Source organism: Pteronotus mesoamericanus, unplaced genomic scaffold (genome assembly GCF_021234165.1).
Source record: "Pteronotus mesoamericanus isolate MK-2021 breed Mesoamerican mustached bat unplaced genomic scaffold, CSHL_Meso_final contig_177, whole genome shotgun sequence".
In the NCBI taxonomy this organism is placed as follows: domain Eukaryota; kingdom Metazoa; phylum Chordata; class Mammalia; order Chiroptera; family Mormoopidae; genus Pteronotus; species Pteronotus mesoamericanus.
This window is the reverse complement of record NW_026555073.1, coordinates 4028292-4172470: the sequence shown is the minus strand read 5'-3', so window position 1 is coordinate 4172470 and position 144179 is coordinate 4028292. Positions and strand designations below refer to the sequence as shown.

General features: G+C 35.6%; 1 protein-coding gene across 1 annotated transcript; it reads right to left on the bottom strand.

Moving 5' to 3' along the window:
* Positions 1–33955: 33955 nt before the first annotated feature.
* Positions 33956–115783, bottom strand: HDX (highly divergent homeobox). The gene is made up of 9 exons (XM_054566594.1): positions 115637–115783; positions 108929–110038; positions 92988–93041; positions 64321–64467; positions 54063–54270; positions 46841–46920; positions 43766–43849; positions 38085–38207; positions 33956–34081 (listed from the first exon to the last, which is right to left on the bottom strand). Exons 1-9 carry the CDS (start codon positions 115781–115783, stop codon positions 33956–33958), a joined length of 2079 nt encoding a protein of 692 aa, XP_054422569.1.
* Positions 115784–144179: the final 28396 nt, after the last annotated feature.

Genomic DNA, 144179 nt, shown 5'->3' with positions numbered 1-144179 from the left:
TAATCATCCCACACATGCTTCCCTCAGGATCATGTGCTTTCCTTTTTGAAGAGATGACTTATGAATTCTAAAAATGAATTTTCTGAAATAATAATGTCTCTGTAAGGCACGAAGCCAGGACAGGGCTCCAGAGAGGGAGAGTGAGGGAATTAGGTCAGTGGCTGGGAATTAATACTTTCTACTCCTTACCCAAGCAACCGACTGTATCTGCTCTGAAGGCCCATTCTGACAATTTGCTCCTTGATGTGAAAACCTCCATATTATTCTCAATATATCATTCTCTTATTTGCATGAATTGAGGCAAGATTTATGCATATAGTGTGGACAATTGTGAGAGGGAGGCAATGGGGACTTTGACATTTTCTCACCTCACTGCTCACTAAGCCTGCAGGGTCAACAAGAGGTTTAGAGCCCTTCTGGAATTCTAATAAGCTTTCAGGTAAATCTTAAGATTCACATTTGAGTGGAAGTAGCCCCTGCAGTGCTCACAAGCAAGGTTAAATCCATTTAAATTTAAACCCAAGTAACCAGGCTGGCCATGAATAACAATCAGAAAAACACAAAGCACAAAGAGAAGATAGGGATAGAAGCAGACTTTGTGTGGCTGTGTTACTGTGGACAGTCAGAACACAGGCATCCGGTGGCAGGGCGCGCAAAGCCTGGCCGGCCAGTTCAGAGGCACAGAGGACACAGGCACGCTGGGGTCCAGGGGTACCCCACCAACTCCAGCTGGCTCCCCTGGATGTGTGGGCACCGTGTCCAGTGTGGGAGGCAGGCTGAGGGCTGTGGCGCCTCCAGGATCCCTGACTCTCAGTCCTGTAGCTCCCTCTTCTTACTGACCCTGATACAGCAGACAGTCAGGGAGCGCCAGGCGTCTCCCCCGTTGGTCAAGATGACACAGGAGGAGGTTCTTACACCGAAAGCGCAGAAGGTTACAAAGATGAATGGACAGGGCCTGAGCTCATCAAAGGCTAGCAAGATCATTAGATAGAAATAAAATCTGTCCCCTCCCATCCCTATAAGAACCACAAGCTTGAGCATAAGGGGGGATGGTCTTTGAGATGGGTCTCTACCATTTTCCAAGTTTGCGGCACTTGAATAAACATCTTTCCTTTTGCACCAGTTCCTGTCTCATGAGTTTGGCTTTTGTTTCGGTGGGCAGCCGAGCCTGTGTTTTCTGTTAAGGCTGCTGAGCAGAAGAAATACTGAAGTTTCCATTGTGAATGGATTAGTAAAGAAGAAAGACAGGCAACCCATTAGGAACAGTTGTTGTGATCAGGATCATAGCCAGAGAATCCTGAAGTCCTGACTTCTAAATTGTGCATGTATCTCTAAAATTAGTATGTCCAGGCATGGAAGTTGGGGGCTGATATGATGCAGGAGGTACATAAAATCTTATGTTACCTTTCTTGTTTTCGGGATTTCCTAATTTTTCATGCCCTCCCCCACTTCAGTTCTCCCACATTGGAAGAAATGCCCGAGAAAAATACTCTTGTTTTCAAGTTTCTTTTCCTACTTACCACTGCTGTCTGATCTTTCTCCTCCAACCATCAGAATTTGCCTATCTTCTCTCCGATTTACACACCCCCATATTTATTTCTAACTTACTGGGATGCCAAAACAACCTTGTGACTTGTTAGACTTTGAGAACTCTGCTCAAGGAAGAACCAATGGAGATGGTTGAAAAGCATGACTGCGTAATATGTTCCCCATTTCAGATAGCATTTATATTCTAACAAGGGTTTTTAATCCTTGAAGACAAGAGTGCCGAGCTAAAGAGGTGACACTTCGCTAACTGGATGCTTTTTATTGCTTTTCACATTATTGCATAGAGCCAGCCATGTATTTCATCCTATGGGTAGGACTGGCTTACTATAGTAGAGAGCCATCTGGTTAGCTAACAGCAAAGATACTACAGCCAGCTTCTTATTCTATATTCTTTGGGTATATTTCTAATGAGTTAATGATGTCCAGTATAAACATATCAAGCTGAATTTCTAATATGTGAGGATAAAAGTTACTAATTTGAGTTTTCTTGAATTCTCCCCTCCCTACCCAAACAGATATTCCCCTTCTTCCTCTCCCAGAACAGCTCAAATAACTTCTGACATAGCGTTTATTATTAGCTTGTTCAAATCCACCCCAGTCCGGATGCTGCTAATTAGCTGCATTTATGGATGGCCGTCATCTGAGAATTATATAATGCAAACAGTCACAAGGTGTGTGACTTTTAATCTTTATATCACGAAGCTTCTTTGTAAAGGGTTCTATCCATTCTGAGCCAGGGAAAGTCTTCATAATTCAGATACTAGTATAAGAATAGAATTTTCTGCTTTGTATGTTGGCTACAAAACAGTTTCCAACATGGTAAATAGGAAATTGGAAGCCACTTCAAACAAATTAAACAGCACCACAGTCAATATGCTATTCAGTGTGTTCCACTGTTCCTGTAATAGGTTCAAAAGCAAAGGGTTCCACGTCTCAGTCCCAGGGAAGCAAATTATCTCCAAGGGCAGTATGGCATTCTCCAAAAGGAAATTATCTTTAACTCTTTACTGAAAAAAATATATAACACAGAAAAGCATTTTTAAGAAACAAGTGAGGTCTTGAGGACAATAGAATCCAACAGATGACAAGGTTTTCCTGATTTACCCCAAATCAGAAATAAATGCAGGTGCGTATATCTAAAGGATGTAGGCAGTAAGAAAGCTGAAGGCGTAGTACTCTCACGTAAGCCTCTCCATACACCAGTTTCAGGCAAAAGCTGGACTAAAATTTATGTCTTACGCAGTCCCCTAAGGTCAAAGTCCCAGGCAAAAAAATCTTTTTTAGAGTAGGAAATTCCAACTAGTTGATAACATAACACATTGGAATTCATGGGTGTTCATAATACTTATCAGCAGTATTATTACTTCAAGTAACTTATGACAATCCTGAGAAATTTACAATCCAGTTTTTGTTTTCCCCTTCCAATTCTAACAGATCTCCTTTCTCTTTGTTCACCCAGAGCTTATTCTGTAGTGCATTGTCACGAATTCTTGCTAAAGGCTTTACGTCACCAAAACTTTAGCATTGCCACTCAGACAAGGATATTGACCAGCTACTTTAAATGAGGCTCCTGAACTGTGCAAATATTGGGGCCGAGGTAAGGATGGAAGGCTTGACTCACAAACTTACTTGGGTGAATGTCTATGTGTAATCGCAATGCTACATACAAGTAAGGAGGCTGAGATTTAAATATTACAATAAAGATCCACTTCCTTTTCTTTTTCACTAAAGCAGCTGTAGCATTTTATTTACATCTATTTTCTATGTATCATTGTTCAGTTACAGCTGCCCTCTCTTTCTCCCCATTGCTCACCCCTGCCCCGCCCCCCCCCACTCCCACAGTCCATCCTCACCCCAGCGTCCGTGCCGTGAGTCCTCTATGTGTGTTCCTTTGCTTGCCCCGTCCGCGTTGTCCCCCTTCCCCGTGAGCCGCCCCCTCCCCTCTGGCTCCTCTTCTGATTCCTGTGGTATCTTATCACGCAAATTATTTTCCCTAGAAAGTTAGCTAGTACTAACAGGCTAATCTTGCCTCCCAATTCCTCCCTACTTGAAACTTCCATTGAGCCAAAACTGACTTCTTAGTGCTGCACATGCTTTTCTACTTTGCTTTTATCGTGCCTTCTCTTTGGAAAGCACCATATGCCATCCCTTTCCATCTCTGTCCATTAGAACTGGATTCATTGTTGATGTCTATCTTAATCTCCATCTTTTTCATGCAGCCTCTCTTAATTCCTCTTAAATGAATGAGAGCTTCCTTCTTTGAGTCTCCATATACCTTTCTGTGTCATTTCTCCTTAGTTTTGGGATTGATGGTGTCTTTGTCTTTATCCCTCTATCAAACTAACAGTACCCTGAAGATGGAAACTATGTCTTCCCTATTTATTTGTTTGTTTATTTATTTATTCACTCCCCAGAGCATAAGGCTTCACTATATACAGGAAAAAAAATGCTTTTTGAATTGTTTGCTGAGCTGCATTCCAGGAAAAGATAGGCCAATTGTGGCAACTGTATATCTCATTAGAGCTAACGCAGTTTGGGGTCATGACTTCCTGGAACCACAAAAACAACAATGGCTTTACAGAAATCTGTATGTTCCCCAAAGACTTAGCTTGCTCCATATCATATGTAATGGGGAGAGAAAGAAATGCCTAGATACGTTTACCAAAATAGCCTGTCTGGTATGCTAGCTAACTGAGGTTTCTTAATGTGTTCCTGGAAAATAAACATTATGGCACAGGTCCAGGCCCAGACGATTTGTCATCCTACCTAGCAGTGATTACACCTTAATAAGGAATAGTATTGACTTCCTCAAGTGTTCTGCTGGCTGGCTGCGTTGAACAGGTGACTGATAATACAAGTCCCTGAGGAGATTTCTTTCATTTCTGACAATGCCTTTAGAGCAGGTGGTGCTTTGCAAGGTTTTTCACATCGTGGCACACACAGAAATACTCTGTACAGCATATTGGAGTAAATGGATGAGGCTGTGAGTGGTCAGAGGTAACCTTAGCTCAGGATATCCAGCTACCACCCCAAAGGCCGAGGGAAAAAAAACCAATATCATGGCACACCTGAAACCTACTCCCAGGCATCTGTTCCCTTGGACACCCGTTTAGAAGCTCTCACACACAATGTAGAATGGGTGGCATAGTGACAGTATCCAGCTCGAATTTGGTAAACCAGGTAATCTACCTGTCGGAGATGCTGGTTCTAGGAAATAGAATATGATAAAGGAGGGAGGGCGAAGATGCACGGAAAGGATCTGCTGATATATAGAATTTTAGTGAGTTTCCAAATCCCAACAAGTTATAGGAGTTTCCATGGCTACCTCTGTCACACGAATATAGGGTTAACACCAGTAAAACTAGTGAGACTCATACTTTCTGGCCAGGCCGTTGCAAACATTCCAGGGAGATGATAAAATAAGTAGTGAAATAAGCAAGTGGAGAAAGCCAGGAGATGCAAGAGGGAGGGAAGAAGCGAAATGAATCCCAGAGTTATCAGTTAACCTGCACCCAATGAAAATCCAAACCAAGTTCTTTAGTTTGCCACAATAACAGTAACTTTATAAGCCATACAATCATCATGAGGGGACAGAAATAAAAAGAGTACAAATTTCTTGTCATGAAGACAATAGTCAGCAGTGAGAAGGCTAAGACTGTGATTGATAGTTGTGTTTTTCACCTTTCCTTAGCAGTACATTATTAGTTCAAACACTAGCACGGGAAGTCTAGGCATGAAAAATTGCCTCTGCTTGGACCTTCTCCCACTCTCCGACCTTATTTTTAAAGAAAATCTAATTTTTCTAAGAGTTTCTCACAAAGTCACACTGTCGTCTTTGCATTAAAGGTCAGGCTGAAAGTCATCCCGAAAATGTGCCTGATCATTGCACACCTCACTCAAGTTCAAGTAGAAATTTTACACACCTACGAAGTGAAAGCCCAGAGGAAGTTTTAAGAAACATGACCTTGAATGTTTATGAGTTCCTGAGAAGCAACGTTAGTACATCTGTATTGCTGTGCTGCCCCCTTGTAGTGGATGCAAATAAGAAAACTGATTAAGAAGAAGAGCAGTACCATCTCTTTTATTTCACAAATCAAGCCTCATCCAATGCTTGAGATGAATGCGATGTAAGGCTCTAGGCTTCCAGAAATAGAACAATGATCAATCACCCACCATCATCTTGCTGGCCTTTTTAAAGGTTGCAGGTACGTAGGGCTATCATTGGCTGCTTTGCCTGAGCTGATTGATCAATTGAGTCTTACAGTCAACTACTTTGACAGTTTCTTTTCCTCTAGCTGACAGAATTGATTGGTTATTTTGATATCGAGTAGGCTAAGCCTCAATATATTCAGGGAATCTTTCTAGTGGGCACTTTGTACAGAAATTATTTCATTATAGGTAGAGAAAATAATCTTTTAGAGAATTAATAGCCGCTGTTTATGTCAGGGGATTAGGAGCTTCTGATTTTATTCCAAGCACAGCTTTCCATTTTTAAGATGGCTTTGAATAAGCCAGATAGCCTCAGAGAGGCTTTAATATTCTTCATTTGCAAAATAGAAAATCATATCGGCACCTTAATATTATGTCAAATTGTATTTTATGGTTGCATTTTTCAGTATCTGCTATGTATCCGTGTCAGTTCAAGCATCAAATCCTCAGTATGGTCACTTGCAACTCAGCCAATACTCTCCTGAGATTATACTATTGGAAAAACTGGTGATTGCTATATAAAAGGGATTCTACCATAATTCGCACGGACTGAGGTCTATCTTATTTATGGGATCAATCTCCTGACTCAAATTCACGTATATCACCTTATTATTGTCTTTATGAAGCCACAGGGAAGAATTGCTAATAATGTCCTATAGCTTAAAAACTGGAAAGAGAGAATGCTGGGGTAGTGTTGTCTGGTTCTCTCAAGAAATAGAAGGCAGTATTATTTATTGCTGCTTAAAATTTAGTCAAACCTACCTCATACCGTTCACATGAGGCATGTGTCAAATAAGGTTAATAACAAGTATAAGAGTATTTCATCTCACCAACTGTATACATTACTTACCTATTATTAAGTACTATGGAAACATCCTTTAAAAATAATATTCTACTTCATACTACCCAAAGCAATCCACAGATTCAATGCAATCCCTAGCAAAATTCAAATGACATTTTTTGCTAAAATAGGAAAAAATCCTACAGTTAACATGGAATGTCAAGGTATCCCAATTGCCAAAACAATCTTGAAAAAAAATATATCACAAAGCTACAGTTATCAAAACTTTGTGGTATTGGCATAAAGACAAACACATAGAACAATAGAACAGCATAGAGATTCCAGAAATAAACCCTTGTTTGTATCACAACCTATGGAATGGGTAAAAATAATTGAAAATCATTATATCTGATAGGTGGTTTATATTCAGAGTATCTAAAGAACACTTACAACTTAAACCCCCCCAAACAAGTTATCCAATTAAAAAATGGGCAAAGGCACTAAAAAGACACTTGTTCAAAGACAATATACATATAGCCAGCAAACATATGAAAAGAAGTTCAAAATGACCAATCATCAGAGAAATGCAAATCAAACTAATGAGATGTCAGTTCACAACTATTAGGATGACCATTGTTAAAAAAAGTTTTAATGAGGTTGGAGAAATTTGAACCAATGTGCAGTGCTGGTACAAATATAAAATGGTGCAGCCACTATGGAAAATGGTATGGAGGGCCCTCAGATAACTAAAAATAGAATTACTATATGATCCAGCAATTCTATTTCTGGGTATACGAAGTCTGTCCAGAATGTGTCCAGCCACGTAATATGAAAAATAGAGACATTTATTGAACAAGATACAAGAAACTTTGAACATGGGACAATGCCGCCTCCGTCCCCTTCCAAGTAGGCACCTTGGGACCTCACACAGCTCTCCCAGTCGCCATCAGCTGCCCTGTCGTATTTTGTTGAATCTCATGGACGCTCTGAAATCTCTTCCCTTTCAAAGGTGATTTTAGTTTGGGGAAAAGCCAAAAGTTTCAGGGCGCCCAATCTGGGCTGTAGGGGGCTGAGTCCCCTGGGTGATTTGATGTTTTACCAAAAAACTCTGCATGAGACGTGATTCATGAGTGGGCATGTCGTAGTGATGAAGCTGCCAATCACCAGGTGCCCATGGCTGTGGCCTTCTGAGTCATCCGGATATTTTCTGCAGTGGAATGTTCAAGCTTAGTGCAAAATTGGATGCAGATCCGTTGCTTTCCTCGCTCACTCATTTTGAATGTGACAGTCACACAGTACACATGCACACACGCTCACTCAATGGCATCTACCACCCCCACTGACTAGCAGAGTGAAGTCGTCATTGTTCACGCAATGTGCATTCCAGTCCACTCTCCTTGGCTGCTTGGCTACATCAGTGTCGTGTAAACCATTTTCATTATATCAGTAATGGCTGGAATTTTTCTGGACAGACCTCATATATACAAAAAATTGAAAGCAAGATCTCAAAGAGATATTAGCATACCTATGTTCATTGCAGCATTAATTTCAATAGTCAAGAGGTGGAAGCAGCTGAAATGGCCATTGACAGATGAATAGATAAAGAAAACGTGGCGCATATATATACATATACGTGTGTACACACACACACACACACACACACACACACACACACACACCATGGAATATTATTCAGCTGTTAAAAAGAAGGAAATCATGTCCCATTCAACAATATGTATGACCCTTGAGGATATTATGCTGACTGAAATAATCTAGTCCCAAAAAGGCAAATACTGAGTGATTCCACTTAAATGAGATAACTAGAGTAGCCAAAATCATCAAAACCAAAAGTAGAATGGTTTCTAGGGGCTTGGGGGAGGGAGAAATGGGGAGTTGTTCTTTTCTGGGTACAGAGTTTCAATCTTGCAAGATGAAAAGTTCTAGAGATCTGTTACACAACAATGTGAACATAGTTAATATTTTACTGAACTGTGGGCCCACAAATGATTAAGATGGTAAATTTTGTATTTTGTGTTTTTACCACAATTTTTAAATTGTTCTTGGAAAAAAATGATCAACTTATTTAAAAATATATTTTATCAATAATTATATGCAAAATCATTTTATGAAACGTCATGTTATGTGTGCCCGAAGTCATTGTAATTAGTACTTTAAAAGGTTCACATCTTTGCATACATTTCTAAGATATTGTATTTCAATCTTTAAAATATGGCTTAATTGTAATATTTGGTTGAGTGACACGAACTGTACAAAACTATTTTATTTCTCTAAACTACTGCAGTCTAAGAAGTGTAGCTCATTCAAAAGTCTTCATTTTTTATTCGCACATTTATAATTATGCAGTTTCACTCTAAATATATTCATCTCCTGTTTTTAAAAACACAAGCGCTTTATCTTATTCAGGAGGTTCTCAGAAATCTCAAGGGATCTATGTTATAGCAATTCATCCCCTAAGCCCCTCTGTCTTTTTCTTTAAGGTGATAGGATACAGAAGATTGTATTACAGGCCTAGGGTGCTATCATTGTGTGCCCTCTCAGCTTTGGGTATAAGATTCAGCTACATAGAGGACAACAGCCTTCTCAGGCAGAAGTAATCCTTATCTGAAAATAAGGAACTGACTTACTATAAAGTATTGTATTAAGATTATACAGTCAAATAAGTGGTGTTCCCTTCAAAATAATGACTTTGAGAAGCTACACATTTTGTTCTAATGATGCTTCCTTTGCTCTAAACAATACAAGAGCTTCCCTTTTGGAACTGCAAGCAGAGCCTGCTTATGAGCCACATGAGGAAATCAGTCCTACTGCTTTACAGTCACGTATTGTGTAATGTACGAAACAAAAAAGAAATGGCATTTCTCTCCTTGGGAACTCATCAGAGATTATCTCCACGCTGCCATTATAAATGAGAGAAAATTCAGAACTGGCTTTGATGCCCAAGTACTTGCTAAAACTTTACCTGATTTTCCTCAGCCGCAGTGTCACCTTGACATCTTTCTCAGGACATGGAAGTCTTATTACCTCATATAACAGCTCTCCTTCCCCCCCCCTTTTAATCGTACATTCCTTAGGAACATGTGTTATTTCACTTGATATCTCCCTCACAGAGTAGGCTACCAAAAACTATTTCTTAAATGAATGAATGACCAAGAGGGAACCACTTTTTAGCACTGAATAAATAAGCTTCTTTAGGCCTTACCTATCTCATTTATGAAATGGGAACACTGACAATCATAGATAGTCCACAAGGATGTTGTAAGATCAGAAAAGCTGAAAAGTCCTCTGAAATTACTAAATGAAATAAAAATTTACAATTTAAGATATGGTTATTAATTCTTTTAATTGGTTAACATGAAAAGTATGCAAAACCAACATATTTATTGTCACTGAAGTGAAAGAGATTAATCTCTCACCATTTCTGCTCTCAAGTCTTCAACCTTCTTCATAGCATTTTATCATTCCTTAAACTATATATTGCTTATTTTGTCTCTTCCACTAAAATAAAATCTTTAAAAAGATAGAAGTATTGTCTGTCATGTTCAGTGCTGGATTTCCAGTAAATGTTTGTTGAATGACTGGTTACACCTAGTAGACAACATAGACGTGTAGAAAATATTCACCAAATATTTACTGATCTGCTACTACAACAGAGGATGCAAAGGTGAACAGAAAATGAAGACATCTGACACAGAAGGCAGAATATAAACAGAAAGGTGACAGAGGGAGAATATGAGCAAGTAGAGATGAAGTGGAAAGATTCTAAGCAAAAGTCCCAGCATAAACAAAAGTGTAAAAGGAAGGAAGATATAGGTACACTTGGTAAATCCAGATGGTCCGTTATAACTGGAACACAGGATCCAGAAGAAGTGAAAATGGTTGAGTCCATATTATGGAGGGCTTTGAACACCAAGATAATTCAGGCAAACAACAGTTCTATCTGAAGAAAGTGGAATTTTGTACATATTGCCGGGAAGCAGGGGTCAGATTTGATGACTTAGAGAAGTTCACCCTAGACCCATTATTTCCTGACCCTTTAATGCTGTTGCCAGTGTTATTTTAGTTTAAAATCCAATTATAACAAAAAATAGGGTCCTAGAGATCAGTTTTATTCAAAGACATTTTCTGACCCTGTAGAAAACAGTTCTGGGATCTATGTTATTTGTCAGTAATGAAAACTCTGAAGCAAAACAGGCAACAGCTGGCTTTAATGCCTCTGACCAGAGAATGCTTCTATTTTATTTTAATTTCTGTAAGTCAGTAAAAATCAAATAATATTAAACTATGGCTAAGCAAATGTAAATGAGATTTTGATCAAGTGCTTTCCAAAAGACTAACCACCGGAAGAGATAAGAAAGTCACTCAATTCAATCTTTGCCGGGTTGCCCAATTTCAAGCAGAGTAGTGATACTTTCTTACAGGACTATATGTGAACATGAGAACTTTCCTCATTTTTGTCAGATCTATAAAAAATGAGAATTTCACTTCATTTTAGTTTCACTTCATTTACACACACACACACACACACACACACACACACATCTATGTGTAAAATATTTGGAATTGCAGATAAAGCCTTCGTTCCCACTGAAAACTGAAAAATAAAAACTGCCAACCAAATCAGTTGCTTGAAATAGCCTCCTCTTTGAACACTCACTCCTATGGAGAACTAAGTGCTTAATGTCTATCCTCTTTATCCTCCATCCATTCTTCCATCTATCCGAGCATCTATCTATCCATTAAACAAGCATTTACAAAGTATGGATTCATTTTCAGATACCGTGTCAGGTACTATGCTTTGTCTTTCTCTTAACAAGGTGACTTACATTTATTTTTTAAAATTTTTATTTATTGGTTTTTTGAGGGAGGTGGGGAAGGAGGGAGGGGGTAGAGAGAGAGAGAGAGAAACACTGATTTTGTTGGTCCACTTATGTTTCATTGGTTGATTCTTATATGTGCCCTGACTGGGGATTGAACCCACAACCCTGACGTATAGGGATGATGCTCTAACCACCAAGGTACCTGGCCAGGGCCTCGCTGGTTTTTCCTTTGTGCCCTGACCAGAGATTGAATGTGCCACCTAGGCATATCAGGATGAGCACATTTATTTTCAGTATATCCACATGCACATTTTAGAATGGACCTAGAATAAAATGTATTAACCTACAGATGGAGCCATTTAAAAACTTTAAAACATTCAACAATACACTTATTTATTTTTAATTCCTAGGAACTGAATGTATTACCTCAAGAAAAATGTTCTTTTTGAAGTCACTTGTCTTGAGTTGTAATTGCTTAGTGAATTGAATCTTTCTGACTTTTTAAAAGGAAGTCCAAGAATCTTAGAAGAAACCTTGCAATTTGATAATAAAAAGGCTATTTTATCTATCATTCTTCAATAAAAATCCATATTTGTTTTTAAATATGTAATAAAAATTTTGTTGTTTTTCAATTGATAGAGTGGTGGTTAATAAAAAGAACACTGAACTTTATGTGAGTATCCTGGGTTTAATTTTCACTTCTATCATTTATTAGTTCTATGCCTATAGGCAAATCATTTAATCTTTTATGGGCTTCAGTTTCCTCATCTGAAAATAGGAAAATAAGGCTGCCTTGTCCACCTTGGGGAATTCTTATGAAAATAAAAAAAAATGGATATTAACGACCTTGTTAAACAGCTGAATGTTCTTTATGTATAAAAAGGACTTTCTTTTTCTTCTTTAGACTGCATATCTAAAAGGGTCAATCTGTATTGGTTAAAGTGAAGCTGCTGAAAAGTGTTAAAAAATTGTAGAATCTTAAGGAGAAAAGAGGTATTTCAAATGAAAGAAAAAATATGAAAAACAATCCTCGCAACCTCCTTATTTATAGCAATATATTAGATAGGCTACAGTTGGCCATATTTGGCTCTGGATTGTTTTTATTATTCTTGTAATCTCCAATCCAATCTATCAGTTTTGCTTTGAGTTAAGGGTTGGGGATTATCACTCCAGGCTTCATGATGCGTGTGTCTGTGCCATGTGTGTATGTGTGTGTGTGGAGGGCGATCCTCAGTCTAGGAGCTGGGAAGTAACTAAAAGAGGCAGACTATAGGGGAGAAGTTGATGGCTCTTTTATATGGCACTTAAATTTTTTAAAAAAAGTCCTCACTTAAGTCCAGTCCATAAACTTTCTCACTAGAATGAATAGACTACAATATCTATAACTGTTAAGATGGTGCTTGCCTTGCTCATAACTGTGCCTAGTACATGCAGATGTTTTATAAATATTCATTGATATTCAGCCTAAAACAAAGGGAAGGACTTTTTACCCCAGACTTTTCCACAAACCCTCCTAAATTTATATAATATTTTGTACTTTCTTTTTTGTTTAAGGCCTAATTTCATCTAAATATGTATCTAACAAAAATTGAATTTAAAAAAACAAAATAAACAAACAGGAAGAGACTCATAGATACAGAGAACCTTTTTATGATTGCCAGATGGGTGGGGGAATACCAGTCTCGATGTGGTTTTTTCTTTCTTTAATTCCATAGTTGTAGGACTTCCATTCAGCCTGATTTCAGATGGTTCTGAATGATGGTTGTTCTGTAGTATAACTGTAATTTTGAGGTGGTTGCAGGAGTACCACATTTACCTGAAAACTTTCATCTTTTAAAAGACACTTTACAAACACTATTAAAAGGATTATTTATATTTATCTTTCTGCAACTACGTAGGAAGTTCAAGTAGAGTTGGAATCAATGACAGATAGCTTCTTAGCATAGACATACAGGAAGACATATTTAAAGCCTCCTAAAAACAGAAAATGTTACTATTTTTTAAAAGACTTGTTCTTAAACCAAAAATAGTAAAAAAAAAAAAAAAAATTGAAGAAGCGCCCTTGCTGGGTGGCTCTTTTAAATTTTTTTCAATTGTTAGTGATTTCTTTTTTATTGTGGGTGGCTCTTGTTAAGTTGGTCAAAACATACCATACACCAAAATGTTGCAGGTTTAATGCTGGGTCAAGGCACATGCCTAGCTTGTGGGTTTGCTCCCCAGTAGGGGTGCACACAGGAGGCCACCAATCTATGTTTCTCACATCGATGTCTCTCTCTCTCTGTCTCTCTCTCTCAAATCAATAAAAACATATCCTCGGGGGAGAATTAAAAAAGAAAAGAATTTAAGAAGCACAAGGTTTCTTTGCCTAGTAATTTAGAGATTTGTAATGGGAGTAAGCAACTATATGTGCTCATTCTTACACTTCTCCCAGGAGGGCATACAAAGGGCCCAGAGACATAGAAAAGGATGCTCAGCATCACTAGCCATCAGAGAGATGCAGATTAAAAGCATGGTGAGATACCACTTCATATTGGTCAGACTGACCATCATAAATACCTCAACGAACGAGTGTTGGCGAGATTGTGGACAAAAGGGAACCCTAGTGCACTGTTGGTGGGAATGCAGACTGGTGCAGCCGCTGTGGAAAGCACTGTGGAATTTCCTCAGAAAACTAATAATGGAACTACCCTTTGGCTTGGCAATTCCACTGCTGGGATTACACCCTAAGAATCCCGAAACACCAATTCAAAAGAACCTATGCACCCCAATGTTCACAGCAGCACAATTTACAATAGCCAAGTGCTAGAAGCAGCCTAAATGCCCATCAGTAAATGAGTGGATCAGAAAACTGTGGTTCATTTACACAATGGAATACTACGCAGCAGAAAGAAAAAAGGAGCTCCTACCCTTCACAACAGCATGGATGGAACTCGAGAGCATTATGCTAAGTGAAATAAGCCAGGGGGTGAAAGACAAATACCATATGATCTTGCCTCTAAGTGGACCCTAATCCACAAAACAAAAAAGCAAACAAAATATAACTAGACACATTTAAGTAAAGAACAAACTAACAGTAACCCAGGGGAGGGGGGAGGGAGTTAATCAGGGAAAGAAGGGGAAGGGTCAAGAAAGAACATGTATAAAGGACCCATGGACAAAGCTAAAGCGGGTAGGGGTGGTGGGGCAGGGGAGAATGGTGGGGGGAAAATGGGGACAATTGTACTTGAACAACAATAAAAAAACATGGTATTAGCTGCACAGATCTCCAAATTTCAATCGAAAGCCAATTTGAACAAAGAAGAAAGGTGTGAAAGCATGTATATTATGGTTTTAATGTTTTAGTTTTTCATGTACAGCTCAAGCTTCTTTACTTATATGAAAATCCAGATCAACACCATTAGCAGTTCTACATTACTGCTTATTGGCTTTACTGCATCAGGAATATGATTTTCTTCCAGGTGCAAAGTCTCAGATAGGTTTCTAGAGGAGGGTGACCAGGCTGGTTTAGGGTCTGGTTATGAAGTTAAATGTGGAATTGTTGGAAAGAACTTGGGCTGTTTGACATGGCAAAATGCTTGTTAAGGATGGAATCTTGATGTGTGGATGCAGAGAGAGGTCATGCTTATTCATTCAAGTATTTAGAGAATTTCACATACCAAAGGGAAAATTTCTCTGTATCACTTAAGAGAACAAAATTTAGGTCATTAATAGAAGTTACAAAAGTTACCAATGTACCTGCACCAGAGTCCCTCCCAAGGGTCAAAAGCAACACACCCAGTGGCCAGCTTCAAACCACATCAGAGCAGGATCCAATTAGCTTCAGAAACAGCATATCCAAAGGGCGATCTCAGCAGGCATCAAACCCTGCTGAGGCAGATTCTGCTTCCTGTGATCAGCACCTGCACAGAGCTCGCATGCCATGATTGAGGCTGGCACTTACACTCAGCCACCCTGAGGGTTGATCCCACGCATAAATGAGCCAATAGCGATCAAGACTCAATTATAACAGGAGGGTCCACATAATCCACACGACAAATATGCCTAGAGCACCCAGCTGGCTCTGACAGGATACCTACTACATAAAGCCACAGCACAAAGACTAGGAGGCCTAACAATCTACCTGAGACATAGAAACAACTACAAAGAAGCAGCCAAAATAGGGAGACGAGGAAACAGACCTTAAATGAAAGAACAGGAGAATTCTCCAGAAAAAGACCTAAATGAAATGGAGGCAAGCAATTTATCAGATATAGAGTTTAAGGTAATGGTTATAAGGATGCTCAACAGCATAAAAAAGGACATTAAAAACCTTAAAATAGGACCAATCAGAAATTAAAAAATACAATATGTGAAAGGAAGAATACACTGGAAGAAATAAACAGTAAGTTGGATGAAGCAAGGGATCAAATCAGTGATTTGGAAGATAAGGTAGGGAAAAACAGCCAATGAGAGCAGCAAAAAGAAAAAAAAATTTTTTTTACTTTAATTTTTTAAAATTTATTTTTACTGTTAAAATATTTAAAAATGATGGTACTTTAAGGAATCTTTGGGACAACATGAAGGGTAAAAAAAAATCTCCATCACAGGGTTAGCAGAAGGAGAAGAGAGAGACTGAGGGATCAAGAACCTATTTGAATGATAGAAAACTCCCCAAACCTGGTGAAAGAAAATGACTTAGAAGTCCAAGAACAAGTGCAGAGTCCCAAACAAGATGCAACCAAAAAGGCACACACACCAAAACACATCACAATGAAAATTGCAAAGGCTTGTAATTTGAAGACACAGAGAATCTTAAAAGCCGCAAGAGAGGGGCAATTAGTACTTACAAGGGAGCTCCTGATAAGTCTGTCCACTGATTTCTCAACAGAAACATTTCAGAGGTTTTTCGAGGAGAATCAAGATGGTGGAGAAGCGAGTGGAAGTCACACTGACCTTCTCCCAGGACCAATCTGGAATTACAACTGAATTTTGGAGAAATCACCTGGAACAAACAACTGAAAAATAGCGATAGAGGAGCCTTATAACCTCAGACAGACAGAAGAATGGCCTTTAGCACAAACTAACTGGTAAGGAGTGCGGTACAAACCTGAGAAGGTGAAACAGGCACCCATGGGCGGCAGCACCAGAAGGATACTGAAACAGCCAGTTGGATCCTCCTGAGATGAGCGGGGTCTAAACCATAAGCAGAGATCCCCAGCCTACAGCTCCAGAGCCCAAAAAGCACACAGATAACAGCCAGCTGCGAAAAGCGGCAGGTTGCCCTCTGCCAGAGATGGGCGGCTGGAGAAGCAAAGACCCATTTAAAGGGCCAACGCATAAATTTTTATTTGAAGCCACTTACCCTGGTCTCCGGCAAAGGCAGGGCAGAGTGGGCTGGAGACACCAGAGGAGAGACTCGGGAGGGAGGCTTTAGGGAGAGAACTGAGAGAGTAGCCGGCGGGCTCTCAATGCTGACTCACCCCCCACGCGGTAGCAGCCATCTTGCTCAGACAGAGACCACACCCCTGAGCGGCACCTGCGTCAAAGGACCCACTAGCCCTGCCCCCAGGAGGGACCCTGCCCCCCACTGTAATATCTAAGCTGGCCTGCTGAGTGTAGAGTGGCAACCGCAGATAGTACATCCCTGGCTAAAAGAGGTGCAGAATGGTCTACAGACACTTGAGGAGAGACTGGAGACAGGGGCTTTGGGGAGAGAATGGAGAGAGTAGCCGGGTGAGACCCTGCGCTGACTCCTCCCGCATACGGCAGCAGCTGTCCTGCTCAGGAAGACCACACCCCTGAGCGACAGAAGCGTGAGAAGACCCAATAACCTCGCCCCCATGAGGGACTCCGCCCACCCTGAGCTGTCTAAGTCAGCCTGCTGAGTGCAGAGTGACTAGTTTAACAGCTGAAGGAGACAGCCACAGACAGTAGATTCCTGGAAGTCTCAAACACATGGCCTAAGGGCAGACAGGGATAACATCTGACAACATCAGAGGCAGATCCAGAAAGAAAAAACAGCGGTCTCCAACCATAGAAGTTCACACCACAAAGTCAGGAAACCAAGACAAATCAACTTAAGAAGCAGAGCATAAAAGAAGAGTCTCACAAATAATGGGAGGACAAAGAAACACCCCCCAGTTGAAGGGAAAGGAGGAATCCCCAGAAAGAGAACTAAATGAAACAGAGGCAAGTGAACTATCAGATATTGCGTTCTAAACAACAGTTCTAAGGAAGCTCAATGAGCTCAGTGAGCTCAGAGACAATTACAGAAAACTATAGAGAAACTATGAGGAACTTACTGCAAACTATATCAACATGAAAAAGGACATAGAAACTATCAATAAGAGAGAAGAGGAAATGAAGAATACAATTTCTGAATTGAAGAACACAATAGAAGGAATCAAAAGCAGGCTAGATGAAGCAGAGGATCGAATCAGCAAGCTGGAGGATAAGGTAGAAGAAAGCTCCCAGAAAGAGCAAAAAAATGAAAAAAAGATTCAAAAAGAATGAAGAGGTGTTGAGGGAAATGCAGGACAACCTGAAATGTAATAATATCTGCATAATAGGGATACCAGAAGGAGAAGAAGAGGAGGAGGAAGGGATAGAAAACCTGCTTGAAAAAGTCATGATGGAAAACTTCCCAAATTGGAGGAGAGAAAAAGTCACACAAGCCCAGGAAGCACAGAGGGTCCCATTCAAGAGAAACCCAAGGAGGCCCACTCCAAGACACATCATCATTACAATGGCAAATATCAAAGACAAACAGAGAATCCTAAAGCAAGCAAGGGAGAAAGAGGAAGTAATACAAGGGAGCCCTGATACATCTAGCAGCTGACTTCTCAACAGAAACACTACAAGCCAGAAGGGAATGGCAAGAAATATTCCAAATCATGAAAAGTAAAGGCCTGCAACCAAGACTGCTGTACCCAGCAAGGCTCTCCATTAAAATGGAAGGTGAAATAAGGAGTTTTCCAGATGAAAGAAGGCTGAAAGACTACACCTCCACCAAACCAGCACTGCAAAATATGCTAAAGGGACAGCTTTAAGATGATGAAGAAAAAGAGTCTGAATACCCAGTTTCTTTCACAGTCACCAATACTTGATATCACCAATATTTTTAATACTTATTCATCTCATTGTGACAATGATGTGTTTTCAATTGTTACTTGATTATTTGCTGAAACTAAACCTGTTTCTGTATATTTCTTGCCTATTTCTATTATTTTTAAAAAGCTTTAAATGACTTTTTGGCATTCTTTATCCATTTTTTGATGAAAGATTTATAGAATTTTTTCCCTAAAAACAAAAACAAAAACTATTATCCCTTTTTTAGATGTGTTGCAAATATTTTCCTATTCTATTCCTTGTCCTTTAACATTTTCATATGTATATTACTATATAGTCTTAAATGTTTAATATAGTCATATTGTCAATGTTTTACTTTATAACTTCTGTGTTTGAATATTTTACTTCAGCATAAGAAAAATATTATTTTGTATTCTCTCCTAAAACTCCTCAGATTTTACATATTGATTTTTTACTCAGCTGAATATTTTTTGTATAATCTGTGAAATAGGGCTCTATATTTGTTTTATTTCAAGTAATAGTGGTCCATGCACCTTATGTGTTGAATAAGCCTTATTTTCCCCACTGACTTGAAATATCAATTTAATTATATGTTACATTGTTAGATATATACGTTTGTCTATAGAATGCTCATTATATTTCATTGATCTACTTGATTATTTCTGTTCTGGTGTCATGTTGTTTTAATTGCTGAGACTTTATAGTGGATTGAAATTCTTTAATATTTTATAATGGATTTTGACATTTAAAAAAATAAATAAATAAAATGAATCTGTATTTGAAAGAAAGAAAGGAAGGAAGGAAGAAAGAAAGAAAGAAAGAGAGAGAGAGAGAGAGAGAAGAAAGGAAGAAAGAACTGGTGCCTTTTGCGACAACATGGATGGACCTGGAGAATATTATGCTCAGTGAAATCAGCCAGTCAGTGAAAGACAAATACCATATCATCTCACCTCTAAGTGGATTCTATTCAACAAAATAAACTAATGAACAAAATAAACCACAGGCATGGAAACATGGAGCAGACTGGAAGTAACCGGAGAGGATGGGGAAGGAGGACAAGGGTGGAGAGAAGGGGAAGGGACTAGACAAAGAACATGTATGAATAACCCCTGAGTGTAGACAACAGAGTGGGAATTGACTGTGGGAGAGGGGGGTGGGGTGGGATGGGTGCAGGAGGGCAAAGGGGAAAAAAGTGAGACAACTGTAATAGAAAGACATGATTTAAAAATAAAAAAAATTTTAAACATTTCAGACCTTAAGAGATTGGCACAAAATATTGAGAGTGACAAAAAACAAAGACCTACAACCAAAGCTACTTTACCCAGCAATAGTATGATTTAAAATTGAAGGAGAAATAAAGAGCTTCTCAGAGAAGTAAAAGCTAAAGGAGTTTGTTGCCATCAAACAATTATTACAAGAAATGTTAAAGGACTTACTTTAAGAAGAAAAAGAAGAGCCCTGGCTGGTGTGGCTCAGTGGGTTGAGTGTTGGCCTGTGATCCAAAGTGTCACTGGTTCAAATCCCAGTCAGGGCATGTGCCTGGGTTGCAAGCCAGGTCCCCAGTGCGGGGGGCGGCGGTGTGAGAGGCAACCACACATGGATGCTTTTCTTCCTCTTTTTCTCCCTCCCTTCCTCTCTCTAAAAATAAATAAATAAAATCTTTAAAAAAGGAAGTAAAAAGAAGAAAAAACAGAGGAACACTGTAAAAAGAATAAAATGGCAATAAATATGTTCTTTTCAATAATCACTTTATATGTAAATGGCATAAAGCAGTGGTGTTGTGTGCCGCACATGTCCCAGGATGGCTATGAGTGCGGCCCAGCACAAAATCCTAAATTTACTTAAAACATGATGAATTTATTTGTGTGTGATTACGTGTTGCAAAGTATTTAATGTGTGTCCCAGAGACGCCAAAAGGTTGGATACCCCTGGTGTAAATGCTCCAATCCAAAGACATAGGGTAGCTGAAAGGATAAGAATACATGACCCATATATATGCTGTCTACAAAAGGCCAACCCCAGTATGAAGGATACACAGACTAAAAGTAAAGGAATGGAAAAAGATGTTACATGCATATAAAAATGAAAAATAAGCTGAAGTAGCAATCTTATATCTGAAAAATTATACTTTAAAACTAAGGCTCTAGTAAAAGACAAAGAAGGACACTCCATAATGATAAAGGGAGCAATCCAACAAGAGGGTAGAACCATTGTAAACATTTATGTACCCAACATAGGAGGCCTAAGTATGTAAAAGAGATCTTGATGGACATAAAGGTAGAGATGACCATAATTCAGTCATTGTAGGGGATTTTAACATCCCATTCACATCAATAGTTATATCCTCAGGGCAGGAAATCAACAAGAAAACAGTGGACTTAAAATGACACACTAAATCAGATGGATTTAATTGATGTCTTCAGAGCATTTCAACCCTAAGCAGCAGAATATATATTCTTTTCAAGTGCACATGGAAGATTTTCTAGGCTAGACCACATGTTAGGACACAAAACAAGTCCCCCAAAATTTAAAAAGTCTGAAATTATATCAAACATCTACTCTGACCATAATGGTATGAAACTAGAACTCAATCAAAGGGAAAAAAAACTGAAAAACACACAAAGATATGGAGGCTAAATAACATGTTATTAAACAATGAATGGGTTAACAATGAGATCAAGGAAGAAATCAAAAGATACCTTGAAACAAATGAAACTGCTAACACAATACAAAATCTATAGCGCACAGCAAGAGCAGTCCTAAGATGGAAATTCATAGCATTACAGGCCTACATCAAGAAACAAGAACATTTTCAAATAAATAACTTAACTTTACACTTTTAAGAGAACTCAGAACAAAACACAGAGTCCAAGGGGAGTAGAAGAAATGAAATGTTAAAGATCAGAGCAGAAATAATTTAAATAGAGTCTAAAAAATCCAGTACAAAACATCAATAAAAACAAGAGCTGGTTCTCTGAATGGATAAACAAGATTGACAAACATTTAACCACAGTCATCAAGAAAGAAAAATAGAACCCAAATAAATAAAATTAGAAATGAGAGAGAAGTAACAACTGACACCAAAGAAATATTGCAGAACAAAGGATTGTGAGAAAATAGTGCAAACAACTCTATGCCAACAAATTAGACAATCTGGCAGAAATGGATGAATTCCTAGAAATATAACACCTTCCAAAACTGAATCAGGAATAATCAGAGAATCTGAATATACAGATTATACCTAATGAAATTGAAGTAATAATTTAAAAAATCTGAACAACAACAAAGAAAGTCCTGGACTGATAGCTTCACAGTGAATTTTACCAAACATTCTGAGAACTACCAACTCTGTTTCTAAAACTATTTCAAAAAAATTCAAGAGGAAGGAAGGCTCCCAAGCTCATTCTATGAAGCCAACATTACCCTAATTCCAACACCACATAAAGACACTACACAAAAAGAAAATTATAGTCTAACATTCCTCATGAACATAGATGCTGCAATCTTCAACAAAATATTAGCAAACTGATCCAGGAACACATTAAAAAGTTCATACACAATGGAACCTAACCAACAATACAAGGATGCAAGGAAAATAAGACCAGCAACACTAAAAGGAAAAGAAATCCACAGAGACAAGAGGGGAGGAGGGAGGGGGGCGGGGACAAGGAAGGGAAGGGGCAAGTCAAGGAACATAGAGCAAGGACTCATGGACAAAACGAAAGGGGAAGAGCTGAGGGAGGGAAGGAGGGAGGGGGCAAGGGAAAGAGGTGGAGAGTAGGCAGAGACAAATGTATTTGAAAAATAAATTAAAATAAAATTTTAAAAAAAGTTCATACACAATGATAAAGTGGCATTTGTTCCAGGGATGCAAGGTTGTTATAATATCCACAAATCAATAAATGTGATACACCACATAAACAAAATATAAGTTAAAAAGCACATGTTCATATCAGTAGATGCAGAAAAAGTGTTTGATAAAATCCAGTTCCCATTAATGATAAAAACTCTCAGCAAAGTTGAAATAGAGGAAACATACCTCTATGTAATAAAGGCCATATATGGCAATCCCACAGCCAACATCATACTCAATGGGCAAAAACTACAAGTGTTTTCCTTATGATAGGGAAAAAGGGATATCTGCTTTCACCTCTCTTATTCAACATAGTACTGGAAATCTTAACCGCAGCAATCAGACAAAAAGAAGAAATATGGACATTTTGATGATGTCAAGGGGAGGATTGGGTGTGGGAGGTGGGGGTGAGCAGGGCAGGGGGCAGTAATGGGGGGGGAAATGGGGACAGCTGTAATTGAACAACAATTAAAAATAAAAAAAGTTTTAAAAGAAAAAAGAAGAAATAAAAAGCATATAAATTGGAAAGAAAACTTAAAACTGTCACTATTTGCAGATGACATGATACTGTATATAGAGAACCCTAAACATTTTACCACAAAATTACTAGAACTGATAAATGAATTCAGTAATGTAGCAGGTTACAAAATAAATACCCAGAAATCAGGTACATTTTCATACACCTACAGTAAACTATCAGAAAGGGGAACTACGAAAACAATCCCTGTGAAAACTGTTTCAAAAAGAATAAAACACATAGGAATAAATTTAACCAAGCATGTAAAATACCCACACTTAGAAAACTATATGACATTGAGGAAAGAAACTGAGGAGGATACAGATAAGTGGAAGCATATACTGTGTCCATGAGTAGGAAGAATTTACATCATTAATATGTCCATGCTACCCAAAGTAATCTATACATTCAGCGCAATTCCTATTAAGATATCAATGGTGTATTTCACAGAACTAGAACAAATATTCCAAAATTTCACATGGAGCCACAAATGACCATGAATAGCAACAGTGATCTTGAGAAAGAAGAACAAAGTTGGAGGAATCATGCTACCTGATATCAAACTATACTACAAAGCTATAGTAATAAAAAAAACATGGTAATGGCATAAAAACAGACATATAATTCAGTGGAACAAAATAGAGAGCTCAGGAAAAAAAAACCCCACAGGTTTACAGTCAATTAATATTTGACAAAGGAACAAAAAACATACAATGGTCTAAATTCAATAGATGGTGTTGAGAAAACTGGACAGATATGTGCAAAAATAAGAAACATCATTTTTAAACCATATGCAATAATAAACTCAAAATGGATTAAAAACTTCAATGTTAGACTGAAAATCATAAGCATTTTAGAAGAAAACATAGGCAGTAAAATTTTGGACAATTCTCATAGCAATAGTCTTTTTAAAAAATTTATCAGCTCAAACAAGGGAAACGAAACAAAAAATAAGCAAATGGGACTATATCAAACTAAAAAGTTTTTGCTCAGCAAATGAAACCATGAACAAAGTGAGAATGCAGCCCATTGAATTGGAGAACATATTTGCCAATACATCTGATAAGGGATTAATATCCACAATTTATAAAGAACTTATAAAACTTAACACCTAAAAAGCAAACAATCCAATTTTTCAAAATGGGCAAATATCCTGAATAGAAACTTCTTGAAAGAGGACTTTCAGATGGCCAATAGGCATATGAAAGGATGCTTAACATCACTAATCATCAGAAAATGCAAATGAAAACTACATGCAATATTACCTTACACCTGTCAGAATGGCTATCATCAACAGATCAAGAAACAGTACACGCTAGTGAGGACGTGAAGAAAAGGGAACCCTCGTGCACTGTTGGTGGGAATGCGGACTAGTGCAGACACTGTGGAAAGCAGCATGGAGTTACTTCAAAAAATGAAAAATAGATCTGCTTTTTGACCCAGTGTTTTCACTTCTGGGTATATACCCCCAAATACCCAAAACAATAATTTGAAAGCATGTATATGCCCCTTTGTTCATTGCAGCATTATTTACAATAGCTAAAATTTGGCAGCATCCCAAGTGTCTTTCAGTAGATGAATGGATCAAAAAGCTGTGGTGCATTTACACAATGAAATACTACTCAGCTGTACAAAAGAAAGAAATCTTACCCTTTGCAACAGCATGGATGGACCTGGAGGGCATTACACTAAGTGAAACAAGCCAGGCAGAGAAACACAAATACCATACGGTCTCACTCATATGTGGACTCTAATGCACAAAATGAACTAACAAAATAGGGACAGATTCACAGATAGAGAGCAGGCTGACAGCTGTTGTGGAGGAGGCTGGGTGGGGAATGAAGAGATAGAGCAAAAGAGGAAAACTTCGTGGACATGGACAACAGTGTGGTGATTGTGTGTGGGGGGGGAGTGGGAGTTGGAGGAGGGTAAAGGGGGGATACATGACGATGGATGGGGAGTAGACTTGGGGTGGTGCGCACACAAGCACAGATGTGTTGTAGATGTGTCGTAGAATCGTGCACCTGAAACCTGTATAATTTTGTTAACCCATGTCAGCCCAATAAGTTACATTTAAAAGTAAGCAAATAAATAAATAGTTACAAATATATGTTTTCATATTTTTTGGTCCACATTATGTCTTGGTAGTCTTCAGGGATGAATACTGGGCTGGAACCAGCCAACTTAAACTTGTCTTTTCACAAAAGCTTCTCTTTGACAATTACCCTTTATTTCTGTTCCTCCAAGAAACTCTCCACCAGCCCCGTAGCAACAATGCCATGACATTTAACACTCAGCTGCACGCTCTCTTGTATGTTACATTTCATCTGTGCAAGCCTAATTTTTCGAAGTATACTAAGCTCCTGATGTCAGGGAAAATACTCTTTCCCATATGTCTTCCAGCGTCTATATAGTGTTGAATATATAGGTAATCAATAAACACTGTATAAATGGATGTTAACCATTTGCATTTCTGTAGTGCTTTGTAAGTTGTAAAGCGCTTTGAAAACTAGTCAGTTTGATTCTCACAACACTTCGGGAGGCAATCAGAGCAGGTATTTTTGTTTCCTAATAGAGAAATTGAGCTTAAAGCATTCAAAGCTCGAGCAAAATCACATAGCTAGTGTTCTTTCTTCACTACCACACTACATTGTACTTTACCGGAGAAAGGAAAGGCTGAAGGATACCGTTTAAGATCTGGGAACTTTTGACCTCAAGAATTTCAACCCTTCAAATAAAAATGTTTGTACTAGAGAAAGCCAAAAGAAAAAGGGAGGAAAAGGAATAGAAGCCTAGAATATTGTGAGTTTCTAACTAGGATGAGGAGAAACATTAATTATTGGATCACTAGCTTTATTATAATTTTTACCTTGATAGTGTCTTGGTTCTTAGGATTTCCAAATTCCTGCACTTAAGCACCTTTCTTTCTTCTTTGTGGTTTCCAGTAAGCATTTGTATCCGAACGGTTCAATGTTACTTACCAGAGAGAATGTGAGGTCTTTTGCTTTTAATGTCTTAAACTTTTGTGATCGTTGTTGCTGTTAATCCAGTTAATGTGTGCACTAATGCTTTGAAAATGGAAAATGAATACCAAAATATATGAGGTTATATAGGAAAATAAATCCACTTAAATCTTTATCTAATTTACCCGGCACTTATATTAGCAGATTAAGAAAAATAACCTTGCATGTAGTAAGCAGCCTTAGCTAAAGTAAACAGCCCTTTCCTCTGACACAGTGTGCGTGACCTAAGTATTTTGAAATGGCGTACGGTTAGAAAGAACGACCCCTTAGAAGGTAAAATGTGTGCCCATGAATAGACTGAAAGGAAAACCACATGTAAATATGAAACATGCAGTTAGAAAAGCTATGATGCAGTTTCAAATGCTAACACATACTTGAGCAAAATAGGTTAGTTTATGTACTCCAGAACCAGTGATAACTGGCTAGAATTCACTTGTTTCTATTGCTCTAAAAAGTTTTCTTGTGCCAGCTTACAGTCTATCTCCTGCCCGCTTCCAATGCCTAGCCATCACTGATGTGATTTCTGTTCTTAGAGCTTTGCCTTTTCCAAAACTTTATAGAGATAGAATGATACAGTATGAAGCCTTCTGTGTCTATTTCTTTTCTTTTTTCTTTTTTTTTTTTTACATAGCCTAATGTCTTTGAGGTTCATCCAAATTATTACATGTGTCAACAATTTGTTACTTGACTGGAAACTAAAGGCAAGCCAAAACAAAGCAAGCAATACAGAATTTCTGCAGATAATTTCCAAGATCTCTCATAAATTTACCTGTATGCACACACAAATTAAACTGGAGACTAGCATTTGATATATAAACAGTCAAATAAATGCTTAGTGAGATATTATTTTCCACAAGGAGTTTGGTTCATAAAAGATTGTAAAACTGTATACATACAGATAACGCCTCAATAAAAGTGATTGAAATATGTTCTACAACATCAATATATTTTTTTTTCAGTGCAAGATAATGAGTTTGATTGACCTCAGGTGGCATGGCAGCTCTCTGTTAGAGCGAAATGACTGTTAATTAGCTGTTTGAGGCATTAAGAAGATCACTGAGGATGCCACCAATACAATTGGGCTGCTCTTCGAATGTGACAACTCTGCTGGTATATAGAAAACGTACGTGAAATTGTTTTGAAGATGTTCGCATTGAGCCATTTCTGCACAGGACAACATTGGTAGGTGAGAATTGTCTTTGAATCTTTTCAGTCTCCTTTTATGTAAGTAATAACAATAGCATTGGCGAACATGTACTGAGCACTTACTGTGTGCTAAGCACTGTGCTAAGCCCTTGATGACAGATTACATTTCTCACAACAACTTGAGATAAGTACTGTCATTGTCACAGTTTTCAAAGAAACTTTCAGTTCAAATAACTTGTCCAAGATCATAAAGCCAGCGTTAAAACTTCGATTTGATACTGAAACTTAACTCCTACGATATTCCACTCTAACCCTTGCACTATACTGCCATACATACATATTGCCTTCTAGATTTGAGAGCGTAGAATCCGCCCTCTCCTGCCCACCAGTCACTTTAGTGCCCTCCATTGTTATGCTTCCTTAAAGACTTTTACAGGTTCTGTATTTATCTTTCTCCTGTTTTAATGGCCCATCTCTCAGTGTCCTGCTCTTCACCCAGCAATGCAGACGATGCAGCTGATTAAGCGAGCGCCACTACGGCCTGAATACTTTAGAGACCCTCTTATCTTTGTCAGGAATGCTTGCAATTCAAACCAAATTATCCCCATTAAATTACTACTAATAAACTTCTAACAGAGCTATGGGAGCTGGAGGAAATGGACAGGAGAACCTTCCCAGAGTCTATTATTTTATACCATTTAAGCAACAGTAAGGTTGACTATATCCACCCACATCTTTCCCCGGTCCTCCGTGACAGACTGCGAGGCAAGATAACAAATACAAGTACATGATGGTCCTGTGGTAAAGGTTTTTCCCCTTTTTTAAACTAACTGATCTGAATGGAGATCTAGCCTGTGACCTGGGTTTCAGAACTGTGCTCTATCCAATTTGAGCCAACACGCATTATTGATACTAGTTTCCAACATTATCGAAACAGTGCATCGAATAGTCTCCTAACAGCTTGAGAAAAATATTAATAAGCCTCCTTGAAGAAATAATTTTTAACTAGAGAGGGACCTAGGTATCGGGAAAGATTAGAGTTTCATGTGGCTTAGATTGCAAAGGAGTTACCTGTTGCAATAGTCTTCATATACATTATATTACAGCAGAAAATGTTATTATTTCACAGCAAAATCCAGATTCAGCAAAATCCCCCAAACTTCCAAACTGGCTGAAACAGAATGCTATAATTAAAAAAAAAGTCTTATTCTTTAGAGAAAAATAGAAACTGTGTTCTAACTAACCTATTTCAAAAAAATTGCTACTATAATTGCACATTGATGTACATAATACGAGCCCTTTCATACCCCGAAAGTGATTTTTGTTTCATTTTTAAAGTTTGTAACAGTTTACTGGTACAGGTAATAAAAACAGTACTTGGATAAAAGTATTAAGGAGAGCTATCTTGCAACTTGCAGATAAAGTATAGGAACTTTGTTATTGTGAAGGTAAATAGGTAGCATCACTTGTTTTAAATCTAGGGCAAGAAATATAGTTTTTATGTAAAGCAGTTACTTGTTAATCCTGTAGAACAAGGTTATTTTCATTGTTAGGAAGTTTTTTTCCTTGTAAATTAAAAAAAATCCCCCTTTATGTCCAAATGTAATTGATGATAAAATACTTTGGTGACAAATGCTTACATGAGGAAATGCTCTCAATACATCATTAAGAGAAAAAGCTGGACACATAACTGCATATTTAGTATAATGCTAGTTTTGCTGAATATATGTAATATGCCCAGGAAATGACTAGAATGTAATATACTAAGATGTTAACAATGATTATTATTGGGTGGAAGTTTGCAAAGGCTTTGTTTTCCTTTATATTATCTACATTTTCTAAAATGTCTACATGAACACAAAATATACAAAAATAGTCTCAAAAGATATGAAAAGTTCATTTAATCTTATGGACATACTTATCTATGAACTTGTCTTTTAAATAGATTAATGATTCCCACTTATTTTTTTTTAAAACAGACGATTGTACCACTTTGTCAATGTTTTTACAGATCTGAGAAACACTTGGGTCCTTTGGAGAGTGTTTATATGTGTGTTTCTCTTTGCAACATTCTTTAGCTACAGAAGCAAAAAAAGCGGGTGGGGCTCTTGGAGCTTAGGAGAGAGAAAGGTAAAGGTAACATACCTGGGGGGAAGAGCAGCTGGACTGGAAAGGCACAGGAGGGGGAGAGAGGGAGGGGGCGGAGAGAGAGAGAGGAGGGGGGGGAGAGAGGGAGAGAGAGAGAGAGAGAGAGAGAGAGAGAGAGAGAGAATGCTCCTTGCAACATTGTTGAAAAAAATGTATCAACTGGGAAGGAAAACATGTGCTATTTGACACTCACCCCTTGACCTCTCCCATTAGTTAGGTAATATGAAGAGTTTTAATTGGTATAAGGCTTTGAAAAAAGAGGCACGGATATACTTCACCCAAATTAAAAGCATGCTCTGTCGTGACTGGTGTAGCTCAGTGGGTTGGGCATCATCCCGCAGACCGAAAGGTCCCGGGGTTCCATTCCCAGTCAGGACACACGCCTGGGTTGCCGGCCAGGTCCCTGATTGGGGGTGTGTATGGAAGGCAACCGATCAATGTTTCTCTCCCTCTGTTTCTCCCTTTCTCTCTCTCTCTAAAAATAAATAAATAAAATCTTTAAAAAATAATCATGGTCAACTCATCTCAAAGAGAGCCAAAAGGGAGATGCCACACCACCACTTTAAAAAAATCTGTTGTAAAAATAATATTCTTTGCTTATACTGTGGTGATTTACTTGCTGATTTAATTGTTTAAATATACTATCGTGAACAAATCTATTCTCTATTACAGAATATTGACTCTATTCTATTGGTGTTGGAGTAATTCTTTGTTAAGTACCTGTCAGCTTGGAAATCAACCAAATTTTCACTCAAGTACCCCATTTTCTCTTTTTCTGGGCTCCCACCACCAATGCAGAGGATAAAAAAATACTATCCTCTGCATTTTTTTTTTGGTCTTTTTACAAGAACCTTATTTTTGTGAGGTAAAATTATCTCTAACATGGATACAGTGCTTATAACACATCAACTTGGGGGAAATAAACATGAAAATAAAGAAATAGATGTCTATTACTTGGAAATCATTTATTGCCTCTATAAAATTTAAATAAAAACCCTACAAAAGTTCATATTACAGTCTGATACAGTTTTAAGGTGATAGTATGTTTCAGAGGTAGTACCAGTAAAATGGGATGCAAGATTTCTAAAATTAATTACTTAACAAGTTAATGCAAAATAAAATTTCAACGTGGAACAATATATACTCAGTATACACTTTAATGGAACAATCATAATTATATTTTCATGAAAATATCACTTTATTCTCTTTTAGCCCTTAGCAAATCTGCTATTAATAAATGTTTGTTTTGGGTAATGGTATGTTGACTGTCCAGAACAGAGCTTGGTGAAGAGCATGATACAGTGCCGTCTGCCAAGGATAACACCAACTTCAAAGATGAGCCTATTAACGCATCATTTAGACACTATGGTTCTTATAACTCCCTCAAAAAGGTTAATCTATTAGAATTTGACATTTTTAGGATCTGAATGAAAATCTAATATATATATTATATATAATAGAGTTTTTTAAATAGTGGTATTCCTGGTATACAATCACTGCAATGTGGAGGGCTGCAGTCCAAGAGTTCAGAAAGCCTCTTAAAAAATGATCAGGCTAAGATGAGGAAACTATTCCCAGGAAATGGGCAAAATGCCCCTTCCCCTCGAAAAAGGCAACAAAGTCAGGTCTTAGAGTCTAAAATTCTTTTAAATACACATCTTATGTTTTATCCTACAAATGTACAGATTGCTGACTAGGAGAGGGCCTTCAAATAAGGTGTTGCTGTCTTTGGAAAAATGAGCTCTTGGACATTTTTTGAAGTCTTGGTGGTACACAGAGCACAAGATGCGACTGGACGGCAGACTATTCTTCTCCAACAATAACAGACATTTCTGTCACATGATTGTAATGGCAGTACAAAATGTTCTGCTGTTAAAACTGATCTTATAACAAAACATTCCCAGGTTCCATGAAAAGGCCCATTTTCTTTTAAGTTTTCCTTGTGTGTGTTAATTTTGCTATTCACCAGGGTAAGTGCAGTTCTCCTTTTCTTGTGGATAATTTTAGTCTGGCTGAAAGGAGGAAGGTATCTTAATTTTTTTTGTTTGTTTTGTATTTTAATACATATTTTGGAAGGTAAATGTTCTTAGATGCACATTTCCGGCTTAGAAACATGTTGGTTATCCTAAGCTGAAAGCAAACATCAAAGAAAAAAAAGAGTTTTCACATTGACATCTGTTTCTGTGAGAGAAGGTTCAGATAGTGTGGTCTGTTTTAACATTGCATCAAAGCCCTATAGAAAGAAACACTAGTGGTTGTTTTTTTCCCCTCCCCTTCAGGGATGAAGATGTTCACAAAAAGTCATGAAATCATATTTTTCCTCTTCTAAAATGTCCCAAAACCAATTCCTATCTACATGTGTGAAAATATATATTTTCTTCATAATAGATTTTTAAATCTTGACGTTGGCAAATTTTTTAATCTGCCAATTATCATTTTTTCTTTCTGGATAGAGCTATTTCCTTTAGCTTCTGCCACAGAACAACCATATTTCATTTCCGAAATGTTTTAATTCCAAGGATAATAAAATCAATAATCCTGGTGCTGAACTGCAAACGCCAAAACAAAAACATCCCTAAGTGTACTGTTCGGATTGATGCAGTTTCTATTTTAATGGAACTTTAAACAGGGACAAGGGAATCATCTCTCACAACTGCAGACTAGGAGTCCTTCTAGGAATTACACCTAGCAGAATCCTTTAATCTATTCAACTTCTAATTAAATAAATTGTATTAGTATCCCTGAAAAAGTAAAAACTAATTTGTTTTCCAGTTGATGGCTTGCTGAGGAATCAAAATCCAATGTCCTTATAGCAGGAGGTCAATGAATATTATTTGATTTAGTGACCAAATGCTGAGATGGGACAAATAAAATCCATAGAGTTGAAAGATGTAGAGAGAATCATCTATCCTTACTTTGTAACAAGAATCAAATAAGACAGGCTTAAATTGAAGCAGAAAAACTAGGGTTTAAAGATAAACTCAGTGACTAGGAAGGAGATTTTAGGAGAGACTCGAAGGCCAGAAATTTGTTCATGCTACATTGATAAATGATCTCTATATTTGCTGTATATAACACACACTCTATCATCTGGAGGAATTGGTAAAACACAAATTTAATCATAGTGTCTGAGGTTCTATTGTTACTTAGCACTTTTTTTCTGAATGAAATCTGACTTGTTAGCAAAGAGTACTAAACATTGTTTGCAATGAACCATCTAGCCATCAGTTAGGAGGAAGTATACCTAACCATTGATATATTTCTACTAACAAAAGAACCATAGTAAGATGGTAGCGATATTAAATTTAACAAATGGCTGCAAAATGAAGGATCATCAACCTTACCTATTTGTGTGTGTGTGGTGAGGGGACACTTCAAGATCAAAGACATTCAGAACTGTCTTTCAGCATCGGTAAATTGGTATCGGCATTCGGGATCAAAATTAAGATCCAAATTGGTTTTCCTTAAAAATTACAAAAATATCTGACATAGAAACTTCGTGGCCAAAAGAGCCATTGAAGCTACTTCATTAACTTTTTAAATGTGTAGATAGTAATTTAACCACACAATGTGATTCCACACTACCAACCCACAAATGTATGATACTGTGTTCTCAGGGAGAAACTGGCATTTTCCTTTTTATGGGCCCTGGTGATGTCATCCGGTACCAGGAAGGGAAAGTCTGCAAAGAATTGTCTACAGTGTGTTGCCACCTGGTACCTGCTAATAGAGTGACTGGGTAGTATGCCCATAGAATAGTAACCAGGAAATCCAGAGAGCTGTGATTTACAACCAAAGTAGTAGAACACTTTTCGGATGTTATCCTTGGCTGATGGCTCTGTACATGCCTCACATGGAAATGAGGTAAAAATTTGTGGCAAAGCTGAATGACTAGATTAAAGAAAAACATCTTAGTGGCTTACCTTGACGTCTTGTTTCATAAAACATAAAAAGTAAAAAAATATTATGAAGGTGGTGATAAACTTCTAATATTTGTGTAACATTTCATCTAACTCAGTTACACAATTTTACTAGTAGAATGTGAATCTTATCAATATTTGTCATTTGCAGCAATGAAGAATTTCCATTAAGACTAATCTTTTCAACATTTTGTTTCTGTACACATAATTTATTTACCTTCATGTTGGTGAATTATTTTTCCATAGTGCTTCCCCCCTCCCCCCAAATATTTGGGTTAGATAATGAAGAATACCAATAATTTACAATTATATACTAGTAATCACTTCAATTTTCAATCATTAGCTTAAGTCAAATTCTCATTGGGTTTGAAAAATAAATCCAAAGACTCATCCAAGTTAAATCACTTTCAAAGTTTTGTTTCAATTTTCAGTCCACTTTCCTGAGTAAAAGTGTATGTTAGGAAAAAGAGAGGGAAAGAAAGACGATATAATGGCCTCAAAAACAATAATCAAGCTTCATTAAGTAACTTGAGAAGCAATGTTGAAACACGTTTATTTTTTGTGTCTCTGCCCAAAGCTATTATTAAAACTAAGGCTCTTCTATAAAACTAAACAAAAAATTCAAAAATGAGACATTATGCATTTCATAGTTAAATTGCTCAAATTTAAACAGTTGTTTTTTTCAGATTTCTATCAGTTTGGCAAAAACAGTCAAACAATTTTTAAGTTTCACACACATTTTTTGAACTGTAGCCATTATACCTTGCCCATCCTTCGCAGAATATAATGGTTTCAACAATATATTTTTGCAACTGAAGAATTTCAGGGAAGCAGAATGCAGTTATCTTGGAAAGCACACCTGTTAGGCAGCCTGAAGGCCGTGTCATATACACCCTCCCCCAAATCACACGCTGTCTGAGGCATTTTTCTCTGATAAAGAAGACACACTGAATGAGGTATCATCAGGCTCCGGCGAGGCATGATTGAAATCCATCTCTTCCAGTTCAGGAGGTAAATCTGACAGCAGTGCCTGAGTCAGAAAAATCAATATTTTTGAATTAGTATGTGGCCAGGTTTCCCCCTCCCAGTTTTATGTTAATAGTTATAGTCCTTTCATGTTGATTTATTCTTACGGATTTTAAAAAGGATCATTTATCTTTCAGGACCTTATAAGATATCTCACCTACAAGAAAAAAATTAATACACTATTAAGGAAGTAACAACTTACTTGATCTTGAGAGTGTGGATTATATTGGAGCAGAACCTTGGACAAAAGGGAAATCAGGAATGAGATGAACCACTATTCTGTCCCAAGTGCTTTGAAGTGTATGACATAAGTGATTTCTATGCTGGTTTTGAGTGTTCACTGATCACTGCTAAAGGGCTTTAAAATTATATTCCTTATTAAAATATTCCTGCCTAGTTATGCTGTCTTTTAGAGAAAAACACATTTCACAAAAGACCATTTTGTACCTCAGTTACAGGAAGAACTAAGCCATTAAGAGAAAAGTTCAGCTAGTTTCTTTTGGAGTAAACTTTAACAACTTGAAAATTCTAAGTGATACTTTTTTTCTTTTCTTAGGCTATTCCCATATATCTACAGAGGGCTAAGCACCCACAAGGGTACAGCTGAACAAACGAATTTAGCTGTGTAACGATGTACCTAGAGGGCTGGTCATTTCTCTGCTGGAGTAATTAGGATAAGCCAAGAAGCCAAGAACCATGGTGTAATTGTTTTATCTAGAGTTGCAGAACATGCATCTACACTAGAGAAATAAATGATTAATCAAGTTTTATATGGCTGACAGTGTTGATGCCTACTCGACTATAAGAAATTGTGAAGTAAATTACTAATTTGCTGCTCCCAATACTAAAAATAACGGAGCATATCTGGGAAATTTTTAGACAGCATTACTTGTAATGTGGGTTTTGTATACAGAGGTAAAGAAAGACCAAGGGAACAGACACAAATGCAAGCTTCCTACTGCCTGATTAAGGAATAGAAGGATAGGGCACGTTGAAGAACATATGAAGTCTACTGTTGAAATAAGACAGTATTGTTATATTCTCTTATGAAAACAATTGAGAACTATAAATCCTATACTTTTTGTCTCATAGCAGAGAGGCAAGATTAGAAACTTTCTTTTCTCAAGTTGCATAAGGAAAGGCTAATTCATGTTGGAAAAAAATTAATTTATTTTATATTACTAAGTAGTTCTTGAATGTCCTGCTGAAATTGAGAGTATTTAGAAAGCAGTCAGCTAAAAGTACTACATGCTTTTCAAGGTGGCTAGGTTGCACCATAAAATTAAGACACAATGTCATTTTCCTCGATGACAGTTGTTTACCACTAACCCAGTCTAGTTAAAACAAAGCCTTTGCTGACATTGGCTGATCATAGTTTATAAGGATCATATCGCTGGATTTGCTTCACTTTGTGAAGAAGCTATATTAGGGCAGGTGAAGTGCTTAGAGTATTGAAAAGTCAAGTGGATGAGAGACTTACTGACAGTCTAAATTTTAGTGGGGAGGTCTTAAAATCAAAGAAGCACTATTATGTATTTCTTTGTCATTACATTTCACATAGTTGGCCCACAAAATGAGTGTAGTATGAAACAGAAAAAACTTTAATATCTGAGTCAATAGAGGGCACTACAAATGCATAAAGACAGCTTCAAACATTTTTTCAGTATCTTACTAGATTGCAACACCGGCACGCTGAACAGATCTTTGGAATACGTCAGCTGCTACAACTGCCTTTTTCTTAGGAACTAACATGATCAACTCTTCTTACTACAGGTTCTTCATCAATCTATCTTCACAGTTTGACCTAGGGCCACTCTTCCCAAAAGATTAGAGCACTTCCCAAATATATCATCAGTCTCTATAACACTTATTCTAGGGCCCAGGGAGTGAATGCCAAGTTCCATTATGTTAATTATTCTCATCTTACTTGCAAAGTGGAGAAACTGAAGTTTAAGAAGGGCAATTGACCCGGCTAGGTTCACATAGTGAATTATCAGGGGAAGAAGGACCATAACTAATGACAGAACAGGGCTGGCAACATTATTTTTACCTTAAAATGTCAATTGATTACAAAAAAACCTTTGAGCAATATAATATTTCAGTCAGACTGCATCATATATTTTTAAGCTGGGGCTGCTTCATTGGGGCAAAATATTCTGTGTACCACCATCTCAGTCAACTGGCCCAAATCAAGATTAATGGAAAAACACTTGAGATTTTTTTTTTAAATGGGAATCCAGTGAAACACATTCCTTCTAGAAATAAACCTCTAAGAATTTCATAGTGTTAAATCAGTAATTTAAGACATCATCTGAATAACTTTTATGGGATACTATTAGTGTCTTCTTGTATTTTGAGACCATATTTTGAGATCCATTATACCTGATATCAACTATGAAAATTAGTAGTTTCTATTTGGGTGCTGATTATATAAGCTATGACTTTTAGTACAATTTTTGTATAACATTCTCTGTTTCTCAACCAACATTTTGTCCATATCTTAGTTCATTAGTCTTTATCAGAAGAAACGTATAAGAGAAGGAGAAAAGTAAAATGTAAAGTAGTTACTTTTCTTATTTGTTAGTGGTTTTAGGGAAAGAAACAAGCTAGAGATGAGGTTAGAATTAGCAAAGAAAATGCAATTTGTATGTTATTCCTAGATATCAATAGACATAGACAACTGCCATTTAGCTGGCTGTCTAACTCTGAATTCAAAACCAGACTATGACTTTTGGAACCAGGACTACACTCCAAGTTATTCCTATGGTCAGACCTAATATTTTTTACAGTTATTTAAAAGTTATAGTACCCATGGGACCATGTTCAAGACTGTCAACTTATTTTGTAAAATCTTTAGTGCAGGTTCATAAGAAATAAACACATTTTCAGTGTGTCATGGGAGATGCATAACTCACACAGTAAAGCAATTTGCTTAAATAAAAAGGCAACTGAAGATGAATGTCTTGGGATGTCTGCATGTGCCGTGGGGAGAGCAAAATTCATGAAAGTGGAAACATAATGTGTGTGCTGGTTTGAACCTTGTGACTAAATTATTTTAGTTTAAATTTTGTTCTATACTTCAGTGAGACATGAAGACATTTTCTTTTTTAAAAAAGGGAGAATCGTGAGATGCTAAGGCTCTCATCTTTTCCTCTGGAGATGTCTGGGATGGTACATGCAGTCTTCTGTTTAGCATACAAGGGGTCATTTTTTTACTCTTGAGATTCTTTGCTGAACAAAAACTTCTCAGACTGCTTCTTAATTAGTGGTTACCTTTGTGACATATTACTCATATTGAACTTTACTGACAAGGAATCAACCTGATGGTATACAACTCAGAGGCAAATTTGGTATCATTTAAGTATTAAATAGAACATTATAGTTCTATAATTCTTTTTAGCAAGCATAATAATTTTTTTTTAAAATTCCATTCACAAAGGTCCCCAAATATGTGCCTCTCCAGTTAAGGTGGTGGTCTCTACACACATTTTGAGAATTTCTTTAAAATTATTATATTTTAATCCCTATTAAGCGCTAACTGTTGTGACTCAGTGGGTTGGGCATTGTCCCACAAACTAAAAGTTTCCCAGTTCAATTCCCACTCAAGGTGCATGCCTGGGTTGTGGGCCAGGTCCCAGGCTGGGGGCGTGTGAAAGGCATCATATCAATGTTTTTGTTGCACGTGGATGTTTCTCTCCCTCTCTTTCCCTCTCCCTTATTCTCTCTCTAAAAATTAATAAATATAATCTTTCAAAAAATCCCTATTTAAGGTTAACTTGGAATTAAAGTATGCTAATTAGTTATTTTGATTTTCCACTGAAGGACCACACAAACATCTGAATATGTGATCTGAAAAGATCTGTGCTGAAAAAGGTTCTAAGTAACAATCTTTCCTCGGTGGAAAGCAGGAACAGAGTATAAAAATACATATATATGAAAAACCTACGTGCAACATGCCATTATTCAACGTGATATACTACAGCTTACTATTCACTTCTGGCACCTACCTGTTGTTGTTCCTTATCCTCAGCTTTCATAGCTAGTATCAAGCTTCTAACAAATGTCTGAAGTTTAAAGTATTTTTGCTTTTGAATTTCTAGTTCATGTTCAACGAATCTGACTTCTTTATTCTGAAGGAGAAGACATTAAACAATATAATTAACCTATGCAAACATAGGAATATACATAGCTGTTGCACAATAAAATTCTAAAAAAAGCAATCTAATTAGAGAGATAATAAAGAAGATAAACTTTTAGCATAAAGGAATAGAAAGCACAGAAAGAAACTGTCCTTTTACTCTAAGGCTGTTTTTTTAAGCAAATCACTAACAGAGAACAATTTGCAAGGCTAAAGATCCAATGAAATTAATTTCAGTAAGAAAAAAATCAAGAAACAGGTGTCCCCTTGGAAAGACTTCCCCTGTATTACACCTATCTGGCATTTGGATTAAGATTAAGAATAGACAGCACTCAATTAACCCTAAGTAAAAAGCAATTGCAGATGCATTAATGCTGAATGTACGATACACAAAGCCAAATACTGAAAGCTAAAAAGGTTATAATTTTTTTACCCAGAAGAGACTAAAATTATTACTAAAACTGTCTTAAGTGGTTTGCTGAGCACCCCTGACCTTACGTAGGAGTCTGTTACTCAGAAAATATTTCCAAAATACCACTGTATACCACTAATTTGAGACCAATTCTTTCTCCACTCTTTGCTAGTTGTGTAGGAAAAAAGCAGTAGACTAGAAGTTTGGAGGATTTTAGTGCCGAGACTACTCATAATTGTGTAAATGTGGGCACCCAATTAACCTTTCTGTGACTCTGTTTACTCATCAGTGAAGTGGATATAATATTAATAATCTCTAGTTATTCTAGCATTGAGGGTTAGAAGGTTCTTATGAGACAATGACCATAAAAGTGCTTTGAAAAGATTTACTGTTAGAGCTACAGTAATCAAGAAATCAAACATACATAGTATTGGTGAAAGATTGGACATATAGGTCAGAGGAGCAGAACAGAAAGTCCAGAAATATATGTGCTAAAAAGGGACACATATATTTATCTGGTTGATTTTCAAAAAAGGTGCTGAAGTAATTCAATGGACAAAGAAAGAATAGTCTTTCAAAAAGAGTGGTTGAACAATAGTAAATGGATATCTAAAAAAAAGATATCAACTCTTACCTCACATCATATACAAAATTTAACAAGAAATGGATCATATACCTAGCAGTAAGTCCTAAAACTATAAAACTTCTAGAGAAAAACAGATGAAAAAAAATCTTTATGTCCTTGTGTTTCACAAAGATTCCTCAAGGAGACACAAAAAACATGAAACATAAAGAAAAACTTCATAAAAAAAAGTTTGGCCTTCAAAAAACACTGTTAAGAAAATAAAAATGCAAGCTACATATTGGGAAAAAATATTAGTAAATCAAAACCTGATAAGTAGTTGCATTTAGAACACATTAAGAACTCTTACAACACAATTATGAGATCAGAAACAAAGAAAAAGCAGGCAAAGTATTTGAACACACACTTTATCAAAGAAGATGCATGAATGAGCAATAAACACATTAAAAATGCTTAATATCATTTGTCATTAAAGAAATGCAAACTAAAACTACAAGGAGATAATGCTACTAACATACTACAATGGCTAAAGTTAAAGAGAAGGACAATAGCAAGTGTTGGTAGGAATATGGACCAGTTTGGAGTCTCATGCATTGCTGGTGGAAGTGCAAAAGGGTACATCCACTTTGAAAAAATGTTTTTGCAGTTTCTTATAAAATTAAATCTACTCTTTCCTACCATCTGACTCAGCAATTCTACTCTTAAGTATTTACTGAATATTTAAATGAAAACATATGTCATATGATCTCACCTATAAGTGGAACCTAACCAACAATACAAAGATGCAAGGAAAATAAGACCAGCAACACTGAAAGGAAAAGAAACCAACAGAGACAAGAGGGAAGGAGGGAGGGGTAAAGGAAGGGAAGGGGAAAGTCAAGGAACATATAGCAAGGACTTGTAGACAAAACCAAAGGGGAAGAGTTGAGGGAGGAAGGGAGGGAGGGAGGGAGGGGGCAAGGGAAAGTGGTGGGGGGTAGGCAGAGACAAATGTATTTGAAAAAATAAATAAAAAAAAGAAAAAGAAAACATATGTCCACAGAAAGACATGCATACATATTCATAGCAGCTTTATTCACAATAGTCAAACACTAGAAACAACACAAGTGATTGTCAATCAACAGATAAATAAACAGATTGTAGGCATGGCTACACAAGAGTGTCCCCTTGTAAAAAAAATCATCTAACTGTATAAGGAGGAGAATTTTATTGCATGGAAGTTATATGTAAAAAAAAATCTGATTGAAAATGGAAAATAAATTATGAGCTGGCCCTTCTGCCAAAAAACACAAAAATAATCTATAAGTAGTCTTCACAGCTGGAGACTTGGTCTTGAAGTGCAGAGCAAGACCTTTAACAGTATTTTTTCAAAAAGTTTCATAAAAGTCATTAAAATTAGTTTTATGGGCATTTTTGTTGTTTAAGATGAAAGGATGCAGTTGTATTAGTCACATTGAATCTATGAACATGTTTATCGCATCAACTATTTTATCAGCTCAGTTTAGAACTTATTTTACCTAATAAAACTGCTTCCTTTTCAGACCATTTAATATCAAGTGAATCATCTGCAAATGATGATTCAAGCTAAATTCCACATCCAAAGGCACTCTACAGCAATCTAATTTACAAGAAAGCATTATAATAAAATTCAACATGCTCCTGCCATAATACATTTGACTAATTCTAAATACATATATTTTCAGTGCTCATTGTCAGAACAATAGTGTTAGTAAAGTGCTGACCAGGAAGTCTTTTCAAATACAGGACACATCTCTCATCATTATCCTAGTTCTTTGAATGCACAGTCCTTTGGAGCTGCCCTCATAGTCCATTAAAAATTTTTAAAAACATTAATTCACATTTGCCAAAGTCACGAAGCATCATAGGTATACAGATCTCTAATTTCTCATGTGAATGTTCCTCTTCCTCCTCAGTATTTCTGCAATGTTTGAACAACATAAATGGCTTTGAGATAATTTAATATGGTGGATATTTTCTTCTCCAAGCAATAATTTACATGTACTTTAGAAATTTTCCTAAGTAAATAGAGTGTTAGTGAGAGGAACTAGTAAGGTAACATCAGCCACTGACTTTCAGAAAGCAAGATTTACCTCATTTTACTTGTTAAAGTCTTCCCTACATTCCCCAAAATTCTGTCAATTCTTCTCCAAGATGATAGTAGGGAATATTCAAGGTGTTATTTTCTGATATAGTGCTCATGCTACGGGGACTGAGATAACCATTTTGGGTTAGTTGGAACTCCTAGCCATATTTTTAGGAATATATCTGAACTAGAAACTCCACTGGTGGTTGCACAGTAACAATGATCAAATGCACATTAGAAATATTCTTTTATTTTGCTACAATGAATCTCAAGAATAACGGAAGACTTGTTTAATTTAGTGTAGGAAAAAAGTTATCATGATCAAGCTTCCTGTCTCAATTGATTCCAAGGGCTTTAATGAACTCACTCACTCAGGAATTAGTTGCTGGACATCTATGAACTAAGCACGAGACCAGATAACACATAGATAAATAATTCTCCACCTTCAAGAATCTTATAATGAATATACTTAAGAAACCAGAAAAATGATTTTGATCCCAAAACAACTAATACTAACATGTGTACAGATAAAGTACTAATGTTCTCTGAAGAAAGATTAAATTTCTAAACCGATACGGATGTTTTAAATCAACCTCCTGAAATCAGCAACTGTTATATGAGGTTTCACTTACCCTTACTTTAAGGCAACAAAATTCACAGATGAAGTGGCCTGACATATTTTTAATAATGATTATAAAAATATATTTCTATATAGGTCTGACTTTTTTTTTACAGTTAAAAAAGTTTATATAGGATGGCAATGTGTTATAAAAGACATCCTTAATAGGGTAGTGAAGGACCCCTTGTTCTCAAAGCTTTTACCACAATGGAAAACGCTGAATCACTGAATGTTCTTTAGAGTTCAAGGAAAATGTTAATTAAGATTTCTAGACTGGACACTCTGCCTTGCCCTGGCTTTCAGCTCCAAAACTTGTCAGGTTCGCTGGAACACCAGAGGGGAAAGGTCCTAGAAAGAATCCACAGAGTTCTGGGCCCAGCCCTAGCGGAACTGTTTGAGAGTGGTAAGCGGAGCACACTAAACAGCTGTGCAATCCAGTCCTCTTGTCTGTACTTTCCGTAGCCTGTGCCAAGCAGAGCCATTTTAATCCTGAACTGGGTATTTAGAAATATATGCTCATGTAGGACAGATTAGAATGATCTCTTGGACTTCAGAACCAACAACTTTATTTTGTTATACGGAAACAGAGTTTAAATACAGGATTGCATTGTGCTCTTTGACCACTTAGAAAATGAATTTTGAAAGACAGTTTTCTTTAGTGTGTACAATGTTCGATATTAGAAAGACTGACATGTTATGAACATTTGGAAAACAATCCGAACAATCTGTTGAATGACATATCTTTCAATTATAGTAAAACTGAAAAAAAATTGAGAAAATGACAGCTGTTGTCCTTTCTCATTAGATGTTATGTTATTTTCTGTTAATATCTAAATACTAGCCTCTGCTTTGACCTCTTATGAAATTCTAAAAAAAGGGTGTTTGTGTATGGAAAGAATGATTCTGTGGCCAAAATTTCAGAAGGCTCCAAAGTTACCTTGTAAGATATGATACTGATTAACAAAGAGAAAACAATTATACACATATGCAAAAATATATTAAATATGGACTGATAGCTTATGTCAAAATTTAATAAAAACAAAATAGTGTATGGCATATTGTCAAAGTAAGCCTTTCAGTTTAGTAACAAGTGACATTAAGAGAAGGTAATTTTTCCCTGGTTGGTGTGGCTCAGTGGATTGAGTGCCGGCCTGTGAACCAGAGGGTCGCTGGTTTAATTCCAAGTCAGGGCACAGGCCTGGGTTGCAGGCAAGGTCCCCAGTAGGGGGTATGTGAGAGGCAACCACTCATGGATGTTTCTCTCCCTCTCTTTCTCCCTTCCTTCCCCTCCGTCTAAAAATAAATAAATAAAATCTTTAAAAATTTTTTTTTAAAAAAGGAAAGGTAATTTTTATTTATATTCATTCAGTATTTTCTTTAGGGATTGTTTTTAAACTTCTCCTAGAATAGGTATACTATTATATTTTTAAAAAATGGCCTTCAGAAATTGCAATTAAAGGTAAAATTAGCAAAGGAAAAATCTGGAAAAAATTTCCCCTTTGCCATCATTTAAAAATGAACATTGGGTTTAAAAAGCATTACCATAATCTTAGATTAACCACCACTATGTACTGCATCACCTTGTCATACACCACCAATACTTACGCCTACTGAGCAAACTTTGTGTTTATAACTATAACCACTGAACAAGCCAGTATTAATTAAAATGCCCAGAATCTTGACTGATATCCAAGATGTCTGAGCGTCAATGTGGAGCCCCAGGATGTTAAACTTATCAAATGGGAGTGCAATTAACCAGTACATAAGTACTTTAATAGCCTGACTCATTTAATATCTTCTTTTAATGGGTTCACAATTTGCAATTACTTTACCTTATAATCCAAGAAAGAATTCACTTGTTCTACTTCAGAATTACTCATCATGTCACTTTCTTCATCATCAATAATTTCTATTTTCTGTAACACAGGTAGGGAAGTTTTAATAAATATAGATTTGCTCATCATCACTACACTTAATGTATAAAGCATATAGAAAGTTCAATTTTAGTTATGTGATTACCTAGTCAAGGATATCCAGAATAAACTCTGCTAACTGACTGATTATACTTTAAAATAGAAAAAAAAAACCTTTCACAATATGCCAGAAAAAAAGGCATTCAAATTATGCTTAAATAGTGCCCTACAGTGATAGGGAACTTGTTTCCTATAAGAATAGTGTAATGCTAACCATAACTAATTGGTTTAAAGACTTTCTCTTTCAAGTCCCTACACACTTCTTTGCAATTTCTAATGTAAAATGTCAACATATTCCTAAGTTAAATATATATCTTTTTAAAAATGCACTTATTTACTTCACTCCATTAGCTTCAATTGAAAGCAGACATGTATGATGTAATGATCAAGATAGCACGGTTATTTATTTCCTTCACTGGACGCTAAGAAGGAAGAGTGAGAGAGATTCTAAATTGCCCTTAGCTTTTGAGTCAAGGTACAGCATAGCTTGTACAGTATCTTGCACATAGAAGGTACAAATTAAATATCTATCAAAAGAATAAACAAAACAACTTAGTATTGGTGGAAAGAATGACCAATCAACTCCAAGCATGGGGGCAAGGCAAGTTCTCTAATCATGGAAGCTTTTATTGAAAACCAAAACCAAGCCCTGGCTGGGGTGGCTCAGTTGGTTGGAGTGTGGTCCTGTAAAGGTCATGGATTTGATTATTGGTCAGGGCACATGCCTAGGGTGCGGTTTGCAGCTGGGGTGTGTATGGGAGGCAACCGATCAATGTTTCTCTCTCACATCCAAGTTTCTTTCCCTCCCTCCTTCCCTTTCCCCCTCTCTCAAATTAATGAGCATGTCCTTGGGTAAGGATTAAAAAAAAACCCAAAAGATAAAATGCACTCTAATTTTTAATTTTTAAAAAAATAACTTTTATGTATGAAAAACACAGTTAGGGAAAAGCACTTTTAAATATTTAAACCCTGCCAACCCGAAAGGAATTTTTAAAAAGAGAAAAGCTAAGCTAGAGCTAGTCACTAGGCAGTCTTTTAGGAGCAAGCACATTAATAGCAACATGTCGTGGGCAGAATCTGAAATCAAGCTCCCTACCCAGCAATATATATGGTGATTAAAAGTTGCAAACAATCTTGGAATGATCATATTTGACATATTCGCTATGAGAGTACAACACCATAACAGGGTTTGTGACCTACAGGCTTCTGAGTCAGGAAGACAGCTGCAAAGAAATTGCTTTCTACCGCTGCCTAGAGATAAATCTAATGTTTTGTTTTCTATTATAATCACTATAAACTTAGGGCTTAATCATGTTGGCTCTCACCAGACCTCAGATTTGATACTTTTTTGATGTTGTTTTTAGATTCTCAATATATTTGGATTGGTTCTGGGAAAAAGTAGCTAAGTAATCTAAGGAGGAAGGCACCAAAGGCCACTGTATAGATTTGTGCATATAAATGGGTCTTATATGTCTTTGTGATTTGTTACCCATGAATAATTGGGGACATTGAAAAGTTACAGGCAGAGAAGATCAACCTTTGAAAGTTTGGACTTTTGTCTCTGGAAATCAATCGTTCCTGAGAAATTAAGCGCCTAAGTGACTGTGAGTCATCCCATGCCATGACTTCATTCATTATCTTCAAATGCCTGCTGCAAAGGAAATCCAGTGTAGAGAGATTCAGGCCACAATGAGCACGACTTTAGGAGGAAAGAGGCTCTAATTTCTAAGCAAACATCTATAACTTGTATAATGTATCTCACATCTACAGCAGGGAATATTATTACTTGGTGGGATTTAAGAATATTAGCACAATTAAGAACTATGGAAAACAATTATTACTAGCTATATAATGAAAACGAGATTTTGCCTCAGAATAAAGCCTTGTTTTCCTATGTGCTCACTGAATTTACTGTTAGAAGGGTCAAACATCAACTTAAATCAGGACTAAAATCAATAGAATGCAATCCTAAACTATATTCTGCATGTGGGAAACGCTGTTATATATTGTTGATGTTTAGCAAAAAAGAACAAAACTGTATTTTAGGTGCTTAATTTTCATCAAGAACACGCGGCAGGATTATAGTGTCAGATAAACAATGTCGGTAATGAAAGCCAGGGTAAATCTTGAAGTTATCGCCATTTCGTAACACAAAAATCCACCATAGGGACCATTTTTTAAAGGTTACAATGAAGCATAAAATACTTTAAAAAGCAAAAACAAAGCACAATAGTGTTCACCTTTATGCCTGACTTTAATAACATCTTAGTATCTGCATAATTTGATAGAGTCAGAATATAAACAGATACTGCTAAAACAGCTGCTTAGAGGACATCTAAAATAATGTTTATATTTTTACAAAACTTATTTTAATCCACGCATAGCCTGTCTCTGCCTGCCATTTAGTTGCTTAATATTGTCTTTCCTCCATTTCTATATTTTTACTGATAACTAATAGAGTCCAATTAACTAGAAAGAAGAAGTTTCCAAACATAGTATATAAGATAGGCATGGTCTAAACAGAGACCTTGGAGTAAGGAATACTTGGATACAAATCCCAAAACTAGCAAAAGTTTCTTTCATAATATCAGGCGAATCTCTTGTTTTAATTCTGCCTACTGTCAAATGAGAAAATATCTGCTCTTTGCTAAATGTGTTTTAGAAAAATAACTTATGTGTAAAATGTGTAGTAAGCATTAGGTTTTTATACTTGCAAATGTCCTAAATTAAAAAAAAAATCTGAGGTTCAATGGACAGTGCTTTAAATTTCATTTCTTAAACCCTCAAAGATATATAATTTCATTGCTAACAGTTATGTTTGCACTTGTGAGGTGGAGCAAGACTTTATTCTGACAACATTAATATTGTCATCAACCAAAAACATATCCTTGAAATTCATCATGTAACAAGGAAGTAACTTGCGACTGTACATACCACATTATCTTCAGATACTGCATGGTGGTCCTCTTCCTTATCAGCCCTTCTTTCACTGGGAACAACTTCATTGGTTTCTTCTATAGAAAAAAGGGCATGAGTTAATTTCCTCTTTCCTCAAAACTTCATTTAGAATTCTTTCTTCAAGAACAATGAAAGAATTTATTTTAAAAAGACAAATGGCAAATTCATTCCATATATGCTTTGATGAGCAGTTCTCCTTTTAAAATGTGTTTTAAGGGAATAAATGTGGGAACGTAAAAGTACTAGGACAGTCACTACTGCATTGTTTATAAGTTAAAAAAAAAAAAGGAAGCAGTCTATATGCTTAGCCATGGATGATTTAAGACCTGTGAAGCCAATGAAGACGAAGTAGAAGAATAGTGGATAATAAAATATTCATGGTCTGTTTTCTGTAATAAACATACATTCTTTTTATGATCAAAATCAATATTCTAAAAATGAGAAATAAAAGAAAAAAGTTAATTCAGAGAAATCAGTCTACTGAAAACTCTCTGTGCTGAACTAAGGGAAGTGGTGAGGTCACAGCATCAGGTACCTACTCTATAACCCCGTTTTAGATTACCGCTACCTCTCCTTCTTAGGAAAACAAGGCAGTGCCATTTCTCCCTGTTCTTTCTGCAGTGCCATAATGAGGCAGGATAAGTAAAAGCCATGAAAGTTCCTGGGCAAGTGGAATAGGGAAATTGAGACAGACAGTTGAACACAATCTGTACCTTCTGTACCAATTTACAGTCACAGAAGGTCAATTTACAGGTACAGAAGGTCACCTCCCTGGAGATGACACCTAGGATTCAGTTGTATTTCAGCTCCAGGCCCAGAAAAATAGCAGAATCAGGGGCGACTCAGAACCAGTTACAATGACTAAGGATCCCCTGCCCAGTCACTGTCAAATCAGTGGGGACCATGCCCCAAAAGAAAACTGATGAATATTCTGCTGAAACCCTCCCGTGAGACCTCCCCTCAGATTCCTGCCTGAGAGAGAGAGAAAAGCCTCAAGATTAAGGATCCAGAGCAGGCTTGCTCTCCCTGCGGGGAGCAGGGCACCATTCCCTTTCCGCTCTTCTTCCCTCGCTTCTTCCTCCACGGCACGTGTCTCCTAAAGTAAGGGACCCCAAGACTTGCAACCAGGGGAGCAATGGGCAGCGGCAGCAGCTGTCCCAGGCTAACTCTCTGATCCTGTCTCTAAGGCTCCCTTTTCTGTGACTTCCCAGTGAGCTAAAGCAGCCCAGCCTGGGCTCTCCAGTTTCTTCTTCTATGCTAAGCCCTGCCTTGTTTCACTGCCCCCAGCTTTACTAACTTTACCCTCATAGTCGCCTGGACTCGTGCTGAGAAACCTTTCCTACACGAAGTCAAGCGCCCGCACACTACAGTTGGCCCTCGGCAGACCTGCTCAGGGCCAGACCCCTGTCTGGTAACAATATCATAAAGATTATTTACATATATATTAGGGAAAATGTTCAGCCCCTTGGTAACAGACATTTTACTTCGCCATATAAAGCATAGCAAAAATGTCAGCCCTCCTAAGATTTTCTGAGTCCATTCCTTTCCATGGACATGAACGTGGGGATGATTAGGAGGAAAACATGGTTGATCCAGAAACTCACACATGAATAGAGAATTAGAGCTTAAGTATCCAGGGAAATTTTACTGGCGTTTTAGTGCAAAGTTCAAATTAATTTTTTAAATAAAAGAATGGTCTCTAGACAGGAAACTATTATCTGTTATTTAGACATTTCAAATCACAGGCATTTCAAGTCCTGTGTAATCAGAAACTAAATGAAATGAAGGGAGGGAAAATTGCCATCAAGTTTAGTTCAGAGCTGGAATTAGTACTGGTACCCTCAGAATAGGGGTTATATTGCTCATCAACAAGATCGCTACTGGAATCATTCTTTATTGGCTTGCCTTACATTTCTATTCTTACTTGCTCATAACTTTGTACACAGTTCAGCTTTACCAGCAACATATTTATGCATGGTTAATTATTTTATAAGATGTAAACAAGAAATTGTTTTGAGGATTTCTAAAATAAGAAGGTGTGAAGTCACACAGCTGAATTAGGCATTTTGTTGTTGTTGTTGCTTACAGATAGCTTCCACATTAGTGAAAGTTTGAAAGCTAAGCACTGCTAATGTGTCTGGTTATTCCTCAAGAAAAGCAGCCTTGTTAATTGGAAATTAAACAAGTAAGTGGAATTCTTAATCAGTCAGAACTCTCAGGGGCACTCAATGCGGTGGCCATAGTAACCGTCTGTAGACTTATCTTCCATGCACACACCCACATAACAGATACAGCTGAAATAAGACTTTGTTATGAAATTTAATGTTATAGATGTTAGTCGTTCCCATACGTTAAACAATTGGCTTCTCAGAGTAGTAGAAGGAATCTTTAAAATTGCTCAACCGTAAATATATTTTGGCAGACACAGAACTTGAAATTAAGTTGCTGAGTCACCTATTACTTCTGCTAGAGTTTGCAGTTACGTGAGGGGTAAAGCTGGGTAGCTTTTTCTCTTTTTTTTTAATCAAGACCAACCACACCCCCTTCCTCTTTTGCTCCATACATGGCAAGGAAAAGGAAATGGGAGAAGTGAACGTGGGAGGTAGAAGGTAGAAGTTAGAGTTAAGTCAGAAGCTCTGTATCAGGGAAGTACCTATTCTCTCAGAAGTAAAAGAATGGAATTGAAACTGCTGAAAGATCAATAGCACTTTTTGGTGACTTTGGCTAAACATGCCTTTGGCCATGTTTTAAAAATGATTCTTGTTTTTGCTTGTAGAATTTTTTTCTAGAAGCTTTTAATGTGATATCAATTGATTTTAACATGTAAAATGTAAGACCTGATCTAAAGATATTTTTTCCTTAAATATTTGGAAGACTAACCCTGTTGAATCAACAGCCATATTATAAAGGATCCTGAATGTCGAGTTGTTAGGTTTTTGAAGTAGTATGGTCAGCTACTCATTATTCTGTCTATCTCTAAGGTGTCATGTAATTAATAGAAATCTCAAAGTAAACATACATATAACTATAGTTTCAGAACAGGAAGAGAATATGGTTAGTGTATTTTAAAGGTATGATATTCATCTAGGCAGATGATATAATTCACTTAATCATCACAAAATGATCACACAGTTAAATCAGTCAGATTACTGTTCTCCACCAGCAAAATGAGGAAGTGAATAGGACAGAATTAGTATAAAACAGTACAAAAAAGGCCCTTTTCAGTACTTGAAAATTCTTTTATGTTCTTCTGGTGCAATTTTGGATGAGAATGAAAAGCTTACCATGCAGCTGTGAAAAATAAGCCACTGAGAGGAATTCTAGACACTCTCACTTCCCATCAAGTGTATTTTGATTCAGGCATTAAATTCTCTCTTCTTTTTCTCATTAGATCTTGATTACTATGCCAGCTGTCTAGAGAATACACTATTAAATGACAAAGGATGCTAGTGTAGAAGCAGTGGTCCATTAGCAACCTTAAAATTTATTCACTTTTCCCCATTAACTCCTTATTTTTTAAAACTCCCTCTTAGGTGGGGAAGTAGGAGTTGGGGAATGAAACTCTCCTTAGGGATTTATGTAATTTCCTTTTATCAGTTCATTTTCTCACAACTCTCCAATCCACCCATAGAAACATACAGTCATTCCTTAAAAGATCATTATGAATCATTGAAAATATTCAAATATTCCCAGGCACATACAATTTAGTAAAGGTTACTCTTAGACAAAAATGGTTTCATGGATCAACTGGATTAGAAATAAGGGGATTAAAAAGGATGCAATAGCTTCTCCTTTTTTTTCTGCTTCACAGTTTTTCTGTACACTAAATTCTCTGTTATTATCTTCATTGAAATCAATAACAAGTATTGATAAGAGAGAAAAATACATGGCCCTCTCCATACTAACAGCTTTCATTACTCAACCTACTGCAATCTGGATACCTCTCACCCATGCAACTGCTTTTTCAAACAACTTCTGAAACACCTATCTATGACTTCCCATCCTTTTTTAATTTTATTATTTCCACTTTATTAAAGTGTAATTGATATACAAGAAGTCCACATAATTAATGTATAAAATTTGGTGAGTTTAGACAAATGTATACACTCCTGGTACTATCACCACAATTCAGGTAATAAACACATCCAGCACCTCCCAAATATTCCTGTGTTCCCTTTTTGGTGTTAAAAACACAACATGATTTACTCTCTTAACAAGTTTTTAGGCATACACTCTTTTATTACTAACTATGGGCACTATGTTGCTTACCAGATCTCTGGAACTTATTCCTCTTGTATGACTGTAAATGTATGCTTCTTGAACAACTCCCCAAATCCTTTGCTCCCAGTTCCCTTGTACCACGATTCTTTTGTGCACTTATATACGTTTGAGAATTTTAGATGCCTCATGTGAGAGAATATCCACTTGAACTCTATAAGATCATTGAGATAATGACCCCTCTTCTTTCTGAAATCTCTCTTTCCTTGGTTACTGACTCTCCTGTATCTGAACGTTCTTTCAATGGCACCCTTTTCTCCTTCAGCTCCCAAATCTGGATATTTTTCAACTCAGTCCTTGTCTATCTTCCTCTATTGTTTTCCATTTTCTCAATTAAGTTTTCTGTTTCTATGGCTAGACCTTATTATGGGGAGGGGGATTACAGAAAGCAATTCTAAAGTTTATCAAGAAGAATCAGTGTGCTGTGAGAGCCAAGAATAACGAGAGCCCTACCTGATATTTACATATTTTGTAAAGCCACTGCTATAACCAATCAGATCAGTGTAACATAAGAAATCCAGAATTTGACCCACATGGTGTGTATGTATGTACATATGAATGTGCATAGGTATTTATATAAAATTTTATAACATATATATGTATTTGATAAAAAGCTACACTTAAACTCACTGGGAAAACACTGAATTATTTAATCAACAGTTATAAATATCAGGTTATAAAAATGAAACCATAAGGATACAAGAAAAAAAACATAGGGGTATATTTCTACAATTGTAGTACCAGGAAAGAATTTTGAATTATGACACCAAAGCCAGAAGCCATAAAGGAAAGTATTGGTATATTTGACAATATAAAAATTAAAGGAAAAAAGTTCTGACATCAAAAACTTCATAAGAAAATTTAAAAGGCACAAAATAAACTGGAAGATATAGTGTTAATATCCTGATCAATAAAATAAAAATAAAACTAGCCAGTGCAAGATTCTCCCTATCACAGACACAAAAGACAAATATTGTATGAGTCTCTTTATAGGAAATTCCCGGCAAAGACAAATTTATATAGTCAGAGAACAGGTCAACGGTGTTTCGGTTTGGAGATGGAAGTGGGGGCTTGACTCCAAATGGGCTCATGACAATTTTTTCAAGCCATGAAGATATTCTAAAACTAGATTTCAATGATGGCGATGGTTGCACAACTATAAAATTTACTAAAAATCACTGAATTCTATATTTACAATGGATGGATTTTACATTATGTAAATTAAACCTCAATATAAGTGTTGACTTTTAACACATATCAGAAGAGAACTGTGTCTATGTTTACAGTAAAATGAAAAATACTTCTCATGGACAAATGGTACAATTACATGTTATTATTTTAATTTTCATTTAGGGAAACACCGAGATATATTATAAAGATAATCCAGGCCAATTCCTATACTTTGCAGGTGAGGAAACTAAACCCCAATGAATTAAATACTTTGCCTGAAGTTACGTTATCATCTAGTGGAAGATCTAGGATGCACACCCAGGATGCCTGACGACTAGCCTGGTGATTGTCACATTATACCATGTTGCCTCTCGTTATTAGACATTTATAATGCTCTAACCTAAATTGACTAGAATTCCAATAAAACAAAAACCATCATGTACTTAATTTTAATGTATGGATTATCGTAATAACTAACATTTCTAAATGGGAGAGATCATTAGTGTAGTAGATGAATGCTCTTTGTTGTGATAAATTGATGAGGGAGACCGTTTAGGTGGAGTCATTAAAAATCAAAAGGATAAACGACAACAAGTGTTGGTGCTGATATGGAGAAAAGAGAACCCTTGTACACTGTTGGTGGGAACATTTTGTGCAATCATTTTGAAAAACAGGATGAAGATTCTTCAAAATGTTAAAAATAGAACTAAGAGATGATCTAGCAATCTCTCTTCTGGATACAAAAGCAAAGGAAACTAAATCAGTACCTCAGAACGATATGTGCACTTCCATGTTCATTGCAGCATTATTTACAATAGCCAAGACATGGAAATAACCCAGTGTCCACCGACAGATGAATAAATAAAGAAATTGTGACTGATATATATGATATTTGTGATATATATGTCATATATATATATCATAATGGAATATTATTCAGCTTTAAAAAAGAGATCCTGCTATTTGTGACAACATGGATGAAACTGGAGGACATTATGCTAATTGAAATAAGCCAGACACAGAGAAAGAAGTACAGCATGATCTCACTTATATGTGGAGTTTTAAAAATTCAAATGCATAGAAGCAGAGAGCAGAATAGTAGTTGCTAGGGTGTGGAGGTGGCAAAAATGGAGAGATAGTTGTTAAAGGGTATAAAGTTGCAATTACATAAGATGAATAAGTCTAGAGATTTAACATACAATGTAATGATTATAGCTAACAATACCATACTGTACGCTGAATATTTGCTAATAGAATACATTTCAGGTGCTCTTACCACACACAACATAAAAGGTAACTATATGAAGACAGGAAACATTCCTTGGCTTGACTGTAGTCATCATTTTACTGTGCATATGTATATCAAAACATCATGTTGCATACTTTAAATATACAGGATCTGCACAAATTATGCTCCCTTTTTATCACAAAATCATAAGCATGTAGTTCTATAATACAACAATATCACACTCAAGTACACCATATGATGTTTTAGGTAAAGCGTTCAAATTAAAACTATAAATTATTACACTCATATTATTACCCTACCAACTATGCTCAAGCAGGCCTTACTTCTGCCAGATCCTATATTTTCATCATTGAAAAACAGAATACAAATAAATCCATTTCTTTAAAAATGTTTTTCCAAATGTTTTGGGGGCTTTAGATTTGAAGTCCAATAAGCTGAAAAGAAAGTAAAAATGTATTGCTTTAAAAAAGGTATTATTAGGAGGTACAGCATATACTATACCTTGAGAGCTTCCTTCAGACAAGCAGATGGATACTTCATCATTTCTGTCATTATCCTCTTCTGCTTCAGGACCAGCTTCCTCTCCTGTTGGGAGTGCAGACAAAGAACCAGACTCTGGCTGTTCAGAAAAATCAGCAGGGCCTCCTCTTGGAGGTGGAACTTCAATCCCCATTAAACGGTATTTCCTTCTTCGATTCCCAATCCAAGTCTTTATAAGAGAAATACAAGAGGAAGCTTTGTAAACATAGAAAACTTAGCAGTTATGGCCATTCAAATAATGAATGGATGCTGCATAAAATATGATTAAAAAGAATAAATAGGTACCTAGAATAATGACATTTTATTATTACTCAATAAGTTAAAATAAAAACAATTGTTTTTGCTTTTACGTATCTTATTAGCAGAAAGATAGTATTTATTTAAATACTCAGACTTTCAAGAAACATGCAGTCCATTGTAGAATGCTTTTTTATTTTCTTTATTGTTTTTCTGGAGAAAATTACTCCCAAATCTTTCAAAAAGAACAGGAAAGGGAAGGGTTAAATCAAGGAACATGTATGAAGGACACATGGATGGAGCCAAGGTGGGGAAGGATTGCAGGGGGGAGGGGAAGGTGGGAGGGGCAGGGGAAGTCGTGGCGGGAAAATGAAGACAAGTGTATTTGAACAATTAAAAAAAAACAGACTCAGAGGAGGATGACAGCTAAGGTGTGGGCGGAGGTTAGCGGGTGGAGGGATGGAGCAAAAAGGAAAAAGGACTCATGGACATGGACAACAGTGTGGTGACTGAGGGAGTGGGGGGTGTAATAAAAAATACAATAAAAAACTTAAAAAATAAAAATTAAAAAAAAGACCAGGAATTGGTTCTCTTTCTAAAGGGACCAGGCGTACAGCTATAATTACAATTCATCTCCCATTTTGAATCTTGTTCTTCTTGGTGAAAATGTGCCTCCCATTAACCTTGGTTGGCTTAATAATGGTTACCTGGTTTATTTCAAGTATTCTAAAATTTCATTTTATTGATTTAGAACCATTTTTAAAACTTTTTATATTAAAATAATTTCAAAGCCACAGAAAGTTGCAAAGAGAGGTCTCCATTTGGTTGCTTCCAATTAACAGTTTACATAATTATAGCACAATACAAAAACAGGAAACATTATAAAATATGTGTATACACTTCCATGTTCCTTTATCACACCATTCTTCTTCCTCTCCTTCCCACCATTTCCAATACCTGGCAACCACTGATCTGTGTAATTTCAAGAACACTATTTAAATAGAGTCATATAGCATGTGACTTTTTGAAATTGGCTTTTTTTCACTCAGCATGATTTCCTGGATTTATTTAAGTTGTACGTATGAGTAGTCCATTCCTTCTTTACTGCTAACTACTTAGCAATAAAAAATTCCATGATACTTACGTACCATTTTTTCCTGTATTTTTTCCGCAAAGATTGTTTAACTGTTCATTCCATGAAGGAAACTTGAGTTGTTCACAAATTTTGTCTATTACATATTAAGCTCCTATGAATAGTCATATACAGGATTTTATGCAGATATGTTTTCATTTCTCCAGGATAAATGCCCAAGAATGCAATTGCTGAGTCATATGGTAATTATATGTTTAGCTTTATAACTAAATGAAACTGCCAAATTGTTTCCAGAGCAGTTGTACCATTTTACATTCTTACCAACAATGTATGAGAGATCCAGTTTCTTGGCATTCTTGCCAGTATTTGGATAGTCAGCATTTTTTTTTATTATTATTTTAGCTCTTCTCCTTGGAGCACATAGTGATCAATGATAGAGTTCTTAATTTGACTTCCCCAATCACTAGTGATAATGAAAATCTTTCCATGTGCTTTACCATCCATCTATCTCTTTTAATGAAATGTTTCTTTATGTGTTTTGCCTATTTTCTATTTGAGTTGGTTTTTTTTATTCATGTTAAGTTTTGGGAGTACTTTATATAGTCTATATATGATTTATTTGTCAAATATGTGGTTTGTAAATATTTCCTGCCCACTCTTTAGCTTGCATTTTCATTATGTATTTTGCAACACAAAAATTTTTAACTTGATGATGATCAAGTTATTGCTTTTTCCCCTATGCAGAATGTGCTTTTAGTGCCATTTCTAAGAATTCTTCACCAAGCCCTATGTCCGAAAGAATTTCCTGTTACCTTCTCAAAGTTTAATCGTTTTATTTTTATTTTTTATTATTTTTTGCTTTTAAATCTATGATCCATTTTGAGATTTTTTTTAAGGTGTGATTTTTAGGTCAAGTTTCATTTGTTTTCCTATAGATATTGAATTGTTCCTGCACCATTTCTTAAAAAGACTTCCTTCATTGAACTGCTTTTGCACCTTTGTCAAAAATCAAGAGTGTGGAGATTGACTGTAGGAGTAGGGGGTAGTGGGCTGGGTGGAGGAGGGCAAGGCGGGAAAAATTGGGATGACTATAATAGAATAACAATTAAAAATGCCCATCAGTAGATGACTGGATCAAAAAACTATGGTACATTTACACAATGGAACACTACGCAGCAGAAAGAAAAAAAAGAACTACTAAACTTCGCGACAGCATGGATGGAACTGGAGAGCATCATGCTAAGCGAAATAAGCCAGGGGGCGAAAGACAAATACCATATGATCTCACCTATAAGCGGAACCTAACCAACAATCCAAAGATGCAAGGAAAATAAGACCAGCAACACTGAAAGGAAAAGAAACCAACAGAGACAAGAGGGAAGGAGGGAGGGGGTGCAGGAGAAAGGGAAGGGAAGGGGAAAGTCAAGGAACATATAGCAAGGACTCATGGACAAAACCAAAGGGGAAGAGCTGAGGGAGGGAGGGAGGGAGGGGGCAAGGGAAAGTGGTGGGGGGTAGGCAGAGACAAATGTATTTAAAAAAAATAAATTAATTAATTGAAAAAAAAAAAACAACTTAAGCTGGCCATGGTTGTATAGGGCTATTTCTGGGTTCTCTAGTCTGTACCACTCACTGATCTATAGGTCTAGCCCCCTGTCAATAGCGCACAGTCTTGATTACTGTACCTGTATAATAAGTCTTGAAATTGGGTAGATGGATTTCTTCTACTTTGTTTTCCCCAAATTGTTTCAGTTATTCTAGCATATTATCTTTCGATATGAATTTTAGAATTATCTTATCTATATCAATAAGAAATCTTGCTGGGACTTTTATAGAAATCATATGAAATCTGTGTATCAATTTGGGGAGAATTTACATTTTTGCTATGTTGAGTCTTACAGTCCATGATCACAGAAATGTTTTTCCATTATGTAGAACTTCTGTGACTTCTTTCAACAGTATTTTGTAGTTTTCAGCATACAAGTCCTGTTACATGTATTGTTAAGATTTACACTGAAATATTTGATTTTTGAGTATTTTTGCAAACAGTATTATCTTTAATTTCAGTTTGTTTGTCCATCTGTACTGTATAGCATGCAATTGAATTTGTATATTGATCTTGTATACAGACACCTTGTTGAATTCACTTATTTGTTGTAGGAGTGTTTTTTGTAGATTCCTTGGGATTTTCTATGCAGCCAACCCTGTATATCTTTTATTTCTTTTTATTACATTATTGCATTGGCCAGAATTTCCAGTACTATATTGAATAAAGGTGATCAGAGTGGACATCCTGTTTTGTTTTTGATCTCAGGGGAAAAGCATTCTATCTTTCATCATGAAGTATAATATTAGCTATAGGTTTTGAATGTTTATACATTTCTTTCTGGAGGAGTTTTTTTTAAACTTCTTTTAATTGTATTTTTTCCATTACCATTTATCCCCCTTTTACTCCACTCCAGTCTGCAATCACTACCCTGTTGTCCATGTCTGTGAGTCCTTTTTCTTTTTCATTCGATCCATCCACTGCTTAACCCTGCCAGCTCTGGAGGAGATTTTTAATGATGAATCCACCTAATCTATTTTATATTGGATAAACTGTGGTAGGGTTCACTCTTCAAGTATTGATCCATTTTCTCTACATTGTCAAATTTGTGTGTCTAGAGTTGTTTGTTGTATTCTCTTATTATCTTTTTAATTTCTTCAATGTCTATAATGGTATCCTCTGTTTCCTTCCTGATATTAGTCATTTGTTTCTTCCCTCGTTTTTTAATTTGCAAGTCTTGCTAAGATGTTTGTTAATTTCACTGAGCTTTTCAATGAACCCACTTACTTTTTCATTGATTTTTTTTCTTTGTTTTTCACCTTTGAATCTGTAACTTGGCCTGTGAATTTCACAAGTACTTCTCAGCCCCCTGCACACTTAGGTGGGACTGAATGGCTAAATGGAGCTCAAGTTGGTTATTTCACTCATTTAGTTCAGCTAGGCTCTGACAAATCTCCAATAGGTTAGACTCCAGTAAAATAGTTGTCCTTTAGTGCAGGCTCTGTTGAGGGAACAGAATACTCTGGCATATTTTAATTTTTTAAATTAAATTTTTTTGTGACATTATTAATAAAATAGTATAGGTTTTAAATGTACAATTCTTTGATATATCATCCTATATTTCATTGTTTCCCCATCATCCAAAGTTAAATCCTTTTCTGTCTCCAAATATTTGACCACCTTTATCCTTTACTGCCTCCACTTCCCTCTTGGAACAACCATAACAGTTGCCTGTCTGTGTCTCTGAGTTTCAGTTTTGTATCCCACGCATGAGTGAAATTATATGGTTCTTCATTTTTTTCTGACTGACTTGTTTTGCTTAGCACAATATTCTCACGATTCATCAATTTTGTCGCAAACGACAGAATTTTATCTTTTCTTATGGCTGAGTAGTACTCCGTAGTATCGATGAACCACATCTTCTTTATCCAATCATCTATCAAAGGACACTTTGATTGTTTTTATGTCTTGGCCACCGTAAATAATGTTGCAAAGAATGTAATGGTACATATATCTTTGCGAATAAATACCCCCTTCTACATTCCATTGACTATGACCCAGAGACAAATTAATTTATCACTTAACACCTCAGATTCTTCATCTGATGAAACTGCAAAATGAGGCAACTGGTTTCCAAATCATTAATCTACTGGATAACTCTGTCCCTCCAGGAAGTTCATCAATCTATAGAATAATACTGTATGTTTTCAAAGAGAACTCCTATGCATTGACAGTACAAATATAATGGCTATTAAAGAATTGGACTCTCAGGTCCTATACGCTTCTAAGTATATTTCTATTAAGATGACAAGAAAAATATTTCAAACTGCTGTTATTTTATAGGCATTTTATTATATATTTGTAATCTCTATATGCTATACATAGCAGGCACACCTTTCTGTTAATACAGTAGTGAAAAAGCAGGCATGCTACGTCTTTGTGGAACTTAAACTTACAGTTTAGTAGATGTAGAGACAATAAGCAAATAGACAAGAAAATGTAGATTACAAAATTTAACCAAGTATTATAAAGGGAAAAAACAGATATAATAGCCACAATGACATAGTATAAAGAAGCGAAGCTTTTTCCACATTTACCTGATCATAAGTATTAGAAAGAAAACATACAGATTCCCAGGTCTTTCTTTGCAAATTGTGATTTAGTACATCTGTGATGGAGTGATCTATATTTTAAGAATTGTGCAAGTTAATTCTGTAATAAAGCATACCCAGGTGAAGCTGAAATGGAAATAAAAAGAAAGAGATCTGGCCTGTAGTCATTGACTGGCAAGCCATTCTCATATCTATCCTCATTTTTGTTACATAAAATAAAAGCATGCAATTCAATTTCAAGGTGTCCACCGGCTTTGAGTCAATGTCTATGGTAGACAATAGAGTTTATTATTATTTTTTTACACATGTATTAGGGGCAAAAGGTTATGTATAATGCAAAAATAAAAGTAAAAACAGTATAAGTGAAAAACCTTCTATTTAAAGACATTTTAAATGTAACCATGTTCCTTGGAAAATAAACATAATCTAAAATGTAAAAACATACATCTGTTTTCCATGAAATTTATTTAAGTCTTTCAAATGTATTTTAAACATTCAAACATATGTTGTTTATACAGAAATTTGACCACATATGAGTACATTTTGACATATGTCCACTATAACCAAACACAGATGGAAAGAATCGGCATTAAACTGAATTGTAGAGAGATAGGGGAAGAAACTATTTTTGAGAACTTATGGTGCTTTACACTTATTATCCACATATACTACCTCAAAATAATCCTCTGTTGTATTATCTCCATTTGCTGTTAACTGAAGCACATTAAAAAAATTTACTATGCTAAATTTTAAGTTCTTAGGAGAGCTATGTTTTTTCCATGGCACCTAGAAGAGTTTGGGTACACAATAGGTGTTCGGTTTACCTTTGATATATGAGTACAGCAGTAAATAGTAAGTACTAACCTGGGAATAACATTTGAAATTAAATAAATATGTGTACGTAATAACACTCAATATGGTTAAAATAAAAATATGTCAAATATGCTTCCTAGCCTTTTAAAAATATAGGATATAACAAGAAAATATGCATCTGAAATTCCCAAAGTATATGACAAGTAACAGTTTACTAGACATCCTGAAGTAAAGTTCATCTTGGTGATTAATAACTACAAGGTCTATTAGACTTAAAAACACCTATATAATTTCTCCTAAATCTCAATCATATATTTATGTGGTTAACATATTCTTCTTTGGAATTAATCTACCACATGTTACAGAAGAGGTTCTCTTGCAACACTTCACCTTTTCAAATTTTCTCTTTGCTGTGGGTAGGCTGGCATTTTGTGGAAATAACTAGAAACAAGGGATAGCAATCAGTCCCCTGCTCTTTCACCTAGTAAAAGTTTTAGCTAGCCTTAAGTAAGAATATAATATAGTGGTAATGCTTTTTTAAAAAAAATGCATGTTAGGACTTTCTACAGGGATTGAGGGCACTGTACATAGCAATGACTAAGTGAATGCCCCAATATCATGCGCTTTGGCCACTTTTTTACAGCCAAAAACCTGTTGGTATTGATGAGGATCCTAGATAGGAACCCTGTGCATACCTTATCTTTCATTTTTTAAAAAGTACTTTTTTAGAAATATCCTATTGTCTATCTTCTTTCTCCTGCAGTATGGGGTCTCAAGGAGACCTCTTGGCAGTCAATGGAGCTTAAAAGCTTCCATCATAACACATGATATGTATTAGTATGAGTGGCAGATTGAGTGCAGACAAAAGTGAAAAAACAGTGGAAAAGTTGGAAGATAAAATTGAGGACATCTTACTGAAAGTATAGCAAATGGACAAAAAGATTGAAAATGGAAATCTCAGGGTAACTGTTGTGCTCCAGGTGCAGAGTAATGATTCCAGATTGGAGTAGATGATAAGATTCCAGAAGATTCTTCAAGATGATAAAATTGTTACGTTACCAAATGTGCATAAATGTATTGACAGGAGATATATATATAGCTGGGAAGGGTTTGAGGATAAATTAGTAGCAGGTATCTAGAAAATTAAGCAAGCAAATACACAAAAACCAAAAACTATTTAAATAATGGACTCTAAGGGAACAAAATAATGTCATGCAGAAAAGAAAAAATAATAATGTTACACAACATAATTAAATGTAAAAAGCATTTACACAAAATATCAAACTAACACAAAATATTAAAAAAACTACACTGGAAAATTAAGAAGAGAAGTACATGTGTAGGTGAAAGAATTAATGAAGAGGTCTTGAAAGAAATTTTTTAAAAGCCTCGCATTTCATGTTAGAGTATCAGTCAAGAATATCTAGCAGTGAAAAATCAAAAAGTAGCAATAAAAACAGACTTGAGAGAGACTGCTAATTGTTCTCCAATATTTCTTCTCTCTATTCCAGAATAATAGAAACTATTCCCACACTATGACTACATTTGCAGCTTCCCTTCAATTAGGTATGACCATGAGGCTAATCATCAGCCAGTGGTATATAAGTGAATGTGTCTTGTGGCAGTTTCTGGGAATCCCCTTTAAAAAGATAACTAGGACACAACCCTTGCTCCTCCTTTCTTCACATTTCTGTCATGCTGCCTGGACCAAAAATGCCATAAATTTGGACCTTGAGGACAAGGGACACATTGTAGGGATGGCAGAATGGAAGGTTTAAGGTACTGATGTCCTTGAGGACTTCCTAGTGCAGAATTGTCTTGCCAGTTCTAAATTGTATACCCTTGGATATATACATGAAATTAAAACATCTCATGTAAGTCACTATTATTTTGAGTCTTTCTGTTACTGACAACCAAAGCTACTTCTAGTTAATACAGCACGTCATTCATAGATGGAGGTAAATACCAAAGGAATCACCTAAAAGAGTGGGAAGTGGTTGACTCTCACTATTGGAAAACGGTAGGAGGGAAGGAGTGAGAAATGTTTGTTTTGTATCAAATTCTGTAGAACTTGATTCCTTAAGCTATGTGCACGCATAACTCTGATTTAAAAAATAAAAAATGACAATTACAACAAAAACACGCGTCTCCATTTTCCTATTCTTGTCTTTTGCTTAGTATCCTCATACCATAATTCCACTCCAATTTTTCTTCAGTGCTTTGTATTCTCATGTCATCCCTCTAGCTAGACTCTTGAGTGCCTTAAAAATAGGAAAAGTGTCTAATGCTTTTCTAATTTTTTGTCAGTATATGTAACACATAGTATGCTCAATAAATACAAGGTTTATTTTTATTTCCCATCTGGATCCTAACAAAATAAAAAGCAAGGCTCTGAATAGGACAGTATTTTGAAAATAGTATTTATTTTTATAAATCTGGCTCTATGACTTCTCCCTATGTTTCTCCATCTTTTTTCAGGTATGTATGAGAAAATACTTTACTTCTTCCTATAGAAGGGTTCTGTACTTTGTCACTTCATTAATAGTACTCCCCTCTTGTATTTTGGGATGAGTCTTCAGTGTGAGTTGGAGCTTACTCATACCTGCTCACAAAATCCAACTCTTGGCATCTCTTCTGAACTCTACATTGAATGAACCATGGAATCAACCATGGTAAGAATCTTCATACCATGGAAATCAACAAATATTTTCCTTAAAGGTTTGATTGTTAAATATTTACCAGTACACCATGCCACTGTCTAAATCTTATATTGACATCTTTCAAATGGAATGTAAACTGCTGTTCCTGAGATTGATCACTACAAATTTTAATCTATCATTCATTAAATAATATGTGACATATATTTCAGATCACCTCATGCAAATTTTTAAACAATGTAACTGAGAAATATTTAAAATACCATACAATTTACTTATTTAATATGTAGAATGAAAATGTTTTTATATAATCACTGAGTTGTGCAATGATCACCACTATCTAATTCCAGAATATTTCTATCACAAAAAAAAAAAAAACCTATACCCTTTAGCAGTCACTCCCCATTTGTCCTTATACCCAACTCCGGGTATCCACTAATCTGTCTCTGTAGATGTGTCAATTCTGGAAATTTCTTATAAATGGATTCATATAATATGTGGTCTTTGTGACTGGTTCTTTCAGTTAGCATAACATTTTCAAGATGCATCTATTTTGTAACATGTTTCAGGATTTAATTCCTTGATATAGCTCTACAACAGCTCATTATATGCATGTCGTATTTCGTTTACACATTTACTTGACAGGCATTTGAGTTTTTCCACTTTTTGGTATTATGAATAAGAACAGTTAAGAACATCTGTGTACAAGTTTTTGAGTGAACATATAATTCATTTCTTTTGGGTATATACCTGAGAGTGATATTTCTGGGCCATATAATAAATCTGCTAATTTAGAGAACAGCTTTCCAAAGAGGCTAAAATATTTTACATTTTCACCAGAAGTTTATAATGGTTCTAATTTCTCCACATTTTTAGTCTTTTTGATTCTAGCCATCATAATAGGTGCTGAGTGATATCAGATTGTGGTTTTAATTTCCGTAATTATAAATAATGTTGAACAACGTTTTTTGTGTTTATTGGCCATTTGTATATCTTCTTTGGATAAAAGTTTATTCAAACTTTTTGCCTATTTTTTTAAAAAGTGCATTATTTGCCTTTTATTATTGAGATGTAGGAGTCTTTAACATACCGTGGATACAAATTCCTTATCCGATATATGGTTTGAAAATATTTCTTCCTGTTATGTGGGTTAACTTTTTCACTACATTCATGGTAGTATTTACATCACTTCATAAGTTTTTAAAGCTTGCATTTATGACACTCATCAACCACACCATAAAAGTTATTGAAAATGTCTTACCCGAACTATTTCACAGTCAACATTTAATTCAGTTGCAACTGCTTCAATTTTCTCTCTACAGATTGAGCCAAGGCTGGTCATGCCGTTGTCCCAGTATTTCTTAAGGGTGGCTAAGTCTCTGTCACTGAACTGAGTGCGGTCTTGTAGCTGTAGAACAAATTTTAAAAATTAGAATAATCAAAAGAAAAAATATTATAAGGCCCTGGCCGGATAGCTCAGTTGGTTAGAGCATCATCCTGATACAACAAGGTTGTGGGTTTGATCCCCAGTCAGGGCACACACAAGAAGCAACCAATGAATGCACCAATAAGTGGAACAACAATCTCTTCCCTCCTTTCTCTCTTGTCCTCTCCCTCTCTCTATTGTCAATAAATAAAAATTAAAAAATATTATAGAGAAGATCATCATGGTGAGATGTAGCAGGTTATTTTCAACACATAACAGTAGCTACATTAATTTTACAATTCTTACTCTGTGTTCCCCCATTTTGAAATAGGAATTTTCACAAAATTTATTTTTATAACATGAAAGTGTACTAGAATAAAATAAATAAAAATTTTTAACTAGCAGTTAAGCAATGTTGCTTTTAAATGGTTATAATCTAATCACACAAATAATTCATGTAATTGTAAAAAAATACAGATAATTTTTAAAAAGAAGAGAATTTCAATTAGCCACATGCTGGAAATAACACTTGCTAATGTTGTAATGTATATTCTTTCCACCTTTTTTTTCTGTGATACACACATTCACATTCATACTACATACATTGAAATCATAACAGGGTCAAGATTACATCACCGTGCTGCCTTGTGATAACTTAATCTAGGCTTCCATACACATAGCCCTCTTACTAGTTTTACAATTACTTAAAAAGATAAATAAAAAGTGTGAAGATAATATAGCCCTAAGAAAACAATCATATGTATGGCTTAAAGAAGTTTCATAATAAACCTATCCATTTCGTTCTTTGGTTTTCTAAACCAATAAATTGCAGACTTTATGTATTATTTTAATTCAATGAATACTGGAGGCATCCCTAGGATGTAAATTAGAAGCATGAGAGAATAATAACCTCCCTTTTACAGATAAGAGTCAGGAAGAGAAAGGTCAAAGGACACATTCAGCAGGACACAGAGAATCCATAGCAGAGCTAGGAAGAGAAGCATATCTGATGTTTTTCTAGTAGCTTTATACCTCTGGTGTCTCCAGCTGTCTTAAGAGGTGGTGGAAAAACCTAAAAATGAACTTCAGTAAAAAAATCTATCCTTCCAAGCCCTATAGGTGCATGTATATGTTTGTGATGAGTTGAGGGCAAATGTTGTAAATCATGGCATGAAACATCAGGTTGCCTGTGAAGAGACGGTTTGGTCCCACATAAGGGCTAGACTTCAAATCCTTCCTAGGCATACACTGCTTCTAACACTTCCCTTCCTACAGAAATTCAAAATACAACTTTCCTACGTTGGATTTGGGTAACATTGAAAAATTATGTTTTATATATATGACATGACTTATAAGAATTATCATAGCTAAAACTGATGTTAATACTAAACAATAAGAGCAAATTTGTCTTAAAGTTACGTCCTTTCCAAAAGGGATTTTAGCTATCAGGAAGTAAATCAATAAATGAATTTTTAGTTTTCTACTACGATGGTGAAGTTAGATTGTATAATTATGTGTGTCTCTTCTTAAGAAATGCAGTATACTTTGTGTGTGTGATAATTCCCTGATTGCTAAATCCATACTCCTACTTCTTAAAAAACACTGATAAGAAACACTTATTTCTCTTACTAGCACAAATTACATGTTCCAAAAAAATAAATCAAAACATGCCATACAAGTTTTTTAATCAAGTAGAATAACCCTCAAGTTATTTACAACATAAACATCTCATTAGGTGCCCATCCTATATTGATTGTTCAATAGCTGTGGAGCAAAAATTTTCAATATAAAACTGAGAGCAAAATTAATGGTAAAAAGGTTCTAAGTCCATCATAACAGCCAGCATAAATATGCCCACATTTTTCCATTGCTGTTGTACCAAATACTTCAGTGCAAGCTAACCTAAATTACTGACAGAAAGGATAAAATAATGTACAGAAAACTGAAACACACTCAACCAATTAATTTGCAATTCATTTAGAGAACATCTAAAGCTGATTCATCTCTTAAAATGAACTAAATAAAACCTTATTTAATTTGTTAGAAATGTGCTGGGGTCTCAGATTTAGTGACGCTGAAGGTGACCTATTATGGCAATGCCTATTAAGTAGAAGCTTCTGAGGGAAGAGCAGTTACTTTTAAAGCTTCTAAGAGCATATTTTAAATAATAAAATAAATGAAGTAATAAAAATCAATTAGCATTAAAACTGAATATCCATTTAGACTAGTGAGAAAAAAAAAGGTAGACACATGAAAGAAAGGTGAGTTCTAACCTGAAGATATCTGAAGAGGAGATTAGTTTTGTCTTCCCATTGAACTTTAAAGCCACTTTCACTTTACAAGACATGCCACAGCCTAAACATTGGCTCAAGTGAGGGAGACAGATTTGGCAATTAGGTTTTGTGAAAAGAGTAACATTTCAGTAACCCTGAAACTCAAGGTGAAACCTGAGGCTTGGCCAAAGTGACCAAATAATTGTGTTAATTTCACTTGGCTTATGTTGCAGCACAAGAGGAATATTCTGGCCTCTTCACCGTCCTCAAGGATATTTCCAGGAATTGAGTTCTTTGCTTCCTTTTTAAAAATAAAACAAGGTGACCTCTGGCTGGGTAGCTAAGTTTGTTGGAGCATCGTCCTGTGAGCCAAAATGTTGCGGGTTCAATCCCCCAATCAAGGCACTTACTTATGTTGCAGGTTCAAACCCCGATCGGTGTGTGTACAGGAGGCAACCGATCAATGTTTCTCTTTCACATCAATGTTTCTCCCTCACATCGATGTTTCTCTCTCTCTCTCCTTCCCTCCCTCCCCCTTCCTCTTCTCTAAAAATCAATAAACATCCTCAGGTGAAGGTTAAAAGATTTTAAAACATAAACAAGGTAACAAAACTCTGATATCGGAGAGCAGAGTTTCCTGTTTTAATTATGTATTTTAGTTAAATGTAGATAGAACTGAACTACATATTTGGACTCAGAAGCAATCCCTTCAAAATGAGAACTATCAAAATTTTATTTTTAAATGTGATCTTCAATTACAGAAGACGTGCAATATTATATTAGTTTCAGGTGTATCACATAGTGATTAGACATTAATATTCCTTACAAAGTGATCACCCCAGTAAGTCCGGTACCTATAGTTATTACAATATTATTGGCTTTATTCCTTATGCTACACTTTATATCCCCATAACTATTTTCAAACTACCAATTTGTACTTCTTAATCCTTTCACCTTTGCACCCAGTGAAATCAAACACTCTCCCTTTATATCAAACGCCCTCCCTTCTGGCAACATCAATCTGCTTTTTGTATCTATGAGTCTGTTTCTATTGTTTGTTTATTTTGTTCTTTTAGGTTCCACATCTAAGTGAAATTATGTGGTACTTGTCTTTCTCTGACTGACTGATTTCAGTTAGCGTAATACCCTCTACACCCATCCATGCTATCGCAAATGGTAAGAGTTCATTCTGTTTAATGGCCAAGTAATATTCCATTGTATATATTCACCACCACTTTTTATCCACTCATCTATTGATGGGCACTTGGTTGCTTCCATATCTTTGCTATTATAAATAACACTGCAATGAACAAAGAGGTACATATATTCTTATGAGTTTTGGGGGGGTTTATTTGGATAAATATCCAAAAGTGGAATGGTGGGGGACATAAGGCATTTCCATTTTTAATTTTTTTGAGGAAGCTCCATTCTGCTTTCCATGGTGACTGCAGCAGTCTGCATTCCCACCAAAAGTGCATGAGGCTTCTTTTTCCTCCATATCCTTGCCAGAACTTGCTGTTTGTTGATTTATTGATGATAGTCATTCCGACTGGTATTAGTTGATATTTTATTCTGGTTTTAATTTGCATTTCTCTGATAATTAGTGACACTGAAATCTTTGCATGTCAATTGGCCTTCAGTATATCTTCTTTGGAGAAGTGCTAATTTAGGACCTCTGTACATTTTTCAATTAGATTATTAAAATATTTTTTTGTTTTTGAGTTCTTTAAATTTTTTGGATATTAACCCCTAAGGGTGTATCATGGGCAAATATCTTCTTCAATTCAGTTGGCTGAGGTTTTTTTTCGTTTTCTTCATGGTTTCCTTGCTTTCCAAAAATTTTTTAGTCTGATGTAGTCTCAATTTGTTTATTTTTTTTTTGTTTCCCTTGCCTGAGAAGACATATCAGAAAACATATTGCTAAGAGAAATGTTAGAGATATTACTGCTAATGCTTTCTTCCAGGATTTTTATGGTTTCAAGTTTACATTTAAGCCTTTAATCCACTTTGAGTTTATCTTGTATATAGTGTAAGAAGGTAGTCTAGTTTTATTTCTTTTACATGTATCTGTCCAATTTGCCCAACATCATTTATTGAATAGACTGTCTAGTCCCATTGAATGTTCTTGCTTACTTTCTTACAAATTCATTGATCATCTAGGTGTAAGGTTATTTCTGGGTTCTCTATTCTGTTCCATTCATCTATAAGTCTGTTTTTATGTCAGTCCTTTGTTGTTTTGATTATTATAGCTTTGTACTATAGTTTGATATTAGGTAACTTGATACCTCCAACTTGACTTTTTTTTCCCTCAAGATTACTGTGGTTCTCTGGGGTCTTTTGTAGTTCCATACAAATTTTTTAGTTATTTGTTCTAGTTCTGTGAAATTACCAAGGGTATTTTAATAGGGATTGCATTGAATCTATAGATCGCTTTGGGTAGTAGGGACATTTTAAGGATGTTACTTCTTCCTATCAATGAGTATGGTATATGCTTCCATTTATGTTATTCACTTTCTTTCTTCATAGCCTTATAATCTTCAGAGTACAGGTATTTTACCTCTTTGGTCACATTTGTTCCTAGGTATTTTATTTTTTTTAATGCAACTGTAAATGGGATTTTTTTAAAAGTTCCCTTTCGTAATAGTTTATTATTGGTGTATAAAATGAAACCAATTTCTGTATATTTACTTTGTGCCCTGCTAGTTCACTAAATTTATTTATCAATTCCAGTAGATTTTGGTGAAATCCTTAAGGTTCTCTACATAGAGTATTCTGTCATCTGCAAACAATGACTGTTTTACTTCTTCCTTTCCAATTTGAAAGCCTTTTACTTTTATTTCTACTCTGATAACTGTGGTTAGAACTTCCAGTATTGCTATTCTTTTTCCAGTTCCCTTAGGTTAGATTTTTAAATTTCAGATTGCTTATTTGAGATTTGTCTTGTTTTTGGAGGTAGGCCTGTATTGTTATAAATTTCCTGCTTAACACTGTGTTTGCTCTGTCCTATAGATTTCATAAGAGTCATATAAGTGAATATCCTTGTCTTGTTCTTGATCTTCAGGCAAACATTTTTAGCTTTTCTCTATTATGATGTTAGCTATGAATTTGTCATATGTGGCCCTTTTATGTTGAAGTATGTTCCCTCTATTCCCATTTTGCTGAGTTTCTGTAATAAATGGATGTTGGATTCTATCAAATGCTTTTTCATCACCTATTAATGTGATTATATGATTTTTACCTTTTGTTTTGTTTATGTGGTGCTTCACGTTAACTGACTTGAGGACACAGTATTTGCATCCTAGGAATAAATTCCACTCCATCATGGTGTATAATCATTTTAATATACTGCTGAATTTGGATTGCTAATATTTTGCCAAGGATTTTAGCATCTAAGTTCTCAGTGATGTTGGCCTGTATTTTTTTTTTTTTTTGTCTTAGTATTGTCTTTATCTGGTTTTGGAATCAAGATAATGCTGGCCTCATAAAATGAGCTTGGGATTCTTCCCTCCTCTTGAATTTTTTGAAATAGTTTGAGAAGGAAAGGTATTAGTTCTTCTTTGAATACTTGGTAACATTCACCTACGAAGTCACCCTGTCCAGGACTTTTTTGTGAGGACTTTTTTTTTTTATTACTGTTTCAATTTCATTGTTTGTAACTGGTCTGTTCAGATGTTCAGTTTCTTCTTGATTCAGCCTTAGAAGAGTGTGTTTTTAGGAATGTATATATTTCTTCTAGATTGTCAAACTTGTTGGCGTATAATTTTTCATATATTTTCTCATAATCCTTTATATCTTTGTGGTGTCAATTGTTACTTCTACTTTTTCATTTCTGATTTGATTTATTTGAAAGGTTTGTCAATCTTGTTTATCTTTTCAAAAAATGTGTTCTTGGTTTCTTAATGCTTTGTTTTGTTAAGATACTTTTTTGTTTATTTATGTTCAAATATTTAATATATCCTTCCTTCTCCCCCTATTTGGGCTATTTTGCTATTCTTTTTCCAGTTCCCTTAGGTTAGATTTTTAAATTTCAGATTGCTTATTTGAGATTTGTCTTGTTTTCGGAGGTAGGCCTGTATTGTTATAAATTTCCCGCTTAACACTGTGTTTGCTCTGTCCTATAGATTTCAGATTGTTTGTGTTTGCATTTGTTTTAAGATATCTTTTGATTTCTTCTTTGATTTCATTGTTAATTCATTCATTATTTAGCAATATGTTATTTAACCTCTGTGTGTTTGTGTGTTTTTCGGTTTTTGTATAGTAATTGATTTACTTTTTCATGCTGCTGTTGTCAGAGAAGTTTCTTAATAGGATTTCAGTCTTCTTATATTTAATGAGACTAGTTTTATAGCCTAACATGTGGTCTAATCTGGAAAATGTTACATGTGCACTTGAATAAAATGTATATTCTGTGGCTTTGATGTTAAATGTTTTGAAAATATCAATTGAATCCATACAGTCTAGTATGTCTTTTGAGACTGCTGGTTTCTTATTCATTTTCTGTCTGGAAGATCTATCCATTGATGTCAATATGGTGGTAAAATCCTCTACTGTGATTGTATTTCTGTCAATCTCTCCTTTTATGTCCATCAATATTTGCCTTATATATTTAGGTGCTCTTATGTTAGGTGTATAAATGTTTATAAGGGTATGTCCTCTTGTTGGATTAATAATTTATCATTATGTAATGACTTTATTTGTCTCTTATTATAGCCTTTGTTTAAAGCATATTTTATCAGATATAAGCATTGCTACCCTGTTTTATTTCATTTCCATTTGCATGAAATATCTTATTACATCTCTTTACTATTAGTCTGTGTGTGTCTTTTAATCTGAAATGTCTTTTAGACAGCATATAAATGGATATTGTTTTCATAGCCATTCAGCTACCCTGAGCCTTTTGATTGGAGCATTTAATTCATTTTACATTTACAGTAATTATTGATAGGTACATATTTATTGGTACTTTATTATATGCATTTTTGTTTTTTTCTTTCTCCTTTTGAAGGAAGTCCCTTTAACATTTATTGTCATATTGTTTTGGTGGTGATGAGCTTCTTAAATTTTTTGTTATGCGGGAAGCTATTTATTTCTCCTACAAATTTAAATGATAGACTTGTTGGGGAGAGCAGTCTTTGTTGTAGGCCCTTGCTTTTCATCACTTTGAATATTTTGTGCCAGTCCCTTCTGGCCTGAAACTTTTCCATGCAGGAATCAGCTGACAGTCTCATGGGTGCTCCCTAGTAAATACCTGTCTTTAACCTTTGCCATTTTAATTATTTGTTTTGGTGTGTGTCTGTTTGGGTCCATCTTGTTTGAGACTCTGCACTTCCTGGACTTGTGTTTTTCTTTCAACAGGTCATGGAACTTTTTAGTCATTATTTATCTCAATATATTCTCAATCTTTGGCTCTCTGTTTTCTCCTTCTTGTACCACTATGATGCCAATGTTGTTGTTATACTTGATGTTATCCTAAAGGTACCTTAAACTATCCTCATTTTTTTAAAAAAATTATCTTTTCTTTTTGATGCTCCAATTGGGCATTCACCTTGTTTCTAAACGATTAACTTGATCCTCTGCTTCATATATCTTGCTCTTGAGTCTTCTTGTGTGTCCTTCATTTCAGATATTAGATTCTTCATTTCTGACTGGCTCTTTTTTTATGTATTCTATGTCTCTTTTTATGCTTACTATCCTTTGTTTAAGTGCTGAGTTGATCCATTTCCACCTCCCCACCACTGCTCCAAGTTCCTTGAGCATTCTTATAACCATTGCTTTGAATTCTGTATTTGGTAGCTTGCTTTCAACCATTTCCATTAGATTTTTTTCTGGGGAATTTCTACTGTTCTTTCATTTTGGACGTTTCTTGGATCCTCGTTTTGGCTGCCACCATGTATTTCTTTCAGTGTATTAGATTGATCTATATCTCCCAGTCTCGGTGTGGTAGCCTTATGTAGTGGGTGTCCTGTGGGGCTCAGTAGTACAGTCTCCCTGACTGCCAGATCTAGGTGCTCCAGAAATGTCCCTTGTGTGGGTTATGCAAGCTCTCTTGTTGTACTTGAGTCTTCGTTATTATTGCCTCATCTGTGATTGAGTTGACCCTCAGGCTGGCTGGCCAAAGATTAACCCTGACTAAAATGTACAAGGTGCTGTGTGGGGACTGGTTCCACTAGGTGGAATTTGTGCCAACAGGTTCTGGTGCCTGCCAAGATACCCATTTTGGTGCGCCACTTATGGAGCTATTTGGGATGTACTCTATTGTAGTCCAAAGCCCACCATCGGGTGTGTTGGTTCTGGTCCTCTTGGGAGGGACTCTGGTGCAGGTCAATGTCAGGCTTGCCTGTGACCAGCCCTGAGTTACATGTTAGGAATTACAAGGTGATTCGCAGTTGGTGGCTGCCTCTGCTGGGTTTGGGTGCTCATGGGAGGGGCCAAACTGTGTAGTAAAGTTGACTCCTACCAGTGTCAAGTTTGGGACAGGTCAGCAAAATGCCCAAGACACTTTGAAATCTGCCTCCTCCTGTCAGCTGCTTGATAGACTGTCACTGAAAAAGCCTCCGGCAGTACACAATTTGTGTGAGGTCAGTTCTCAGTGAGCAACCAGGTAGGAGCAAGTGGTGGTTGCCAGGTTGATGCAGATTCAACTTTGTTGTTAGCGCCCTTTCTGACAAACTCAGCAAGAGTTTCAGGGTCCACTAAGGCCAGCCGCCACCTGCTTTGGGCCTGCAAACCTTTGTAGTTAAGGAGGTTCTCAGGGAGTCATAAGGATGAGGTCAGTAGAGTTACCCAGGCTAAAACAGACTAGGATTTGGCCATGTGGAGGGAGGACTTTGCATAGGAATAGTGGCACCAATCAGCTCATCCAGGGAAAAATATCCCACACCCGAGCGTCACACAATTCAGTCTCTCCCTGTGCATCTTGAGTCTTCCCAGACACCCTTGCAAGATTTTTAAGAAAGACTGTGCCATGGGACCATGCTGGCTGCAACTAGCTGATTTCTGAGCAGGGTTTGATCCCTGCAGGGTGGGCCCACAAGGAGTTGGGAGGGAGGGGCTAGTGTATCTACCCAGGCTGATGTCCTGTGGTGGGGAGCCCTTGACCCGGAGAAATGATGTCTGTGGGCAGTATAAGAAAGGGACTAAGCATAGCAACATCAGCACATGTCCCTCCAGCTCTTTCCCAAAAACCACACAACCCGGTCTATGCATGTAGGACTCCAGTCTGCTCTGGGCTGCTGTCCCTCCAACAGAGTCCAGGGTAAGTGGTCCTTGATGAGGGTGCATAGGTTTCTAGCACTCTCCTGGAATTCCCGCTGATTTTCACAGCCATATGTTATATGGGCTTCTCTTCCCAGCACTGGTGCTCTGGGCGGGAAAGCCTGACATAGAGTTGAGACCCTTTGTTCCTCAGGGGCACCTTTGCAACTGATATACCTCTCTAGATTGTCAACTGCTGCACATAGGTGTTGGACCTGCCCTTTTCGCATCTCTGATCCCTCCTTATAGTCTTGATGTGGGTTCTTCTGTAAGTCCTTGGTTATAAGTCTTCTGTTCAGGTAGTCTTCAGTTGGTTATTCAGGTTGTTGTTCTATGATTAGGTAATTCCCACTTGGTTTTGGGAGGAGGTGAGTGTAACTTCCGCCTATTTTGCCATCATCTTGCATCTCTTACTTCAATACTGCTACATTGCACCCCATCATATGGACAATCTCTGATTTACTTAAAGATCTACCTACTACTGGGCATTTAGGTGGTTTCAAGTTATTGCTATTAAAAATAAATGTGGAAGTGGATGTTTTTATAGATATATCTTGCTTTATATTTGCAATTACATGTAATGAAAAATTCTTAACTATGTGTTTAGATCACGTCTACTTCTTCCCATTGACGGAGAAGAGATTCCTACTCTAGAGTTATGAGGGTGGTGGAACAAATACTCAGCACCACACAGATGCAATCAACTCAGTGTATTATTTTCTTATACTCACAGCCAGGAAGAGAAAAACATTGGGTGATACGCAGGGTGACATAAGATTCCACTTGGAAACAGAATGAATAAACAGAGGCTGTGGTGTAACTCCTGAGGTTGGCAAAACACTTTTTTCTTAGAGGAGTATGTGATGGGCTTTTCTGAACCATTTTGGAGGCTGAAATATATGCTAGTCCCTATTTTCCTATATCTATATCAATGCTAGGTGAACCTTGTAATTTTTGCTACTTTAGTAAAAGGTGGCACAGTGGCTCCCCCTTATCTGTGGTTTTACTTTCCATAGTCTCAGTTATCCACAGTCAACCATGCTCTGAAAAAATTAAATAGAAAATTGCAGAAATAAACGATTCGTAAGCTTTAAATTGTGCACTGCTTTGAGTTGTCTGATGAAATCTTGTGCTTTTCTGCTCCATCATGGATGTAAATCACCTTTTTTTCTAGCTGTATTCTCATGTTGTATACACTACCCACCTGTTAGTCACTTACTGGCTGTCTTGGTTATCAGATTGCCTAGAGCAGTGCTTATGTTCAAGTAAGTCTTATTTTACTTAATAATGACCCCCAAACAGAAGAATAGTGATGCTGGCAATTCAGATATGCCAAAGAAAATCCTTAAAGTGATTCCATTAAGTGAAAAATTGAAATATTGGTACTATCGTCTAAGGTTCTTCAAACTTATCCCCCTCAGTTAAGAAGGGGTACTGCATCTATCTTAAAGCTTTGACTTGTATTTCTTTAAGTAAGACTAAGTATTTTGATATATTTATTTGCTTTATACACAACATATCTCAGAATTATTGTGGGTTTAGTTCCATACTACCACAATTAAACAAATGTTGCTGTAAAGAAAGTCACATAAAATTCCTGGCTTTCCAGTGCATATAAAAATTATGTTTACACTGTACTGTAACCTTTTAAGAGTGCAATAGCATCATGTCTAAAAATGTACATACCGTAATTAAAAATACTTTACTGCAGAAAAAAAATGCTCACCATCATCTGAGCCTTCACTGAGTTGTAATCATTTTGCAAGTGAAGGATCTTGCCTTGATGCTGATGGCTGTTGACTGATCAGTGTGGTTGTTGCTGAAGGTTGGGGTGGCTGTCACAATTTCTTAAAATAAGAAAACAATGAACTTTGCCACATTGATTGACTCTTCCTTTCATAAATGATTTCTCTGTATAATGTGATGTCGTTTGTTAATATTTTATCTATAATATAACATCTTTTAAAATTGGAGTCAATCTTCTCAAACTCTGCCATCATTTTACCAAGTTTATGTAATATTCTAAATCTTTTGTTTTCATTCAACAATCTTCAAACCATCTTCACCAAGAATAGATTTCTTCTCAAGAAACCACTTTCTGTGCCCTGGCTGGGTAGCTCAGTTGGTTAGAGCATCATCCCAAAATGCCAAAGTAGCAGGTTTGATCCCCTGTCAGGGCACATACAAGAATTAACCAATGAATTCATAAGTAAGTGGAACAACAGATTGATGTCTCTCTCTCTCGCGCGCGCGCTCTCTCTCTCTAAATCAATAAGTAAATTTAAAAAGAAACCACTTTCTTTGCTTATTCATAGGAAGAAACTCCTCATTCATTACAGATTTATCATTAGATTACAGCAATGCAGTCGCATCTTCAGGCTCCACTTCTAATTATAGTATTCATGCTATTTTTACCGCATCTGCAGTTACATCCTCTACTGATATCTTAATTTCCTTAAAGTCATCTTTGAAGGATGAAACAAACTTTTTCCACAATCTTGTTAGTTTTGACTTTTTAGCCTTTTCCCATGAATCACAAATGTTTTTACTAGCATCTAAAATGGTGAATCTTTATCAGAAGGTTTTCAATTTACCTGGCCCAGATCCATTAGAGGAATCACTATCTATAGTCACTATAGCCTTATGAAATAATTTTTTTTTAATTATAAGACTTGAAGATTTAAATTACTTCTTGATCCATGGGCTCAGGAATGGATATTGTTTTAGCTGGCATGAAAACAACATTAATATCATTATACAGCTCAACCAGAGCTCTTGGGTGAGCAGTGGCATTGTCAATGAGTGGAATATTTTGAAAGAAATATCTTTTCTTAGTAGCAGTTCTCAACAGTGGCTTAAACTATTCAGTAAACTACATTGTTAACAATTGTTGTCATCCATGCTTTTTTGTTTCATTTATATGGCATAGGAAGAATTGATTCTGCATAATTTCTAAGGGTCCTAAGATTTTCAGAAAGCATTTCCTTTAACTTAAAGTCAGCAGCTGCATTAGCCTCTAACAAGAGATTCAACTTGTCTGTTGAAGCTTTGAAGCTAGGCATTGACATCTTCTTTTTAGCTATGACAGTGGTAGATGGCATCTGCTTGCAATATAAGACTGTTTTTATCTATATCGAAAATCTATTGGTTAATGTACTTACCTTTATTAATTGCCTTAGCTAGACCTTCTAAATAACTTGCTGCAGCTTCCACATCAACACTTGCTGCTTCACCTTGCAATTTTGTGTTATGTAGATGGTTTTTTTTCCTTAAACCTCATGAAACAACCTTTGCTAGCTTCAAATATTTCTTCTGCAGCTCCTTACTTCTCTCAGCATTCATAGAATTGAAGAGATTTAGGGCACTGTGTAAGTTTAAGGCATACAGCATAATGATTTGACTTACATTTATTGGGAAATGATTACCAGAATAAGTATAGTTAATATATATAACCTGATATAAAAGAAACAAGAAATATTTTTCTTGTGATGAGCACTCTTAGGACCTATTTTTTAAAAACTTTTAAATATAATATATACCAATGTTAATTATAGTCATCATGTGTACATTGCATCTCTGGTACATACTTACCTTATTTTTGGAAAATTGTAACCTTTGACCACTTTTATTCAATTCCCTCCACCATTTTTAGTGATACATAAGCAAAGTACAAAGGCATTCTACTTAACCCTTATTTTGATGAATCAGTATTTCTCAGTTAGCTTATTTAGATAAGGATTGCTTGATGTGTTAAAGCCAACGTTACTGGAAAGTTTAACCAGTGTCTAGAATTTTCTGTATGCCAATAGCAAATACTATATTCTAAGGTGATTAACAAAATGTTAGTTGCTGTGATATTTTTGCAAATTTATATTGGAGAAAATAATTCCAGACTTTAAAATTTTTTCCTGGTGATGTTCTTCAGAATGGTGGCATGAGAGTACCTCCATGTCTGAATGTCTGAGGGGTCTGTACATTGAGATATCAGAAAATGGAAGTATCGGAGCAGTATGAGACACTGGGAAAAACAAAGATGGCCAAAGATGCAGTTTGGTGCATGTCGCAGCCCCAGCAGCCATGACAGTACTGAAGCATCAGGGTGCAGCCCTCACTGGATAGACAAAAGTAGATGGGTAGAAATGGCAATCAGTTTTACGTGGCTAGTACTCATTGAAGCTTAGCCCGGTGTTGGGGGTTGGAGAGCAATGCACAAGATGCCAACATTTCAAAAACCACCATCACCAGAAAAAACAAAGTTGCAGACATGGGAATCCCCATCTATCCTACTCTGGCCCACTCAGCAGAAAAAATTATCACTGAGCAGATTACAAAGGGGCAGAAACAACTTGACAGCCTAATTGGTCTGTACTTATTGCAGGTGAACCTACTGGAAAGCACTGAGCTGCAGTTGTGCTACCTCGCCTTCCCCTAACTCTCCCTCCTCCACCCATCAGAGTGCAGCCTGATAGAAACATCTAGGACACTTCAGAGAGCACAGCATGGCTGGAAGCTTCTGGTCCCACAGAAGCAATACCAGGTTCACACTAGCCAGTAGATCCACAGTCACCATATCCCACCACAAGAGTGGCGCCCTGAGTCCAAGGCAACTGTGCAATAAAGAGGATGCCTACCTTGAGTGTTTTTCATTGTGTAGGTGATACCACCCCACAGAGTTCCCTGAAGCCCTGGTAGTGAAGATAAAAGAAAATAAAAACTTTCATGTCAGCATTACCAACAGGAAACAAAAGAAAGACCTCTACTAGTCAACCTGCTGAACAGTTAAGACTGAAAAAGAAAAAAAAAATATTCCCACAAATGTCCAGACCAAGAAATGACCCATCAAGCACAATGAATAACCAAGGTAAAAAGGGAGTTCAGAAAGAAAATTAAAATTCCCCAGAAAATAAACTAAAAGACATAGAAGACTGTGATTTAAATGACAGAAATTTCAAGAATGAAGTTTTGAAAAAGCTCAATGGCAGTCAAAAAAACTCAAAATCAGCCCAAGAAGGTCATAAATAAACTCAATGGAAAAAAAGGAGTACTTTATCAAAGAGATCAACACTATTAAAAAAATCAAACAGAAATCCTGGAACTGAAGGATTCAATAAATGAGAAAAAAGAATGGACCGGTAAGATTAAGAATATAGTAAATTAGATGAAGCAAAAAATTAGTGATATCAAAGACAGGAATCTGAATGACTTATGTAAAAAAGAGACTTAAGAGTAAAAAAGTGCAAGGGCACTGTAAGAACTATGTGATTCCATTAGACAGACAGTATAAGAATAGTTGATATAACAAAAGGAAAAGAGAAGGAGAAAGGAAGAGAGCGCTTACTCAAACACATAATTGATGATAACCTTCCAAACCTAAGGAAAGAACTGAACCCTTGAATCCAAGAAATTAATAGAATACCTGATTCCCTCAATCCAAAAAGATTTTCTCTAAAGCACATTGTATTAAAACTGTCAAAAATTAACAACAAACAATTCTCAAAGCAACCAGGCAAAAGATGACAGTAAGGTATAAAGGAAACCCTAATTGATTATCATGAGATTTTTCAGCAGGAATCCTACAAGCTATGCAGGAGTGAAATAGAATATTTTTAAACATTTATTTTTAAAGAAAGAGCTACTACCCTTTTTGACAGCATGGATGGAACTGGAGAGCCTTATGCTAAGTGAAATAAGCCAGGGGGTGAAAGACAAATACCATATGATCTCACCTATAAGTGGAACCTAATCAACAAAACAAACAAACAAAGAAAATATAACCAGCAACATTAAAAGAAAAAAGAAACTGACAGTAAGGAGAGGGAAGGAAGGAGGTGGGTAATGGGGAAAAGAAAGGGATGGGTCAAATCAAGGAACATGTATAAAAAGCCCATTGGACAAAGCCAAAGTGGGGAAGGATTGAGAGTGGGAGGTGGAGGTGGGTGGGGCAGGGGAAAATGGTGGTGGGAAAATGGAGACAAATGTATTTGAACAACAACAAAAATTTTAAAAAATAAAATAAAATTTATTTTTAAACTGGGGTGGGTAGGGCAGGGGGAGACTAATGGGGGGGGAAGAAGGGACAACTGTAATTGAACAGCAATAAAAACATTTATTTTTATTTGTATTTTTGATTTTTAGAGAGAAGGGGAGGAAGAAGAGAGGAAGAGAAACATCAATGTGAGGGGAAAACATCAATTGGCTGCCTTCTGTATGCTCCCTGGCTGGAGGCTGAACTTGTGACTCAGGCATGTGCCCTCACTGGGAATCAAACTGACAGCCTTTCAGTTTTCTGGACAATGCCTGACCATCGAGGCACACTGGCCAAGGCTTAAACATTTTTTTAAAAAAGTAGACAATACCACTGCAATTTGGAAATGTATACAGAACATAAAAAGGGAGTATTTGTGAAAACAAAAACATAAAGGAGGAGAGGTAAAAGGACTGAATTTGCATGGGTGAATGAAGATAAGATAAAATCATCACTTGAATACTTCTTGACTATCCCTTCTAGCTTTCAAAGTTTCTTTTGAGAAATCAGCTGAGAGTTTGATGGGAGCTCCCTTGTAGATAACTACCTGCTTTTCTCTTGCTGCTTTCAAATTCTCTCCTTGTATTTAACCTTTGGCGTTTTAATAATGATATATCTTGTTGTAGGCAGCTTTGGGTTCCTCTTGTTGGGATTTGCTGCACTTTCTGGACTTTTATGTCCACTTCCTTCATAAAGTTATGGAAGTTTTCTTTCATTGTTTTTTCAAATGTGTTCCCAATTTCTTGCTCATTCTTTCCTCCTTCTGTCACCTCCATGATGTGAATGTTGGTATGCTTGAAGTTGTCTCAGAGGCTCCTTACACTATCCTTATTGTTTTGGATTCTTTTTTCTTCTTCCTGTTCTGATTGGTTGTTTTTTGCTTCCTTATGTTCCAAATCACTGATATGATTCTCAGCTTCATCCACTCTACTGTTGATATCCTGTAAACTGTTCTTTGTTTCAATTAGTGTCTTTCATTTCTGAATGGATCTTTTTCATGCTGTTGTGATCCTCACTAAGTTCCTTGAGCATTATAATCCGTGTATTGGACTCTGCATCTAGTAGCTTACTTGTCTCCATTTTTTTTTAGTTCTTTTTCTGGCATTTTGTTCTTTTCTTTTATTTGGGCCATTTTTCTTTGCCTCATCATTTTGGCAGCTTCCCTGTGTTTGTTTCTATCTACTAGGTAGAGCTGTTGTGTCTCCCAAGCTTGATAGAGTGGCCTAATAGAGTGGGTGTCTTGTAGGGTCCAGTGGCACAGCCTCCCCTATCACCCAAGCTGGGTACTCAAAGTGTGTCCACCATGTGGGCTGTGTGCACCCTTCTCTTTTAGTTGAGACTTGATTGCTGTTGGCATATCTAAGGTCAGACACCACCTGTGTTCTGCCTGGGGTCACACAGCATAAGCTACAAAGCAGTCTGCAGATGGCTACTACTTGTGCTAGGCTTGGAGGTGCCTAGGAGAAGCCAAGCTGTGAACCTAGGCTGGCTGCTGCTAGTGCCAGGCCTGGAGCAACTTAGCAAGAGGTACAAGGCTCACTGGAGCCAGAAGCTGCTTGTTTGAGAGAATTTAGAAAAACCTGAACTATGAGCCAAGACAAGCCATTCACATGGAAAAGCCACTGGAAATAGCTTGGGTGGACCCAAAAGTTGGGTGATTCAGGGCTTCAGGAAATCAACCAGGGTGGGGCAAACAGTCTAAGCTATGTTAAGGGAGTCTCAGATATGGTGCCTGCCTGCCAGTTCTGTGGCGGGGAGGGCGGGGAGATCTAGAAAGAGAACAATGGCTCTGCCAACACTTCTGTCTGGGAGAAAGCTACACCCTAGCTCTCACTCTGATGCTGGACAATTCAGTTCCTCCTCATATGTCTCTGATGCCTTTCAATCTGTTGTGCCTGTGCTGGAGTGTGTCCAGGTAAGTCTGTCCCCAGGCCCTTTAAGACAGTTTCTTAAAAAGTTAAGCATATACCCACCCTATGATCCAGCTATTTTACTGGTAATTATTTACCTAACATGAATGATAGCACATGTCCATACAAACACTTGTACATGAATGTTTATAGCAGCTTTACTTGTAATAACCAAAATCTGGAAACAAAATAAATGTTCATTAAGAGGTGAATGGATAAACAAATTGTTTTTATTCTTATAGGGATCTACTACACAACAACAACAAAAAATGAACTATTCATGTACATATCAACATGGATGAATCTCAAAATAATCAGACGAGTCCAAGAAAACAGATTAAAAAGACAGTACATACTGTATGCTTCCAACTACATAAAACTATTGAAAATACAAACTAGTGATAGGAAGCAAATCAGTGGTTGCATAATGTGGTTAGGAGGGCAAAAATAGGGAAATTGATTAAAAGGGGGCATTCAGACACTTTTGGGAAGATGGGCATGCTCACTCAAAAATGGGCTCTTGCATGTATACACATGTCAAAACATCAAATTGTGCAGTTTAAACATGGGCAATTCATATTATGTTGATTATTCCTCAATAAAGCTTTAAAAATTAACACTCAATTCAGTTATTAGAAAACCTATGTACTTCCCTATGTCTAGGAAACACAGTCTCAAACAAGATAAACCCAGAGACCTACACTAAGACACATCCTAATAAAATGTTAAAATTTAGAGAGAGAATCGTAAAAGCAGCATTGAGAGAGGGAAGTGGGTGTGGGTGGGGCAGGGGAGAGTGGTGGGGGGGAAATGAAGACAATTGTACTTGAACGACAATTAAAAAAAGGTAAGAAAATTAAATTAAAAAATAAAAAATAAATTTAAAAAAGCAGCAAGAGAAAAACAACTAGATACACACAAGGGAATGCCCATAAGATTATCAGCTAATTTTTCAATAGAAACTTTGCAAACCTGAAAGGAGTGGCACAATATATTCAACATGATGAAAGGGGAAAAACCTGTAACCAAGAATACTATACCTAGGAAAGTTAATATTCAGAATTGAAGGAGAGATCAATGTTTTCCCAGACAAGCAAAAGCTAAAGGAACTCATCACCACTAACCTAGCTTTACAAGAAACATTAAAGGGAATTTTTAGGTGGAAAAGAAAAGGCCAAAACTAGAAATAAGAAAGCATATGAAAGGAACAAATCTCACTAGTAAATGCAAACATATAGTAAAGGTAAGTTGACCGACCACTTCTAGAGCTAGTATGAAAACAATTAAAATGGCAATAAGTACATACCTATCAATAATTACGCCAAATATAAATGAATTAAGTGCTCCATTCAAAAGACATATGGTGGCTGAATAGATAAAAAGAAATAAAAACAGAATGCTTATATATGCTGCCTACAAAAGACTCACTTCAGATTGAAAGAGACAAAGATTCAAAGAGATAGAAAAAGTTATCTCATGAAAACGGAAACAAAATTAAACAAAAAAGCTAGGATACCAATACTTATATCAGAGAAAATAAACTTTATTTGTATTATTATTACATTTTTAATCCTTACCCGAGGACATGTTTCTGATTTTAGAGAGAGAAGAAGTTGGGGGGGGAGAGAGAGAAATATTGATTGGTTGCCTGTTGTATGCACTCTGAATGGGGATCAAACCCACAACATTTTGATGATATTGCAACCAACTGAGCTACTTGGCCCGGGCCCAGACAAAATAGATTTTAAACAAAGTCTATAACAGGAGACAAAAAGGACTCAGCAATTCCACTTTGGGGCAGTTATCTGAAGAATACAAAACACTAATTTGAAAAGATATATGCAGCACTATGTTTACTGCAGCATTATTTGCAATAGCCAGTATAGGGAAGCAAACTAGGTGTCTACCAATAGATGAATGGATAAAGAAGATGTGTGTGTGTGTGTGTGTGTGTGTGTGTGTGTGTGTATGAATGTATATCAGCAGATGAACAGATAAAGAAAATGTGGAGATATATACATAATTAAATATTACTCTGCCAAGAAAAAGAATAAAACCTTGCCATTTGTGACAACATGGATATACCGTGAGGGTATTATGCTAAGTGAAATATGTCAGAGAAAGATAAATTACATATGATTTCACTTATATGTGGACTCTAAAAAACTGAACAAATGAACAAATAAAACAGACCCTTAGATACAGTAAACAAATGATAATTGCCAAAGGGTTTAGCAGTGGGGGGGTATGGATAAAATGGTGGAGATTAAAAGGTACAAACTTATAAATCATGAAGATGTAGAGTACAGCAGTCAGTAATGTCACAATAACTGTGTATAGTGACAGCTGGTTAGACTTCTCATGGTGATCACTTCATAAGGTATACAGAGGTCAAATCACTATGTCGTACACCTGAAACTATTATAGTATTGTATGTCTACTATAATTTAATTAAAGAGATTTACATTCTAGGATGAAAAAATAAAAGCTGGGTATTTAAATCTACTTTTTCAACTGTAAATCTTATGAAGTTTACATGTAGATCAAGTTTGTATGATAAAAATTTAGCATTTAAATCAACATGTGTTGTATGAAATACATACTGATTTTAAAGGTTGTAATGGTAATAAAGGAACATGTAAGATATCTTAATAATTTTTGTACTAATTACACATTCAAATGATAGATTTTGGATATATTTAGTTAATGTAGATCATTAAAATTAATTTTACTTGCAGTTTCTCACTAATGTTGCTACTAGAAAATGTAAGCCTATATATGTGGCTTATATTTTCATTGTACTACACTGTTCCACACTGTGGTTGATTTTAAGAATGCAATGGTAAGAAAAAAACAGATATTTAGATATGTTCCTTGCTTTCATGGAACTAATACTTTAGATTTAATAGGAAGATAGTTATTAATGAAATAATCACATAATCAAATATAAAATGCCATTGTGATAAAAGACCATGTTGGTCACTAACTAGCTTCTTCTGGAAGCACACTATACCCACAAAATGAAATATAACCAGTTTGTCAAAATTTTTCCACCCACTTTCAAAGAAATTCGTCCCAGTGTCAACGTCCCTTAGCCAAATCCACTAAGAATCTGCCAGTATGCACTTTGTAGTGTATAGGTTTTGCATAACTTTGTCAGATTTATGCCTCAGCATTTCATATTATTATATTCTTTTAAAGATATTTTAATATTTTCAATTTCTGGTCATTTGTTGATAGTATGTAGACATGCAATCAATTTTTGCATATTGATCTTGTATCCTGTAATCTTGCTAAAGTCACTTAGTTCTAATTGCATTTTATTTCATGAATTTTATTATATTTTCTACTTAAATGACATCTGGCAATAAAGCTATTTTCACTTGCAACTTGGGTAACAGTTTTTTCTTGCCTTACAGAACTGTCTAGAACCTCCAATGCAATGTTGGTGAGAAGGGGGATCCATGTCTTGTACCTGCCCTTGTGGGGGGCCATTCAGCCTTTCACCATTAAGAATGGTGTTAAGTATAGGTTTTTGTACATGCACTTAAAAAGGCTGAGGAAATTCCCTTCTACTCCTAGTCATCTACATGTTTATCATGAATGGATGTTAAATTTTGTCAAATTCTTTTTCTGCATGTACTGACATGAACACATCATTTTTCACTCACTTAGTTTGGTAAGATCATGATTACATTGACTTTTTAAATGTTAAACCAGGCTTGTATTCCTGAGATAAACTCCATTGGATCTGATTTGCTCAACTTTTGTTAAAGATTTTACATCAATGTTCATGAGATATAATAGTCCATTGTTTACTTTTATTGTAACACGTTTGCCTAGTTTGGGTATCAGCATAATGCCAGCTTTATAGAACCAGCTGTAAGTATTTTTCTTTTTAATTTTCTGAAATAGTTTGTAAAAATTGTTGTCTTAAATGTTTGGTAGAATTTGCCATTTGAGCTTTTCTTTATGAGTTTTTTAAACTTTTATTTAACATATAAGAATATTGCAATGATATATTTCTTGTTTTATAAGCATTTTTAGGTTTTGTGTCTGAAGATATTTTATTTTCTCTAAATTTTTCAGTTTATTTCAATAGACTTGTTCATTAGAAACTACAGTGATGACACCTTTCTCATTTCTGATATTGATAATTTGTAAATATTTTCACCTTTTGTTCTGAGCAGCTTGGCTTATTATTTTTTAAAGATTTTATTTATTGATTTTAGAGAGAAGGTAAGGGAGGGATAAAGAAAGAGAGAGAAACATCAATGTGAGAGAAACTTCGACCAGTTGTCTCTGGAACATGCACTGATTGGGAACCAAACCTCCCACCCAGGCATGCACCTGCTGGGGAATCAAACCTGAGACCTTCTGCTTTGCAGGATGGTGTCCAACCAGCTGAGTCACACCAGTCAGAGCTGCTTTATCAGTTTTGTTGATTTTCTTTAAAAATCACTTTATGATTTCTGTTTTTCTCTAATATATTTATGTTTTTATTTCATTGATAACTGCTCTGTTGTTTTGCTTTGTTTACATTTGGTTTCAACTGAAACTGAAGTCACTGATTTGAAACTTTTTTTTTGTATTATTCTTTTTCTGATATGGTCATTGAGTGCTATATAGTTCCCTATAATTACTGCTTTCACAAAACCTTTGATATGTTCTGTTTTGTTTTTATTCAATTAATGATACTTCCTAATTTATCTTTTATTGATTCATTGATTACTTAGAAATGTGCTATTTATTTTCCAACTATTTAGATTTTTTTTGAAATCTTTCTGTTATCGATTCCTAATTTAATTCCTTTGTGGTCAAATAACATATTTTGAATAACTTTAAACTTGAAATTTATTAAAACTATTTTTGTGTGGCCTAGAATTAATTGACTTTGGAAAATATATGCTATTGTTGGTCACATAGCTCCATAATTGTCAATTAGATCAAGTAGCTTAACAATGTCATCCACACCTCTTGATTCCTGTGTACTTTTTCCATATACGTTTGAGAGAAGGGTACTGAAAACTCTAAGTATACTTGGTAATTTGTCTATTTCTCCTCAGAGTTCTATTAGTTTTGGCCTCATATATTTTGAAGCTCTGTTATAAGGTGCATAAATGATTACAACTGTTATGTCCTTTTGATAGATTGACTTCTTTGTCAATAACAAATGACTTTCTTTATCCCTGTTAACAATCTTTGCTCTGATACTAACTCTCTCTGTTAGCAATATAGCCATTTAACCTATCTTTATATTTACAGAGTGTGTGTCTTTCTTGTAGGCAGTATACAGTTGGGTCTTGTATTTTTTAATCTAATTTGATTATGACATTTAATAACATGTTTCAGTCATTTACAGTGAATGTGATTATTAAAAGAAATAGGTTTGTCTATCATCTTGTTTTCTGTTTTTATCATTTCTTTTTTCTTTACTACTTTTTCTTATTTTTTAAAACCAGCTATAAAATTATTTTTATTATTTAACTTTATTTATTTACTTTTTGGCTTATTAGTGATAACTCTTTGTTTGGTTGTTGTACTGGTTGCTTTAGGGCAAAGTTTCTCAACAGCAGCATTATTGAATTTTTAGGCTGGGTACTTATTTGTTGTCGGAGTCAGTCCTGTGCATCAAAGAATGCTTAGCAGCATTCGTGGCCTGTGCTTGTAGATGCCAGCAGTACTTGTCCAAGTTGTGACAAGTAAAAATGTATCCAGTAAATGTTCCATATATGGCGAAATCATCTCTACGTGAGAACCACTGATTTAGGGTTTATAACATCCATCTTTAACATTTTACCTTAACATGATTATCTACTTCATGTTACTAGTTTAAGAACCTTCTAGTAGTGTATTTTCTTTTCTTCCCTCCCAGCCTTCATTCCTTTGTTGTCATATATATAAATATATATATATATATAACTATATTTATGCTCTTGGGTCTCACATTATATTGTGATTATTTCATTCAACAATTACTTTTAAATATGTGAAAAAATTTTATATTTTTACCCATGTGTTAACTTTTCCAGTGCTCTTTGTTCTTTTGTGCACCATATTCCTTTTGCATGAAGGAAGTTCTTTAACATTTATGTGTGAGTTTGTTGAACATGAATTCTTTTACTTGATATATATCTGAAAGACTCTTCATTTCATGGCAAATTTTTAACAATATTGTAGTTGAGTATAACAGTCAGGTTGATGATGATGTCTCAACCTGACTGTTATACTCAGTTATCAAGTACTGGTCCTTCAGTACTTGAACGATATTATGCCACTGTCTTTTCAGTTGTATTGTTTCTGATGAAAAACCTGATGTCATCCTTAACTTTGTTTCTCTATTTATAACATTATCATTACATTATTCATAAAATTATCAGATGCTTTTAACTTTTTTCTTAATCAAGAGTATTAAGCATTTTTAAATTATTGTGAAGTGCCTTTGTGGTTCTTGCACTTGAGTTTCATTGAGCTTCTTGGATCTGTATGTTTATAGTTTCATCAGGTTTGGAATATTTTAATGCATTATTTATTCAAATGTATTTTTTGTCCTCCCTCAAACTCTTTGAGATACTTCAATTACATATATGTTAGGTCACTTGAAATTGTTCCACAGCTCACTAATGCTCTTTCTTTAAAGTTATTTTTCTTTTTTCACTTTGGATGTATTCTATTGCTGTGTCTCCAAGTTCACTAATCTTTTCTTTTGCAACAGTAATATTCCATTAGCACCTTCCACTATGTTTCCTCAAAAGACATTGTAATTTTCAACTCTAGAAGTTATTTATGTCTCTTTATATCTTCCATGTTGCCACTTAACTTTTAAAACATCTAAAACACAGTCACAATAATGGTTTTAATAGCCTCTTCTATTAATTCTATCATACATGTCAGTTCTAGTTATTTTCATTTAATGATTTTTCTCCTCACCATTGGTCATATTTTCCTGCTTCTTCACATTGTAGTAATTTTCATGGATGGCATACAGTATACGTTTTACCTTGTTGGATGCTACATACTTTTATGTTCTTACAATTAAGATTTAGCTTTGTTCTGGGATCCCAATAGGTAACTTAGAAACTGATTGATCATTTCTGAATTTGTTTTCAAGATTTGGATTTTTTAGGCAGAATAAGAGCAGTATTTAGTCTATAGTAAACTTCCTGTGTATTTTATACAAAGGCCCATGAACTATAATTTTTCTTTCTGGCTGGTTGGAAAACCACTATTACTGGTCCTTGTAAGTACTGTTATTTGTACTATTTTTAGAAGGTTATTTTTCCAGACATAATTTCTCTGTACACATGGATACTCCATACTCAGTTGACTTTCAAGGATAACCTTTTGCAGATTTCCTGGTTCTTTTTCTGCATAGTGCTTGCTTTTCCAATACTCTGTCGTGCAAACTCTAGTGATCTTATTTTCCCTGGACTCTTAGCTCCATTTCCTTAAATCAAAGAGCCTTTCCAGGACCCACCTGGGCTTCTTTTCTCTGCATGATAGTCTCATAGCATTCTCAAGGCGGTAATAGCATCACTGTCATCCACTGTTGTGGTAGACAGTCACTAAGGTGGCAACCTAATTATCCCACCGCCTGGTTTTCATGCTTTTATATAATCCCTTCCTTCCAAGTATGATGGGACCTGTGACTTGCTTTTAACCAATAGAATATAACAAAGATGATGAGGTATCATTCTTGTGATTCTGTTACATTATAAAAGACTTTTTTTGATAGCAGACTCAGTCTAGAGACTCTTCTGTTGGCTTGAAAAAGTGGCCATTTTTTAAAGAGCTTACATGACAAGAAATTGTGGGAGGCACCTGGAACTTGTGGGAGGCCTCTAGGAATTATAGAGGGCCTCTAGACCCTAGAATTGTAAGCAGCCTCTTCTAAGAGATGAGGGTAACCTTCAGCTAACAGCAAATGAGAAGACAGGGCCTCAGTCTTACAGGCACAGGAAATAAATTGTTCCAACAACCTGAGTTAGTTTATAAGCATATTCATCTTCATTGAAACCTCCATATGTGAATATAGCCCAGCCAACACCTTGACTGCATCTTCGTGAGACCCTAAGCAGGAAATCCAGCTAAGCCATGCCTGGATTCCTGACCAAATAAACGGTGAGATAATAAATGCGTGTTATTTTAAGCTGCTAAAATCATGATGATGTGTTAAGCAGCAATGGATAGTAATACAAATGCCCGATATCCAGTAATTCAGCTATCAACAAATTCTTTTAGTTTTCCTTCAATTAGGAGTGTCTTTTTTTTCCTTGATTCTTGAAGGATAGTTTTGACGACCAGAATTATTGGTTGAAAGTTGTTTTCTTCAAACATGTGAAAAATATTGTCCTTTTTTCCTCCAACATTTCAGATGAAAATCTATTACTGTTATTTAAATTGGTGTTTTCCTATAGATAGTACATCATTTCTCTCTGGCTAAATTAAAGATATTTCCTTGTCTTTCATTTTCAGGAATTTAATTATGATGTGTCTGGGTATGGATTTATTTGCATTTATCTTGCTTAGAGTTCACTAAGCCTCTTGAATCTGTAGGTTTATGTTATTTTTCCCCATATTGAGATGTTCAGCCATTATTTCTTTAAATATTTCTTGAGTACCATTCTCTGTCTTGTCTTTTTATGGGGCTCCAATGATGCAAATGTAAGTATTAAATGATATCTTGTTGCCCCACAGAATTCTGAGGTCCTGTTTATTATTTTTCAGCATTTTCTCTATGCTGTCCCAACTGGGTAAATCCTACCAATCTGTCCTCAAGTTCATTGATTTTTTTTTAATCACTACTCATATATTGAGCAATACAGCAATTCTTTAAAAATTTCAGTTATCGTATTTTTCCATTCTATAATTCTAATTTGGTTCTTTTATAACTTTAATTGCTCTTTTGAGATTTTTATTTGTTTAAAAATAATTTGTAATTGCTTCTTGAAGCATTTTTATAATGGGTGCTCTAAAATCCTTGTCAGATAATTTCATTACATAATTTGCCTCAATGTTTATTACAGTTGATTTTCTTTCATTATTTAAGCTGTGCTTTTCCTGGTTCTTGGTGCTATGGGTGACTTTCAATGGCATCCTCATCATTTTGGCCATTATAATAGAAGGTTTTTATTCTTATTTAAATCTTTTTATTTTATCAGGAAGTCACCCAGTTGTGTTTAGCACAAAGTCGTGGCCTACTTTTTATTTCATTTTCCATCACCATTTATCCCCCCATCCTCCAGCCCTCCTTGCAGTCATCACACTGTTGTCCATGTCCATGAGTCCTTTTCCTTCTTTGCTCGATTCCTCCATCCCCTAACATCGCCCCCACTAGCTGTCATCCTGCTCTCCATCTACGAGTCTGTCCCCATTTTCCTTGTTAGTTCAGCTTGTTCACTAGATTTCACATATGAGTAAAATGATACGGTACTTGTCTTTCTCGGACTGGCTTATTTCACTTAGCATAATGCTCCCCAGGTCCATCCATGTTGTCAAAAGGGGTAAGATTTCCTTCTTTTTTACTGTTGATTAGTGGTTCCAATGTTATTTTTGCTTTCAGGACATTGTGGTATTTTAACTTGTTTGCTATATCTGGTGCCACTTGGGCTTATGTTGATCCCTACTGCAACAGTCTGAAGGGAAAGAGGACCTTTCCCAGCCCAAGAATTATTGTGGAGAGAGACTGCTTATTGGTGCCACCCTACAGATCAGTGTCTATAGGTGGAAAAATAGATTTTCCATTAGATTCTGCATCCTTCCAGGATGAATAACACGCTTCCTGGGCTGGGCAGTTACAGTGTCCTGATCATTCTTGCTAGTATTAACCAAGCCACCTGGTTATCTAAGTGGGAAAGAGAATTCTCTGACCTATGGGAACAAAGAAGCTTCCCAGGCCAGGCTGTATTTTGTTGGTTGCTGCCTGGTGTCTCCAAATAAGTGAGGAGTTCAGGCCCAGCATGGAAAAAAAAGTGCTACTCCTGGGTACTTATTGTCACTGAGGTTTCCAATTGATCTCCTTAGGCTGATGTAACCAAGCTCACTTTATGTGGGACTCCCAGCTCATCAACGGGAGGAATGAGCCTACCCCATTTGTCTTCTCATACTAGATTGGGGGTTATGAGATGCCTAACCTGTGTCACCTTCTGCTGTTATGTGTAGTTCCTAAGTCTTGGAGTTCCTAACTAGTTGCTTTCTTCCATCCTTTAGAGTTCTCCTTTGGTGGCCTCCTATGTTACTTCCTTTTTTTTTTCTTTATGGTATATAATTTTATTTTGTGGGTAAGAGAAAGGAGAAAGAAATCTACATAACCTTGTCTAAGTACTATAGTCCTGGTTTCTATTTTATTATCCCCAAACCTATCTAACATACAGTAACTTGAGTTATATTTCCAAAACTGTACTCGTCTCTTTTATGATTAAAATCCTTTTCCCATCTATGGACCAGTTATATCAAAATCTCCTGAGGTACCTGTTAAAATTGAGATATATGGGTTCTACACAGACTAACTGAATGTGATTTGTTGAGAGAACACAATTTTAATGAAGTTCTGTTATATTAACATTACAAATATTACAACAGTTTTAGCATAAAAACAAAATAATATTGTTAAAATCACTGTTAAATACCAAAATGTTACTCATCACTGCTAGATACCAAAATGTACTAATACTAATGTAAATTATTTAATCTTCACTGGCATGTTTATATCAATCATGATTCAATTATATGACCAAATGAACTGGGTTAATTAGATGTAGAAAAAGTACAATATTTTATTAATTACCTATGAATGTTTTTTTTTAACTACAAATACCTACTCAAAGATTATTCAGGGTGCTGACTACTGCATCTTATTTAAGATTACTTTTGTTATATATTTAATTAATCTGATCACAAAATATATCCTTTCAGATAATGCAGTCTTATTGAGGTTTGGTTTTGCCAACTTTACAAATATCAATACAGTTTTCTCAATGGCATTCCTACTAACAAAGCAGGGGAAAACCCATTTTCTGCTTTAAATGAAAGATTACTTACTGCTCTTTTTCTAGAACACCCTGTAATCCAAGGCACAGTAAGGTTTCCTGAAATCTGTGGAAACAACAAATGGAATCTCAGTAAGGTATGTATTAGCACTACTTGGAATGCTGATCAACACCAAAAAATTCATGTAAGACTTCAGATAGGTTTTCATTCAAAGCGTATTCCCCACATAGACAATCCTGTTTCCTTACTGAACACAACAGATTAAAAAGGACTTTTTTGGTGAGGAAATTTTAGAAGTGATGCAAAGTTCCCCTGGAAATTCAAGAAAAATTCTAGAACGTTGCTAGGGTCTGGTAGTATGGTTTAGAAATCTATGGAAAATAAAATTTTTATAATAAAAATGCTGTGCTTTGTGGAATGAGTAACAATAATTAAATTATTAACTATAGTCATCATTCTGTCTATTAGCTCTCAAGCTCTCAAGACTTATTCATCATACATAACTGTAGGCTTCTTTTTAAATAGAACCTACTAAGGCAAATAGCCAGCAATGGCTTATTACATCTGCATTGCCACTCAAGGGGACAAATGTTACTCCAGTTGGATTCTGGGGAGTGTCTATAGAGACCAAAGTGGTCCTGTGAGTACAGGTTCACCTGTACCTTACCATACTTTTTCATGGGACACACAAGGATTTGGAGTACTCCAAACTCTTACTTGTCCTCTCTTTCCCTCCCAAACATGTACTTCCTCAGCATCTGATAAGGCAAATCAGTCTTGCTAAGTGGTGGTGGTGGGAATGTTGTATTCAATTAAGCATTTATTGTATTTGATATATTATATTCAGGCATGGCCTATGAATTACTATTATGCCTATTAGTAAGAATTGATGATTAATTCAAGTAAATTATAAAGTAATATAGTTAAAATATTTTGAATATTTTGAAAATAGTCAAAATCCAGGTAGATTATTACTGTCCCTGGCCATTAGACCTGCTATTTATTTCGAGTTCATTAAACCAATATGCTAAGGATAGGCTACAACTGGTATAAATTCCAAACAATACTTTAAAGAAAAAGTTTTAAAAATACATTTACTCAAGTTAACATCCCACTATGGTAAAATGTCAATTAACTAGAATGCCCGAGGATCATGAAGTGGGAATAACTTATTTTTAAAATGATGAACCGAGAGTAGTAACAAAAATTCTATGAAAAAATTCTTTAAATTATATGCTTTCTTGTCTTCCCACCAATAACTGGTGTATTATATAATGTTTCTAAATTAAATTGATTGCTAGCCTCAATGAAAGGGGTATGTATGCTAAAATAATCACATCATATACTCTTGAAAAAATAAAGATATCCAACCACTTTGGATTATTTCTTCACATACTCACATCTATTAGGATAATTTAAAACTGGCTATATAAAGTTGTTAAGAGAAAATATGTTAAACCGAATGAATTACCCAAAACTCAGTAATTACTGACAACTTACATATGGAATAACAAAAATTATACATATAATAAACATGGTTAACTGAATTTCTTTAAACATGGCCATTATACATTTTAAAAATATAAAATGTGGTTCTCTGCTTAAGCCAATTGTATATAATAAAGAAAATGGAAAACTTCTATAAGCACATGAATATACCGATACTATAAATTATATCAGATTTGGGATATACTAATACTATAAATTTCTATGAGATTTGGGAAGAGATGAAGTTTAACTTCTTCATTTTATAATTCTGAGGCACCAATTACATGATACTCAAATGCTATATTCAATTAGCCATTATTGTTTAGTTACTTGAAATCTATTCTTCAATTCCTTATGTTTCTGGTAAAACTCAGAACAGCTAGGCATAGTAGCTGAATTTGTAAGCTTTGTGGATCATAGTACTTTATAAATATATTTCTCTCCAATCTGGAAAACTTTGTTTGGCGCAATAATGAGGAAAAAGTATCTCTCCCACCAGAAACTATAAAATACAGAATTTCAAATGAGCAAGGTAGTATACTTCTTGTTCAAAGAATATTTAAATTCCAAACACATTTTTCAACACTCTGGTTTGGAAAACTGCAAAATTAATCTACAAAGAGCCAAGACAGATTCAACAAATATATTAGAATTTACACATCCAAATGAGTGCTGCATGTTTCCAAGTAGAAAACTTAAGAAGTTATAAAGTCATTACACTGATATTGCCATTGTTGAAAGCATTTTGGGAACTTTTCTTTTGGAGTTGTCAGTTCATGACTCACTCAGAGATTTTGTCTCATTACTTCACCTTACTTTTACAATAATTGAAAATATAGCAGCCCAGATTGAACATCTATATTATTCACTAAGTATGACTAAGAATAAATTCCATTTATCAAATATTCTCTCAGATGACAAAGATGTGTCACCACCAAAAGCTTTTAAAAGAATCCCACAGGCCCTTGAAACAATTGTAAAGGGCTTCAAAAAATTTCTGACAAATTGAACATTATTGAAATAAGTATAGATAACTTTCCAAGGTAACTTATTTGAATTCTGCTCAAATATTTATCAGGCATCTCTTCTATGCTAGGTGCTGTTCTAGGTTCTACAGGAAATAAAAAAGATAGGTAAAACCTAATTTCCTGGAGGGCAAGAACTACGATCTGAGAGGGACAGATAAGACAGGTACATAAATGACTTTAATACAAAGAAGTGTCATAAGGGCAGCGCAATAAATGAAGTGCTATAGGAGTTCAAGATATGGCAAAATTGCATCAAACTTGAGGATTGCTATCTCAGCCGAGCCTTAAAAGATGAGCAGAATTTTGATAGACAGAAATAAAAAGAGAGAGAATTCTGGGGAGAAAGAGTGGCGTGAGTACAGTGGAGGAAATGGGTAAGGTATCATTGGAAATGGGCCATTCAATTAGAACTAGAAAAGGAACTGGTATCACTTTATGGAGGTCATGAATGACGAGGACATTTAGATATAATTCTGTACAAAGTGGGAGCCATCACAGGTTTTTAAGCAAATGGGTTGTATGGTCAGAATTGTGCTATTATACATTTGGATGATTAATTTAACTAAAAGTTTATAGTGAAGTGGACAAGTATAGAAACTTTAACGAGAGTTTTGGGAAGAGGTAGGTAATCCAGGCTTGGAGCTAGATTAGGGGAGGTAGAAATTGAGAAGAGAAATATAAAACATAGGTTTTACATAAATATAAATTATATATATCATATATATATTTCTGTAAATATATTTATATGTCTGAGGAAAAGTCTTGTGCATGAGATAGAAGAGAACTAGACAGTGTGGAGATTATTGGAGTCCTTTTATTGGAGTCCATCACAAAACTGGCTCTCCAAATGGTTGCTGGGCTCAGACTGATGGACGGGTGGAGAATCACCTCTTTGAATGTAAATGCAAGGAAGTGCTGCCTTGGCCAAGTGGCTCAGATAGTTGGAGCATCATCCAGTACACCAAAGAGTTGCAGGTTTGAGCTCTAGTCAGAGCACACGTCTGACTTGTGGGTTTGATCCCTGGTAGGGGCAGGTACGGGAGGTGGCTGATCCAGCCATGTTTCTCTCTCACATCGATGTCTGTCTGTCTGTCTCTCTCTCCTCTCCTCTCTCCCACTCTCTCACTCGCCCTTCTTCTCTCTCTCTAAAATCAATAAATATATCCTCAGGTGAGGAAAAACATAAATACAAGGAAGTGACTAACATTGGAAATCTGCTACTCTTGGATAAGAGAAGATGTATTACTTGCATGTAAACTGGAGTCACATCATGTGTTTAGTTAAGATTTGCGATTTCAACAATTATATGGGTATCTTTCCCATGGAACATTTTGGATTATACTTAAAATGGATAGCATATGTCAGAATATTAGTTATACATTATATATACACATTACTTTGATGGATGATTTAAGACATTTTAATTTTAATTTAATTTTACTATATTTCATTTTATACAATTTAGACCCAAAATATAATCCTGCTGTACTATTTCTGCTAGGCTCTGAGCTTATTAATGGCAAGGTATTATGTTTAAAACAATTTAGTATAACTATTTTTATATAGACACAGGGAATATACACAAAAATGTATTTATTTGATTTCAAAAATCTTTCTGTTATAATTCTACACATATGTTGGATATTTTTTTTAAAACATTTCAGACCAGTTTAGTAAAGTTCCTATGCGAAATATATTTTATGTGAGTCAGGAAAATAAAGTATAATATTAATTAGCATGTCATTAAATAAAATTTGATTAACTGAACAGTCAGACAATAACAATATCCTTCAGCAAAGTTCAGCAGTAAGAGATTCATAAATCAATGTTTTAGCTTTCCATCAGTTGTTTTGGTATCAGTTGAGCATTCAAACCTATCAATCATTCTGTTTTAATAAGCAGTGTTTCCTAGATGTTTTTCAATTATGAAGTACAGCATACAGAAGACACTGCTAGGCATGTGGTAGGCAATCAATAAATATAGGCTGATTGATTGATTGAATTCACTTGGGCCTTCATTATTTACCAGCTTCACTTGCTGAAATTTAACAAAAGGCCAAGAGTGCAAATGTACAAGAGACGATTACATGGAGTAGGCAGTAGGAGGAAGGGAATAAGTCACTTCATGTTGAAAACAATGTGTTCAGGAGCAAAGGAGAAGAGATGTAGTGGCTTATTTAAAAATATTTCCTCCCTCTTCTCTCTACCAAGTCTGGAAAAGCTTTCAGAAGTTAAATAGGCCTTACAAGTTGAAAATTGATTAGCACAACTTTTGACCAAGCATCTAACACATTTTGTAAGCACATGAATTTTCTTCTGTTAAGTAATATGACACCAGGGTTCAGAAAATTTTACTAGCCTTAAAAATTCTTGTAGTTTATAACCAAAATGCTAACTGAGATTTTTTTTCCTACATGATTTTGGTAGTTAAAATTGTATAAACCACAAGAGATTAACATCAGAAAAACTGGAATTCCAAGATGTTTCAAGCAAATTATAAAAAGTACTCGGACATAACATACCAAACCTGATTTTACTATACTAAAGTATAGTAAAGATTCTAGCTGTTAAAAACATGGAAACATATAAGTAAGATAATATTAATGAATGTGTGAAATGATTATGTTCTGATCCAAAGGTCCTGGGGAGTAACAATTACAAATGTGGATTTCCTGAAATTATACTTTCTAACATGAAATATAACCTTAATTCTAGTCATGTGAAAAGGACAGACATTTGAGGACATATACAAATTATTTACTAACTTTAGAAGATAAATCGCCAACCATTAGCTTTAACTTCTAAATATACAACTGAGGTGAAATGTTTTATTACACGTGTATTCAGAGATCAGCTCCCTAAATAGCAAAAGATTTATTGCTCTTGTCAAGCTACGATCCTTGCTGAGCTGGACTTGTGTTCTTAACATGAATCATGGTTCCATGTCTTTGTTTTGCACATGGCTCCTCTTAACCAAAAGATAGGCAGGCATTTAAAAGAAATAAAATAGAAAGGAAGATATTAATGGAGGAAATGAGGTACAAAAACAGAAGGCATACAAAAAATAACACATGTAATGGCAATAGTAAGTACTTCACTATCAGTAATTATTTTTAATGTACATTAACCCCTGATTAGATATATAATTTACAATACAAATATTTTCTGCCATTCCATGGGTTGTTTTTTTGTTCCATTGATAGTATCTTTTGATGCACAAAAGTTTTAAATTTTGATGCATTTTATCTATTTTCCCTTTGTGCTATGCTTTTGGTGTCATATTTTACAAATCATTGCCAAACACAATTTTAAGAAGCTACTTTTCTGTCTTTTTAAAATAAGCGTATAGCCTTAACCTTTATGTTTAGGCTTTTGTTCAATTTGAGATCATTTTACATGTGGTATAAGGTAAAAGTCTTTATTTTTTTATTGATGGTGACCATAAAAGGCGGGGTAGCTATACTTACATTAGACAAAATAGATTTTAGCCTAAAAATAGTAAGAAAAAAATTATATAGTGATAAGGGGGTCATTTTACCAAGAAGATATAACAATAATAAATATTTAAATATTCACAAAAATTAACTCAAAGTAGAGTACAGATTTAAATGTAAAACTGAAAACCATAAAACTTCTTAAAGAAATCATAGGGAAAATCTCCTTAATATAGGTTTTGGCAATGATTTTTTTTTGTATGGGATACTTATAGTACAAGCAACAAAGCAATAAACAAACAAACATGTGGGGCTACATCAAACTAAAAAATTCTGCACAGCAAAAGAAACAGTCAATGAAATGTAAAGACAACCTAAGGAATAAGAAAATGTTTGCAAGCCATGTATCTGATAAAGGTTTAATATCCAAGATATATAGATGACTCATTCAACTCAATATCTAATAAATCAATTAATAAATGGGCAAAGAATCTCATAGACATTTTTCCAAAAAAGATATAGGAATAGCTAACAAGTACATGAAAAGGTGCTGAACATCACTAATCAAAAGGAAAATGCAAGTCGAAACCACAATGGGATATCACCTTAGGCCTGCTATGATAGCTCTCATTAAAAAAAACTGGAGATAAAAAATGCGGGCAAGAATGTGGATAAAAGCAACCTTTGTGCATTGTTGATTGTATCGTAAATTGGTGCAGCTACTATGGATAACAGTTTCTCAAAATATTAAAAATAGAACTACCCACATGATCCAGCAATTCCACTTTTGGAAATACATCCAAAGTCAATGAAAACACTCTGTCAAGAGATATCTCCACTCCCATTATCATAGCAACATTATTTACAATAGCCAATATATGGAAATAGCTTAAATGTAAGTTGACAGATAAATGAATACAGGCCGTTCCATATACTGGCTATTGTAACTAATGTTACTATGATTATATATGTATAGGAAAAACTACATATCTGTATACATCTAGGGAAAATATTCAGCTGTGAAAAGAAGGAAACCATGCCATAGGTGACAACATGGACAGGTCTTGGGGGCATTATGTTAATTAAAGTATATTAGACAGAGAAAGGCAAATACTGTATGAACTCAAATATACATGGAAGGTAAAAAAATCTCATAGAAAAAGAGATCAGATTTGTGGTAACCAGAGGTTGAAGGGGATTGAATGAAGGTGTCCAAAAGGCACAAACTTTCAATTACTAGATAAATAAGTACAAGAATATAATGTACAATATGGTTAGCACTGCTGTATGGTATATTTGAAATTTGTTAAGAGAATAGTTCCCAAGGGTTTCCGTTACAAGGAGAAAAACACGGTTTTTCTTTTCTTTTCTTTTCTTTTCTTTTTTATGTATATGAGAGGATGAATGTTAACTAAACCAACTGGGGCAATTTCACAATAAAATTCACTGAAATCATTGTATGTCGATTATATCTTAATAAAGCTGAAAAATATATAAAAACAATTACTGAAAAAATAAAAAAGATATAATCCTTTATATTAACAGAATTAAAAGTACACATATCATGAAACAAATCAGGAATAAAAGAGCACCTCCTCATCCTGACAAAAAGCATATACAAAATACAACAGGTAACATCATATTTAATTGTGAGTGACTGACTATTTTCCTATCTGTGCTTGTAGATGGAATCCACTAATGTCTACTGTAAGTAATATACTTGTTTTCAGAATACAAGTTTGATATACAAAAATCAGTGAACAATCCAACAATTAAGTTAAGACAAATTTCATTTAAAGTAGCATCCAAAAGAGTTACGTACTTTGGAATAAATTTTAAAAAATAAATGCAAGAATTATCTACTGAAAACTAAAACACATTATTAAAAAATTAAAGAAGATGTAATTAATGGAAAGGCATACCTGGATCAGAAGACACAATATTATTAATATGTTAATATTTTCAAACTGATCTACAATGGAACACACTCTTTACCAACAGTCCAGGTGGTTTTTTTGCAGAAACTGACAAGGTGATCTTAAAATTAATATGCAAATGCAAGGTACCCAAAATGGACAAAATGAGTTTGAAAAAGAATTCAGTTGGAGGACTCACCTCTCCATTTCAAAACTTACAACAAAGTTATAGTAATCAAAGCAATGTGGTATTTGCATAAAAATAGACATACATAGTCATCAAGAAACTCCCAGCACACAAAAGTCCAGGGCCAGACGGTTTCCCAGGAGAATTTTACAAAACATTTAAGGAAGAGCTAACCCCTGTCCTTCTCAGACTATTCCAAAAAATCCAAGAGGAGGGAAGACTGCCAGACTCCTTCTATGAGGCCAGCATCACCCTGATCCCCAAACCAGATAAAGACCCTACAAAGAAAGAAAACTACAGGCCAATTTCGCTGATGAACATAGATGCTAAAATCCTCAACAAAATATTGGCAAACCGCATCCAGCAATACATTCAAAAGATTATCCATCACGATCAAGTGGGATTCATCCCAGGGATGCAGGGATGGTTCAATATACGCAAATCAGTAAACGTGATACACCACATAAATCAAAGAAAAGACAAAAACCACATGATCATCTCGATAGATGCAGAAAAAGCATTTGACAAGGTACAGCACCCATTTATGATCAAAACACTCAGCAAAATGGGAATCAATGGGGCATTCCTCAACGTAATAAAGGCCATATATGAAAAACCTACAGCCAATATCATACTCAACGGGCAAAAACTGAAAGCTTTCCCACTAAGATCGGGAACACGCCAAGGATGTCCGCTCTCACCGCTTCTTTTCAACATCGTATTGGAAGTCCTAGCCACAGCGGTCAGACAAGAGAAAGAGATAAAAGGCATCCAAATAGGAAAGGAGGAAGTAAAACTATCATTGTTTGCAGATGACATGATAGTGTACATAGAGAACCCTGTAGACTCTACCAAAAAACTCCTCAACCTAATAAGTGAATTTGGCAAAACAGCAGGATACAAAGTCAACATTCAGAAATCAAAGGCGTTTTTGTACACCAGCAATGCAATAGAAGAAGAAGAAATCAGAAAAAATATACCATTCGATATAGCACGAAAAAAGATAAAGTACCTAGGGATAAATTTAACCAAAGACACAAAAGACCTGTATGCAGAAAACTATACAACATTGAAAAAAGAAATTAAGGAAGACACAAATAAATGGAAGCATATACCGTGCTCATGGATTGGAAGAATTAATATCCTTAAAATGTCCATACTACCAAAAGCAATTTATAGATTCAACGCAATCCCTATTAAGATACCAATGACGTATTTCACAGAAATAGAACAGACATTTCAAAAATTTATATGGAACCATAAACGACCTCGAATAGCTGCAGCAATTTTGAGAAAGAAACACAAAGTAGGAGGGATCACAATACCGGACATCAAACTCTACTACAAAGCCACTATACTCAAAACAATCTGGTACTGGCACAAGAACAGACCCATAGACCAGTGGAACAGAATAGAAAGCCCAGAAATAAGCCCAGGTCTCTATGGACATCTAATATTTGACAAAGGGGGGCAGAAGCATAAAATGGAGCAATAACAGCCTCTTCAACAAATGGTGTTGGGAGAGCTGGATGGCTACATGCAAAAAATTGAAATTGGATCATCAGCTGACACCATACACAAAAATAAACTCAAGATGGATAAAAGACTTAAATATAAGTCGCAACACCATCAAAGTCCTAGAGGAGAACATTGGCAGGAAACTCTCAGATATCCCACGCAGCAATTTTTTCACTGATATGTCTCCTAAAGCAAGGGACATAAAGGAAAGAATAAACAAGTGGGACCTCATCAAAATAAGAAGCTTCTGCACGGCTAAAGAAAACATCAGCAAAATGAAAAGGGAGCCAACCATTTGGGAAAATATATTTGCTAATGATACATCAGATAGAGGTTTGATCTCCAAGATATACAAAGAACTCACTCGACTTGACTCCAAGAAGACAAACGATCCAATCAAAAAATGGGCAAAGGACCTGGGCAGATGCTTTTCTAAGGAGGAGATACAGAGGGCCCAGAGGCATTTGAAAGGATGCTCTGCATCACTAGCCATTAGAGAAATGCAGATCAAAACCACCATGAGGTACCACCTCACACCGGTCAGAATGGCCATCATAAACAGATCCACAAACAACAGGTGCTGGCGAGGCTGTGGAGAAAAGGGAACTCTAGTCCACTGTTGGTGGGAATGCAGACTGGTGCAGCCACTATGGAAAGCAGTGTGGAATTTCCTCAGAAAGCTGAAAATGGAACTGCCTTTTGATCCAGCGATTCCCCTGCTGGGACTATACCCTGAGAACACCAAAACGCCAATACAAAAGAACCTATGCACCCCAATGTTCATAGCAGCACAATTTACAATAGCCAAGTGTTGGAAGCAACCTAAATGCCCATCAGTAGATGATTGGATCAAAAAATTATGGTACATATACACAATGGAATACTACGTAGCAGAAAGAAAAAAGAAGTACTAAACTTCGCAACAGCATGGATGGAACTGGAAAGCATCATGCTAAGCGAAATAAGCCAGGGGGCGAAAGACAAATACCATATGATCTCACCTATAAGCGGAACCTAACCAACAATGCAAAGAAGCAAGGCAAATATGGCCAGCAACACTGAAAGGAAAAGAAATCAACAGAGACAAGAGGGAAGGGGGGGGGCAGGGAAAGGGAAGGGAAGGGGAAAGTCAAGGAACATATAGCAAGGACTCATGGACAAAACCAAAGGGGAAGAGCTGAGGGAGGGAAGGTGGGAGGGGGCAAGGGAAAGGGGGGGGGAAGGCAGAGACAAATGTATTTAAAAAGTAAATAAATTAATAAAAAAAAAAAATTAAAAAAAAAAAATAGACATACATAAATGTATGTAAATGATAGATAGATATATATATCTCAATCAAATAGAATTAAGAGTTCAGAAATAAACTGTTACATATCATCAAATGAATATTCAATGGGGGAATGTATACTATTTTCAACAAATGGTGTTGTGACAACTGAATATGCATGTACAAAATAGTCAAGGTGAATGCCTACCTCACACCGCACACCAAAAATATCTTAAAACAGATGAAAAGCCTGTATGTAAGATATACAAGTATAAAATTCTTATATTTTAGATATATATTTATTCTTATATATATTTATATAAGAATTTTATGTCTTAGAAGGAGACATAAAAGTCAGTCTTCACTACTTTGTCTTAGATACAACACCAAAGGCATGTGACAATAGAAAAAAATAGGTAAACTATACTTAATAAAAATTAAAAACGTTTTTGTATAAACAGTAACCTCAAGAAAGTGAAAATACAGCATATGAAATGGGAGACAATATTCGGAAATCATATATATAATAAGGACTAGTATAGAGAATTGAAATGTACAACTCAGAAAGGAAAAAAATAACCAATTTTAAAAATGGACAAATTATGTGAATAAACACTTCTCCGAATAAGATATTTACATGGCTAATAAGCACATGAAAAGAGGGTTAACATTGTTATCTATCAGGGGAATGTAAATCAAATCCTCAGTGGGACATTTCACACCCATGATAAAATCTATAATCAAAATGACTGACATAACCAGTGTTGGTAAGGATGTGGAGGAACTGGATCCCTTATACATTGAGGTGGGAGTGTAAAGTGGTACAGGCACTTTAGAAAAAATTCTGGCAGTTGCTCAAAATGTTATGGGGGGAAAATGGAGACAACTGCATTTGAACAACAACAAAAAATGTTAAGCATAGACTTACAATGTGAACTAGAAATCCATTCCTGGATATAGACCCCCAAAGATTTGAGAACATATGTCCATACGCAAATTTGCATATGAATGTTCATAGCATTATTCACAATAGACAAATGTAGAAACAACTCAGATGTCCAGCAACTAAGAAGAGCTACCGTATTTTCTCATGTATAATGCGCACCCATGGTTTTTGTGCACATTATACACAGGATTATTATATCCACGCTATGTAATCATTATACCCATGTATAATGTGCATCCTTTATTTTCCCTCAAAAATTTGGACAAAAAGAACACATTATACACCACAAAATACAATATATACAGAAAAAGTAACATCAAAGAGCAACGAAATGAAATGTTGACACTTACTACATCCTGGACAAATCTTGGAAATATTACACTAACTGAAATAAGCTGGTTACAAAAAGTCACATACTATACAATTCCATTTATAATAATATCTAAAATAGGTGACTCCACAGAAATAGAAAACATAATCGTGGTTGTCTAGTGCTGGGATGGGGAATTTGCTGTGCTATTGGGTATGTAGTTCATTTTTGAGGTGATTGTCCTAAAATTAAATTGAGGTGCTGTTTCATGGCTCTGTGGATATATATAAAAATATTTTTTAAACTACTTAATTATACATTTCTAATAGGTGAATTCTACACTATGTGAATTATATCTCAATAAAGTTGTGTAAAAATTATCCCTGCTAAACAAAGCCACTCAACACAGATTACTGCTACTTTTTTGAAGTTGAATATTTGCCTAAGAGTTATTGAGTGTTACTGACCCTCACTTTCCTCAGATAAAAATATCATTTGTATTGGTTTAGAATGCCATGATGTTTAAAGTTTCTACAAAAATTAAGCTTTCACGTTTATTTTTAAAAATGTACCAAAGCCCACAGATACTGATGGAAGTTGGAAGGCACTACCAAAGCACTTTCACTAATAGAGATACATACATTGAAGTTTTAAAGTATCTTTTAAAGGAAGCTCAAAGTGCTCTACTTTTATTAACTCCTAAATCTTTATGAAGTTCTTGAATGATGGGAATGCAATTAATTTTTAAGCCACATAATAACTGCACCAAAAAAATCTCGTAGCACGTATCTTTAAAATGTTCCTATATCTTCACATAGATGATTATCAATTATTATCTTTAATCATCACAACACTTATGATAAATAATGCACTGACAGTGATGATATGAAGAGTGAACAGCACTTTGCACTCTGGAGACCAATACGGTTGCAATTTGCCCTCAAAGGAGTGAGGTTAGCCTGGAGAGTTTTTGAAATAGAACTGGGCTATGGTATCTTGGTATAGTTACCTCCTGACCGTTTCATTAACATTACTGCCCCTTAACCCTTATTGTGATATTCCCAAGTGGCTGCCAAACAGAGGTGATTTCAACTTTTTAGCATCCCTTAGGATTCCCTCAATTTGTACTCATTCACTTAGATAACTTGAAACTAGACGACCCTTCAGCAATAGTTTGAAGATGCCACATGTAACAGAAAGAAGAGGCAGATATCTCTGTTAAGTAGTCCCAGGGTTAGAAACTAAATAGAATTGTTTGCTTATAGTTTCAGAGCTAGAAAGCTCCCAAAAGGACCATAGGTCCCATTTTTCTAAGTCCTGATGTTACAGTAATACAGCTTGTTAATGAGCTTCATTAAAATCTTGGAGGATAACTAACATAAACTGAATGCTTGTGCCCCAGCCATATTCACATGTTGAAACCTAATCCCTAATGTGATGGTATTTTGAGGATGGATTTTTAGGAGGTGGTTATGTCCTAAGAACGGAGCCTTCATGAATGGGATTAGTGTCATTGCAAGAGACCCTGTACTCCTGCCATATGAGAACACAGTGAGAAGATGGCCTTCTATGCATTGGGAAGCAGGATCTCACCAGATACAGAATCTACCAGCACTTTGATCATGAGCTTCTCATCCTCCAGAACTGTGAGAAATAAATGTTTATTGTTTAAGCCACTCAGTCTATGGTATTTTTGTTATAGCAACCCAAATAGACTAAGATGCTAATCCTCATGAGGTACACTTCTCCAAGCTGAGTTGGTATCTTCAAAGATTAACTAATTAAAAAAAAGAAGGGGAAAATGATGCCCCAAGGGTTCTCTGCAAACACCCTCTACCATACTGTCTCAAGTGAAGTTGGAGGAGGTCTGGTATATAATATAAATGAAGTTGATAGCCGATCTCTAGTCTTCTCTCAGCCAGCACTACAGCTATTTTTTTCCTCAACAACCTTTTGCTATTGTGGGTCCTGAGATATTTTACTTGAAATGGAATGTAAAGAAGACCTAGACTAGCTGAATTTCACTAGTTTTGTAAGTATTAGATTGTAAGTACAAGAAAATTTATATAGCAGGGAACATACAAGGAGCCTCACACGGATTGATAAATGCAATTGTATTGTACAGCATTTCTGAAAAGCATGTCATGCCAATGAGAAAACTGTCACACAGAGGGGTTACATCACTTGCCCAAAATCACACAAGTAGAAAGTGGCAGAGTCTAGATTTAAGCCTACGCTCTAAATTGTTACATCAAACTTCCTTTCTTTAAAAAGATCACTATTCGAAAAAAAACCTTGCTAAGTTTTATTCCATTAAAAAAAGTTCTTTTATATAATACAATTTGAGTCCCTTTCAAAGTTCTGTCAGGAAAAAATAGAGACTCTAAAAAGGCATAAATTTAGGTTAAATGATCCTTAGAGGAGCAGTCGGCTTATGAAAAATTAAAACTTAAATGTCATACTCTCAGACCTCCAAATGCTTTAATGCAGTTGACCTTCCTCGGTTGCATCTTGGTTCTGTCATGAGCTGGCTATGTGATCTTTCTGAACAAGTTATTGAAATATGGACTAAATGTCTGTATGTCTAGATCGCCCTGGAGATTAAGTGAGATTGGGTATATACAGTGACTGATGGTGCCTGGTATGTGTAAAACCTTCAACAAATGCTAAATGTTACTGTTCTTACTATTATTAAAAACAACACTGAAGGTGTAAAAAGTACAAATGACTATGGAATGAAAGGGGGTGTTGGGAGGATATTTATGGTATGATTCCATGTTAGTTTAAGCCTGCTTTAGGAAAGAGCAAATACAGAAAAATCATTAGACTATCAATAAGAAATGACTACTAATGATGAGGCTTTATTATTTCTGTTGGGGCTAAATTCCAGAGGGACACTTCCCACACTCTGCTGTTGCTTATCATTTTGAAGTAAGGGGCTATAAGATGGAGAGAGTTATGGCAAGTTTATTCCTCATATTAATTGAGAATAGCCTGAAAGCATCTGAAATCCATACAAAACTTAAATACTGTTTGAACAAATTAAAGAGTCTAGCTAGAAAAATGATGAATATCCATGCTCTGCTACTCGAATTCTCTGAAGCAGATTTTTCAGAGAAGATCTATGACCTTAGGAGATGTCTTAAGGCAGGCTTATACCTCACTCTGGAGAATATTTGAAGCATATCTACATAACTGAATATGTTAACAGTAAAGAAATGACGCATTTTTTGCGCAGGTCTAAAATTGCTTTCCTTTTTACTCTGAATGTCTCTTTCTTATACACATTTTTAAAAAGACTATTTGATTAATGTTCTACTTAATGTTTGAATAAAGCACCTCCTTTCATTTTTTTTTTAATAGTAAGCTTTTCGTTTTAGAAAAAGGAGTTGGCAGAGTTACTGTAGGCTCTGACTTCTCAGCCGTCATCACCTAGAGAAATGAATGACTTCCCTGGCAATGTACCCAGGGAAAATAGCACTCATCTAGTGACATCTCTTCACACTGCAAATAAAAATCATTACAGGAATAATCTATGTTCAAGGGGATGAACTTAGCCAATTTAGTTCTACTTTAGCGATAGCAAATGTATTGCTTCCCATAAGGCTACTATTTCCTGATCAAAATTGTTTTAAATGTAAGGGGAAAGCTACCATGTTATAAAAATGATTATATTTCATGAAGAAAAACTCACCATTATTAAACATGACCAAAAAAAGCACAAGATTTTTCAAAGAGTTGACCCCAAAGCACCATGTTGGGGCAAAAAAAAAAATCCCAAATGACTTCAAAATATGAGTTAAGTGACCCAGGCCCTAGATCTAACTGGATACCGACACAGTGTTTCATACCAAGCAATGATTTTTTAAAACTTTCATAAAATAAACTTACACATTACCTGATAATTGTTTTGGTTTTGTGATAACCTCAATTGGTTTGATGATGCAAAATGTGAAGAAAAATTACTCCGTGATGCATTCGTATTACTGTAAATTGTAGTAGATGCTGTATGTAATGAGGTCCGTGGTGTCAAATGGTAGTCTCTGTTTTGATACAGTCCATTGTCTGCGAAGTCTCTAATATTCACCATTTGTGAATTTGGCATATTTCTTCCTGGTCCTGGCAAAGCTGTACTTTGGTTCTCACCTCGAAGGGAACTGCAACCTTCATAAAATCGTGAGTAGCTTGGTACCTGTGCTCCCATTAATGCCAGTTCTTCCTCTCGGGCGTACTCATCATCGGCATCTGCAGTCTCCATTGCAATGGACAAACAAGTTCCGTCTGTGGAACTGGGTTTCTGTGGGGTATTTCCTCCCAGAATTCTCTGGGGGTAATCACTAACTGCCAATGAAAATACTTCACGGATTTCCAAGTTTTGCGTTCTACAGTAAGGATCTCTAATAGGTGGCTTTTGCCCGCTTAAGTTATGTGATGCTAGACCCGTGTGTTCAGGCTTATATGGCCTTTGAATTCCAACTGGTTCAATTTTGCAGGGTCGGTGGCACACGGATGGCTTTTGAGGTACCGAAATCTCAGAGCCTTGCACCGAAGAGCTTCCATAGTTTTTCTTGGTGTATACTGAGTTTCCAGCATTGAGAACACTTGTCTGTCTTGACAAAATAATTGTTTTTTCACCTAAGAGCAGAGAGGCATTTTTACAGTGTGCTACTTGTCTTTGAACAGGAATGTGCAGCTGAAACTCAGCATCATTTTTACTGGCCGTTTTCTGGATGGGGATTTTATGTGCTTCTGTAATTTGTGTATTTGTATGTTTGGTTGTCCCTTGCTTACTTAATGAACTGGCTGGACTGTATATTCCAGTCACAATGACATCATTATTGGCAGATGACCAAGAAGATTGTTGGCTTGAGGGTCGAGCAATATTAACCACATTTCTTACTGTAATGTCTGGAGCTGCCAACGAGGTACCAGAAACGGTTCCTGTTGTTGCCGTTCCTGATTCAGAACTTTTACTGCTCATTTTTCTTCTCTTATTGCCGACCCACGTCTGGAAGAATAACAAAATGATTATGGAAAATTTCTTAACGCAAAAACTAGGTAAAACGACTTTCATGTGATAAATTATATTATTATTTGTCAGAGGACCAAGGCCTATACAAATTAGAGGAAAAAGACATAGTAAAATTAAAACTAAATAAAGTATAAGGTCAGACATCGTCATGGACTTGCAATTAATAAATATCTGGGAACTTTCATAAAAGAATTATATTGTTGCTCCTGTCCTCAAAACCCATCCAATCTGTAGCAAGAACCTTAAAAATGGTTTTATTCTTGGATCTGGTAAATCAACTTCTGTGAATTTACCCTAAAAATGATCGTAGAGATATACAAAGATTGAGTGCAATAATGTTCATCATATATTTCTTTACGATTGTGAAAAACTGGAAGCATACTGAAGGTAGTTAATGACATTGAAAAATGCCTATAGTAGTGTTAAATAAATATATTTATATATTTGAAACCTTTAGGTTTAACAATGTCTGTTCTAGTAATATTTCATAATGTGATTAATTTAATATTGTTAGATATTTAGATTATTTCTAGAAATAGTCACTATTTTAAACATACTGTAACACACATCATTGTATATGTGTAATTGTGCTATTGGTCTGTTAGAATGTAATTCTAGAAAGAAAATTGATGTACTTTTTTATATTTTCAAAGTATCCTGCAATATATGTATAAGAGTTTTGGTTTCTCCACACCCTTACCAATACTTTGCATTATCTTTTTTGTAGTTTTTTGTAGCTCAGGAGTTAATAAAAAGTATGTAATTGCTGTTTTGATTTGGATTTCTATGGTTACTATATTACTTTGATAGAATTGCTTATCCATTTCCTTTACTCATTTTTATATTGGGTATTTGTTTTGTAAATTGATTTATAAGAGCAATTTTCTACTAGAGATAGCAACACTTTGTCATAAGTTGCAAATATTTTTCCAGTGTCATTAATTTATGGTAGTTATTTTCTTCTTTACACTTCTTTCCTTACCAAATTTTATGCCATGAATATGCATTGCTTTTATAAACAGAAAATATATTATTAGTAAAAATAACAGCAGTGGTTGGCATTTAGGATCTGATTATAAAATATGTACTTTTGTATAAATGATATATTATAATAATCTTAATATTATTATGTTGTATCATGGTTCTTCTTAAAATGTGCACTAAGAAATATTACATTCCATAATGTAATTAGTAAACTTTATAATTATTTCAAAATGTACACCATATTATAAACTATCAACATGTTAATCTATTAATAATTCTTAAAAAATAAATAAGTAAAAATATTAAGTGAACTAGCTTTATGGTGCAGGGTATATATGGTTAACTTTTGTGTAATATGTTTTTGAACACTACAAAAATTATGCAATTTCCAATGTTTATTTATACTATAAACTATATTAATGTTGATATAATACTATAAATAAAATCTACCATGTGTTGAATATCCATTATATGTTTAGATACATATTAATTTCTTTGCTAGGTGCTATTTTTTGCAAATTGAATAGGTGAACAAACTGAGGTTTAGAACTATTAAGTGGCTTGTGGATACCTGGCAGAAGGATTCAAAAATCAATTTTACTTGATCTTAAAGGATATTCTCCTTCCACTACAATGAGGAATTCCTGAAATGGTCATCTCGGTTGGCCATTTTATAGTTTTACTATTAATTTTTCTGTAATAAAGAAACTGTTCCATTTTGCTTCACATGAGGAGATAGGAATTTTAAATTAACTCTGATTTAGTTTTACTAAGCAGCAGAAGTGAGAATTATAAGCAGAGGGACAAATGAATAAAAATGTCACAGAAGGATGCAGGAGAGAAAATCTAAAATGTTTTAAAGTATATACTCAAGAGAAATGACTAAATATAAATGTTTTTGGTAAATATCATTTCAATGTATGGTTCAAAAAGGTGAATTTTATACATATTCCAAATATATTACTTTCTTATTGCTTTGCAAGTATGAAAAATATGCAAAAGAATTAAGATACATATTTATTTATTTGTTTGTTTGTTTGTTTGTTTATTTATTTCAGAGAGGGGAAAGAGGGAGAAAGAGAGGGAGACACATCAATGTGTGGTTGCCTCTTGTGCGCCCCCTACTGGGGACCTGGTCCGCAAACCCAAGCATGTGCCTTGACTGGGAATTGAACTGGTGACCCATTGATTCTCAGGCCGGCACTCAGTCCACTGAGCCACACCAGCCAGGGCCATAATTTTTATAAAAATATATAAGCATTACATCTAAAAACTTTAAAAAAAGAACAGTGAATTGGTAAAATTTGAACTCAAGAGCTACTATATCTCATGGGTAGCTTTGCAATATTTCTAAAAAATAAAATAAAATGAACAAACCAAAAACAAAATCTCAAGCCCATTATGTTCTCATCACAATACCTGAATATCTACCTTAATGCAGGACATTTAAAAGTAATCTTGGTGCATTACTAATTTATGGCTTACTTCCATAATGCAAATATTTCTTTACATAAATCACTAGGTATTTATATTATGTACCCATCACAAAGCAAAAATCAGTAGAATATCAGGAACATATGAAACACAGCATCTAACCACAGAAGGCATCCAACAAAGCTGTCACAGGACTCATGTGCTTTACTAACAGGGCAACCCCTGACCTTACAACCCACTTGATTTTGTTTTATACATAATTTTGCCAAACTTGGTATTCTAATCTATAACAAATTACAAATAACAAATAGGAAGGGCCTTGGTGGTTGAGGTCACTTTTGGAGACACCTTGTTAGCACCAAATCTAAGAATGTTTACTTCATATATATTGCTCACTGAAGAGGAGAAGAAAGGGAAGAAAACACAAGAGCTGATGTGAGAAATAATCAGTCGGGTGTGCTTCAGTAAGGAGGAAATCACCTCATACACCTATCATGTTGTGAGCATTATTATATGAGCACAATACAATAATTGATTTCCATAATAAAACTCTGAGTCAAAAAGTAAGAGTTTAATCATTTTCAATATTCTCTATGAAGGAAAGTAGTCAAGTTTGCACTGAGAAATATCTTCCATTTAAAATATTGAATATAAAGAAAATCAATTGTCTGAAGTTAGCGAATAAAGGAATAAAATTTTCCTAAAAAAGTCATTCAGTTACAGAATCCAACATTTACCAGTGTTTATAACGTATAAATGATTTCACTTTACAATGCCTCATTGATGAGAGAGAAAAAATTGGTCAAAGTTGATAAGATAATTTGGGGTTTGGAAAAAATAGAAAAAAATGAGGAGGTATTTGGGTCATCAATCCTTGGTGTCTATAAAATTCATTTCAGTTCTCTCTTAGAAAATCATTTTCTCCAAACTTCTTTTCCTTTTTTTATACCTTCCTCTTTGTTTTCCTGTTCAATTACCACACTCTATTTATCTTTGCATACATATTTTAACCTTTTATTTTTTTAATTTTTTTAATTTATTTTTTGAAATACATTTGTTTCTGCCTACCCCCCACCACTTTCCCTTGCCCCCTCCCTCCTTCCCTCCCTCAGCTCTTCCCCTTTAACCTTTTAAGTTCTATTTACATTAGGGTCAAGTTTAGTAAAATGGGATTTAAGGGGTTTTTTTGAGAAAAGACACAGCAGACACTATATTAAAAACAATAAAAGGTCTCTTTCAAATAGAACATACAGACCAAGCCAAATACTGGGGGCAGGGGAGGCTGTGGAATGATGAGTCTCTAAACAACTCCCTTCTCGTCTGACTAGAAAAGCCACCAAAACTACGTTGCAATTTAGATTAGAAAGACTGCATTTCTGTATAATTTACACTCTCCTATTACAGAGAACAAATCTGTTTTACACAATCCCCTATAATTTATATAACATTTTATTTGTAAGCTTACATTCTATGAAGTTATTTCTTTTATTCTCATTGTTTGTTTTAGATTTCACACCAGTTGGAGCATAGATATAAACCTGTGTATTTCAACACTCTCCATGTTCAAGTAAAATCAAGTAAGTTATTAGGGAAGATTGCAATAACAACTTGGAAATATGAACAGTCACAGTCTACAAAGCAGCTGTCTGAGAAGGCATTTCACTTTAAAGTAATGGTAAAATAAAATGAAAGAAAAAAAGAAGAAAGACGGAAGTTATCATAGGTGCAGGGGAGTTTGTACTTATAAAATGAAATCTCATCAACTTGAAATATTACACATTTTGTATTACTTTTTCTAAGGCAATTATACATTTTTCTCTGAGGTTAACTAAAGGCATTTCAAATAGGGAATTTAAAGCTATCCATAGGAACTATTTCTAGTTCTTACACAAACCTGAGTATGATGATTCATCTCAGCCAATAAGCAACAGATATCCTGGATATTCCCATTCCCCTAGAATTGGTGGCACAATTCCTTATGTGAAGATGAATATATTATTTAGTTTTTAAGAAATAGATTTCCACCCTGGCTCGGTGGCTCAGTTGAGCATTGTCCTAGGTGCACCAAGAAGCTATGAGTTTGATTCCCGGTCAAGGCACATACCTAGGTTGTGGGTTCGATCCTCGGTGGGACATGTAAAGGAGGCAACCAATCTCTCTATCTCATTTTCTCTCTCTTCCCAAGTACTCTCTCTCTCTCAAAACAATAAACATATCCTCCAGTAAGGATTTAAACAAAAAAAGGAATAGATTTCCCAAAGACTTCTGCTTATCAAGAGATTTTTTTTTATCTTTAGGATCTTTTAAAATTCCTCCAAAATTAAAAAAAAAAAACTCAAAGAGACATTCTTTCTTTTTACCAAATTAACCTAATGAATGACGAGGATGGGAAAGTTGCTAATATTTAAATATCTAAAGTTTCATGCCAGGAGGATTGATAGCATGTCCAGGCAAACACGAAAGGGCCTGTGCACTCAGTAAAATCTGGGACTAGTTCTGTTAAACTTATCTCTCGCCTCCTCTCTATCACCTTCTCATTGCCTTCACAAACGTTTGGCAGCTCTGATTTTTACAGATGAATAACTATGATTGTCATAAAGGAAAATTTCCTCCCTTGTGATTTCTTGTCCATTATTCACTAACTCATTAAAATGCATGCATTTTACTTAAAAGGAGGAGGAAGTATTCACAAGAAAGCCTAGTTTTTCCTAAAAAAAAGACAACAAAAATACTAAAGTCATAATAACAGATAAAAAATTCAAATACAACAAGAAAATATGCTAGATACACAATAGTCCCTTGGTAAATGCGTGTTTTATTGATATCATTTTGTAGGGTTGTGTATATATTAATTCTGGGTATAAAGAAAGCATAAAATCAACAACTAATTTTAAAGGTACTCATTAATTCAAAGGACTGGGATTTTTAAGGATATGTTTACAATGCAAAAATTTTTAGCTTTTTCAAAGTATTCATAGAGACAAATACATGCTAATTAATTAGGTCTATTTATTTAAAATTAATATTTTTATATCAGAGAAATGGAGCTCTTTATAAAGTTAGTGACTTCATACCCTGATAATTTTTCTCATATTAAGCAATTATCACTTGTAATAAACAGCTATAAATTCGAGGGTGTAAGACCTCAATACTTACCCTGACTACACTGAAGTCCAGCTTAGTCTCCTGTGCACACTGTAATATGAGCTGAAAGCAATTTTTACTTTGATTTGTCATTCCATTTTCATAATAACGCTGCAAAATCCTTTGTTGCTCTACAGTAAATACAGAACGTAGATTCATCTAAAAATAAAAGAAGATACTCTGAAAATTGGAATAAAAATTGGGTATGTGTAGAATTTGTACGCTATAAAAAAAAAACAATTTCAGTGCTTCAAAGCTGCAGGGTTATTTTTAAGTCAATTAATCCCCTGTAATGGGCAATAATTTGTGTGCTAAAGGGAGACAGGTTCTCACTGAAAATTATGCATAATGCAAACACATTGAATTTGCTCAGAAAAAGTAACAACTTTAAAGGCAAAAAATGAAAGCCCTTATCTGGGTAGTGTCAGTACAGGGGGGGAAATAAAGGCTCTTTCACTGAAATAAATATTTATGGCTAGTAAAGACAGAGATGGTGGTAGCCATAAGTGGTCAATTATCAACAGAGACACTCACTGTTCTTTGTCAAGCAAGGCATCTGGCATATGTCTTACAGCCAGAAGCTGTGCTCTGGAACAAAAGGGTGCATTTATTTTTTTTTCTTTCTGGGATAAGGGGTTCTTTTTATATATTAAAACAAAACGTCTTTTTAAAGCTTAAAAATAAACAAGAAGGTTTAGTGACTGTGAAAATTGCTTTAGGCAATACTAACCAAAATAATTATTTTTAATACCTAAAGTATACAAATCAAAATTCAAAATCATATACATTTGACTAAAAAGAACTCATGCAAAAACTATGAACCTTGTAATTAAATTAACACCATCATAATTAGGGAAGACATTTAAAAAACACTTTATCCTTCTCATCAATAGGCAGCATGTTCAATATTAAGGGAAAACAACACTGTTAATCTCAAAAATAAAAGGAAGGTAAAAAAATTGTAATTAGATTTAGACAATTTCAGGTCCTTGTTAAAAGCTGTAACACTGAAATTGTTAATGATAAAAATTGGCAGACAGAAAAAAAACTCTTCCTAAGGAAAGTGTCTCTTCAAAATTAGGAAAACAGTAACAACAAAAAACACTATACAAATAAAAATCATTCTAGTATACTGGGTATGGAAACAACCACGTATACTGACATAAAAAAATTAATTTTCCTTTCTCTGAATATTTTAAATGACAAAGCAGTCTCATAAAGAAATTAAAGATAGTCTGCCCTGGCTGGTGTGGCTCAGAGGATTAAGTACTGGCCAATGAATCAAAGGGTCATCAGTTCAATTCCCAGTCAGGACACATGCCTGGGTTGTGGGCCAGATCCCCAGCAGGGGGCGCACGAGAGGCAACCACACTTGGATATTTCCCTCTCTTTCTCCCTCCCTTCTCCTCTCTCTAAAAATAAATAATCAAATAAAATCTTTAAAAAAAGAAATTAAAAATAGTCATACATTCACCCTTTGCATTTGTACACCTGATTTCTTTCTTGCCCATACAAACATCATTCTATCTAATGTTAAAGAAATTGATTAAGGAAAACCAAATGTTGAACATGGCACCAGAAAGATGAGAGTGGTTTCTTTCTGGGACTTTCAGAAAAAAAATAACTCCCCTAACTTTCTGAAGGGGATATCATTCAAGTACAGTGATGTACAAATACAAACCTCTTATTTTCAACCTGACCAATTTTCAAAGATGTTGGGCTACCCGTCATGGCAATATTTAGTATTATGGCTGCCAGCTTTCAGATCAATTTGGGGTTCCTTTTTAATAACAGTTTAGCTATAGTCACAAAAGGAGCCAAAAGATGGAGATCAAATACCTGAAAAACCTCATCTGGTGTGGATTTAAAAGGAAGGAACATTGGAATAAGCTTTGAAGAGGGGATTAAACTTCAATTCACTAATGCATAGTCAAGATAATGGCTGTGATCCTTTCCTCCAGGGTTGTAACCACCACAAAAAGCCTATAGTGCAAGATCTGGGTGATCCTCAAGTGTGATGATACCTGTCTTCCCAGTTTAAGAATGTTTTACTATTGGCTGGCTACAACTGTTACACTTATGCAAATATATGAACCTTTAAAAACACAGCAGGTCCTTTCTCACTAATACCAATAGCCAATATCGCTGATGACTACTAAACAAATTTCTAGAGTCAGGAAATCTAACAATGCTGGGAACATATATGCATAACCCATGTAATAGTGTTGACGATGAAAAATAAATAAATAAAAATGAAATCAAACAGAATGACAAAGAAGCTGTGCTACATTTACACAATAGAATACTATGCAGCAGGAAGGAAAAAGGAGCTCCTACCTTTTGCAACAGCATGGATGGAACTGGAGATTATTATGCTAAGTGAAACAAGCCAATTGGTGAAAGACAAAGACCATATGATCTCACTTATAAGAGGAATGTAATGAACAAAATAAACTAATGGACAAAATAACCAACAAACAAAATAGAACCACAGGCATGGCAACATGGAGCAGACTGAAAGTGACCAGAGGGGAAGGGGAAGGAGGACCATGGTGGAGAGGAGGAGAAGGGACTACACAAAGAACATGTATGAATGGCCCATGGACATGGACAACAGAGTGGGAATTGGCTGTGGGAGTGAGTGTGTGGGATGGGTGGAGGAGGGCAAAGGGGGAAAAATTGGGACAACTGCAATAGAATAACAATAAAAATGACATAATTAAAAAATAAAATAAATAAAAATGCATTAAAATGTTAACAGTGGTAATAGTTGGGTAATAAAGTAGATTACGGGTGAAAAAAACAAAGGTTCATAGAATTCCATTGTGTAAATATACCACGGGATTTTTATCCACTCATCTACTGATGGGTACCTGGGTGGTTTTGAGGCCTTGACTATTGTAAATAACATTGCTAGGAACATTGGGGAGCATGTATGCTTTCTGATTGGTGTTTCAGGATTCTTAAGATATATTCCCAGTAGTGGGATCACTGGGTCAAGCTGCAATTCCATTTTCAGTTTTTTTAAGAAATTCCATAACGCTTCCCACAGTGGCTGCACCAGGCTGCATTCCCATTACCAGTGCACGCGGGCTCCCCTTTCTCCATATTCTCGCCAGCACTTGTTTGTTGATTTATTGTTGACAGCCATTCTGACGGGTGTGACATGATACCTCACTGTGGTTTTAATTTGCACTTTTCTGATGATTAGTGATGTTGATAATTTTTTTCATATGCCTACTGGCCATTTGCATGTCCTCTTCGGAGAAATGTCTATTCAGGTCCTTTGCCTATTGTACTTTACTCCTCAAACAAGGATATATTTACTGATTTCTTTAAGAGAGGAAGGGATGAAGATAGAAACATCAATGTAAGAAAGAAACATAGATCATGTTACCTCCAGATTTTTTGCCTCCTGTAGCCATCCCACCGGGGATTGAAACCACAAACTAAGGGTGTACTCTGACCAGAAATTGAACCCACTACCTTTTGGCGCACTGGACAGTGATCCAAACAACTGAGCCACCTGGACAGGACTGCCTATTTTTTAATTGGTTTGTTTGTCTTCCTGGTATTTAGTTATATATGAAAATTAACCCCTTATTAGATGTGTCATTGGCAAATATATTGTCCCATTCAGTGGGTTCCCTTTTCATTTTGTTGATGGTGTCTTTTGCTGTGCAAAAGCTTTTCCGTTTGATATAGTCCCATTTGTTTATTTTTTCTTTGTTTCCCTTGCCCTAGTAAATATATCAGAAAAAATATTTTTTTTTTGCTACACAAGATGTCTGAGATTTTACTGCCTATCTAGGATTTTTATGGTTTTGCAGCTTACATTTAAGTCTTTTATCCATTTTGAGTTTATTCATGTGTACGGTTTAAGTTGTGGTCTAGTTTTTTTTCTTTGCATGTACCTGTCCAATTATCCCAACATCAATTTTTTAAGAAAATATTTTCAGTCTTTTTTATTGATAACATAACTGAGATACTTATTTTATACATTTAAATTATCTTGAGACTCGATAACAATATTTAGCTACAGTGTAATCCAGAAATTAAAATATACAAAATAGTTTTAGGATAGAGACAGACTCATAGATAGAGAGCTGCTGTGGGGTGTGGGGACTGGGGTGATTAGAGGGCAGGGGGTAGAAGTGGAATAAATGGTGATGGACACTTGACTTGGGATAGTGAACACACAATACTGTACAGATTATGTGCTGTAGAACAGTGCACCTGAAACCTGTATAATTTTATTAACCAATGTCACCCCAATAAATTCAATAAAAAGAAAAATATAAAAATTAAATATTAGTTTTAAGAACACATGTATTCCTAAACTTACACACTTATAAATCACAGAAAGATAAATTATTTATTTTTAAAGACTTTGAAAATGAAACCAGTTCATCTAATTTTTACCAAGGTATGACAAGAAATCTTTTATGCGAAAATAAAAATTGAAGCAGAAATAACACTTTCAGCTTAGTTTTGTAATGTCTTAAATACACATCAATTCTATAAATCGTTATTTCTGAGGACAAAACTGTAACTGTTTCCCTCCCATTTCTGTCATGCTTATAATAAAACATAAAAAGTACTCTAAACACAATAAATGGAATTCTTACATTTTAAACCATTTTAATATAAAGGACAGCAATTCAAATCATTTTTACATTGCTACTTAAGTTTATATTACACTAAAATTATTTTACATGGAAGAACTAGTTGATGTATGCATCATGGCAATCCTTCAGAAACAGTCCTTGACATTCACATCTATATATTAATGGATATTTCATGGTCCACTTAAATAAATTTTCTAGTACACACCAAATCATTTAACAAAACAAATCTCTAATGCTGAACTGTTTTAGGGCAGATAGTCAGTAGTTACTATTACTGCCTTTGAAAAATACACTGACTTTTAAAAAATATTTAAATCAGTCATAATACCTGGTAATAACATTTGAGCAATACCTGAAAATTCTTCATTTATTGTTGAGTCTCTATATGACTACTTTTTAAATAGCACAACTTTTTTTTTAAATGAAGAGAAAGACATTTTGTCCCTTTATCCAATGGAGCAGTTTTAACAAGACAAATAGTAATATTCCAATGCTGGCTTCTAAGCTATGGTTTATGCAACTTAAAAGTTCAGTTCTTATCATTCTGCCGCTCGGCCTGTTTATTATTATTATAATAACCAATAGTAGAGTCTTCGCAAATCATGACTACAATTAAAAGTTTGGAACAGCATTCTAAGCTAATGGCAATATTTTCAACCCCGTTTTAAGTTAGTTCTACTTCTAAATAACACCTTTAAATGATTTCAAATAACCTAACTGATTAGCCAGCATCAATTTAGTAAATTTTTTTCAATGTCCTATGGTGTAGCTTTTGGCATCAAAGGCATAGCAGGCACTGTTGATTTGTGATGAATAGAAAACATCAAGCACTAAATACCAGTGGTTCCTGTGACAGGGTAAATATCCCCCTTCAAGTAATGTTCTCCACAAAATTAAAGTAAGATTTTATTTCTCCCTCTGAGAGTGTGTTAAGGAAAGAAAATCATATTTTTTTTCAGCTGAGGTGAAAAAACTGCTCCATAAGTTCTTATGTTGTAAAAGCCACTGCTTGAGAGGGAATGCAGAGAATGTAGTTCAGAGATAAACCACGTTATGATGATCCTTTCCAAATTCCATAGTGTCCATAGACGTACTTCATCATCTCCCACATGGTAAGACACTTTTCAAATTCTGGAAGAACAGTTCTTAGTTGCATTTGCCTGCAAGTTACATCAAATAGGTAGGATATTGTCTGTGTTATTGCTCCATGGCAGATGTGACAGCAGTTATCTGTACTTACTCTCATGACATGGTTAGAGTATGCTTAGCATTCCAAGTGAAAGGGGAACACACCTACACAGGAGTTATTCATGCACTCAGAACAATTTATGCAAAGGAAGGCGGTTTCCTTGGATTTTACAGAGGCCTGATGCCTACCCTATTAGGAATGGCTCCATATGCAGGTGTTTCATTTTTTACTTTTGGTACCTTAAAGAGTGTTGGGCTTTTCCACGATCCTACCCATCATGGCAGACCTTCATCAGACAATTCTAATGTCTTAGTTTTGAAAACTCACATAAATTTACTTTGTGGTGGTATTCCCAATGTCAATTTTTGAAGAAACTGTTTTTACTCCATTGTATGTTCTTGTCTCCTTTGTCAAATATTAATTGACCATAAAGGATTAAGTTTATTTCTGGACTCTCTGGTTGATTCCATTGATCTATATGCTTGTTCTTGTTCCAGTACCAGCCTGTTTTGATTACAATGGCCTCGTAGTATAGTTTTGATGTCAGGTATAGCTCCAACTTTGTTCTTCTTTCTCAAGATTGCTGATGTTATTTGGGGTCTTTTTTGGTTCTATATAAATTTCTGAAATATTTGTTCTACTTCTCTGAAATGTGTCATTGGTATTTTAATAGGGATTACATTGAATCCATAAATTGCTTTGGGTAGTATGGAAACTATAATGATATTAATTCTAATCCATGAACATGGCATATGCTTCCACTTGCTTGTATCTTCCTCTATTTCTTTCTTCAATGTTGTATAGTTTTCTGGGTACAGGTCTTTTACACCCTTCGTTAAGTTTATTCCTACGTACCTCACTTTTTTGTTGTTTGTGTTGTTCAATGAATTGGTCCATTTTACATTTCTTAAATTAAAGATGTAAAGTTTAACACTATTTACTTATTATTCTTTTAATGTATTCAGGGTCTGTTGTGGTGTACCTTCTCCTTATTAAAGTTTGCAATGTGTTTCTTCCCTTTTATTTGTCTTGGTCAGTTTGGCCAGGGGCTTATCACTTTTATTGACCTTCTGTAATAAGTAACTTTTTATTTTATTGACTTTTGTGTGTTGTTTTCCTGTCTTCATTTTCATTGATTTCTGTTTGTATCTTTACTATTCCCTTCATATTGCTCATTTGGATTAAATTTTCTGTCCTTTTTCTAATTTCTTAAGATGGAAACTTAGATTACTCATCCATTCACTTTCAGCCTCTGTGAATCTGTTGTTCTGAGGTGTGTCTCTCATAGACAAAGGGAAGCCATCAGGCCAAATTCACCACCGATCATTTGTATAGAGTATGGATTGTGCAGTTGATTGTCTATATAATACTAAATAACATGCTTTGCTGTGCCTTACTCAATTAGGCGAAAAAAGAAAAAAAAGCATATAGTACAAAAAAAGAGAAGAATTTCCTTAACTTCATCTCACTATACTATACATTTTTGAGGAACAGTGAGCAAATTTTCTTTTTTTTAACTTTCCATTTTCTAGAACAATGCCTGGGATATAATAAGTGCTCAAAGAGTTGCAAAGTTTTACCTCCATTTCTATTTCCTGAAAAAGTTTGCATATATTTGGTATTATTTCTTTCTTAAATGTTTTGTAGAATTCACTAGTGAAGTAATTTGGTCTTGGGGATTTCTTCAAAGGAAAATTTTTAATTGCAACTTCAATTTTATTAACAGATATAAAGTGTTCAGTTATTGTATTTCTTCTCAAAGATTAGGTAATTTCTGTCTTTCAAGTAACATGTTCATTTCTTTTAAGTTGTTTAATTTATAGATATAAAGATAATAGTCCATAAAAATACTGTTTAATGTGTGTTAAGTCTGCAGTGATACCTTCTCCCTCATTCCTGATATTGCTAATTTGTGTCATCTCTTTTTTGCTGTACAATCTTTTCTCAAAATTCCAGCTTTTGTTTTCATTGTATATATTTTTCTATATTCTATTTCATTTATTACTATTATTATTTCCTTCTGCTTGCTTTGTTTTTTAAAAAATACTTTATTAAATTTATTGGGGTAATATTGTTTATTAAAATTATATGGTTTCCAATGTATGATTCAATAATATATCATCTGTATATTGTATTGTGTGCTCACAACACAAACTTGTCTCTTTGCATCACCATTTAACCCCCCATTAACCTCCTCTACCTCCCTCACCTTCCCCTTCCCCCTGGTAATCACCACACAGCTGTTTGTGTCTATGGGTGTTTTTCTCTTGTTTTGGCTTTAATTTGCTCTTCCAGTAATTGTTTGTTTTGGTGATGCTCAAGTAATAGATTTTCAAACTTTCTCTTTGTCTACTATATCTTTAATGCTCTAAATTAACCTCTAAGCACTTATTTAACTGCATTTAACATATTTTGATGTGTTATAAATTAATTTCTACTGATTACAAAGCACTTTCTAATTCTGCTTGGGGGCTCCCCTTTGATCCATTTGTTACTTAAAAGTGTGTTGTTTAGGTTCTAATCATATGGGAGTTTCCCAAATACCTTTTGGTTATTGATTATTAGTTTAATCCTTTTTTTATGATCAGAACACTGATGTGATTTCAATTTTTTAACTTTCAATAGGTTGTTTTATGGCCCAAAATATGGTTCATGTTGATCAATATTCATATGTCTATGGGAATAATAGGCATTCTACCTTTTTGAGCAGCGTGTACTACTCAATTAAGTTGAGTTGGCTGAGAGTATTGTTCAAGTCTTAAACAGTTGGTTTTTTCTCTACTTGTTCTAGCAATTACTGAGAAAGGATGTTAAAATTTGTGCATACAATTGTGTATTAGTCTGTTTCTCATTTCTGTTTTTTCAGTTTTTGCTTCATATGTTTTGTAGTTGTTACTGGGTACCTAAATATTTAGGATTTTTATGTTCTCTTAATGAATTTATCCCCTTATCAATATGAATGACCTTCTTTATCTCTGATAATATTTTTTCTCAGAAATCTTTTTTTACCCTCACTTGAGCACATGTTTATTGATTTTAGAACAGAGAGAAGAGAGAGAGAAACATTGATGTGAGAGAGAAACATTGTGCCTTCTTGCACGTGCTCCAACCAGAGACTGAACTTGCAATCTAGGCATGTGCCCTGACCAGGAATTGAACCCATGAACTCTTCAGTTTATGGGATGTCATTTCCACCAACCAAGCCACATCAGCCAGGGCTCTCTGAAGTCTTCATCTGATAATATTATGGTCAGCTATTTTTTGATTAGTGTTTCATGATACATTGTTTCTCATTTGTTAATATTTAGCTTATATATTTATTTATATTTAACATGTGTTACTTGTAGACATTATATAGATGAGAAGTCTAATGTGAGAATATTTGCCTTTAATTGGTACGTTTAGAACATTTTACAATTTGATTATTTATATGATTGGGTTTAAATCCAGAATTTTGTTACTTGTTTTCTACTTGTCTTATCAGTTCTTTGTTCCGTTTTTCTTTTTTGACTATTTTGATATTAAATATTTTTCTAATTTTATTTTATTTTCTTGATTAGTTCATCACTCAATTGTCATTTTATTTTAGTGTTTGTTTCAGTGACCATGGTATACATTTTTACTTATTATCAAGATAACTTACCATGAAATTACATATACTACTCTATAGTAATAGAACAATCTAAAAATAGTACACTTCTATTTTTCTTCTACTAGACTTTGTACTATTGTCATTGTGCACTTTGTTTTTACATGTTATAAACCACCAATAAATGTTACTTAAAAACCAAGCAGTTATCTTTAAAAGTGAATTTTTTAAATTAAAAGATTATTCATATTTATTTACATATTATTTTTCTGATGGTCTTAATTCCATTGTGTATATCCAAATATCAATTTAGTCTCATTTTCCTTCTAGAACTTAAAAAATATGCTATGTTGAAGAATGTCCCACAGCTCATTGTTGCTCCATTTATTTGTTCTCATATTTTTTCTATTTTTTATTTTGGACAATTTTTATTACTTGTATTCAAGTTCACCAACTTTTTCTTCTGCTCTGGCTAATCTGCATTCAAAAACCATCTAGTGCATTTGTCATTTCATGTACTGCTTTTTGTGCCTAAAATTTCAATTTGGATGTTTAATAAATCATTTCTTACCTCATCATGCTTGTACTTTCCTCTACTTTCATTTTTCCTTTTTTTTAAGAACAGAAATTCAGAAGACTTTCTGTATTTTCTTTATTTGTTTAGAGTGGGGAAAGGAGTGAGAAAGAGAAGGAGAGGCACATTATTGTGATAGAGAAACATCAGTCAGTTGCTTATTGCACGCACCCTGACCAGGGGCTCAACCTGCATCCCAGGCATGTACCCTGACTGGGAATTGAACTGGGGACCTCTGGCATTGCAGGATGATGTCCATCCAACTGAGCCACAGCAGTCAGGGCTCCTCTACTTTCTTTCTTTCTTTTTTTAATATTCAACACAACGTTATAATTTATTGCATTATCTCCACAAATAGTGGTACAAATCAGCTAGCGCCACCAGTGTATATGTGTTATAGAGGTTGATTTCTTGAGTAAAATTGAAAAAAATAATTAATAGATTTATTTTGTGCTATATTATCTACATTGGAGAATTTTTTTTCAGAATTTTTTAAAGAAAACTAACAATATGCGACATATCTTTTTCTCCTCTACTTTCTTGAACATAAAAAATACTTTATAAAAGCTGTTTTAACATTATTCTCTACTAATTCTATATTATATTATTATTAATTCTGTATTTATAGTTGCTTTTCATTATACTTTGGGCTGCATTTTCCTATTTATTTGCAGGCTTGATAACTTCCCATTTAATTGCAGATAATGTATATTTTGTTGTTGAATACTAGATGTTTTTGTATTCTTTAAATACTTGGGGTGTTTGTTCTGAGGTGTGTTTAAGTTACTTGGAAATATTTTGATTCTTCTGAGGTTTGCTTTTGTTAGGCAAATTTAGAATTGCCTTTAGTTTAGGGTTAATTTGTCCCATTACTGAGTCAATATCCTTCTGAAGACCTTCCTAGATCATCTATGAAATGTGAGATTTTTCCAGTTTGGTTGTGGTATGGAAACCTTCTCCAGACTGTCAGTGGAACAATCTCAAGGCTCATCTTGCTTGTTTCCCCTTTCTCATGATTTATGGATGTGCTGCCTTTTGTCAAATGGCTGAAGTCAACTGTTTCATATATATTTTTATTGATGTTTGTTTGTTTTTACATATTTAAGATGACAGGGTAAATTCTGTTACTGTTACTTGACCACGGTTGTAAGCAGAATTTCAGGTGGCATTTTGGAGTGGTGGAGTGGGAGCAATACATTAAAAGTCAGAATACCTCCATTCTTATTAAGCTTCACTACTTGTTAGTCTTATGACCTTAACAGAAATAACTGGCCTCTTGGGACTCAGTTTCTTCATCTAGAAAATGGGTTATAAAGCCTCTCCTGCTCTTCTTCACATGATGAATGATATTCATTAAAATTCTTGATAAACTATAATGTGCTATGTAGAAGCTATTTCTGTTTAAAGTTAACATTTTCATAACTAACTGGTAATTCTTACTAGGAATAATTATTTTAATATATACTAAGCCACCACATCTTTTATAATAAACCTCAAATAAAGGAAATATACATTATTATATTATCATGGAAAAAAGACTAATTCTATGACCCCTTTCTATGTGATAAGAGTTTGATCCTTTAAAATTTTGGAGTGCTAAAGTTAAGCACAACACCAATGAGTATTGTGTCCATGTATGGAAATGCCTCGCATAACTTTTTCACTCCATATTAAAGTAGATTAATTCTTCTATTAAAAACTAAATTATTTAACAGTGTTTTATTTAGACAAGGTTGATTAAGTATAGAATAACAAAGCAACATCATTAAGGGAAGTCATCAGAAGGCATGGCCACCAGTTGACCCAGGAACTGGACCCTGGCAATAAAAGCTTCCTCATCCCCTCTAATGTCCTTGGAACATGCATTTTGCTTGCTTAATAAATAAATTACCTTGTATATGAAGCCTGTTACCCCCAAATCTACAGGGTCTGTCTCTTTCTTCTGCCTTCCCTGCCATCTGCATACAGGAGCCAGTTACAGATTACACCTGAGGAGTTCCTGACCAGTTTCTGTGAGGAAATAATTGGTGAGCCAGCCAGGAGAAATGAGCTGTCAAAGAAATGGTCTTGGGATACAGGCATCTGTTCGGGGGGGTGGTCCCACATTGACTATTGTTCTCTATGTGGGGAGGGATGACCCAGACATCAGATACTTGTGGACTGCCATGTCAGTATAGAGATACCCCAAAAATGCCAGGAACAAACACTGTGGCAGAGAAGGAAAACTAAAGGTTGCCACAGTGCGCTAGCATCTACCGTGGACAGTTTAGCTCATCTAGAAGCTAAAACTCAAGTTAGAAAGTTGAAAGAAGATCTGAGGCTGGACATGTAGTTATCAACTACTCTGCTAGCTTCAGGGCTGGCAGACAAGGTGGGAAAGATAATAAGTTTGAGACCTTTAAGTGATATTTTGCAAAAATATGAGGACACAAAATGCTGTAGGTTAAGATCCAGAAAACTATGAAGAAAGTGTGATTAGAATTAAGAAGTGGAATCTGAGAGATGGGAACTCTGGGAAAGTGATTAAAATGAAGAGGAGGATGGCAAAACGATTGGTGAATAAAGGGATAAACCACCCCATGCCATCAGATCTTAATACAAAGGGAATTTTTAAATAACAATTACCCAAAAATGCTTAGAACAAAACTTACATTATTTTTCTGTCCCTTGAAGTTGAAAATCTTATCATATTTTTAAAATGTAAAGACCACAGCAAACAATCAAAACATTGCTCACACAGACTGATGGGAAAAATATCACTTTATAAAAATACAAACTGCTGTGGCCAACACTGATATATAAAAGAGCTAAAGTATTTTTTTGTTTTGTTTGCTTTTGTTTTACAAAACTACTAGAAATAATGATAAAAGAAAATGACTGTATATGAAAAGTAGGATGTGTGTTTTTGGTAGAAGAAGATATGAGAAATACAGAGGCATTTCAATGGGGGGGAGAGGAAGTAATTTTGTCCTAAAATAAAATAATTGTTCCAGAATGAGAAAGGGAAAATACAGAACATATCCTAATTATATTTAGCAAGTTGTAGACAATTTGTAGAAAACGGCTCTTAAAAGGGAACTTTATGTGAGGTCAAGCTAAGGTTAAAATGGATTCATTTAAATTAAAAGGACAAAAAATGAGAACTTTAATGTCAAAAGCACACCAATACAAAATAGGAATTTGGTTTTCTCTCTGTTAAAAAGACAAGAATTTCTCAGATTATTGGTCTCCTCTTAAAAAGAAATTGTAAAAAATGTTTATCTTTAATGAAAACTTCCTAAAAACAAAGAGCTTGTGTTTTATCTTCATTGGGTCTTTGATTACTTAAGAAAACTGAGTTTTTTCTATTAAAAGAGCTAAGTTTTTTACAACTATGTAACTCTGAATATGTTAAATTTCATGGAAAGCAGCATCAAATAAAAAGTGATCTGAAATTTTCTGTTGGGTGTATTTATATGAAATTCCTTAAAAACTGATATGCCCTAATATAAAGTTATCAGCCATAACCAGATTTACTTGTCAATTTAATCATTTATTTTGTGTATATGAACTCTCATCAGATATGTAACCATGACTATTTTTAAGTCTTTTGTCATTTGCAGACAGTTACTGCTTTACATTGATGCTTTGCAAAAGTGTTGCTACAAAGGTGCTTCAACTTCCAGGAGGTTGATGGAAAGACTGACAAGTACAGATTCCTAATAAGTAAGATCAATTTACCTTCATGTGGAAGGGACAGTAATGAATCTTTCAAGTGTTTCCCAAGACTAACAGCACAGGCCAATATGTTCTGAGATGTAGCTCTTTTATATATCAGTGTTGGCTACAGCAGTTTGCATTTTTTTAATGTATTTATTTTTTAAAAAACTTTTATTGTTCAAAGGCTTTTTTTCCTACAGTCTGTGAAGAGTCCCTGAGACTTGTCCTTGTTCTCCTGCCCTGTATTAGTAAAAGTGGACCATTACATTGATTACCTAATATTAACATGTGAAGGCTTTTCTCTGCTGCAGGACACTGAAGGCTTTGCTAGAACATCTCTGAGGTAAAAAATGGGTGGTGAACCCACAGAAAATTCAAGACCCAAGCACCACCCTGAGGTTTTGGGATTCCTTTGATCATGGGAGATGGTACATTTGTTCTCCCAGAAGTTCTGTTTAATAAAGTGTCAACCTACCCAACCCTTAAGACTTTGTGGTGATTTTGGAGTTGTGGAAGATTCTTATTCTCAACCTGACACAGTTGTCTCTGTCCTTTATGACACTTGGTTAAAAGGCCGGGGGGACACATATGGACTGGAGATCAGAGCAAGAAGTCACTTTTCAGAAGGCAAAAATACTAGCGAAGCAGGTTAAAGTTCTAAGCATCTCCAAAGCAAGGCTACCATTTGAGTCAGATGTGTCTGTGATTCCAAAAGGTATGGGTCAGGTGCCATGGCAGAGACAGAAGAAGGGAAGAATGACCCTAGAATTTTGGCCCCAGTTCTGGAATGGGACAAAACCCCAATATACCTCTATACCCCATAGAGCAACAGGTACTGGCAGTGTACACAGTGCTCCTCCAGGCGGAGAGTCTCTGCACAGAATGAACCACAGCAGCCAATGTAACAAAATCAGAGCTGTTTGGTTGGTGATCACTCATGAACCCTGGTCTTTATCCCTCTGCACTGAGAGTAGGCTGTTTTCAATAGATTAACCCTATGACTTGAACAATGGCAAACCCAGGGATGGATGACCATGAATAAGCCTTCTCGGGTCAGGATATGTGGAAAGACATTTGGCTTCTTTGCAAGAATGTGAGGTAGTCCATTCTGGTTCCCATGTTCTGGCTTATAAGGCAATAACACCCACTAGCAATAAGGAAGCTGAGGCCCTAGCTCAGATATGGGCCATATCAATAAACCCTTCAGTAGATTGGGTGCATAGAAAGTGTCCACCCCAGTGCCTGGATGGGACTTCATATTGCCAAGAATGCTAAGTTGCTCTTAAAATACAACTTGAGTAATGCTGTAATAGCAACTTCTATATATCCTAAACAACATGCAAGCTACTGCCAAAAGAGTCTGGGACCAGCCACCAGAGTTCCCAACTGGTAAAAGATTGACAAATTTATTATATTGCCTCCGCTCCCTGTGAATGACAGTTCTAAATGTGCTCTGGTTGAGTGAACATTGTGTCTGATCTAACCCAAGCTTTCCCTTGTTGTTATGCCAAAACCAGCCACCACTATTAAGGGATTGGAGAAGTTAAACACCATGCATGGATACTCTCCTCAAATAGGTAATGATTGGGGGTTATATTTCAAAGGTCATGATATATGCAAGAGTAGGCAAAAAAACATGACATTGAATGGAGGTTTCATCTCTCATGTAACTCACAAGCAACAGGTTTGGTAAAAAGGAAACAAAGACTATTAAAGCAGCAGACTAGTTTACTAACAAGTAAAGCCACATTGGCTAGGTGGACTAAAGTACTGTTCCAGATTTTAATACATTTGAATGATCAACCAGTAAGTCGTGTGGTCCCTTATGCCAAATGGGGGAGCATTATTGAGTCACCCAGTGTCATAAAGGTATGAAATCACTGGAAACAGTCATTGCCACAATTGTTACAATGGATCAATGTGCTATGCTGCTGGGAATCCCAAGTCCCATCACACCTGGGAAAGGAATTACCTACTGGAATTTACAATGGGACATCCCACTGGGATGGGTGAATTGCTTCATATGCCTGGGTAAGGAGGAACCATGCAACCTCCACTGGAATCCCATTGGCCTGGTGCAAGCTGGTCCTACTGAAATGCACTATCTATGCTGGAATGGAACATGAACCATTGAAAGAGGGGAGAAGGTGAGGATTCTAGTCTAGCATATCCCATCTACAATCTATCTCCTTATGCCTAACAGTGCTGCCTCCCATGGCCAAACATGCATGCTATATAGAGAAGGCCAAGCTCCTAAAGCTGACAATCCCCCTCTCTCCTCAAAACCAGGTGGGTTCATTCCACTTCCCATTTACATGATCTTCTGGCTGCAGTCTTTGTTCCCTTCACTGGCCCAGAGGACATTATAGCACATCCTTGCTAAATTCAACCACGAAGCCTTGAATGATAGACAACAAAACCTATCCTTACTCATCACTGAAATGTTCCTAATAAAAAATCTGTTGTACAAAATAGAATGGCCTTGGACATTATCGAATGTTTTGTGTTCATACCTCATGAGTCTGTTAATGTGTCATCTTTATTAAATCACATACAGACACAAGTAGACGCCTTCAGTGATCAACCCCTATCCTAAGGAGCTCAGCAAATCAATGGATCAAATAATGGAGCCCTAATGGAAAAAGTTGTCACTGATTTTAGAAGTTATTGTTTTAGCCTGTGTTTTCTCTTGCATGTGCCTGTGTTGTTGGTATGGCATCTGACTCCAGTGCAGGCAGACACCCACCAAATGAGCCACTTCCACATTAACAAAACCTCTCGCTGATCACACAGGGCACATTGCAGAAGAGGCATGCATGTGTAAGAGTTAGTTACAAGGGATCAAACGTTGGGGGAGGCCATCAGAAGATATGACTGACATGACTCTTGAATTGGACCCTGGCAATTAGAGGATCCTCATCTATTCCTCTGTCCTTGGAATGTACATTTTGCTTGCTCAGAAGCTGCTCCCAGGACACAGCCCTAAGACAGAAATGCGGTGTTGAGACTAACTGAACTATGTCCATGAGTGAAGCCTGTTAAAGCGCCTGAATAATAGCTTAAGATTCTGGCAGGCAGGTGCAGAAATGTAATCATCTTACAGCCATCCAAAAAGCCTAGTAAGGAAAGTTGCTTGTTTATTAAACCTACCGCCTTCCAATATGAAATGGCCTGCTTCTTTTTTTCTTGTTTTGGTCTCTCCCTGCTTTCTGTGTACTAGTAGGGGAGAGGTTTCAGATTATACCTGAAAAGCTCCAGCTAAATTTGTGAAGCAACACCTTGAACTTAATGAAATTTTAACATGTGTGAAAGAATTGCTACAGTAAATGTTTGCAGAAGCTGTCACTTCAATCTGTCATTTACATTTAATTAATCTTGTCTTTATCAAAAACAGTTCTATTTATCTTCTTTTATAGTTAACTTGCCAGAATTTGCTGATATTGAAAAATACATATATTTTAGCATCTTCTAAACATGAAGTTCAAGTAATAGACATAGTATCTATTGTAATACTATGAAAAGATATTCACTGTTTATTTATTGGGCTATGATTACTGAATGGCGTTGCCCACATCCCTTGTCTTCCATTTCTGATATATATGCCTTTTTCACTTTGGTGGAAACATGAAACAGAAATACCTTTAAAATATAGATTGTATTTTAATTTACTATTGAAGGAAGCTCTGCAAAATTCCTTATAGCTAAATTCTGAAACTGATTGTTAGTAAGTTATTCATTATATCAAAATTATGTCCCTTGGATTTCACTCTACTGTGAATTTATCCTTATTACTTCTCTCTTGACCTTTTTTCATCATCCACATAACTCCATCTTACCCTATTCTTCTTCTTCTCTAACCCTACTCCCAGCAAGAATTTTGATTGGTAATTAAATTTTGTGTTAACAGTGTGGCAGTTACCCAAGGTGAAGGGGTATGGGAGTTGGGGGAAGTTGAAGAAAGTAAAGGGGGTCAAATATATGGTGATGGAAAGAAAATGAACTTTGGGTGGTAAGCCCACAAAGCAATATACAGATGATGTATTACAGAATTGTACATTTGAAACATATAATCTTATTAACCAATCTCACCCCAATAAACTTTACTTTAAAAATTTTTGTTCTAAAACAATTAAAGCCCTATTTCTTCAATTAGGTTAGATAGTCTCATAGTGTTTTGTGTATCGGCTTTACATAATACATATTAGACTTAAGAGCAGTTTTACCTGGGAACAAAGAGGTGGACTATTTCTTTCTTTTATGCCTTCCATTCCTGCTTTTACTTCAAAAGCCTGCAAAACTTAGGGGGATAAAGTATACATCCCATTCATTGGGGGTTAGCGGAAGATTCCATAAAGCACACCATCTAGTGATAAAGTAGGTAAGAATATACAAATGCACACACATACATAGTGTTGAAACAATCAATGTACACATGAAGTAGTGGAAGCATAAATTTATCCCCACAAATACTTTTAATAGACTGATAAACCAGTTAAAGATTTAAAAGTTTCATAAAGCACAACCCAAATCTGAGAGCCATAGGTAAAGTCTCTTCTCTTTTCTTCCTTTCAAATAAGAAAACAGAAACAAAATCTTTCCTACACTGTGAAAAAAAAATTTAGGTCTCTGTTTGATGAACTCTGCCTTAGGGTACTTAGTTAATTCCATAATATGTCTGTAACCAACTATACTTTAATATTTCTTTTTTAAAAAGAGAGATGTTTTGTCTTTATATCTGGTGGAAAAGCTTTTTGTGTGAGTGAATGCATGAATATTATCTTTGGAAACCCAGGGGTCTGCAGATCTCAGTTTGAGAGACACTGGCCCACATTAAGCCTCAGACATTAACATAGAAAACACTTGTTATTGCCAAATCATTTATATATATATACACACACACACACACACACACACACACACACACACATATATATGAATGATTCAAATATATATGAATGATTCTATATATGTATGAATGATTCAAATATATATATATGAATGATTCAAACATATATATGAATGAATATATATAAATATATATTTGAAGAATGGGATTAATATTGACCCTTAATGCTTTTATTGTCATTGTATTTCTCCTGCCTAGTCATAGTTCTCATGCAAATATGAGACACAAAGAGAGAGATTGTTACTTGACTAACATGTTTCTGGGTATTTCATCACAATTATATGCCTTGGTGTTAAGAAAACCAGATTTGAACACACAGGGTATATGGTTTAATCATGGCCATATTCAGCAATTGTTATTATTTTACTGTTACTATTTAAATCAAGTAACCTGATAACCATATGCAAAAAGATTCTCAAGGTTACTTAGAAGCTACACATTCACCTGTGAATTGTGAGAACATGTACTGCTCCGATATACTTTGCATTAGTGAGAAATCAGAGAAAAACATTTTTCTAAATAACCCTTTCCTTTCTAAGTCATGGCTTTCAAAAGCTGCCAATACATAAATGTATCACCACAGATACATTGACAATTTATTCAGTTAAATTTATTTATTAAGCATATATTACATTCATCGCGTCATTAATATACGATGTTCTGAACATAAGTCTTAAACCAATTTCAAAGGGGTCAAAGAGAGTCAGAAGAACAAAGGGGTTTCTCAATGTCTTACTCATTTTAAAATTAAAGGTTAAAAAGTGGGCAATGAATGGCAGGGATGGTAGTTATTTTGATACCGCTTCCTGAAAAAAAGCTTAACACAATTTTGAGAGCTTTACCTGCACTTAATACTTTTTTCATTTTTCAATTACAGTTTACATTCAATATTATTTTGTATTGGTTTCAGGTGTACAGCACAGTGGTTAGACAATCATATACTTTACAAACTGGTGCCCCTCCCTGATATTTCAATTACCCACCTGACACCATACATAATCACTACAATATTATTGCCTATATTTCCCATGTTTTTCTTTACAACCCCATGACTATTTTGTGACTACCAATTTATACTTCTAAATCCCTTTACCTCTTTCATCCCCTTTTATTAATGACTGATTTAATAACTTCTCACAAATGTTAAATAGAATCATAGCATTTTTAAAGCCAACATACCCTTAGAAATTATAAAGATTGTGCACTCATTTCACAGTTGAATAAACTGAGGGCCAGAGAATTGAAGTGTTTCAGGACTTGTCTCATGAAAAATATCTAATGTTTATAGAGTAAGCTCTTTAATATCTAATTCACTTTGTCCAACACCTAGCATATTATAGAACACAAACTTAATAAGTGCTTTTGAAAATGATGGTACTTAGATATCAACTAAAGGACAATCCTGGCTATATTGCTTTGCTAGGGCTGCTACAGCAAAGCACTACAAACTGAGTGGCTTAAACAGAAACGTATTCTCTCACAGTTCTGAAGAAGTCTGGAATCAAGGTTTTGGTAGAGTTGGTTCTTTCTGAGGACGGTGAGGGAAAGGTTTGTTCTAGGCCTCTTTTCTTAGCTTGTAAATGGCTACCTTCATGGTCATATAGCATTGTCCTTGTATGTCTGCCTGTATCCAAATTTCCTCTTTTAATAAAGACTCTAGACATACTGGATTAGGAGCCTACTCTACTCTAGTATGACCTATCTTAATTTAACTAATTACATCTACAATGACCATATTTGAAAATAAGGTCATTTTCTGAGATACTGGGGATTTGGACTTCGACAAGTCAATTTGGGGAGCACAATTAAACTCATAACACTGACTAATTGCTTATTCCAATAACAAGATTATAGACTGAGTTTATCAGCCAAAAAGTCCATCAATTCCTGTGCTTCCCTGTTCCATACTCCCCACCCCATGATATCCTAATTCCTGGGACTTGTAAATATGTTGGTTTCCATGGCAAAAGTGAATTAAGTTTGCAAGAGGAATTAAAGTTGCTAATTAGCTGACCTTGAAATAAAAAGATAATCCTAGATTATTTGAGTGGACCCATGTTATCATAAGGATGCTTAAATGTGGAAGATAGAGGCAGAAGATTAAGTGTCAGAATTGATATGATGTGGAAAGGATTTGATCAGCCACTGCTAGCTTTGAAGGTGAGAGGCAGCTGCAAGCCAAGGAATGTGGATAGCCTCTAGAAGTTGGAAAAAGTAAGGAAACATTCTTTCTTAGAGCCTCCACAGGGGAAAGCCCTGCTGACCTTTTGATTTTAACCCAGTGAGACCTATTGCAGACCTCTAACCATCAGAACTGTATAAGATAATACACAAGTTGTATCAACCTAATGTGCTTATGCTAATTTGTTACAGCCACAAATAGAAAACTAATACAGCTCCTCTTGAAGATATTAATGACTGACTTCAATACATATATACTCTTCTTTAACATTCTGTTGGAAAGTCAAATAGAGTAAGTATCATTTCAATGGTAAGGTAATTACTATCACCAAAATAAGTGGATTCATTCAGACTTTTAACAATTTTACCCATCACATAGGTATAGCTATCAATGATATATGTTGACTCCAGAATGGAGCAAAGATGATATATATTAATCATGTAATACTTTGATTACATATTTCTTTATACATGTGAAAATTAACATTAGGAAATTCAGAGTTTTTCCTATAACTGTCAGCTCTTAGAATCCAAAGTTGTAAAAGAAGTCAAACTAAATTTGTGCTTTTTACACAATCAATGCTGAGTTCAAGAAAAAGTTTCTCTCTACATTAAGCACTACCACCTTGGAAAAGAAAAACTGAAATTGACCTTTAACATCTTTTAAGCATTCACTGATGATAAAAGTGAGCTTATAGATTGTAAATCAAATTTTTGACTGTTAAGTTTATTAATATACATACATATTAAAAATAACTTCATGTTGTTTCAGAATAGTGGAGATGAGTCAAGTCTGAGGGGATTTCAACACAACACATGCTTGGTCTATGAAAGGGCAAAGCTATTTGGAGAATGGGTCTTGGATAATTACTTTCATAAATGGCATAGCTATTTCATCCTGAAAACATAAAATATATAGAATAAGCTAATCAATTAACAAAGTATAATATATAAAGAAATATATTAAAACAATATATTAGTATAGTAGAAAACTTATCATTTATTTGTTCACAAAGCACAATCAAGAAAACCTTTCGCCATTACTTGGCACTTGACAGTAGAAATGCAGAGTGTATGGGTCTGTCTGCATGCCTTGTGCCAATGAAGCCACAGGAGGTCAATGCAATGATCCCTTTCTCCTAAACGACAGCTTTTCTATTAAAAATATTTATCTTCACTGAGAGACAAAAGAAAATGTCATAGACATCAGAGACTCAGAAACAGTGAGGTTACAGAGAAACAGATACACATACACATTTTTTAAAAACTATAAAGAGGAACCTCATTCTAGCTCTGCAACCTATAATCTTGTAATTAAGAGTGCAAACTCTGCTTTAAAGTCCTATCTCTGCCACTTACTACTTGTATGACTTTGAGCAAGCACCATGAACAAATGGTTGTCTACATGAGAAAAATGCCTGGCTGGGACATATAAGTAACATGTTTGCATGGCTCTCAAGAACCTTTAAAAATTGCCTCTAACTTCAAAGAAAGTGAGGTTAAGAAAATATTTTCTGAGAATTTTGCCTCTCTGACAAATAATACGTTTAAAGATTCTAAGAATCAACCCAATTAACATAAGTGTAGTTCTAAAACAACAGGAGATCAAGAAGATAATGACAGCCGCTCTTGTAGATTTCTTTACAGATGTAAAGTATATAGCATTTAATTGACACAATATAATCTATTTGCCATGCACCTAGATCTCTGGTTAATCCAGATAATTTTGCTACTAGTTGGCATAAGAATGACTCCATTTGTTTGCAAAGACAGGTTTCAGTTTGGAAAGGTCTTAGGGTGTCAGTGACAGCTTGTGAGTCTCTTTAACTTCACCAGCTCCCTTCTTATGTAGAATATACCCCTTGAAAGTTTTTACTGTTTACTTCCAAACCAGTATGCCTAGACATAACATACTCAGTGGAAGTATAGTAAGACATATTCAATTTCATATTTAGATCAATGAATCAAAACCAACAATTCAAATATTTTTATCCTGTTGGAGATTAACATGACACAAAAATGTAATTGTCTTGAAGTACAATACGATATTAAAAGCACAATTAAATATTTTTTAAAAACACATTTTATATACAATTTCATGCCATCTTTTAAAACCAAGACTGATAGGGTGTGTTTTAATAAAATACCTAAAAATAAATGTAAGTATAGAACATTTGGTCAAGGTTAGAAATGACTGATTTTGTAGAAATAGTATGGTGCTCATGGGAACCATTATGGTATAAAATAAACACATGCACATAAGAAGAATGTAAAGCAAGCTATAAGAAAGTGATAAATATAACAACTGATGTAAGAGTTTTAGGAAAGTTGAGCTTAACAAGGGTTGGGTTAGTCTTGGAAGGCACTTAGGGAGAGATGTAACTTGAGTTACGCTTCCAAAGTGGATACAATATGAATAAGCACAAGAGAGGGCATCTTAGGTGAAGGAGGTGTTACTGATGTAAGTAGCAGAGTTCTGGAGGTAGATTGTTCAGGGGGCATTAAGGACAGTCATGCAGTGAAGAATAAAGTTAAATAGGGTACCTGTGGTACAATGAAGCCAGATTGTGAGTCCATTTGCACTCCAAGTGGAATCGGGCTCGGAACAATTGATTATAGAGAGCCAAGAATATTTTGGTGAAGAAAAATGACTTGATGAAAAATGTGTTCGTGGACCATCAGTCTGATAGGATAGATTAGGAATTTAGGGCACAAAGGAAGGCTGACTAAGAAGCTCCTGAATGGCTGGATGGGTGGTGATGAGATTTTAGTTGCAAGATAGGAGAAAGGTGGTAGGAGAAGGCTTTCGAAAGAAAATTTACCAGAACTTGATAAGCCCTCAACTATCATAAGGAAGGAGAAAAATCCAGATTTTCCTGTGAAATAGTCAAGACTTCATGATCAGGCAGTGGAGCACAATGAATAACATTACTGTACAATTTGTCCACCAAGGACAGGCAGGTTGTTTCTCGCAGTTGCTAAGTTATGTAGCCCCTCCCAGTGTAGGAGAGTTGGAGAAGATCTCTCAAAATAGGATTTGACTTTGGTGTTTCTACCAGAGACACAGAAGAAGAAAAAAAGACTTAGCTTCAAGCCTGAAACAAAGACCAAGGCTTAATAAAAGACTGTTCCAAAAAGGAAAAAAGACAAGAAAGAAAACTGTCTTACTTTGAATCTCCACAATGGACCTTACTCTGAAACTCTCCAAAGAGTTTAAGTTTCACAATCAGTGAGTGGCACCCCACATCAGAGTTCCTCGATGATTAAAAGTGTGATTTACTTAAATAATTAGTGCTTTTTTTCCCCTCCAAATGGTTTCTCATCTCAGTAATTTCTATTCCACAAATCCCTCTCTTGAGTTCTTTTAATTATTCCAAACCTGATGTCTGTAGTTAAGAATTTTCCTTCTCAAATTCATCAGACCCATTTTGGGTCTGTATATGCTCAGTGGGCCAGATTCCAAAGGAACTGACAGATCCGTCTTCATCAACTGGAACTTGAGACATCACAGGGGCAACCCTTAACCCTTCCCAGATTCTGCCCAGACAGAGCTCAACCCCACCCCCTCCAAAGAAAGGGAAGAAGCGCCTGCGCATATTCCACGCCTATTCTCCTGGCCAAGAACTACCCCCTTCAAGTTGTTAATGCGCAGGCGCAGCACCCTCAGTGCGTTTGAGTAGGGCTGTGAGAATTCTACTGTCCAGTGAAATCTAGAAGTGGTAGAATTCATCCCCCCTCCCACCACTCCTTTCTTCCGAGGCAGAGGCGCCACTTCCTCCTATTCCGGGGCCAGAAGCTCGTCCCCAAAGTCGCCTTATCTCGGAGCAAGGTCCTTCGCTCTCTGGCAATGCTCTCTGTATCGCTATTCTCAGCTAATTTCTAACCTCAAGCTGCCGCCAGCCTTCGCGGGGGTAGAGGCAATTGGCTCCCCAAAAGCTGCACCAGTTTGTTGGCAGCCTCTTTAGGCCTCGGAAGCTACAGGCTCCCCACTGGGCAGAACATTAATTAGGTGCATTTCTCGCCTTCCTTTGCCCTTCACACCCACCCTGTCTGGTTGCTTACCTCGGGTGTGGTGCGGTCACGGGAGGGATCAAAGGATCCCAGATCAGGCCACTGTTGGGGCTGGCGGATTCAGCAAGATTTTTCCTGGGTCTCCACTGCCTCCTCAGACAATGAAATCAGCCTGTCCGATCATCAATTCTCATCATGATCGTGACGTCACGAAAGACAGCAGCCAATGGGAGCCCGAGATCAGCTCTGGACAGTCCCTGGCCTCAGCCCAGAACACAAGAGTAGGGAGGGGGAGGGGAGTTAACTGCCTGCATTGGGGCTGCCTCTTCCCCACACATCTGAGCTGCATCCAAGGCCAGGCCTCTCGGTACCTCTCTGTTCCTGAGAGGCTGTAAACGCCCAGCATCCCTGAAGTAGTTATATGCCAGCCCCTTCAGCAGGTGCTGCCTTGTCTTCCAACTTCAGATTCACTTTGAGCAGAATTGTTGAAAGCTGTTAAAATCAAATGATCACATACAGAAATATAGTCTGTTGTGGTCAGTGTTCAATCAACAGTTATGTATACAGTGTTACTGAAGTCAAGAAGGTGTTCATTGCGAGCCTTTGAATTTGTCAATAAGGAACAGTGTACTTACTGTTTTATGTGACCTGTTGGCTCTGACTACTGAGGCAAGAAATTAAAATGATGGTTTCTGGTAATTTAATCTCAATCTCTGTTCTTCCAGAAATTACTTGAGTGATCACCATTACAGAAAAATCCTCAAGCCGTATGTTACATCATTTACCACTCACTTGATATACTCTGAAAATTTGTTGGATGCCATGGGAAATGTAGAATTTATTGGTCCTCTGCTATTATAGAACTTACATCATTCAGAAGATAAAGATAAGCCCACATTAAACATTCATAACAATAAAATAAAGTACATGATAATGTGCTCAGTCATGAACTACAGACAAGTGCTACATCATTTAATAACTGGAAACATTAGTGAGGTGATGATAGTTAGAGAAGCATTCTATGCTGTAGTTGAAACTTGAAATGGTCTTGAATGATACTTAAGAGAGGATGAAATGTGCTGTCATAAAGGGGCAGGAATAGGCAAAAATAAAAAAGTACAGACATGTATGTGAAGAGGTCCATGATGAAATCAGCCTGACAAAAAGAGGGTGTATTTGAGAACTAGTGGGGAATATGATAGGCTGATAATAAAAGCCTTTAAAGTAGGCAAAGAATTTTGGTTTTAGTAAAAACTACCAAAGGTCCTAAAAGCAGGGTTCCTCAACCCTCTACTGTCAGATGATCAGAGCAGTTTTCATGACATTTTTTAAATGAAAAGTCACATCATACTCAGGTCCAGATTATCCAGTCTCTTCCATTCACATGTACTATAAAATACAAGCTTCTTACCATAGTCCTAAGGTCCTGAATGATCTGACCTTTGCCATTTTTCTGGCCTCACCTTCTGCCATTCACTCACTTTCCAGCCACACTGGCCTTCTCTCCATTTCTCAAACAAATTAATCTCATGACCACATCAGGGCCCTTTCACTCTTGCTCTGTCTTCAAATGACTAATTCTCACACTTGACTCAAATCTCTGCTCAAATGTAACCTTTTAAGAAATTGTTACATTTAAAAATATTTAAATGTTAATTTTAAAGAGGTTATGTAACTTCTTTAAAAGTAACTGCTTTACATTTATTGGTTTGCGAATATTGTACCATCCTTGCATCCCTGGGATGAACCCCACTTGATCATGGTGGATGATCTTTTTAATGTATTGCTGGGTGTGGTCTCCAATATTTTCTTGAAGATTTTAGCGTCTATGTTCATCAGCGATATTGGCCTGTAGTTTTCTTTCTTTGTAGTGTCTTTATCTGGTCTTGGGATTGGGATGATGCTGGCCTCATAGAAGGAGTCTGGCAGTCTTCCCTCCTCTTGGATTTTTTGGAATAGTCTGAGAAGGACAGGGGTTAGCTCTTCCTTAAATGTTTTGTAAAATTCTCCTGTGAAATCGGCTGGTCCCAGGGCTTTTGTGTGCCGGGAGCTTTTTGATTACTGCTTCCATTTCACTGGCTGTTATTGGTCTGTTCAGGTTTTCTCCTTCTTGACTCAGTTTTGGAGAATTATATGCTTCTAGAAATTTGTCTGTTTTACCCAGGTTTTCAAATTTCTTGGTACGTAGTTGCTCATAGTAATTTCTTACAATCCTTTGTATTTCTGTGGTATCAGTTGTAATTTCTCCTCTTTCATTTCTGATTCTATTTATTTAGGTCCTCTCTCTTTTTTCTTGATGAGTCTGGTTAAAGGCTTGTTGATTTTGTTTATCCTTTTAAAGAACCAGCTCCTGGATTTATTGATCCTTTGACTTGTTCTTTTAGTCTCTATATCATTTAATTCTTCTCTGATCTTGATTATTTCCTTCCTTCTACTCACTTTAGGCTTTGCTTTTAGTTTTGTTTTTTTTTTTCAACTTCCTTTAAGTGTAAAGTTAGATTGTATATTTGTGGGTTTTTTTTTTTTTTGAGAAAGGCCTGTAATACTATGAATTTCCCTCTTAAGACTGCTTTTTCTGTGTCCCAAAGATTTTGAGTCGTTGTGTTCTCATTTTCCTTTCTTTCAAGGTATCTCTTTTTTCATCCTTGATCTCATTGTTGACCCATTTATTGTTTAACAACATGTTATTTAGCTTCCATGTCTTTGTGTAGTTTTCAGTGTTCTTCTTGTGGTTGAAATTTAGTGTCATAGCATTGAGGACAAAAAAGACGCTTGATATGATTTCAATCTTCTTAAATTTATTGAGACTTGTTTGGTGTCCTAACATATGGTCTATCTTAGGAAACATTCCATCTGCACTTGGAAAGTATGTATATTCTGCTGTTTTGGGTTGAAATTCTCTGAAAATATCAATTAAATCCATTTGATCTAGTGTGTCATTTAAGTCCTCTGTCTTCTTGTGGATTTTCTGTCTGGAAGATTTACACTTTGAAGTTAATGGGGTGTTAAAATCCCTACTATGACTGTATTTCAGTCGATCTCTCCTTTTATCTTCATCAAGGTTTGCTTCACATATTTGGGTGCTCCTGTGTTGGGTGTATAAATGTTTATTAGGGTTATATTCCTGTTGTTGGATTGTTCCCCTTATTGTTATGTAGTGTCCTCCTGTGTCTCTTACTGTAGTCTTGGTTTTAAAGTCTATTTTATCAGATATAAGTATTGCTACCCAAGCTTTCTTTTTCTTTTCCATTTGCATGAAATATTCTTTTCCATCCCTTTACTTTTGGTCTGTGTATATCTTTTGATCTCAGGTAGGTCTTTTGGAGACTGTATACAAAGTCTATTCAGAAAGTATCCAGCTATGTACTATGAAAAATAGAGACATTTACTGAGGAAGATATAAGATACAAGAAACATAGTCCATAGGACAATGACGTCTCAGTCACCTTCAAAGTGGGCACCTTGGGACCTCTCACAGTTCTCCTAATCACCATCAGCTGCCCTGTCATATTTTCCTGAATCTCATCAACAGTCTGAAATCTCTTCCCTTTCAAAGGTGATTTTAGTTTAGGGAAAATCCAGGAATTGCACAGCACCAAATCCAAGTTGTAGGGGGCTGAGTCCCCTGGGGGATTTGATTTTTCTCCAAAAAACTCTGCACTAGATGTGATGCATGAGCAGGCATTGTCATGATGATACTTTCAATCACCAGTTGCCCAGAGCTGTGGCCTTCTGCATCACCCGAATAGTTTCCATAGAGGAATGTTCAAGCTTAATG

Excerpts from the sequence above, each read along its gene's own strand:
- HDX (XM_054566594.1), bottom strand. The coding sequence starts at position 115,783 with ATGAATCTACGTTCTGTATTTACTGTAGAGCAACAAAGGATTTTGCAG. Across the intron at positions 54,271-64,320 it reads TTGACTGTGAAATAGTTCGG|ACTTGGATTGGGAATCGAAG; the intron begins GTAAGACATTTT and ends TCTCTTATAAAG. Across the intron at positions 43,850-46,840 it reads CAGTATCTGAAGATAATGTG|AAAATAGAAATTATTGATGA; the intron begins GTATGTACAGTC and ends CCTGTGTTACAG.